General features: G+C 39.0%; 23 protein-coding genes across 23 annotated transcripts; 9 read left to right on the top strand and 14 right to left on the bottom strand.

The window, feature by feature from the left end:
- Positions 1 to 55768: 55768 nt before the first annotated feature.
- Positions 55769 to 57796, bottom strand: K441DRAFT_562861 (amino acid transporter; the record flags this gene model as incomplete). Its single annotated transcript, XM_067643578.1, has 2 exons — positions 55769 to 57370; positions 57506 to 57796. Coding segments are annotated over 2 exons (1893 nt in total), but the record flags the coding sequence as incomplete, so codon positions are not given.
- A 1819-nt stretch (positions 57797 to 59615) lies between these two features.
- Positions 59616 to 61726, top strand: K441DRAFT_696714 (uncharacterized protein; the record flags this gene model as incomplete). The annotated part of the gene is made up of 2 exons (XM_067652921.1): positions 59616 to 61257; positions 61314 to 61726. 2 exons carry the CDS (start codon positions 59616 to 59618, stop codon positions 61724 to 61726), a joined length of 2055 nt encoding a protein of 684 aa, XP_067503352.1.
- Positions 61727 to 62328: 602 nt separating this feature from the next.
- Positions 62329 to 64293, bottom strand: K441DRAFT_563218 (phophatase 2C family protein-like protein; the record flags this gene model as incomplete). Its single annotated transcript, XM_067643599.1, has 3 exons — positions 62329 to 62440; positions 62493 to 63518; positions 63572 to 64293. The coding sequence occupies 3 exons, from the start codon at positions 64291 to 64293 to the stop codon at positions 62329 to 62331; spliced, it is 1860 nt and encodes a 619-aa protein (XP_067503351.1).
- Positions 64294 to 64572: 279 nt separating this feature from the next.
- K441DRAFT_563749 (DUF654-domain-containing protein) lies at positions 64573 to 66769 on the top strand (the record flags this gene model as incomplete). The annotated part of the gene is made up of 2 exons (XM_067643619.1): positions 64573 to 65455; positions 65565 to 66769. The coding sequence occupies 2 exons, from the start codon at positions 64573 to 64575 to the stop codon at positions 66767 to 66769; spliced, it is 2088 nt and encodes a 695-aa protein (XP_067503350.1).
- A 501-nt stretch (positions 66770 to 67270) lies between these two features.
- On the top strand, positions 67271 to 70119 carry K441DRAFT_124381 (uncharacterized protein). The gene is made up of 3 exons (XM_067640029.1): positions 67271 to 67316; positions 67404 to 67996; positions 68081 to 70119. The coding sequence occupies exons 2-3, from the start codon at positions 67504 to 67506 to the stop codon at positions 70006 to 70008; spliced, it is 2421 nt and encodes an 806-aa protein (XP_067503349.1). The 5' UTR covers positions 67271 to 67316; positions 67404 to 67503; the 3' UTR covers positions 70009 to 70119.
- Positions 70120 to 72795: 2676 nt separating this feature from the next.
- Positions 72796 to 74526, top strand: K441DRAFT_687388 (chorismate synthase; the record flags this gene model as incomplete). The annotated part of the gene is made up of 5 exons (XM_067652091.1): positions 72796 to 72877; positions 73364 to 73585; positions 73643 to 73926; positions 73956 to 74357; positions 74407 to 74526. 5 exons carry the CDS (start codon positions 72796 to 72798, stop codon positions 74524 to 74526), a joined length of 1110 nt encoding a protein of 369 aa, XP_067503348.1.
- A 494-nt stretch (positions 74527 to 75020) lies between these two features.
- On the top strand, positions 75021 to 78068 carry K441DRAFT_611804 (uncharacterized protein). The gene is made up of 4 exons (XM_067645592.1): positions 75021 to 75478; positions 75568 to 76520; positions 76572 to 76943; positions 76996 to 78068. The coding sequence occupies exons 1-4, from the start codon at positions 75344 to 75346 to the stop codon at positions 78002 to 78004; spliced, it is 2469 nt and encodes an 822-aa protein (XP_067503347.1). The 5' UTR covers positions 75021 to 75343; the 3' UTR covers positions 78005 to 78068.
- Positions 78069 to 78825: 757 nt separating this feature from the next.
- K441DRAFT_563429 (uncharacterized protein) lies at positions 78826 to 79362 on the bottom strand (the record flags this gene model as incomplete). The annotated part of the gene is made up of 2 exons (XM_067643612.1): positions 78826 to 78941; positions 79107 to 79362. The coding sequence occupies 2 exons, from the start codon at positions 79360 to 79362 to the stop codon at positions 78826 to 78828; spliced, it is 372 nt and encodes a 123-aa protein (XP_067503346.1).
- Positions 79363 to 80294: 932 nt separating this feature from the next.
- K441DRAFT_687385 (uncharacterized protein) lies at positions 80295 to 81137 on the bottom strand (the record flags this gene model as incomplete). Its single annotated transcript, XM_067652090.1, has 1 exon — positions 80295 to 81137. One exon carries the CDS (start codon positions 81135 to 81137, stop codon positions 80295 to 80297), a length of 843 nt encoding a protein of 280 aa, XP_067503345.1.
- A 778-nt stretch (positions 81138 to 81915) lies between these two features.
- Positions 81916 to 83026, top strand: K441DRAFT_563081 (vacuolar membrane PQ loop repeat protein; the record flags this gene model as incomplete). The annotated part of the gene is made up of 4 exons (XM_067643592.1): positions 81916 to 82020; positions 82082 to 82671; positions 82722 to 82830; positions 82883 to 83026. The coding sequence occupies 4 exons, from the start codon at positions 81916 to 81918 to the stop codon at positions 83024 to 83026; spliced, it is 948 nt and encodes a 315-aa protein (XP_067503344.1).
- A 622-nt stretch (positions 83027 to 83648) lies between these two features.
- K441DRAFT_124237 (uncharacterized protein) lies at positions 83649 to 84579 on the bottom strand. The gene has a single exon (XM_067640028.1). The coding sequence runs from the start codon at positions 84363 to 84365 to the stop codon at positions 84135 to 84137; it is 231 nt and encodes a 76-aa protein (XP_067503343.1). The 5' UTR covers positions 84366 to 84579; the 3' UTR covers positions 83649 to 84134.
- Positions 84580 to 84978: 399 nt separating this feature from the next.
- On the bottom strand, positions 84979 to 86482 carry K441DRAFT_696705 (uncharacterized protein; the record flags this gene model as incomplete). The annotated part of the gene is made up of 4 exons (XM_067652920.1): positions 84979 to 85058; positions 85117 to 85681; positions 85736 to 86039; positions 86103 to 86482. The coding sequence occupies 3 exons, from the start codon at positions 86480 to 86482 to the stop codon at positions 85406 to 85408; spliced, it is 960 nt and encodes a 319-aa protein (XP_067503342.1). The 3' UTR covers positions 84979 to 85058; positions 85117 to 85405.
- A 10873-nt stretch (positions 86483 to 97355) lies between these two features.
- Positions 97356 to 99036, bottom strand: K441DRAFT_124186 (kinase-like protein). Its single transcript, XM_067640027.1, has 2 exons — positions 97567 to 99036; positions 97356 to 97516 (listed from the first exon to the last, which is right to left on the bottom strand). The coding sequence occupies exons 1-2, from the start codon at positions 98794 to 98796 to the stop codon at positions 97508 to 97510; spliced, it is 1239 nt and encodes a 412-aa protein (XP_067503341.1). The 5' UTR covers positions 98797 to 99036; the 3' UTR covers positions 97356 to 97507.
- A 785-nt stretch (positions 99037 to 99821) lies between these two features.
- K441DRAFT_422578 (uncharacterized protein) lies at positions 99822 to 100004 on the bottom strand (the record flags this gene model as incomplete). Its single annotated transcript, XM_067641557.1, has 1 exon — positions 99822 to 100004. A coding segment is annotated over one exon (183 nt), but the record flags the coding sequence as incomplete, so codon positions are not given.
- A 998-nt stretch (positions 100005 to 101002) lies between these two features.
- On the bottom strand, positions 101003 to 102362 carry K441DRAFT_721537 (uncharacterized protein). The gene is made up of 2 exons (XM_067654061.1): positions 101939 to 102362; positions 101003 to 101830 (listed from the first exon to the last, which is right to left on the bottom strand). The coding sequence occupies exons 1-2, from the start codon at positions 102224 to 102226 to the stop codon at positions 101480 to 101482; spliced, it is 639 nt and encodes a 212-aa protein (XP_067503339.1). The 5' UTR covers positions 102227 to 102362; the 3' UTR covers positions 101003 to 101479.
- Positions 102363 to 103071: 709 nt separating this feature from the next.
- On the top strand, positions 103072 to 104406 carry K441DRAFT_124173 (uncharacterized protein). Its single transcript, XM_067640026.1, has 3 exons — positions 103072 to 103105; positions 103155 to 104161; positions 104271 to 104406. The coding sequence occupies exons 2-3, from the start codon at positions 103255 to 103257 to the stop codon at positions 104315 to 104317; spliced, it is 954 nt and encodes a 317-aa protein (XP_067503338.1). The 5' UTR covers positions 103072 to 103105; positions 103155 to 103254; the 3' UTR covers positions 104318 to 104406.
- Positions 104161 to 105583, bottom strand: K441DRAFT_660585 (uncharacterized protein). Its single transcript, XM_067648727.1, has 2 exons — positions 105115 to 105583; positions 104161 to 105055 (listed from the first exon to the last, which is right to left on the bottom strand). Exons 1-2 carry the CDS (start codon positions 105392 to 105394, stop codon positions 104496 to 104498), a joined length of 840 nt encoding a protein of 279 aa, XP_067503337.1. The 5' UTR covers positions 105395 to 105583; the 3' UTR covers positions 104161 to 104495.
- A 2220-nt stretch (positions 105584 to 107803) lies between these two features.
- On the top strand, positions 107804 to 109197 carry K441DRAFT_563025 (subtilisin-like protein; the record flags this gene model as incomplete). Its single annotated transcript, XM_067643590.1, is given in 3 exon segments — positions 107804 to 108406; positions 108602 to 108674; positions 108686 to 109197. 3 exon segments carry the CDS (start codon positions 107804 to 107806, stop codon positions 109195 to 109197), a joined length of 1188 nt encoding a protein of 395 aa, XP_067503336.1.
- On the bottom strand, positions 108882 to 110389 carry K441DRAFT_660582 (uncharacterized protein). The gene has a single exon (XM_067648726.1). The coding sequence runs from the start codon at positions 110144 to 110146 to the stop codon at positions 109310 to 109312; it is 837 nt and encodes a 278-aa protein (XP_067503335.1). The 5' UTR covers positions 110147 to 110389; the 3' UTR covers positions 108882 to 109309.
- Positions 110390 to 110760: 371 nt separating this feature from the next.
- On the bottom strand, positions 110761 to 113181 carry K441DRAFT_660581 (glutamine-hydrolyzing asparagine synthase). Its single transcript, XM_067648725.1, has 9 exons — positions 113102 to 113181; positions 112965 to 113015; positions 112886 to 112911; positions 112806 to 112832; positions 112716 to 112751; positions 112517 to 112665; positions 111132 to 112462; positions 110977 to 111081; positions 110761 to 110911 (listed from the first exon to the last, which is right to left on the bottom strand). The coding sequence occupies exons 1-9, from the start codon at positions 113125 to 113127 to the stop codon at positions 110869 to 110871; spliced, it is 1794 nt and encodes a 597-aa protein (XP_067503334.1). The 5' UTR covers positions 113128 to 113181; the 3' UTR covers positions 110761 to 110868.
- A 330-nt stretch (positions 113182 to 113511) lies between these two features.
- On the bottom strand, positions 113512 to 115152 carry K441DRAFT_660576 (VAMP-associated protein). Its single transcript, XM_067648724.1, has 6 exons — positions 115067 to 115152; positions 114940 to 115010; positions 114848 to 114870; positions 114734 to 114792; positions 114561 to 114676; positions 113512 to 114507 (listed from the first exon to the last, which is right to left on the bottom strand). Exons 1-6 carry the CDS (start codon positions 115104 to 115106, stop codon positions 113926 to 113928), a joined length of 891 nt encoding a protein of 296 aa, XP_067503333.1. The 5' UTR covers positions 115107 to 115152; the 3' UTR covers positions 113512 to 113925.
- Positions 115153 to 115313: 161 nt separating this feature from the next.
- On the top strand, positions 115314 to 116833 carry K441DRAFT_123935 (uncharacterized protein). The gene is made up of 3 exons (XM_067640025.1): positions 115314 to 115688; positions 115739 to 115922; positions 115979 to 116833. The coding sequence occupies exons 1-3, from the start codon at positions 115604 to 115606 to the stop codon at positions 116628 to 116630; spliced, it is 921 nt and encodes a 306-aa protein (XP_067503332.1). The 5' UTR covers positions 115314 to 115603; the 3' UTR covers positions 116631 to 116833.
- A 203-nt stretch (positions 116834 to 117036) lies between these two features.
- Positions 117037 to 118669, bottom strand: K441DRAFT_696697 (ATP-dependent DNA helicase; the record flags this gene model as incomplete). The annotated part of the gene is made up of 4 exons (XM_067652919.1): positions 117037 to 118278; positions 118334 to 118359; positions 118423 to 118541; positions 118596 to 118669. 4 exons carry the CDS (start codon positions 118667 to 118669, stop codon positions 117037 to 117039), a joined length of 1461 nt encoding a protein of 486 aa, XP_067503331.1.
- Between the last annotated feature and the right edge of the window lie 22093 nt (positions 118670 to 140762).

Raw genomic sequence — 140762 nt, 5'->3', positions numbered from 1 at the left:
CTGCGAGGAACAAAAGAGTATTTAATTAAAAGTTTTGCGTTTTATTATAATAACGCATACCAAATTTATAAGGACGCTAAGTATGGCGTAAGCTATTAGCTATAAGAGCCAGCACCTATAGGATATAGAGGAACTAATAAACCAGCTCGCAGATCAGACATTAAGGACGATAAATTTAATAAAGGCGAAGCATTCCGTAACAATAAAGTAATAAAGGCAGTTTACTAGGAATACGCAGCCATTAGAGATATTATATAAGAGGTAGAGGATAATTCCACTACAGAATAGGGAACATTAGTAGGGATTAAGACCCCACTAAATACGATATCTATCGCTTCGCGAGATATAAGAAAAGTAGGTTAGCGAACCACTTCGGCACTTAATAAAGGCAAAAGGCTAAAGGCTTAAGATTCTTATAACGAGATACGAGATAACTAAGATTCTTAAGACGAGATAAAGTAAGCTTAAGGACCTATAATAAACGATAGCCAATGGAGCAGAGTAATGGCTTAGTTTAGTAATATATAAATGAGCTTAGGACGAAGTTTCCTAAAGGCATAAGACTCTTAAGACAAGATAAGTAAGATTTAAGACTCTTTAAGATGAGATAAGAATACTAAGTAAGCCTAGTTAGACTAAGGCTAAAGCTAAGCTTAAGCTAGAAGCAAGCTTAGGATTAAGGAATCTAAGGGACTAAGAATTTGGGGTATAAATCAAAACACCTATAAGTAAGAGGTAAGGAGCTTCTTTATAGATTAGAGAATCTGCAGCGTAAATAGCAATTAGACTAGGAGACAGGTATATAGACCTAGAAGACTTACTAGGGGAACGCAGTGTTTGGCCTAAAGATTAAAAAGTTAATACTAAGATTAAAAAGCAAGAAGACTTTAAGGATTTATTAGTAAGACGTAAACCAAAAGAAACTATAGAAGAATTTAGGCAAAGAATTATTACATAGCAAGAATAGAAACTAGATAAGAGATCTAGCATATTAGGATATATAAGGGATAGAGCGCTAGTATAAAGAATTATTAATAGGCCTAGGGCAGGCATACTAAAAGCCAAGTGGCTTACTAAACTGGAAGATAAAGAGGATTTAGGAATTCCTATTAGGTTCGAAGAATAATATATAAAGGGCTATTATAATATAATAATAAGAAGATACTTCCTTACGGATAAGCCATATATACTCCAACAGCTATACTAAAAGTAGTATAAACAGCGATATAATGATAAGTGGGAAGATTTCTATATGTAGTTAAATAAAAAAGTTATTTAGGACCACCTAATTATGGAAAAGGCTATAACTTATATTAAAGGAGCCTTAATTATAACGTTAAAAAATCTAGAGAAACAATTAGAGGACTAGAGAAGTAAGAGACGCATCTTAGTATCTATAAATAAAGTTATAACGTTTAGATTAGCATAACAGAGGTTTAAACTTAAGAGCGAAGATAAGCTAAAAGTTAACCTAAAGCACCTAATACACTATACGCTATTATAGATTATATGCGTGGATAATATATATAAGATGCATAAGAATCTAAAGGAAAAGAATTAGAAATACCCTATAAGGATGTACTAGATAACAGATAAGTAATAGTATAGAAATGCCAAATATATATATAGATGGCATCTAGCAGAGATTTAAGAGGAAGGGGATTTAATACTTTAGCTAGGAAGATTCCTTACGGAAGAATACTTAGACGGATAATAGTGGTGGGAATACCTAAAGAATATATATTTATGGTATATTAAAAATAAAAAGCAAACTAGGTATTGGCTAAAAAGCAAGCTAAGTATAATAGGATTAAGTAGCTAATAGTTAGGAAAAGTAGAGGCCTATAGGACTAGAGGGAGCTAGTAGTAAAGCCTTAGACCCTTAAAGGAATTTAAAAATAACACCTAAATTTATAAGTTAAGTGGTAAGATTAGCAGTTTAAAGCGCTAATAGATAGTAAAGTAATGCAAAACTATATCTTACTAGCAGCAGTTAAGAGAATAGGATTACCTTATAGATAGAAGAAGCAACCTTACCTATTAGTTATGATTTTAGGAGATCTAATAGCCTATAGAGGAGAGATTATTAATCTTAAAAGAGGACCTATTTAAATAACCATTAAAGGAAAATAAATTAAGATATCTTTTAATATCCTACTATTAGGACGGGATAAGGCAGTATTAGGAATGCCTTAGTTACAGAAATATAACCTAAAGATTAATTAAATTATAGGTTAGGTCAATATTAGAGATACTTAATACTATAAGATATAATAATAAGCCAAGTTAGTATAGTATTAAGTAGGAGCAACCTATAAAGAAATAAAAAAAGGACTAAGTTATATACTAAAGAGATACTATAAATATAATAAGAAACTATAGTTACCGGAAAGTAAAAAGCTATTAAAGTATATAGTATAGGACTATAAGATAGAGTTAGAACCAGGAATAAGTTTAAAGTTCTTTTTAATCTATAAGCTTACTAAAGAAGAGGGTAGAGTATTAAAAGAGTTTGTCTAAGAGAACTTATAAAAGGGATATATTAGACCATCGCAGTTATTAGTAGGTTATCTAGTACTGTTTATACTAAAAAAGAATAGTAAATTAAGGCTGTGTATTAACTATAAGCAGTTAAACAGCATTACTAAAAAGGATAGGTATTCTTTACCCTTAATTAGCAAGATTTAAGATAGGATAAGTAACGCGTAAATTTTTATAAAGATAGATCTAAGATGGGCGTACTATTAGATTAGGATTAAGGAAGGTAATAAATAGAAGGCAGCCTTTAGGTTAAAGGAAGGACTATATAAACTATTAGTTATATAATTTAGGCTTATAAACGCACTAGTAATATTTTAGAAGCGTATTAACAATATATTAGGAGAATACTTAGATAAATTTATTATAGTATACCTTAACAATATTATTATCTACTTAATAACTAAGGAAGAATATAGAAAATATATTAAATAGGTTTTAGAGAGACTATAAGAAGAATAGATACTAGTAGTAATTAAGAAATATAAGTTCTTTATAAAGAAGACTAATTTTATTAGATTTATTATTAAACTAGGCTAACTTAGTATAGATCTAAAGAAGATTAAGGCTATAGTAAATTAGTAAGAACTAGAGAACATTATACAGTTAAGATTATTTTTAGGGTTTTATAATTACTATAAAAGGTTTATAGCGTAGTAGTTAAAGGATATTAAACCATTTACGTAATTAATAAAGAAAGAAGAACTATAGGCATAGGAAGAGAAATAAAGAGAACTCTTTAATAAAGTTAAAGAGTTATTTACCTAGGAGCTAATTCTTAAGATTTATTAACTAGGACTAGAAACGGTTGTAAAAACAGATGTATTAGACTATATACTAGGGGCGTACTTTATATAGAGGCATTAAGATAAATAGCACCCAATAGCATATTATAGTTAAAAAATAATACTATTAGAGTTAAACTATAATATCTATAACAAGGAGTTATTAAGTATAGTTATAGTATTAAAGGAATAGAGAGCATTCTTATAAGGTATAGAGAAACTATTTATAGTTAAAACGGATTATAAAAACCTAATAGGATTCCTAATAATAAAGGAACTTAACTAAAGATAGGTTAGATAGGTAGAGATGCTTATAGAATATTATTTTAAGATTTAGTATATTAAGGGTACAGATAATATAAGAGCAGACGCTTTAAGTTAAAAGGCTAAACTATAAAACAATAAGAAGCCATTAGGGGCTTTACTATAAAAAGATATAGATAGGTTAATTAGATATAATTATCTAAAAATTATAGTAACTTAAAAAGAACTAAAAAGGAGTTTATAAGATACTAGAAAGCTTTTAGGTATAAAGAATTCTAGAAGTATAGCTAAAAGATCTATAGGCGGATATATACGAAAACTAAGAAGTAAAGTATATCCTAAGAAGTATAGCAGAGCAGTTTATAGAAGAATTCTATAAGGGACTAACTTAGGAATATAATAGAGCTATAGGCTTAGTATTAAGACTCTAAAAGAAGTATATTATTAATAGAATCTAAAGGATAGCTAGAAGAGTTACTAGAGAATATTTAGATTGCTAAAGGAATAAACTAATAAGGTATAAGCCGTATAGAGGGCTATAACCTATTAAAATACTAAAGAGACTATAGGAAGTTATATTGTGGGACTTTATTATAAAGTTACTAAAGTTAAGAAATCCTATTACTGGATAAGATTATAACGCGATCTTAGTAATAATAGATAAGCTTATAAAGTAGGGATACTTTATAGCATGCACAGAAGAAATCTTAGCGGAAGATATCGCTAAAATCTATATTAAAGAAGTATTTATAAGGCACGGAGTACTAAGTAAAATTATATTAGATAGAGATCTAAGATTTATAGCAGTATTTTAAGAGGTATTTTTAGCGGAGCAAGGAGTTTAAGTAGTAACTTTTACCGCATATTATCCGCAGATAGATAGTTAAATGGAAAGATTAAATTAGACACTAGAGCAGTATCTAAGGTATTATGTTAATTATATATAGAATAATTAGGTATCGCTATTACTAGTTATATAGTTTATATATAATATAACACCTTAAGAAGGAATAGGTATATTACTATTTAAGGCAAATTACGGATATAAGCTAAGAATATTATTATTATTACTACGGTAAGCAAAGAAAATAAGTAGTACGGCTAAAGAAAGAATAAAGACACTAATAAATTTTTATATAGACCTTACGGAATTAGTAAAGAAGGTATAGGAAAGAATAAAAAGGTATTATAATGCTAAGAGATCTAACGGACCAGATTTTAAGGAGGGAGATAAAGTATGGCTACTATATAAAAATTTTAAGAGTTAACGACTAAGTAAGAGGTTGGACTATGTTAGACTAGGACCTTTTAAAATTATATAAAGAATTTTACTAGTTATATTTAAGTTAAACCTACTAGCTAAGATAAAGATCTACCCTATATAGTATATCGTAATGCTAGAGCTAATATATAGGAATATTAAGCCACTAGTTTATAAGGTAGACATATATAAAGAATAGGAAGAAGATAAATAGTAAGTTTTAAAGATTATTAGTTATAAGGACATTAATAATAAAATATAGTATAAGGTTAAGTGGATAGGCTACACTAAGACTACCTAAAAACTACTAGAAAATTTAAAGAATGCTATAAAAAAGGTACAGAAGTATTAGAAGAAATTAGGTTAGGCAGCATTAATAAAAAAGGATTACTAAAGAATAAGTTACCTAAGGGGGACCTAAGAAGAGTAGTTGCTGAACTACTTAGATTTATTTCCTTCTCTATTAAAAGAGAATCTGTTTTTTTATTGCCAAGTTCTTATAAACCTTATTCCACTAGTTTCTACTTCTTAGAATAGACTTTCTTACGAACCTTCTTAAGGCGAAGTAATTAAGTAAACGCCGCGATTTAAGTATTTAGGGCCTTCTGTTCCGTATTATAAGAATATTCTAACTTAGTAAGGGCTTAAGATAGTTTACTATCTAGCTATATAGTAGTAGATTAAACATAAAACCCTAAGACAAATTAATTAGGGAACTAGATGACTATTAAGAGTAATAGGTCGCGTATATTTAGTATTAGAGGTAGAGCAAACGTTATAGGACGAATAAATATTTGCTTTAGTATACTTTAAGTAAAAGAACGGTTATTGTGAAGATGGATTTACTAACGGAATATAAACTAACCCCTCTTTTAAATAATAAGAATATAGAGATAATATAATCTTACTAAGAGATAATATCGCAGTAATAGTGCGGGCACGACGTTGGGCGTATAAAGAAGAAATTACTTTAGGTATAATAAGTAATAATATTAACTAAATTAATTAAATAGATATTATACCTCTAGTAAATAACTTAAAGATATTTTAAATCTTTAAGGACGAAGATAAAGAGGAGGGAGATGGTGTTATGGACGCTTTAAGTACTATATTATAACTATTTAGGGAAGAGTTAAAAGAAGCTAGTTGGTTAATTTAAGTACGGTTTAGGATAAAACCGGTAGAACTATATAATAAGGAATGGTAACTAAGGTTATATAATATACTACGTATTAAATAAGAGAAACGAGAGGAACTTATGTATAAGACGTATATTACGTATAAAAAGGATTTTATAGGAGTATGGTTGTGTATTTAAGGACCCTTAGTCCCTACCTAGATAGTTCCTTCCTTATAGTAATTCTTAGAATATAATTAAAGTTAATCTGTTAGGCAACCACTCTACTAGTTATTATTACTTGTCGACTTCGTACTTGTATTTCCTATACACCTAGCCCAATAACGAGCCCACCGTAGTTCCTGCTATAAGGTTCCGTTACATTAGGCCTATACCTAATTAAAGACGCACCTTTAGCGCTTAATATTAGTATACCTTTTAGAGTAAATTTGCTACTAATATCCTAAAGATACGATTATAGTTATACTTAAGCCATTATATAGAATTGTAGAGGTAGGAATTTATTAGTAAACTACCTATAGCAAGTACTATAAAGAGAAGCTTTTAATAACTACTTTTATATTTAATCCCTACTTTCTTATTATAACTATAGGAACTCTATTTAGAATTATTAGTATATAAACTAACGATATAATTATCTTAAAAGACGACTAATTTTTAGCTCTTAAAGAAGATAAGCTAATAAAGGCAAATCTTATAGCAAAGCTAAAGGAAAAGCTTAATTCAATAACACTATTACTTTTTAATAGATGCATCCTCTCCCTAAATAAGGATTCTATTACTTTACGCCAGAAGGGTTAAGGTAAGAAGATTAATATTATTAACGTTAATTCTCTAAAGTAAGGATATATAGAGTAACGCGCTTGTAAAGCTTATATCGCTACTATCTATTAACCTAAGGCTTTATTTAATCTCTTTATTACCGCTTAATACTAGGAACTAACTAAAGATAATATTTTTACCTTAAATAAGCGTCTTTCTTAGTAAATAAACCATCTTAATTAGGGACTACTCTATATACCTATTAATCTTCCTACCACTAAGCTCTTTATATTTATTAATAGATCGTTTATAAATAATAAAGATTTTAGCTTCTAGTTAGGATATAAGATTATTATTATAAATAAATCTACTAGAGAGAATAACTTTATAATCTACAGTAATTTTATTTATTAGAGCTTAACTAAAAGTAAGCGCGTTACTTAAAGCGTTTTAGCGTTAAAGATATATAGAATAGTTAGCGGAGTTAATATAGCAATTATAATTAGAACTACCCTAAAGATAATTATAGATTAACTTGCACTTCCTATTATCCCTATAATTGTATATACCGACTTATACTCCCTTTATAAGTAATTAGTTAAGCTTAGTACTATAAAGGAGAAGCGCCTTATAATTGATATTATAGCACTTTAGCAATCCTATAAACGGCGAGAACTGTTTAAGATTTAATAAATTAACGGCTAAGATAACCTAGTAGATATAATAATAAAGGTAAACCTAAACAAGGCTCTAGAGGCATTTATTAATATAAATACTCTATATATATAAGTTAAAGGTTAGGTTAAAAGGGAGTAAAAGTAAGACTTATATTATAATAGCAATAGTTAATAGGCACGTACTATGCGCTATTAGGGCTTAGTAGAATTTAGTAGAATTCTATAGCTTAGTAGAAGTTAGTAGAATTCTATAGCTTAACAGAATTTGGTAGAATTCTATAGCTTAATAGAATTTAGTAGATTTCTATAGCTTAGCAGAATTCGGCAGAATTTTATAGCGTAGTAAAATATAGTAGATTACGGCAGATTGTAACGGAACCTTGTAGTAAGAACTACGATGGGCTTGTTATTGGGCTAGGTGTGTAGGAAATGCAAGTACAAAAGTCAACAACATAATAATAACTGGTGGAGTGGTTGCCTAATAGATTAACTCTAATTATATTCTGAGAATTATTACAAGGAAGGAACTATCTAGGTAGGGACTAAGGGTCCTTAAATACACAACTGTACTCCTATAAAATCCTTCTTGTACGTAATATATATATACTTTGTTTACTTTATATAGATTATATAAATTATATAGATTATATAGATCACATTATATAACCTTAATTACCATTCCTTATTACATAGTTCTATCGGCTCTATCTTAGACCGTGCCTATATTAACTAACTAGCTTCTTCTGTCTCTTCTCTAAGTAGTTATAATATCGTACTTAAAGCGTCCGTAACACCATCTCCCTCCTCTTTATCTTCGTCCTTAAAGATTTAAAATATCTCTAAGTCGTTTACTAGAGGTGTAATATCTATCTAATTAATTTGGTTAATATTATTGCTCATTATACCTAAAGCAATTTCTTCTTCCTACTACTTGTCGTGCTCGCACTATTGCTACAATATTGTCTCTTAGTAAGATTATACCGTTTTCGTATTCTTGCTATTCAAAAGAAGGGTTAGTTTGTATTATATTGGCGAACCCTTCTTCGCGATAATCGTCCTCTTGCTTAGAGTATACTAAAGCAAATATTTATTTATTCTGTAATGTTTGCTTTACTTCTAATACTAAATATACGCGATCTATTACCCCTAATAGTTATCTAGTTTCCTAATTAATTTGTTTTAGGGTTTTATATTTAATCTGCTGCTATACGGCTAGATAGTAAACTGTTATAAGCCCTTATTAAGTTAAAACGTTCCCGTGACGTAGAATAGAAGGCTTTAGATACTTAAATTGCGGCATTTACTTATCTGCTTCGTCTTAAGAAGGTTTATAAGAAGGTTTATTTTAAGGAGTAGAAATTTATAGAATAAGGTTTATAGGAACTAGGTAATAAAAGAACGGATTCTCTTTTAATAGAGAAGGAAACAGATCTAAGTAGTTCGGCAACTACTCTTCTTAGGTTCCCCTTAGGTAACTTATTCTTTAGCGATCTTTTTTTATTAATACTGCCTAACCTAATCTTTTCCGATACTCCTGTACTTTTCCTATAGCGTTTTTTAGATTTTCTAGTAGCTCCTAGGTAGTTTTAGTATAGCCTATCTACTTAACCTCGTACTATATTTCGTCGTTAATGTCCTTATAATTAACGATCTTTAAAACTTACTATTTGTCTTCTTCTTATCCTTTATATATGTCTGCTTTATAGACCGGTAGCTTAATATTCCTATATACTAGCTCTAGTATTATAATATACTATATAGGGTAGATCTTTATTTTAGCTAGTAGGTNTAACTTAAANGTAACNNGTAAAATNCTTTANNTAATTTNNAAAGGTCCTANTNTAATATAGTTTAACTTCTTACTTAGTCGTCGACTCTTAAAATTTTTGTGTAGTAGCTATACTTTATCTCCCTCCTTAAGATCTAGTCCCTTAGATCTCTTAGCATTATAGTACTTTTTTATTTTCTTTTATACTTTCTTTATTAATTCCATAAGGTCTATATAAAGATTTATTAAATCCTTTATTCTCTCTTTAGCTGTACTACTCGTTTTTTTTTACTTATTATAGTAATAATAATATTCTTAGCTTATATCCGTAATTTGCCTTAAATAGTAATATACCTATTCCTTTTTAAGGTGTTGCATTATATATAAACTATATAACTAGTAATAGCGATACCTAATTATTCTATGCATAATTGATATAATGCCTTAAATACTACTCTAGCGTTTAATTTAATCTTTTTATTTAACCGTTTGTCTGTAAATAATATGCGGTAAAAGTTGCTGCTTAAACTCCTTACTCCGCTAAAAATACTTCCTAAAATACTACTATAAATCTTAAATCTCTATCTGATATAATCTTGCTTAGTGCTCCATGTCTTATAAATACTTCTTTAATGTAGATTCTAGTGATATCTTCCGCTAAGATTTCTTCTATATATGCTATAAAGTATCCCCACTTTATAAGCTTATCTACTATTACTAAGATTATGTTATAATCTTATCCAGTAATAGGATCTTTTAATTTTAGTAACTTAATAATAAAGTCCTATAATATAACCTCCTATAGTCTCTCTAGTATTTTAATAGGTTATAGCCCTTTATATAGCTTATACCTTATTAGTTTATTTCTTTAGCAATCTAGATATTCCTTTATAACTTTTCTAGCTATCCTCTAGATTCCGTTAATAATATATTCCTCTTAGAGTCTTAACACTAAGCTTATAGCTCTATTGTGTCCTTAAGTTAGTCCCTTATAAAAGTCTTCTATAAACTATTCTGCTATACTTCTTAGGATATACTTTACTTCTTAATTTTTATATATATCNNNCTATAGATCTTCTAGCTATACTTCTAGAATTCTTTATACCTAAAAGCTTTCCGGTATCTTGTAGACTTTCTCTAGTTTATTATCTTTTTAAGTTACTATAATTTTTAGATAATTATATCTAATTAATCTGTCTATATCCTTTTGTAATAAAGCCCCTAATAGCTTTTCCTTATTTTATAGTTTAGCTTTACGGCTTAGAGCATCTGCCCGTATATTGTCTGTACCCTTAGTATACTAAATCTCGAAATAGTATTCTATAAGCATCTCTGCCTATCTAACCTATCTTTAGTTAAGTTCCTTCGTTATTAGGAATCCTATTAGGTTCTTATAATCTATCTTAACTATAAATAATTTCTTTATGCCTTATAAGAATGCTCTCTATTCCTTTAATACTATAACTATACCTAATAACTCCTTATTATAGATATTATAGTTTAACTCTAGTGGTATTATCTTCTAACTATAGTATACCACTAGGTGCTATCTATCTTAATGCCTTTATATAAAGTATACCCCTAGTATATAGTCTAATGTATCTATCTCTATAACCGTCTCTAGTTTTAGTTAATAGATCTTAAGAACTGGCTCCTAGGTAAATAACTCTTTAACTTTTTTAAAGAGTTCTCTTTACTCCTCTCCCTATGCCTATAGTTCTTCTTTCTTTATTAACTGCGTAAATGGCTTAATATCCTTTAACTACTACGCTATAAACCTTCTATAGTAATTGTAAAACCCTAAAAATAATCTTAACTATATAACGTTCTTTAGTTCCTGCTAATTTACTATAGCCTTAATCTTCTTTAGATCTATACTAAGTTAGCTTAGTTTAATAATAAATCTAACGAAATTGGTCTTCCTAGTAAAGAACTCGTATTTCTTAATTACTACTAGCATCTATTCTTCTTATAGTCTTTTTAAGACCTATTTAATATATCCCCCGTGTTCTTTCTTAGTTATTAAGTAGATAATAATATTATTAAGATATACTATAACAAATTCATCTAAGTGTTCTCCTAATATATTATTAATACGCTTCTAGAATATTGCTAGTGCGTTTATAAGCCTAAATTATATAACTAATAGTTTATATAGTTCTTCCTTTAACCTAAAGGCTACCTTTTATTTGTTGCCTTTTTTAATCCTAATTTAATGGTACGCCTATCTTAGATCTATCTTTATAAAGATTTACGTATTACCTATCCTATCTTAGATTTCGCTAATTAAGGGTAAAGGATACCTATCCTTCCTAGTAATGCTATTTAACTATCTATAGTCGATACATAGCCTTAATTTACTATTTTTCTTTAGTACGAATAGTACTGGATAACCCGCTAATAACTACAATAGTCTAATATATCCCTTTTATAGATTTTCCTAAATAAACTCTTTTAACGCTCTACCTTCTTCTTTAGTAAGCTTATAGATTAGAAAAACTTTAGACTTATTTCTAGTTCTAACTCTATTTTATAGTCCTATACTATATATTCTAACAGCTTTTTACTTTCTAGTAACTATAGTTTTTTACTATACTTATAGTATCTCTTTAGTATATAACTTAGTCCTTTTTCTGTTTCTTTATAGGTTGNTCCTACTTAGTACTATACTAACTTAGCTTGTTATTACATCTTGCGGTATTAAGTATCTCTAATATTAACCTAACTTATAATCTAATCGATTCTTAGATTATATTCCTATAACTAAGGTATACTTAATACTGCCTCGTCCCGTCCTAATGGTAGGATATTAAAAGATATCTTGATTTGTTTTCCTTTAATAGTTATCTAAATAGGTCCTGTTTTAAGATTAATAATCCCTCCTCTATAGGTTATTGGATCTCCTAAAATTATAACTAATAGGTAAAGTTGCTCCTTTTATCTATAAGGTAGTCCTATTCTTTTAACTGCTACTAGTAAGATATAGTTTCGCGTTACTCTACTATCTATTAGCGCTTTAAACTGCTAATCTTACCACTTAATTTATAAATTTAGGTATTGTCCTTAAATTCCTTTAAGGGTCTAAGGCTTTACTACTAGCTCCCTCTGGTCCTGTAGGCCTCTACTTTTTCTAACTATTAGCTGCTTAATCCTAGTATACTTGGCTTACTCTTTAGCTAATACCTAGTTTGCTTTTTATCTTTAATATACTATAGACATATGTTTTCTAGGCATTCCTACTATTATTGTCCGTCTAAGTATTCTTCCGTAAGGAATCTTTCTAGTTAAAGTACTAAACTTCCTTCCTTTTGGACCTCTGCTGGATGCTATCTATATATATATTTAGCATTCCTATACTATTACTCGTCCGTTATCTAGTATATCCTTATAGGGTATTTCTAATTCTTTTCCTTTGGATTCTTATGCATTTTATATATATCGTCCACACACGTAATCTATAATAACGTATAATGTACTAGGTACTTTAGGTTAACTTTTAGCTTGTCTTTATCCCTAAGTTTAAACCTTTATTATGCTAATCTAAACGTTATAACTTTATTCGCAGGTACTAAGATACGTCTCTTACTTCTTTAGTCCTCTAAACGTTCCTTTAGATCCTTTAACGTTATAATTAAGGCTCCTTTAATATGCGTTATAGCCTTTTCTATAATTAGGTGGTCTTAGATAACTTTTTTATCCAACTATATATAGAAATCTTCCCACTTATTATTGTGCCTTTGCCTATACCACTTTTAGTATAGCTGCTAGAGTGTATACGGTCTGTCCGTAAGGAAGTATCTTCTTATTACTATATTATAACAGCCCTTTATATATTATTCTTCGAACCTAGTTAAAATCCCTAGATCCTCTTTATTTTCTAATTTAGTAAGCTACTTAGCTCTTAGTATACCTTCCCTTAGCCTATTAGTAATTCTTTGTACTAGTGCTCTATCCTTTATACGTCCTAATATACTAGATCTCTTATCTAGTTTCTATTCTTACTATACAATAATTTTTTGCCTGAACTCTTCTATAGTTTTTTTTAGTTTGCGCCTTGCGCTCTAATCCTTAAAGTTGTCTTACTTCTTAATCCTAGTATTAAACTTTTAATCTTTAGGCTGAATACTGCGTTCCCCTAGTAAGTCTTCTAGGTCTATATATCTATCTCCTAGTCTAACTACTGTTTATATTATAGATTCCCTAATCTATAAAGAAGCTCCTTACCTCTTACCTATAGGTGTCCTTATTTGTACTCCGAAATCTTAGTCCCTTAGATTTTTTAATCCTAAGCTTACTTCTAACTTAAGCTTAGCTCCCGCCTTAGTCTAACTAGGCGTCCGTAGTGTTCTCATCTCGTCTTAAGAGTCTTAAATCTCACTTATCTTATCTTAAGAGTCTTATGCCTATGGGAAACTCTGTCCTATACTTATTTATATATTTCTAAACTAAGCTGCTGCCCTACTCTATCGGTTTTTGTCTATTATAGGTCCTTAGGTATACCTTATCTCGTCTTAAGAATCTTAGTCGTCTTTTATCTCGTCTTAAGAATCTTAAGTCTTTAGCCTTTTACCTTTATTAAGTGCCGAAGTAGTTCGCTATCCTACTTCTCTTACGTCTTGTAAAGCGATAGACATCGTATCTAGTGGGGTTTTGATCCCTACTAATATTCCCTATTCTATAGTGGAATTATCCTCTACCTCTAGTATAATATCTCTAAGGTCTACCCGCTTCTAGTAAGCGGCCCTTATTACCTTATCGTTATGGAATGTTTCGCCTACGTTAAATTTATCGTCCTTAATATCCGATCTGCGAACTAGTTTGTTAGTTCCTCTATATCCTATAGGTGCTGGCTCCTATAGCTAATAGCTTGCGCTATACTTAGCGTCCTTATAAATTTAGTATACGTTATTATAATAAAACGCAAAACTTCTAATTAAATATTCTTTTGTTCCTCGTAGCATATTATTATCCCTCTATATATGTATATCGTCTGCTAGTCTTATGCCTTTTACTATATAATAACTCTGCCTACTTCTATAGTCTCTAATATAATAACCCTGTTTTCTGTAATTTATATAAGCTCCTTCTTTAAACTATTTCTCTTACTATAGAGTCCGCCTAAATATCTTCTGCTATTAAGATCCCTAATTTGGCCTTTACTCCTTAGACCTTTAATTACTTAATCCTTGTCCTCTAGGTTTCTATAATTTACTCTATCTCTTATAGGCTTTTTTAGTACCACTTAGGTCTATTAGCTCTGCGCCATACTATATTTTCTAACTTAGCTTTTATTGTTGCGTACTCTGCGCCTTATACAACTATAGAACTCTATCCTAGCCTCTCTTAGCCTATTCCCTTTAGNANATCNNATTATTAATNTTAATNGCNTNATNTATTANNTCCNNTAGGGTNTCCNNATCTTCTATTAGNATAATNNNGTCNTNNACTTTAGCCTTAAGTCCCTATTTATACTATGCTATAAGCGCCCTATTATTCTACTCTACTTATATTACTAGTGTTTAGAATTATATCGTATACTTAATTACTAAAGTTCGTTGTATAAGGTTCTAGAGTTTTCTTTTTACTATAGTTGTTTTTTCTAGGTCTCTAAACATTTATATAAGTTGTTCTATAAATCCTTCTTAACTTAAGAATATAAATTACACGTCTTAGTTAGTGGTTGTTATTCCATTCGCCTATATCTCCGTAAGGTAAGGTTTAAACTACTTAAGTGCTTTTCCTAATAAGAATAGTCCTGTATAGGCTATCCGATCCACGGGTATAGGTAACTTTACTCCCTCCTATAAGACCTTAAAGTGCATCTACGTAAGGAATCCTTTAAGCTTTAACCTCTCTCCTATAAATCTCTTAATTAATAGTAGCTTAATCTTTACTGCTCCTATCCTATTAAGTCTTTCTTTAAACACTATATTATTAGCTATTAGCTGGTTAACTATTTCCTATAGTTGTCTAACCGTTATAGGTTGCTATAAGTTAGTATCTGCTATACTGGTATCACCTCCTGTCCTTAAAGTAGTTGCTGCCGTTAATGGTGTCGTGGTAGCTGCTTTTGGTGGCATATTGTTTAACTTCTTATATTAATACTGTAACTAGGTAGTGATTATATAACGGAACCTTGTAGTAAGAACTATAATAGGCTTGTTATTAGGCTAGGTATATAGGAAATGTAAGTATAAAAGTTAACAACGTAATAATAACTAGTGGAGTGGTTGCCTAATAGATTAACTCCAATTNTATTCTAAGAATNACTATAAGGAAGGAACTATCTAGGTAGGGACTAAGGGTCCTTAAATATACAACCGTACTCCTATAAAATCCTTCTTGTACGTAATATACGTGTACTCTGTCTACTTTATATAGATTATATAGATTATATAGATTATATAGATTACATTATATGACCTTAGTTACTATTCCTCGTTATATAGTTCTATCGGCTCCATCCTAGACTATGCCTATATTAACTAACTAGCTTCTTCCGTCTCTTCTCTAAGTAGTTATAATATTGTACTTAAAGCGTCTGTAATATAGATTGTGGTAAATTACAGTCTTATAACTAGGCTTAATTAGTAGGCGTATATAAGGTATTACGGGGTAGTCCTATAACACTACGCTAGTTAAGCAGTATTTATATATAGATGGTAACTATAAAGAAGAGTTACTAGTATCGGGAATAAGGCAAGCGGTTATTATATATCGCCGCGGCACTAGCGTAGCGAGGAGTCTTAAGCTCCTTGCCCTTTTTTATTCTAATAAGAAGCATATTAACCAACATCACTATAACCTACTTAAGTAGTCGTTATTAGTAAGTTACTTTGTGTAACTAATAGGTATAAAGGCTTAGATATAAAGTTATATAAAAAATTTTAAGTTAGCCTAGGTAGTTACTAATAGACTTTTAATAGGCTTTTAGTAGGTTTCTAGTAATTATTATATCTTTTCTCTAGTTATATTTTATCCTTATTAAGATTTTTTAGGAGTTTAAAGTAGGGGTTAGATAGATAGATAATATATAGTAGTATACTAATACTTCTTTAATGTCTCTCTAAACCCCTTCTAGGACGAGCCCTTATAATCTCCCTCTACCGTAAAGTAATGGCAATTGGGGGCCAACCGTAAGAAGGGGGGGGGGCAATTTAAGGGATATTATTGCGGCTACCTTAAGTTGCCCTTAGGATAACCCCCGGATACCCCTTAGACGTCCATCGGTCACGTATTAAAGGCACGTACCTATAGTATATAGTCTCTACAATCCTAGAGGCCTTATATTACGGACGCTTTAAGTACAATGTTATAACTACTTAGAGAGGAGTTAGAAGAAGCTAGTTAGTTAATATAAGTACGGTTTAGGATAGAACCAGTTAAGCTATATGACGAGAAATAATAACTAAGTTACGTAATTAGATCTATATAATCTGTATAATCTATATAATCTATAATAAAGCAGATAAAGTATACGTATATTATATATAAGAAGGATTTCTTGGGAGTACGGTCGTGTATTTAAAGGACTATAGTCCCTACCTAGATAGTTCCTTCCTTATAGTAATTCTTAGAATATAATTAGAGTTAATTTATTAGGCAACCACTCCACCAGTTATTATTACGTTATTAACTTTAATTTATATTACCTATACACCTAGCCTATTAATAAGCCTATTATAGTACCTGCTACAAGGTTCCGTTATATAATTACTACCTAGTTATAGTGTTAAATATAGAAAGTCGAATAACATACCACTAAAAGCAGCCACTATAACGCCATTAACGGCGGCAACTACTTTAAGGTTAGGCGATATTAGTATAGTAGATACTAACTCACAGTAACCTATGACGGTTAGACAACTATAAGAGATAGTTAACTAATTAACGACCAATAATGCGGCGCTAAAAGAAAGGGTTAATAGAATAGGAGCAGCGAAGATTAAGTTACTATTAATTAAGAGATATTTAGGAGAGAGGTTAAAGCTTAAGGGATTTCTTATATAAATGCACTTTAAAGTTATATAGAAAGGGGTAAAGCTACTAATACCTATAGATTGTATAGCCTATATAGGACTATTCCTATTAGGGAGGGCACTTAAGTAGTTTAAGCCTTACCTTATAGAAATATAGGCGAATAGAATAACAACTACTAACTAAGAAGTACGGTTTATATTCTTAAGCTAGGAAGAGTTTATAAAGCGACTTATATAAATGTTTAGAGACCTAAAAGCAGTAACTATAGCGAAAAGAAAACTCTAAGATATTACGTAACGGACCTTAGTAATTAAGTATATAACGCAGTTCTAGACGCTAGCTATATAAGTTAAGTAGAATAATAAGGCGCTTATAGCATAGTATAAATAGGGACTTAAGGCTAAAGTCTAGGATATAATTATTCTAATAAAAGATGTGGATACCCTAAGTGTAAGAGTACATATATTAGATCCCGCCGCGCTTACGATTAATATCGCAAGCACTCCGTGTCTTTTTGGCCGAATGGCGACGTTAGGGCGGGAAACGTTACAATTGTGCTTGCGAACTTACTGGGGCCAGGTGTCGTGGGTTCAATCCCCATCGGTTACTTCGCTCTGGTACAGTCTAACGCGCATCCGTGCGATAAGGCGTCGGTGGAGATTCCGATCGCTTACGTTACTGGGGACTAACTAATATGGTGATACTCTTGGCGTTTTCCCTGTGGCGCGAACGGGCGCATAGAGGAATCCCTGCGAGCGCTCGAGGACGAGCGCGCAGAGGAGAGGGCAATTGTAAGAGTATATATATTAGGTCCCGCCGCGCTTGCGACAAGTTCGCAAGCACTCTCAGTCTTTTTGGCCGTATGGCGACGTGGAGGCGGGCCACGTTACACTAAGGGAACTAATAAATTAAGTAATTAAGATTAATAATTAGATTTACTAAAGGGAATAGGCTAAAAGAGGCTAGGATAGAGTTTTATAGTTGTATAAGGCGTAGAGTACGTAATAACTAAAGCTAAATTAGAAACTATGGTATAGTGTAGAGCTAATAGACCTAAGTAGTACTAAAGAAGCCTATAAGAGATAGAGTAAGAAACTATAAAAACCTAAAGGTTAAGGATCTAGTAATTATAGAACTAAGGAGTAGAGGCTAAATTAGGGATCTTATTAGCAGAAGATGTTTAGGCGGACTTTATAGTAAAGTTAATAGTTTAAAGACGGAGCTTATATAAATTATAGGAAATAAGGTTACTTTATAAGGGATTATAAAGATGGTTAGAGTTACTATATAATAAAGGGAACTAGACTAGTAGAAGACATATATATATAGAGGGATAATAGTATACTATAAGGAACAAAAGAATGTTCGATTAGAAGTTTTATATTTTATTATAATAACGTATACCAAATTTATAAAGATGCTAAGTATAGTATAAGCTATTAGCTATAGGAGCTAAAATTTATAAAGTATAGAGGAACCAATAAACTAGTTCGTAGATTAAATATTAAAGACGATAAATTTAATATAGGCGAAATATTCCGTAATAATAAGGTAATAAAGGCGGTTTACTAGGAACATATAGCCATTAGAGATATTATACTAGAGGTAAAAGATAATTCTACTATAAAATAGGGAATATTAGTAGGGATTAAAACCCTACTAGATACGATATCTATTACTTTATAAGATGTAAGAGAAGTAGGTCAGTAAACTACTTTGGCACTTAATAAAGGTAAAAGGCTAAAGGCTTAAGATTCTTAAGACGAGATAAGAGATAATTAAGATTCTTAAGATAAAATAAGGTATACCTAAGGACCTATAATAGACAAAAACCGATAAAATAGGGTAGTAGCTTAGTTTAGGAATATACAAATAAGCTTAGGATAGAGTTTCCTATAGGTATAAGACTCTTAAGACAAGATAAGTAAGATTTAAGACTCTTAAGACGAGATAAAAACACTAAAGACGTCTAGTTAGACTAAGGCGGGAGCTAAGCTTAAGCTAGAAGTAAGCTTAGGATTAAAGAAGCTAAGGGGTTAAGAATTTAGAGTACGAATTAGGACACCTATAAGTAAGAGGTAAAAGGCTTTTTTATAGATTAGAGAATCTATAGTATAAATAGCAATTAGACTAGGAGACAGATATATAGACTTAGAAGACTTACTAAATAAATAAAGCGTTTAGCCTAAAGATTAAAAACTTAATATAAAGATTAGGAAGTAGGAAGACTTTAAGGATCTACTTATAAGACGTAAACTAAAAGAAACTATAGAAGAATTTAGATAAAGAATTATTATATAGCAAGAGTAGAAACTAGATAAGAGATCTAGTATATTAGGACGTATAAGGGATAGAGTACCTATATAAAAAATTACTAATAGGCTAAGAGTAGGTATACTAAGAGCTAAATGGCTTACTAAACTAGAATAAGAAGAGGATTTAGGGATTTTAACTAGGTTTAAAGAATAACACATAAAGGGCTGTTACGATATAGTAATAAGAAGATACTTCTTAATAGATACACCGTATATACTTAAAGGGCTATACTAAAAGTGGTATAGGCAGCAACATAATAATAAGTAGGAAGATTTCTATATATAGTTAGACAAAAAAGTTATTTAAAACCACCCAATTATAGAGAAGGCGATAACTTATATTAAGGGAGCCTTAATTATAATATTAAAGGATCTAAAGGAGTAATTAGAGAACTAAAAAAAATGAGAGATAAATCTTAGTACCTATAAATAAAGTTATAACGCTTAAATTAATATAAGAAAGGTTTAAACTTAAGGATAAAGACGAGCTAAGAGTTAACCTAAGATACTAAGTATATTATATATTGGTATAGATTATATATATAGATAATGCGTATAATATATATAGAGTACCTAAAAATAAAAACCGGAAATGCCTAGTAAGAATATATTGGTTAATAAATAAGGCGAAATATTAAAATGCTAAGTATATGCATAGTTGGCACCTAGTAGAAGTTTAAGAATAAGGGGACTTAATACTTTAACTAGGAAGATTCCTTACGGAAAAATACCTAGATAGATAATAATGGTAAAAATATCTAGAGAACACCTATTTATAGTATATTAAAGATAAAAAGCAAACTAAGTATTTGCTAAAGTTAGATTAAGTATAAATAGGATCTAGCAGCTAATAGTTAGGAAAAGTAGAGGCCTATAAAACTAGAGGGAACTAGTAGTAGAGCCTTAAACCCTTAAAGGAATTTAAGGTTAATACCTAAATTTATAAGTTAAGTAATAAGATTAATAGTTTAAGGCACTAATAGATAGTAGAGTAATAAGGAACTATATTTTACTAGTAGTAGTTAAAAGAATAGGGTTACTATATAGAAAGAAAGAATATTCTTACCTATTAGTGATGATTTTAGGGGATCTAATAGCCTATAGAGGAGGTATTATTAACCATTAAAGGAAGATAAGTTAAGATATCTTTTAATATATTACTATTAGGGAATAATAAGGTAGTATTAGGAATGCCTTAGTTATAGAAATATAATTTAAAGATTAATTAGGTTATAGGCTAAGTTAATATTAAAGATACTTAACGCTATAAGATGTAATAATAGGCTAAGTTAGTATAGTACTAAGTAGAAGCGACCTACGAAGAGACTAAGAAAGGGTTAGGCTATATATTAAAGAGATACTATAAGTATAGTAAGAAACTATAGTTACTAGAAAGTAAAAAGCTATTAGAGTATATAGTATAGAACTATAAGATAGAATTAGAACTAGAAATAAGTCTAAGGTTTTTTCTAATCTATAAGCTTACTAAAGAAGAAGGTAGAGCATTAAAAGAGTTTATCTAAGAAAACTTATAAAAGGGATATATTAGACTATCGTAGTTATTAGCGGGTTATCCAGTACTATTTATACTAAAGAAGAATGGTAAACTAAGGCTATATATTAACTATAGATAGTTAAACAGTATTACTAGAAAGGATAGGTATCTTTTATCCTTAATTAGCGAAATCTAAAATAGGATTAGTAATATATAAATTTTTATAAAGATAGATCTAAAATAGGCGTACTATTAGATTAAAATTAAGGAAGGCGATAAATAGAAGGCAGCCTTTAGGTTAAAGGAAGGACTATATAAACTATTAGTTATATAATTTAGGCTTATAAACGCACTAGCTGTTAGTGACTCAGTTAATTAAGGCATAGGCACGGCAAAGGGGACGCGTAAGCCTATATAATTGGATTGTCTATAAACGAGAATCTAAAGCTAGGGAAAGGAAAGGAGAAGAAGAGCAGCGCCGTTCGATATTTTATAAGATCTTTACGTCACGTGACCGCAATATACAGCAATCTATGGCAACTTGCCGGTGCGAAGATCTGCTAAGTGCTGTAACATTACCCCCCCCCCCCCTCTAAAAAAGCCTGCCCTTAGGCTTTATTGCTAAAAGTCTTAGTAAGAGAATCTAACTAATTAGATAACTTTAACCGCCGGTTAAAGTTTTTAGATATCTTAAGACCTTATATAACTAAGAAATTTCTAGGGTGTTTTTGTCCTTATATTCTTCTAGTAGCTTATTGTCTTTATTATACTAGCATTCTATCTACTTATCTAGGTACTTTAGTGGTCTGGGTTTATTAGGGTAACAGCTATAGAACTCTTAAAGCTTATAGGGACTACCTATAAAGTTCTATATAGGGTACCAAGTGGGGTTTAGGTTATATCCTTTCTAACTAACATGATACTTTAACATTCCCTTTATAAGTTTATAGGCTAGTATTTCTTTAATTTCCTATTTATTATCGCTATTAACTTAAATTAGTAGGGGAGGTTTATTCTTTTGTCCGGGTAGTAAGTTATTTATAGCTTTCTATAGCTTATCTAGTAAGAAGATAGAGTGAACTTTAATTAAGTCTAGGAGCTTAACCTTGTATAAGTTGCCTACTTTATTAAGAATCTTATACGGTCCTGCTATTTTATAGTCCAGCTTATAGCTAGGCCGTTCTATCTTTTAATTTTTTATTATAATCTAAACCATATTACCTATAGTAAAGTTAGGCTCGCGCCTATACTTATTCGCCTACTATTTTATTAATTTCTAGGCCTTTTTTAGGTTTATATAGGCTACTTTCTAGGCTTCTTTTAAGCGCTTAGTGTACTGCTAGGCTTTCTTATAAGATAGTTTTTCGCGTATAGTCTAGGGCCCTTTTAGTCTTTCCTAGTTAAAGCTTATATGGGGGAGGTAACCTATTTCTAGTTAAATAGGGGCAAATCTGGTAAAGTCGTGGGGTAGGGTCGCTTGGGTGTAGTCTATTAAGGGTAATAGTTTGGCCTAGTTATTCTAGAAGTAGTTAATAAAAGGCCAAAGTCTCTAGTCTAAGTATTAATTTATAATCTCCGTTTAACCATCTATCTAGGGGTAATATGCCGTAGAAAGCTTTAGCTTAATGCCTAGGATCTAGATAAACTTATTCTAAAAGACTAATATAAACTATGGCCCGCGGTTAGATATAATAGTGTCTAGTAGTCCGTAAATTTAGTAAACGTAGTAAATATACAGTTAGGCCGCCTCTTTAGCATTAATATTCTTATAATAGGGAATTAAGAACGGGCGCTTACTAAAGCGGTTAACTAGGATTATAACTATATCATATCCGTTATGGTCTAAAGGTAGCTTATAAAAGTCTATAGAGATATATTACTAGGGGCGGTTAGGTATTAGGAGGGGTTTTAATAGTCCTAGGGTTTTATTTTATAAAATTGTAAACCTATAGCAGTTATTGCAGTTCTATATATAGCGGTTAATATCTATAATTATTCCGGGCTAGTAGTAGCGGTTGCTAATAATCCTATAGGTCTTATTTTTTCTAGGGTAGGCTGTAGAGACCTAAGTATATGCTTTAGTAATAAGCTAAGTCCGCAAGTTCTATTCCTCTACTACTACTAGCCGTTTACGGTGCTTAAGCAGTCCACTTTTAAGGAACTATAGGCTAGAAATGCTCTTTGCCTTTTTGCGGTACTCCTATAGAGAAGGGGCCGTATAGTTTACCTATAGTAGTTTATTAATAAGGTCTAGTTCTATAAAGTTAACTAGGCATATCTTAGCATCTAAAGAGTCTGTATTTAGTTCTGCCCGTATCTAAAGGTTAAGGTACTCTAGTTATAGTAGCGCTTAGGTCCGTAATAAGATCTTTATAGCTATCTAGTTATTTATATCCTATTTACGCCTTATAAGAGCGTCCGTATAGTTAGTAGCGCCTAGCCTATATATAATTAGGAAGTTAAACTAAGATAAGGTATCTACTTAGCGCGCCTATTAGGCTGTAAGGGCCTTTATTATTATAAAATATTCTAAGGCCTTATAATCGGAAACTACCTAGATAGACTTGGGGGTGCCTTCTAGTTGGGCTTGCTAGTACTAAAAGCTAGAGATAATAGCCAGCATTTCTTTATCGTAAATTGGGTAGTTTAGCTTAGCATTTACTATAGTCTTTAAATAGTAAGTAATAGGGTGCTATTCTCCGTCTATCTACTTTTGGGAGTAAACGCTAGCTATAACACTATCTAAGGCATTGGTTTCTAGCATTAAGGGCCGTTTTAGGTTAAAGTAGGTAAGTAAGGGAGTAGAGACCAGTCGTTTCTTAAGCTTATTAAAGGCCTGCCTATATACAGTATTAAAGTAAAAGGGCCGGTCCTTATAGGTAAGTAGGCTTAGTAGCTAGGTAATTCTACTATAGTTCCTAATAAAGCGTTAGTAGAAGTTATAGAACCCTAAGAATAACTACACCCTCTTTATAGTCCTTAGGGGTACCTATTAGTTAATTACAGCCGTCTTTTCTAGGTTTGCCTTAATCCCGTTTATACTAATAATAAACCCTAGGTACTTTATACGCTTAACACTAAATTCTAACTTCTTAATATTAGCTTAGAGGCTAGCTTCCTAAAGCCGTTATAGGACTTTATAGACATACTCTTTATATTCCAGTTTATTTTTAGAGTAAATTATAATATTATCCAGGTATACGGTACAGAAGTTATTAAGGTAGTTAAATAGTACATTATTTATATATAAAAATGTCTATTTAAAGCAAAGTCACGCCTTCCCTCCGAACAGCAACATCAATATCTATCACAATCAGCCTTTTGGCTTTTCGCTTTAAAATAAGGCTTATTTAATAGAGATTTTGTTGTTTATTCGTCTTATAGCCTTAATAATACTATGCCGTACGGCGTTGTGTTGTCGTCGCGATAAAACGTCTTACCCCTGGAGGATCGCGAAGTTTCGCGTCGCGTCTTTCCATAGCAGCTGTTAATAAGTAGTCTTTCCTGACAATTTTTCCCATAGGGTTTTCCAACAGGTTTTGAATTAACGCTTTCCAGCTTCCTCCTTACTACGTCGTCGTCGTCGTTAATAGCCTTCGATATTACCTACCCGAACGGTTTTTAATGATACTCTATAGGCGCAAAGAGACGACATATATTCCTACTCCTATATTGGTTATTAGGCGCAGGCCTTGTACCTCTAGGTTCGTCGTTAATAGCCTTCAATATTACCTAGGTTCTGGGTTACCTAAATGGTCTTTTAATGATACCCTACGGGCGCAAAAAAATGAGATATATTCCTACTTCTATATTGGTTGTAGCGCAGGCCTCGTACCGCTAGCTTCTAACGGTACGCGTTGTTTGGGGCAATAAGTGTGTAATTATCTACCACTGCTTGAGACAGTAGGGAACCTACTATGCAATGCAGCAGGCTAAGATGATTACCCTCTCCTCGGGCCTACACCCCCAATTAATACATTATTCAGAATATATCTCTATCTCTGCGAGTAAGTGAATAGATAAAAATGTCTATTTAAAGCGAAGTCACGCCTTCCCTCCGAACAGCAACATCAATATCTATCACAATCAGCCTTTCGGCTTTTCGCTTTCCCACCCTCCACCCTATAGATAGATTTTGCAGCCTCTTAAGGCTTGCGGTAGGCCCGAGGGGGGCAATGAGTATATAATCATCTACCACTGCTTAAGACAGTAGGGAACCTACTATGCAATGCAGCAGGCTGAGATGATTACCCTCTCCTCGGGCCTACACCCCCAATTAATACATTATTCAGAATATATCTCTATCTCTGCGAGCAAGTGAATAGATCGTTAGTATATAGCCGGTCCGTTAGTTAGTCTAAAAGGCAGTACTTTATATTTATACGTTCCGTAACGGGTCCAAAACGTAGTAAGGTCTTCTAATTTAGGGTCCATTTTAATTTGGTAAAAAGCTTAGCGGATATTAAGCTTTATAAAGATCTTAGCTCTACTTATTTGGGCTAAAGTCTTATTAAGTAAAGGTAGTGGGTAGCAGTCTTTAAGGGTTAAATTATTAAGCTTATGGTAGTTAATATAGAAACAAAGTCTTCTATTTAGCTTTTTAGCAAAAAAAATAGGTAAGTTAAAAGGGGCTTAACTAGGCTTAATAAAGCCCTTATCCAGGTTATTAATAAGATACTACTTTATAGCCTATAATTCGGCAGTAGATTGCTATTAGAGGGGGCTATAGCTAAGAGTAACTACCTTGTCCGGCTTAATTTTAATCTTATAGTTATACGGTTAGTAAGGCGGGAGTATATTAAACGCTACTTTAGAGAAGGTGTTTTTAAATTTCTAGTATTAATGGGGCAGTTTCTATTCTACTAGCTCCTTATCTATAAGCTCGCCTTTCTCTTAGGCTAGGGCTTCTTTCTCTTTAATTATTTAATTAATTTTATATAAGCTAGTTATAAAGGTAACGGTATTAGGCTAAACTAGGTTTTAGTAGAATCCTATAGCGCTAATATAGTAAATATTAACTAGTGGGAGGTCCGCGGGTTTCTTTACGGATATTTATTAGGCCGTATTTTGCGGTATAGGGTTTATAGTCTTCCTTAGCTTATATTCCATTTTCTATAAGTTATTCTTCCGGTCTATTAGTTTAGTATATCGTCTAATATCCCTAGTCTTCCTTTATAGCTGTATAGGGCCTAAGTTCTCTATTAAGGACTTAGTTAGGCTATTACTAACTTCCTAAGTCTCTAGTGCGGGTAGTGTGATATAGATAGTCTAGGAGCGGCGTAGTATACGGATCCGTTATAGATTAAGCTATATATCCTTCTTAAAAGCCTAGTCCCTACGCGTTGTATTGGCCTAGTAAATAGTGTTTATCTACGGCCGTATAAGGTTTTCTATTATAATACTAATCTCTTTTATAAAGGAAGGCGTTGGGGGTATAGTTTTGGGCTAGATAAGCTGCCTATTCCGTACGTTAAGCTATAAGCCTAAATAGGCTAGCTATTTTCTCCCTAATATTATATTATAGCTTCTAAGGTCTGTAATAAGAAAGGGGATATTATACTACCTTTATCCGTTAACGCGGAGGTAGATCTGCAGAATAGTTATAATAGGTAGCCCTATCCGTCTGTTATAACCACGAATAGGGATTAATTTAGGCAGTTCTTTAAGGGGTGCGTTTAAAAAGTCAGCTAGTTTTATAGCGTAGTTTATATTAATTAAGGTAAAGGCATTTACTCCTAAGTTAGCTAAAGTAAAGGTTAAAACTTAATATCTACTATAAAATAAAGTATAAGAGATAGTACAGCTTCTTCTACTAACTAGCCGACCTAGATTAATATATAACATATTAATCCCTTTTAACCCTAGAGAGGAGTCTTTCTTTAAGGTTCCTCTTTTTCTAGCTCTATACTATCCTCCTAAATTAATAAGACCTTATTTATTTTTACCTTTATTAGGCAGTTCCTTATAGGGTGGCCTATTTAACCGTATAAAAAGCAAGCTCCTTAATTGCTAAGGGCCTATATATAGGGGTCGCTATATATAGGCCGTGTATACACCAGGCCCGCAGTAGGGGTAGCTACGCGGCTAGCTACTAGGTTAACTGTAGGAGTTACTAATTATACCAGGGCACTACAGGCCGTACTTATAGTACTTATGGCCTAAGTTGTAAGGTTTCTAGTTTTTAGCCAATTGGCACATGCCTTAATTTAATAAAGGCCTTAATTAATAGCTAGGTAATAGTTCATAAGTTCCTTTAACGTTTATGCCGTAGTATAAGCTAGTAATACGGCCCGCTATAGGTCTAGGGTAAGCTTATTAAAGAGGTCTAGTAGTAGGTCTTCCTAGGGGATTTAGGCCTATCCGGCTAGGTATAGAAAGCGGGTTTAGAAGGCCGAAAAGGTCTTTATTGTTTTTATATTTAGGCTTTTATAGCTAAGGCGGGCGTTTTATACTTTAAAAGGGTCTTTATAAATAAAAGACAAGTATTTAATTATTTCTTCTTTAGAGATAAAGGGGTTTATTAAGTCTTTAGTATATTACGGGTGTAAATACGTTTAGGTATCTTCGCTAGTATGGCTAAAGATATAGGCTATTCTGGCTTGGGCGTTAGGGAAGTAGTCTATATTAACTTTAAGCTTATTCCATAATTAAAGCTTCCAATTATTAAATATAGGGTCGGTTCTGTCCGTAAGTAGTAGGAGGTCCGCGACCTTTACTAATATATAGGCCTCGGTAGATCTACTAAGGTACTAGGATAGGGCCTAAAGGACTATAGTAAGTCTTTAGTTATCTAATAATGACTTATTATTAGATATAGGGGTATCTCTGGCTTTAAGCAGCTCTCGCAGTCGTTTAATTTCGGTATTAGTAGCCGCAAGCTCCGCCTAGAGGGTTAAAACGTTAATTATTTCCTCGTCTAAAGTATTTAAGGGTCCTACAGCTGCTTTACCTACTGCTGTGTTTTGTGGCATAGTGGTAGGGGTATTAGGTAATTCCGGGTAATTTCTTTAGGGGTTCTAGTCTATACGTGTTTTATAGGTCCTTTCCTTAGGGTTCTGTTTTTTTCTTCTAGGTCCTATCTTTATGGTCCTAGTAATGTCCTTAAGGTCCTATTCTATGTTCTTGTCCTATTTATAGTCTTATAGATATATTTAAGTTCCTTCTTAGGAAGAAAGAGTAGAGTAAGCTTTAGATAATATTAGTGACTTAGTTAATTAAGGTATAAGTACGGTAAAGGGGACGCGCAAGCCCGTATAATTGGATTATCTATAGACAAGAATCTAAAGCTAGGAAAAGGAAAGGAGAAGAAAAGCAGCGCCGTTCGATGTTTTATAAGATCTTCGCGTCACGTGACCGCAATATGCGGCAATCTGTGGCAACTTGCCGGTGCGAAGATCTGCTAAGTGCCGTAACACTAGCAATATTCCAAAAGCGTATTAATAATATATTAGGAGAATACTTAGATAAATTTATTATAGTATATCTTAATAATAATATTATCTATTTAATAACTAAGGAAGAATATAGAGAATACGTTAAATAGGTTTTAAAGAGACTATAAAAAGAACAGATACTAGTAGTAATTAAGAAATACAAGTTCTTTACAAGAAAGACCAATTTTATTAAATTTACTATTGTTAGTTACACAGGGTGACTTACCAATAACGACTACTCGAGTAGGTTATAGTGATGTTAGTTAATAAAGCTTATTCATTTAGAATGAGGAAGGGCGAGGAGCCTAAAACTCCTCGCCATACTAGTGCCGCGGCGTTATGTAACAACCGCTTACCTCATTCCTAACACTAGCAACTCTTCTTTTATAGTTGCTATCTATATATAAATACTGCTTAACTAGCGTAATAAATATTAATCCTTTTTATTTACTATTGCTATTATAATATAAGTCTCGCTATCCTAAAATTTGCCTCTTAGTACGTGGTACTTTTCTTACTTAAAGTCGTGGGTAGATATCGTATTAGGGCCGCTAAGGCGCTAGTTATAAGTAAGCTAATAGCGATTTTTTATCCCGGGGATAGAAAATCCTAATTAGCTAGTTAGAGTTAAGGTCTATAGAATATTATACTCCCCCCTTTAAAAAAGTCTTAGTAAGAGAATCTAACTAATTAGATAACTTTAACTGCCGGTTAAAGTTCCTGGATATCTTAAGACCTTATATAACTAAGAAATTTTTAGGGACTCCCTTTTAGCCTAATCTTTAACTTATATATATAGAGTATTTATATTAATAAACGTCTCTAATGCCTTGTTTAGGTTTGCCTTCGTTATTATATCTATTAAGTTATCTTAGCTATTAATTTATTAAATCTTAAAGAGTTTTTAATACTTATAGGATTGCTAAAGTACTATAATATTAATTATAAGGCGCTTCTCCTTTATAGTACTAAGCTTAACTAAATATTTATAGAGGGAATATAAGTCGGTATATATAATTATAGGGATAATAGAAAATTCGAGTTAATCTATAATTATCTTTAGGGTAGTTCCAATTATAATTGCTATATTAACTCCGCTAACTATTTTATATATCTCTAACGCTAAAACGCTTTAAGTAACGCGTTTACTCTTAGTTAAGTTCTAATAAATAAGATTACCGTAGATTATAAAGTTATTCTCTCTAGTAGATTTATTTGTAATAATAATTTTATATTTTAGCTAGGAGCTAAAATCTTTATTATTTATAAACGATTTATTAATAAATATAAAGAGCTTAGCGGTGGGAAGATTAATAGGTACATAAAGTAGTCCCTAATTAAGATGGTTTATTTACTAAAAAAGACGCTTATTTAGGGTAAGAATATTATTTTTAGTTGGTTCCTAGTATTAAGCGGTAATAAAGAAATTAAATAAAGCCTTAGGTTAATAGATAGAAGTAATATAAGCTCTATAAGCGCGTTACTCTATATATCCTTACTTTAGAGAATTAACGTTAATAATATTAATCTTCTTGCCTTAACCCTTCTAGCGTAAAGCAATAGAATTCTTATTTAGGAAGAGGATGCATCCATTAAAGAGTAATAGTGTTATTAAATTAAGCTTTTTCTTTAGCTTTACTATAAGATTTGCCTTTATTAGCTTATCTTCTTTAAGAGCTAAAAACTAGTTATCTTCTAAGATAATTATATTGTTAGTTTATATGCTAATAATTCTAAATAAAGTTCCTGTAGTTATAATAAGGAAGTAGGGGTTAAATATAGAAGTAGTTATTAAAAGCTTCTCTTTATAGTGCTTGCTGTAGGTAGCCTACTAATAAGTTTCTACCTCTATAATTTTATATAATGGCTTAAGCATAACTATAATTGTATTTTTAGGATACTAGTAGCAAATTTACTCTAGAAGGTATACTAATATTAAGCGCTAAAGGTAGGTCTCTAATTAGGTGTAGGCTTAAGTAATATCTTATAAATAAACCGCCATTTTATTCTTTATTAAGGAGAAAGCTAGCGCAATAATAACTTACTAACTAGCTCGTTAAATTATAAAAGATTACGTAAGAATTACCTCCTTACTATTATTATTGTAACCTTAAATAATAAGCCTTAATTTCTTAAATAGGGCGTTAGTAGCTTTACCCTTAATCTCGTTAACTATTTTTAACTTAAAGATGCGAACTCTATTAAACTTAGTAGGGTTATACTTCTTAAATTTAAAGACTCCTCTTATAATAAGACTATCGATTTTCTGCTTATTAGATGCTTAGAAAGGAGCTCCTAAAGTTATAATATAATCTTCCTTTTAGAGCTATTTTGCGAGTTCGAAGTTAGCCTTCTTCTTAGCTATTATAAAGGCCATTAATAGCTTAACTCCATTCTTAATGGCGGTAATAAATTACTCTTTAAAATTAATAAGATATTAGTAATTTTGTGATCCCTTTAGGTAACCTCTACCGCGTTATAGTTGCGGTATATCTATTATAATTATATTAGGATTATAGTCGCCTTCTAAAGTATATTAATTATAGTTCTCCTCTAGGGCATTTTTTATAGTATCCTATAAAGGCTTAGAACTATTATCTTTATAGTAAGGCTTAATAATAGTTAAACGGAATTAAGTGGGTTTGTAAGGCATTTAAATAGTATAAGTTTAACTATTAATTATAATAAGTTAATATAGGCCTAACTATTCTCCCTTTTTACGCTATACGCGTACCTTAGACTAAAGTAGCAGATTAAGCGTAGTTAAGGTATTTAGGCCATTTCTTATTCCTAGTATATTATTAACCTGGCGTATAACATAAAGATATTATACCTCCTTTATTGCCTTATAAATAGCCTTAGCTTATTATATAATAGAGGGAGATAGTAGAGAATTATTAGTTATTTAAGGGTAGGCGCTAAAGACTAGTAATATAGATATAAGTTTATCTAGGCCAGCGGAATTATTAATAGCTTTAATAGCTATTTATAAGGTAAGTTCTTCGCTAGTATCCCCTAGTTTTAAAAAGATAATCTTATATACGCGGCGTAATGGCGTGTAATATTACTCTACTTTTTTAATACTATTATATACCTTAATAGGGACTTCCTTAACCTTAATTGCTATTACCTTTATCTATTATTAAAACTCTATAGATAAGAAGTTCTTTCCTATATTATAGACGATTTAGTTAGGGGGTTCTAGGTAGATATTAATCTAGTATAATTAAAGGGTATTCTATGCGTTTTTAGCTAATATATCCTTTAAGAATCGTTCGGCTTAAAAGGAGGTTAAGAAGTTAATAACTTAGAGTACTAGCTTGCCGCTAAGATATATAACATTAACAATAATATAGAAGTTAAAGTTATAGTTATCTTTAAGGGTAAACTTAAATCGGCTAGGGGACTTCTGGTTTATTTAGTAGTAATAGCAGTATTTTATAAGATGCTTAATTGCCTTAACCTTAACTTTATGGCCTACTTATTAAAAAAACCCTAAGTAATTAATAAACGGATAGGTGGCTATAATAATGGTATAGTTAGCGTAACTCTAACTTAGTTAAATAGCTCTAAGTAATACTCTTTTCTGGTTATTAAAGGAGCAGCTAAGGGTAACCTACTTATATATAATAGGCACCCACAATTATCTCCCTGTATAATATATTCTTAACCTTTTACCACACATGCAACCTTACCAAAAGGTAGCGCTACACTTCAAAACTTACGCATACCTATCTTACCATCAAAAACAATCGATTTTCCAAGTTTCAAGACCTAATTCCTACTGCCTAGCGAGCTAGAGGTGGATTTATTTGTCATTTTACCCTTATCCTAACAGAAAATTTTCTCTAGGGTGGTCCTAGCTTGTAAGCGAGGCACGGACAGGAACACTAAAACTACTACCACTACCACTAATACCAATACTAACACTAATAGGGGCTAGTCTTTCTACTGCCTTTTAGCCTAATCTCCCCAGAAATCTTCTAGTAGGATTAGTAAGGAGAAAGGGTATAAGGATAGTAAAAACTAGGAAACCCCCTATAAGATGCCAAAGTCTAATAGGCATAAAAAAACCTCCTATAGAAATAAGTGATAATGAGTCTACGACTACATTCACTTTTTCTGCCCCTTCTCCTTCTCCTGGGCCTATTTGGGACAGGAGAAAAAAGAGGACATTCTTAGTCTTCTACTGAAAAGAAACCAAAAACCTGCAAAAAAGATAACAAAATTAATGACTTTTAGGCCTATAAAGGGCTAGAAGAAGAAGAAAAAGAAGAAGAAAAAGAATAAGTTAAATAGCTAGAGGACTATACACGGAGTATTCTAGTAGGAGAAAATCCCTTTATGGAAGGAAAAGAAAAGGCAAAAGATATCCTACAAGGATTAGTTGAAGAAGTAAGAGCTCTCCGTAAGGAGGTAGCTCCTACTAAGGAAACCTACGCAGAGAGACTAAAGAAGAACCTCCCTTCTTCGTCCCCTCTACCCTCCTTACTAATACCATCTCCTACCCTTTCTACTTCTACTAGAAGTAAGAAAAAGCAGCTATAAGAAAGGAAGCTAGTCCTTATTACAGACCAAAAGGACTAACCTCTAGATACTTTCTCTATATGAAACAAAGTCAATTAACTATTTGCATTAAAACTGTAAGTAGAAAAGCCAGTTCTAGGGTCTATAGGAAGAACTAAAGGAAAATAAAATATCCTTCTTACAACTATAGAAGAGTATAATGCAGATTTCCTAGTCAAATATAAGGAAATATGGCATAACTGCTTTACCTTTTAAAGAGAATAAAAACTAGAACCATGGGTTCAAATTATAGCCTATGGGGTTCCTACCCTACCTTTCCTAGGAGAAGGAGGCTCTAAGCTTCTAAAAGAAGAAATTGAGACCTTTAATCCTATAAGGATACAAGGACTACCTAGATNGATCTTATCTAGNNNAAAAAGACANNATCNANAGACCAGATTTNGCTNTATAGTTTTTACTATAGAGAACGAAGAAAAAAGACAAGAAATCCTTAAGTAAAAAGAGATATCAATTGCAGGTACAGCTACTAAGGTAGTAAAATACCTCGAAGTCTCTCCTACTACGCAGTATACGAGCTGCCAAAAATTTAGCCATATAGGAGACAGGTGCTCTACTAGAGCCTATAGATACTGTGCAGCTGCACATTTATCTAAAGACCATTCCTATTCTACCTGTATAATAACAGGCAAACCTTGCCAGCATACCACCCCTCTTTGCATTAATTGTAAAGAAAAACACTTTGCTAATAGTAAAGACTGCGAGACTCTTAAAGCAGCTAGACTAGTATNTAATGGAGATTCTATNGAAGAATAAAACAGATAGGATTCTAGAAGGAGGCAACTCCTACTAGGCTCTTAAAAAGATATTAGAGAGCAAAAGGACAGAAATAAATCGCAAAAGGACAGGGACAGGTGTTAGGATTTCCTATAGTTTTTCCTACCATTTTCTTATTCCCTAGTAGTTGCAGCACCTTAGTATTTTATTAAGGAGCTATAAACCCTTAGGGGTTTATAAACTACTAGGACATAGCTACTAGTACATATTAAGCTGCCTAGAAAGGATTTATATATATAGAACTATAGCGCCATAGCCTAGAGGCTGCATGCGCAGTATTATACGTAGTATAATACAATCGGATATAAAATAAAAAAATAAAAATTTTTTTTTTTAAGGTTGTTAAGCTTAACGCCTAATTTATTTATATCCTTAATATAGAATAGAAACGAAGTATTTATGGGAATAATATAGAAAGTAATGTATCCTAAGGGGGTTTGGACCCTAATTATGCTAAGAAAAATCGTAGTACCCTTGCTAAAACAAATCGTATATTAGCCTACCGTTAAATAGTTAATCTAAACAGAGTTATTAAGCCACTAAAGGGCTTAAACTTAAGGTTCTCCTATTATAGATACTCCTACGGCTCTAGTATCTGGCATAATACTATAGAAGATATTTGCCGAGTATTTATCGTTAAAGGAGAACGCGGAGCTCTCCTTTGGCTTATTAAAGATATCTAACTTTATAATAGAATAGAGCGTAAATTAGTTATTAAGAATAGTAATAATTTATATGCTATCTACCTTACTATATTTAGTGAAGTATTAGTTAGATAAGTAGTTCTTAATTTCCATATCTATAAGGAGCTATTTAGCCTTATTAACCTTACCCTTAAGATCTTCTATACCTTTATATTAAACCAGGAAGCTTTAAAAGTAGGCTATAATGGCCTTATAATTTTTAATATTTCTTATACTCTGGCGAAACTTATTATATACCTCCTTTTATTTATTAAGAGAATGCCTAGTTAACTAGTAATTTAGTTTCTTATAAATATAGTACTTCTTCTAATAATTACTTTAAAATGAACCTCTATAAGGACCTTCACCTTTACCTTATAGTTGTTAATTATACCCTTTACCGTATTACCTACTACGGCCACTATATATTTAATTAGTTTAGTTATAATTATATTAGTCGGCTAGGTCATTTAGGTTAATTAAAGTAGACTAGAGTTGGGCGTTAAATTGCTATACTTCTTAAGAGCGTAGAGTGGTACTAATAGAAGATCTTAATTAAGTATACACTCCTTTATAAGTATTTGCAGGATTAAAGAGAGTAAGGTTGAATTTTTTAACGCCTTAATATACGCTAATAACTTAATTATATAGGCTGAAATCCTCTTAATATAATTCGGATAAACCACGCTAAATTATCTAAAGTTAATTAAAGAGCTTTTAAAGATAATTAAGCCGAGGGACACCTAGGTTTATAGCAATAATTTTTAAAAAGGTAGTCTCTCTCTATTCTAATATATACTACTGCTTATTCTCTTCTGTTTTAAAGTAGCATCTTAACTTATATATTATGCGGTTAAAATTATATCCTTTTTCTACTAAATAATTATAATAGAAGGTACTAGCTTAGCCTTTAAGTATAATGGAATAGGCGTTATAGTATTAATTAGACTCTATTCCTACCTTCTAATAATAGTTATAAAAGATATATAGTTTCGAATTAAGAATATTATATAATTCCCTACTAAACTTCTTCTCTTAATCTAAGTAGAGCTTTATAAGCTCTATAAGCAATTTTAAACTACCTTTAATTTAAGATTAAAATAGAGGAGGTGGGAGTTGTATTATAGGCTGCAGTGGGGACGTAGGTCTAGTCGGTGGAGTCTAAGGGTTGTTAAATCGCGAAGCAATAGGATCCTGTGCCTGCTCTCGTTAGGGTATAGTATCTAACATTAAAGTTACAGGTTAAATTAGATACAGAGGAGTTAAAGGTAGAGGTAGATTTATCTTTAAAGGTATATTGCTTAGATTTTATCGTAAATTAAGCTTCTTTATAGTGCGTGGTTGGTGCTTAATCTCTTATTAAGTCTATTTGTGCTCTTTTTTTACGTTAATAACCTGCTCCTAAATATTATCTCTAATAGTACCCCCGTCTATTAGTATAAACACTCTATACTTCTATAAGAAGTTATAGAAGTCTTATATAATATCCTTCTTTATAAGAGTCTATGTTCCCTTTATCTATCTAATAAAGTCCTCCCTTACACAGTACTATAGTATAGTGTCATTGTATTCGCTGTCTTTATAATATACTATACAGTATAATAGGAATCCGTTTAAGTCTTACTGATTAACATCTTTAAGGTTAGTTATATCGGTGTTTTATATCTCTAGGTTAATATCTTTCTCGTACTTCTTTGGGTAGGTTAACGCTATAATGGAATCTGCGAAGGTACACGGAGGGTATTAAGGTAGTTGTTTAACGCGTTTCGGACGTTAACTTAGGACCTTAGGTTTAGTAACACTTCTGACCTAAAGTACTTAACCAAATCTTCGTAAACGCGGTTGTTCTGCGTAATAGACGTAACTTAGTATCTCCTAGTACTTAGTGACACTTCTATTACTAGTTTTCCGCAAGTTTAAGGTAGCATAGTATCGCCGGGATCCATTCCATATAAGCGCATATGGCACCCCTATATAAGACTATCTCTTCTATTTAAAAAACCTAGCTACTCTATAGTTAACTGTGTATTTAACTACTAATTAGTGTTGGTTATATAGGGTGACTCACTAATAATAACTACTCGAGTAGGTTATAGTGATGTTGGTTAATAAAGCTTATTTATTTGGAATGAGGAAGGGCGAGGAGCCTAAGACTCCTCGCCACGCTAGTGCCGCGGCGTCACGTGACGACCGCTTGCCTTATTCCCGACAATTATTAAACTAAGCTAACTTAGTATAGATCTAAAAAAGATTAAGGCTATAGTAAATTGGTAAGAACTAGAGAACGTTATACAGTTAAGATTATTTTTAGGGTTTTGTAATTGCTATAAAAGGTTTATAGTATAATAGTTAAGGGATATTAAGCTATTTACGCGATTAATAAAGAAAGAAAAACTATAGGTATAGGGAAAGGAATAATAAGAACTATTTAAAAAAAGTTAAGAGATTATTTACCTAAGAGCTAGTTCTTAAAATCTATTAACTAGGACTAGAAATGATTATAAAAATAGATATATTAGACTTTATACTAGGAGTATATTTTATATAAAAGTATCTATTGGGAATAAGGCAAGTTGCCGTCGCATAAAGCATATTGCCGTCACGTGTTAACGTGGCCCTAGCGTAGTGAGGAACCTTAAGATCCTTACCCCTTTCCTCATTCCTATTAATAAGAATTAACTAATATCACTGTAACCCTACTTAAGTAGTTGTTATTAGTAAGTCACCCTATATTTCTAATATTAATTAGTAGTTAAATATACAGTTAACTATAGAGTAGCTAGGTTTTTAAATAGAAGAGATAGTCTTATATAGGGGTGCTATATACGCTTATATGGAATGGATCCCGGTAATACTGTGCTACCTTAAACTTATAGAAAACTAGTAACAGAAGTGTTACTAAGTACTAAGAGATACTAAGTTGCGTCTATTACGTAGAACAACTATGTTTACGAAGATTTGGTTAAGTACTTTAGGTTAGAAGTGTTACTAAACCTATAGTCCTAAAATTAACGTCCGAAACGCGTTAAACAACTATATATANAAAGATTTGGTTAAGTACTTTAGGTTAGAAGTATTACTAAACCTATAGTCCTAAAGTTAATATCTAAAACGCGTTAATAATATCTTAATTGCCTACCTTTTAATAGCAAACCTACAAGATTCTATAAAGCTAAAAACCCTACCTACCTTTAATGTACGACACCCCGTCGATTCTATACCTACTATAGCGCTAACTTACCTAAAGAAGTATAAGAAAAGTATTAACCCGGAGACGTAGGACACAGATATTGACTTTATAAACGCTAAGGAACAGGACCTAAACGGATTCTTAGTATATTGTATAGTATACTATACAGACAGCGAATATAACAATATTAAGCTATAGTGTTATATAAAGGAGGACTTTATTAGATAGATAAAGGAAATATAGGCTCTTGCAAAGAAGGATGTTGTATAAAACTTCCGTAACTTCCTTTAGGAGAATAGAGTATTTATCCCTATAGATAGGGGTGCTATTAGAGATAATATTTAGGAGCAAGTTATTAATGTAAAAGAAGAGCACAAATAGACTCTATAAGAGGTTAAGTACTAACTACGCACTAAGAGGAAGCTTAACTCACGATAGAATCTAAATAATACGCCAATAGAGACGCGCTCTAATTCTATTGCTCTAGGCATAAGTTCTTACGTTTCGCATTTATTGCTTTTACCTCTATCTCTAGCTCCTTAGGATCTACCAATTTAATTAGCAATATTAACTACTACCCCTTAAAAGCAAGCGCAAGATCCCCTTACTTTACGATTTAATAACCTTTAAACTCTACTATAGGAAGATTAGGTACTACGCCGTGTTCTACTAAGCCCTATATCTCCACTGCAGCCTATAAAGTAATCCCTACCTTAATCTTTAATATAATTTTAACGTGGTCTAATACTACTTAGAGGTACTTTAAAAATGCTTATAAAGCTTACAAAGCTCTATACGGACTAGGAGAAGAAGTTTAGCGGGGAACTGTATAATATCCTTAATTTAAAGCTGCGTATCTTCTATAACTATTACTAGAAGGTTAGACTAGAACCTAACTAATATTATAACGCCTATTCCGTTATGCTTAAGGGCCGCGCCAGTACCTTCTATTATAATTATTTAGTAGGAAAAGGATATAATTTTAACTAAATAATATATAAGATAAGATGCTACTTTAAAATAGAAGAGAATAAGTAGTAATATATATCGGAGTGGAGAGAGACTACCTTTTTAAGAATTATTGCTACGAACCTAGGTGTTTCTCAGCTTAATTATCTTTAAAAGCTCTTTAATTAACTTTAGATAATTTAACATAGTTTATCTAAATCATATTAAGAGGACCTTAGCCTACGTAATTAAGTCATTAGCGTATACCGAGGTATTAAAAAATATAATCTCGCTCTCTTTAACCCTATAAGTACTTATAAAGGAGTATATACTTAATTAAGATCCTCTATTAGTACCGCTCTACGCTCTTAAGAAGTATAGTAATTTAACGCCCAACTCTAACCTACCTTAATTAACCCGGCTAACTAATATAATTATAACTAGACTAATTAAATATATAGTAGACGTGGTAGGGGATATAATAAAGGGTATAATTAATGTTAACTATAAGGCAATTATAGAGGTCCTTATAAAGGTTTACTTTAAAGCAATTGTTAGAAGAAGTACTATATTTATAAGAAGCCAAATTACTAGTTAACTAGATACCCTCTTAATAGACAAAAGGAGGTATATAATAGGTTTTGCTAGAGCGCATAAAATGTTGGAAACTAAGAGGTTACTATAGCTTACTTCTAAAACTTCCTAGTTTAATATAAAGGCGAAGAAGATCTTAAGGGTAAGGTTAATAAGGCTGAACAGCTCCTTATAGATATAGAAATTAAGGACTACTCTTCTAACTAATACTTTACCGAGTATAGTAAGGTAAATAGTACATAAACTATCACTATCCTTAATAACTAATCTACGCTCTATTCTATTATAAAGTTAGATATCTTTAATAAGCCAAAGGAAAGTTTCGCGTTCTCCTTTAATAATAAATACTCGGCGAACGTCTTTTATGGTATTATACTAGATACTAGAGCCGCAGGAGTATCTATAGTAGGAGAGCCTTAAGTTTAAGCTCTTTAGTAGCTTAATAGCTCTGTTTAAATTAACTAATTAACAGCAGGCTAATATACAATTCGCTTTAGCAAGGGTACTGCAATCTCTTTTAGCACAATTAAGGTCCAAACCCCATTAGGATATATTACTTTCTACATTATCCCCGCGAACACTCTGTTCCTATTCTACATCTAAGATATAAATAAATTAGGTATTAAGCTTAATAACCTTAAGAATATACTTATCTAGGGAGATAATTAGGTGCCCGTTATACGCAAATAGGGTCACCCTTAGTTACTCCTTTAATAGCCAGAAAGGAGCGTTACTTAGAGCCACCTAACTAAGTTAAAGTTACGTTAACTACACCGTCGTTTTAGCTACCTATCTATTTACTAATTGCTTAGGGTCCTTTAGCGAGTAGGTTATAAAGTTAAGGTTAAGGTAATTAAATATCTTATAAAGTACTGCTATTACTACTAAATAAACTAGAAGTCCCCTAGCCGATTTAAGTTTACTCTTAAAGATAACTACAACTTTAACTTCTGTATTATTATAGATGTTATATATCTTAGCAGCAAGCTAGTACTCTAAGTTATTAACTTCTTAACCTCCTTTTAAGCCGCACGCTTTTTAAAAGATATATTAGCTAGGAACGCATAGAATACTCTTTAATTATACTAGATTAATGTTTACCTAGAACCCCCTAATTAAATTATTTACGATATAGAAAAGAACTTCTTATTTATAGAGTTTTAATAACAGGCAAAGGCAATAATAATTCAAGTTAAGGAAGTCCCCGTTAAGGCATATAATAGTATTAAAAAAGTAAAATAATATTATATGCCATTACGCCGCGTATATAAGATTATTTTTTTAGAACTAGAAAGTGCTAGTAAAAAGCTTATTCTATAGATGGCTGTTAAGGCTATTAACGATACCGCTAGCTTAAATAGGCTCGTACCTACATTGCTAGTCTTTAGCGCCTACCCTTAAATAACTAACAATTCTCCACTATTTCCCTCTATTGCGTAATAAGCTGAGGCTATTTGCAAAGTAACGAAGGAGGTGTAACGTCTCTATGCTACGCGCTAGGTTAACGACGTACTAGGAATGAGAAATAGCCTAAATACCTTAACTATGCTTAATCTACCACTCTAATTAGAGGTACGCGTATGGCGTAAAAAGGGAGGATAGTTAGGCCTATATAAACTTATTATAATTAATAGTTAAACTTATACTCTTTAGATGCCCTATAGACCTACTTAATTCCACTTAACTATTGTTAAGCCCTACTATAGGGATAATAGCTCCAAGCCTTTATAGGATGCCCTAAAGAATACCCTAAAGAAGAACTACGATTAATATGCTTTAGAAGGCGAAGGCGATTCTAATATAATTATAGTAGACGTACTATAACTATAACGCGGTAGAGGTCGCCTAAAGGGATTATAAAATCGCTAACATCTTATTAATTTTAAAGAGCAATTTGTTACCGCTATTAAGAATAGAGATAAACTATTAATAGCCTTTATAACAGCTAAAGAGAAGGCTGACTTTAAACTCGCAAAATAGCTCTAAAAGGAAGGCCGCATTATAACTTTAGGAGCTCCTTTTTAAGTATCTAATAAGTAGGAGATCGACGGTCTTATTACAAGAGGAGTTTTTAAATTTAAGAAATATGACCCTACTAAGTTTAATAGAGTCCGTATATTTAAGTTAAGAATAGTTAATAAGATTAAAGGCAAAGCTACTAATACCCCATTTAAGAAGTTAAGGCTAGTTATTTAAGGTTATAATAATAATAGTAAGGAAGTAATCCTTATATAATCCCCTATAATTTAACGAGCTAGTTAATAAGTCATTATTACGCTAGCTCCCTCTTTAATAAAGAATGGGATAGCGGTTTACCTATAAGATATTATTTAGGCCTATACCTAATTAGAGACGCGCCTTTAGTGCTTAATACTAGTATACCTTCTAGAGCAAATTCGCTACTAATATCCTAAGGATACGATTATAGTCGTACTTAAGCTATTATATAGAATTATAGAGGCAGGAACTTATTAGTGGGCTACCTACAGTAAGCACTATAAGGAGAAGCTTTTGATGACTACTTCCATATTTAATCCCTGCTTCCTTATTATAACTATAGGAACTCTATTTAGAATTATCGGCATATAAATAGATGATATAATTATTTTAGGAGACGACTAATTCTTAGCTCTTAAAGAAGATAAGCTAGTAAAGGCAAACCTTATAGCAAAGCCAAAGGAAAGACTTAACTTAGCAATACTATTACTCTTTAATAGATGTATCCTCTTCCTAAATAAGGGCTCTATTACTCTACACTAAAAGGGTTAAGGTAAGAAGATCGATATTGTTAACATTAATTCTCTAAAGCAAGGATATATAGAGTAACGCGTTTATGGAGCTTATATGGCTTCTATCTATTAACCTAAGGCTTCCTTTAATCTTTCTGTTGCCGCTTAATACTAGGAACTAACTAAGGATAACATTCTTACCCTAAATAAGCGTCTTTTTTAGTAAATGAACTATCTTAATAGGGGATTACTTTACGTACCTATTAACCTTCCTACCGCCAAGCTCTTTATATTTATTAATAGATCGTTTATAAATAATAAAGATTTTAGCTCCTAGCTAGGATATAAGATTATTATCGCAAACGAATCTACTAGAGAAAATAACTTTATAATCCACAGTAACCTTATCTATTAAAGCTTAACTAAAAGTAAGCTCGTTACTTAAAGCGTTTTAGCGTTAGAGATATATAGAATAGTCAGTGGAGTTAATATAGTAATTGTAATTGGAACTACCCTTAAGATAATTATAGACCGGCTTAAACTTCCCGCTATCCCTATAATCGTATATACCGACTTATATTCCCTTTATAAGTGTTTAGTTAAGCTTAGTACTATAAAGGAGAAGCGTCTTATAATTAATATTATAGCACTTTAGCAGTTCTATAAGCGTTAAGAACTCTTTAAGATTTAATGGATTAATGGCTAAGATAACCCAGTAGATATAATAACAAAGGTAAACCTAAATAAGGCACTAGAGACGTTTGTTAATATAAATACTCTACGTATATAAGTTAAAGGTTGGGTTAAGAGGGAAATTTAGAGAAGTTAAGATCTTATAGAACTTTAACCACTAGTTAAAGTTGTCTAATTAGTTAGATCCTTGCTAAGAGCGCCGCGCCTAATTAATTTAGGTGGTGGTATAGACTTTTGCCAACCAATTAGGATTTTCCATGCCTAGTATAGAAAATCGCCATTGGCTCGCTTACTACTAGCGTCTTAGCGGCCTACCCGTCTTTACGTTATCTACTAAATTCTGCTAACTACCGCTTTATTACTGTATAATTACAGCACCTGTTGTACCAACCGCGTGCCTACGCGTTCGGTACACCAAGTACGTGTTTACGCGTTAGTGCACCAACCACTGTTTACGCGTTAGTGCACCAACCACTTGTTTACGAAGCACTGACTAATTAGGGGGAGGCGCATCAGTATATAGACCTCATAGTCTGCTTTAATACAGAAGACAGTCACCACCATCCAAAAGAGTATACGATACTATACGTATTTCGTGCCCCTGGATATAACTTACCTGTATTATTAAGTTAATACAAACACTAATTAGTAAGCGCGCACAGATCAGCAATCACTTAACAACTCCCCCCAAGCGATACTTGACAGCGACCACCCGTTTAGACTCCTAGTACGACCTACTAGAAGGTTAGAAGTCGGGGATTACGGACTTATCTCCAACTCTATATACTTATTTAAGTCTTAGTACGGTCTACTAGAAGTTATAGACGCGAATATAAACCTATATAGAACCCCTACCCTCCTCTAAACCTTAAACCCCTATTCCTACTACACCCTCCTCTAATACCCTAACCTCTCCTAGACCCCTTACGGAGACCTTTTACCCCTCTATAAACCACTACGGACCTATTAATTGCATCTACGGACCGTTACAAGACCTTATAGAAACTCCTTACCCTTTATAAACTGTTACGGACATCAACCGCCTTTACGGACCACTATAAGACCTCTTCCACCCGTTACGCATTACTACACAGTATAGCAGACCTAAGTAAGCAAATTAGTAAAGGTCAAAAGAAGTAGAGATAAGGAGTTAACGTTACGTCTATAGATAACGTTAACGATTATATTAGTTTTAAAATCCTTAAATACGGACATTTTGAGCTTATGGACGACGACCTATAGGAGCAATACTAGGAAGACTTTGTAGACTTTATAGAAGCCATCTTTAAGACCTATAACCCTATTACTATCCGTAACCTACAAACCCTCCTACGTAACCAAGGTGTATAGGTTAAAAGGGATAAACGAGTTACTGTTATATAATTATTATATAATATAATACATAAGGAGGACCAAATGGAATGGACTAAGGAGGAAATCCTAGACTAGGCCAATGCTAAAAACAAACTCTTTACTTCTCCTAAACTTAATAAGATTGCTAGCCTTATACCTAACATACTTAACTAAATTCGTCCTATAGACCTAAGCGGCTTTAGAACTAATCCTACTGGCTAAACCACACCCTACTCTTAAGCTACAGACTATAACACCCCTATAAACCAAAATACGGACCAAACTACCCCTATTGTTCAAGCTATAGATCTACAACCTATATATCCGCAAACTATATATCCGTAAGCCATATATCCGTAAGCTATAAACCCGTATACTATATATCCGCAAGCTATAGATCCGCAAGCTATAGACCCGCAACCTACCTAAGTAAAGACCTACGGTAAGGAGCTAGCTAACCTAGCTAAGCTCTATACCGACGAATCTAAGTACAGCGGTAAAAACGATAATTTTAACTTTAAACTAACTATCTTTACAGACCTCTGTTAAAAGGCTAATATCCCTAAATAGGAGTTTAGCCAAGCCTACTCTACTATGCTACGCGGCCTAGCCCTTAACCACTATTACACTAACCTCAAGAGTAACCCCCTTAGTGTTCCTTTTAATAAGCTATATAAAGCTATACGTAACTACTTTAAAGGACCGGAATATAAGCGTAATATCCTTACCTAATGGAATGCGACCAAGCTACGGACCGTAATTAATAAGAATACCGAAAAATCGACTATAGAGTGTCTGTAAATCCTCATTAAGGACCTTTGGCATCTATAGCATGGCCTTAACATTAAGCTCCGAATAGACGACTTTCTATATAACAAACTTATTACAGCTTGCCAGGAAGTAGAGCCTTATAAATACGCCTACTATAAGCCTATAGATACCTTAGCCGGCCTTATTAACGACCTACGGTCTTCTATTGTAATATATAAAGTCTTAAACCCACTAGGCAGCACTCAAGCCTTTACTACAGATATTTAATATCTATAATATCCGCAAACAGACTCAGACGCCTACTTTACGGACCACCGCTATCGCTAGTAGTATACATATCGACCAAGTCCCCGTAACCCCCACGGCAACCCCTATACAAAAACATACCCCCACAGATAAACTAGCTAGAAGTGCTTCGTGTACAGCAAGGAAGGATATTGGTCTATAAGGCATACCTAGGAAGAACGCAACAGGTCTAAGAAGAGATTTAATAAACGGATTAACTAGTTTATCTTAGAGTATAAAGAAGAGGAAGTAGAGGAGTCTCTTAACGAGTTAATGGAAGCCCTTATAATTAACTTTAACTTAGACGCTTAGGAACAGGAGACCTTAAAGATATTCCTAACTACTTTTAGACCTTTTATGGACAGCTAAGCCTTTAATATTACGACTGTATTAGCCGACCGTTCCTTTATACACTTAGTTACGCCTAAAAACTATTCCATAAGCACCCCCGTTATAGACCACAAATAGGACCTATTTGCATATATTACTATAGAACGCTATACCCCTAAGGAATTCTATGGTGTTATAATTGACATAGGTGCCTTTAAGAAGTCTACCGTAGGCTATAGATAATACCTTATATATAAGGCCACCACAAATAATAATACGGATATTGATACTACGCAGACTAGGGCCGTAAACGTCCAGTTTGGCATTAGCTTAACCATATTAATTAGATCAGTTAAAGTCAAGACTCCAATTAGCCTAGTTAACTTCTATATAGTAAAAGCAGACACCCCCTTCCTACTCTGTCTTATAGACATGGATAGGTTATAAGTGTACTATAACAATGTTACGGACACCCTGATTAGCCCTATAACTACCCTAGAAGGCAAGCATATTACCCTGCCAATTACACGACGATTTGGACACCTGTTCCTTATATAGGGAGAGACCTTACGGACGTACATTTAAGAGTCTTTTAACTATAACCCGTGCTACCTTACCAGTACGGAAATGCACCACCTATACCGCCGCTTTGGCCACCTATTAGCTGAGAAACTATATAGAGTCCTTAAACGTTCTAGACATAACAACGTTAATAGGAAGGTAATTAACCACCTAACTAAATACTGCTCCTACTGCTAGAAATACAGACGTTCCCTAGGCCGATTTAAGTTTACCCTTTATAAGGATCTTAACTTTAACCACTTAGTGTACGTAGACATTATGTATATTAACGGCAGCCTAGTACTATATATAATCGATAAGGCAACCCACTACTAAGCCGCCCGTTGGTTGCAAAGTATATCCGTAAAACATACCTAGGACACCTTACGGGCCTACTGGATTAATATATATATTAGACCCCCTGAGTATATTACCCACAACGCCGGTAGGAACTTTATTAGTAAGGAATTCTAGCAGTATGCTATGGCCATGGCTATATTAACAAAAGCTGTTCCAGTTAAGGCGTATTAGTCCGTTGGGCTTATTAAGCGAGCTTACCTAGCCTTACGGAGAGCTTACCAGATTATTATAGATAAATATAAGGGCATTTAAAAGGAACTAACTCTATAAATAGCCGTAAAAGCTGTCAATAACACCGCTAGCCTGGACGGACTAGTATCTACCCTTTTAGTCTACGGAGCCTACCTAAGGATAAGTAACCTAGATCCTCCTGCCCCATCTATTACGGAACGAGCAGCTGCAATACGGAAGGCGATGGCTGAGATAGTTAAGCTATAGGCTAAATAAACTATTAATAACGCCCTGCACTACTGCAACGGACCTAATACAACCCTAGTATACGACCTCCCGCTTAACTCTAAAGTCCTTATATAGCGTAAAAGCGGCAATTAGAATAGACCTTATTGTCTACTAGCCGTAGAAAACAAGACGTGCTGCGTATAACTCCCTAGCGGGCTAATTAGCTTTAGAAGCACGTCCATAAAACCCTACTTTCGGCCTGAAGACAACTATAACGTCAAGCTAGATAAACTGGAAACACCTATCAAACCAGACGAACTGGAAGCACCCGCCGAACTAGATAAACTAGAAGCACCCCTACCTACCTTAAAAGTCCCCTAGAAACTTACTAAACCCGTTAAACCTATAAAGCGTGATCAAGGACGCCCCTAAAAGCACCCTATAACTAAGAACCCTGTAATAGAGAACTATATAACCTCCGTAGATATATCCGTAAGCCCCGTAGGTATATCCACAAGCTCCGCAGGAATATCCGTAAGGCAATCTCTATATACGGATATATTAGTTCTAGTATAGAAAGCCCCATTTACAGACTTATAACGCAAAGAGATTAATAGACTACTTAAAAAGGGTGTCTTTGCGGTTATAACGGAGAGAGATGTTCCGCAAGGCGTCCGTATATTTAACTCACGCTTTATTAATAAAATTAAGTACCCTAGTACTAATAAAGCCTTTAAAAAATTAAGGCTCGTTATATAAGCTTATAATAACTAAGGGAAGGACTTGGTCCTTACGCAATCGCCTATAATTTAATAAGTTAGCTAACGGATTATACTTGCACTTACGCCTGGCCTACAGCAAACTAAACCTATAGCCCTTTACCTACGGGATATCTTATAAGCCTATGTGCAGTCTAATACCTACCTAAGTAGGGACATCTTTATATGACCACCCTGTAAGCTTAACCTATAACTAGGAACAATTCTACGGGTTGTAAAACCCCTATATGGAGTACCAGAAGCTAGAAACCATTGGTTTAAGACGTACCACTAGTACTATATTAGTAGACTTAAAATGGAACAGTCGACCTATAACCCCTGCCTCCTATACACCTAATTAAATGGCCTTGGCATTATTGGGCTCTAAATAGACAATACCCTCTTCCTAGCAGACTAAACCTTTGTGGACGCTAAAGAAACGGAACTAAAGGAGGCCAAGTTCTTAGCAAAGCCGTAAGAATAGTTAACTAAGTAGAATCCGATTAAGTTTAATAGAGGCCTAATTACCCAAAAGGGTAACCTAATTAAGCTGACTTAGGAACGCCAAGCCTAAAACCTAAAGCCTGTTACAATAAAGCCTACGGACCTCACTAGCTCCCGTGGAGAGACCCGTAAAACTATAAATATAAAGGACTAATACGTCGCCTAGCGCGCAAGAGGCGCCTATATTGCTATAGTCTGTTAACCTAAATCTGCCTATGATTTGTCCTTTGCGGCCCAAGTAGTAGACCCATAAGAAGAAAATATTAAGCAGCTTAATAAGCGCATTTAGTGGCAAATTGACAATGCAGTAAGGGGACTTACTTTTGTACCACTAGACCTAAATTCCCTTAGCTTACTAGTATTTACGAACGCATCCTTTACCAATAACAAGGACCTATTATCGCAAATCGGCTTTGTACTTGTACTTACGGACCGTAATTAGGACGTAAATATACTGCACTGGTCTTTAATTAAGTGCAAATGAGTAACCTAAAGTGTACTAGCTTCTGAACTATATGCACTAGCCTATGGCTTTAATATAGCAGCCGCAATTAAATTAACAGTCCAGAAGATCCTATAACTGGAGTAGTTACCCCTGGTCTTATGCACTGATTTAAAGTCCCTTTACGACTGCTTAGTCAAGCTAGGTACGACATAGGAGAAGAGGCTTATGGTCGACCTTATATACTTACATTAGGCCTATAAACAACGCGAGATTATAGAGGTTAAATGGATTAGCGGCGGAAATAACCTAGTAGACGCCATAACTAAGGCAAAGCCGTGTTAAGCTCTTAGAACCCTAATTAATATAAATAAGCTTAATCTGGAGGTTATAGAATGGGTAGAATGAGACTAACGGAGCACTTATAGTTTATTTATGGCCCGTTAGAAGGCTATATGGTTTATCTACGGCCCGTTAGAAGACCGTACGGTTTATTTTACGGACTGTAAGCAGGACTTACAACTAGCTTGAAGCACCGTTTGAAAAGTAGCCTAGACGGCACCTTGGAGGAGATTTCTTATATATTTTCTTTTGTGTCCTATAGTCGTATTAAAGCAATTACGGAGGCTGTATATAGGTGGTTTCATTTTTCAAGTACCGCTAGTATATAATTACAGCACCTGTTGTACCAACCGCGTGCCTACGCGTTCGGTATACCAAGTACGTGTTTACGCGTTAGTGCACTAACTACTGTTTACGCGTTAGTGCACCAACCACTTGTTTACGAAGCACTGACTAATTAGGGGGAGGCGCATCAGTATATAGACCTCGTAGTCTGCTTCAATATAGAAGACAGTCACCACTATCTAAAAGAGCATACGATACTATACGTATTTCGTGCCCCTGGATATGACTTACCTGTATCATTAAGTTAATATAAACAATTACATATTATCTGGTTTTATTGTATATTATCTGGTATTATTATATACTATCTGTTTGTATATATATATATAGCAACCATAAAAAGAAGAGTTGCTAGTGTTAGGAATAAGGCAAGTTGCCGTTATATAAAGCATATTGCCGTCACGTGTTGACGTGGCCCTAGCGTGGTAAGGAACCTTAAAATCCTCACCCCTTTCCTTATTCCTATCAATAAGAATTAACTAATATTACTGTAACCCTACTTAAGTAGTTGTTATTGGTAAGTCACCCTATATTTCTAACAGTATCTAAATAGATAGCATCTAGTAGCATACTATAGTTAGAAGATAATACTACTAAAGTTAAACTATAACATCTATAATAAGGAGTTATTAGGTATAGTTATAGCACTAAAGGAATAAAAAGTATTCTTATAAGGTATAAAGAAACTATTTATAGTTAAAATAGACTATAAGAACCTAATAGAATTTTTAATAATAAAGAAACTTAACTAAAGATAAGTTAGATAGGTAAAGATACTTATAGAATACTATTTTAAGATTTAGTATCCCTTACATAGATGGTGTGGATGCAATTGTGGCCCGTGCATAACGTCAAAGAACATCACCTTTTGATTGTTGGGCGAGGCTCGCTTAATTAGATTTTCGCAACAGTAATTGGCCAAGCACGGGCCACCATCTTGAGCACGAATCTATCTATGCAAGGGATACTAAGGGTATAGATAATATATAAGCTAATACGTTAAGTTAAAAAGCTAAACTATAAAATAATAAAAAGTTATTAAGGGCTTTACTGCGAAAAGATATAGACGGATTAATTAGGTATAATTATCTAAAAATTATAATAACTTAGAAAGATAAGTTAGGGAAAATCTATAAAATACTAAAAAGCTTTTAGATATAAAGAATTTTAGAAATATAGCTAAAAGATCTATAAGCGGATATATACGAAAACTAAGAAGTAAAGTATATCCTAAGAAGTATAGCAAAGTAGTTTATAGAAGACTTCTATAAGGGACTAACTTAAGGACACAACGGAGCTATAGGCTTAGTATTAAGACTTTAAAAGGAGTATATTATTAATGGAATTTAGAGAATAGCTAAAAGGGTTACTAAAAAGTATCTAAATTACTAAAGAAATAAACTAACAAGGTATAAGCTATATAGAGGGCTATTGTAAGGGTTATTTTAGCCCTTACTCGGCTGCATCGCCTAGGGGCTCTCAAGGGTCGCCAAGGCTAGCCTTCAGCTAGCCCTTAGCACCTCCTTATAAGCACCTCGGGCTTACAGCCTCCTTCCTCCCCCATCGGTTCGTCTTAGTACGAGGCTATTGCCTACCTCATTACCATATCGTCCTCTTCCATCGACTCCCTATGTGACTCATGCTCGGCTTACCTACTCCCTACCGTATACCCTGGCAATACTGCCTTACATTTGAACCGATCCTACACCCTTCCAGGTAGTAGCCCACAGCAAGCTAAGGGCTTCGCCCTCAAGCAATTTTACAATCCTCCATTTTTACCTAGGACAATTACGTTCACTACAACACAGCAGGTACACTAGCAGACGCCTGGCAGATCGCATCCGTATAACGGTGTTGGAATATAAATTAGGTCCTCTACCTTCCTAGGATAATCACGTATGCTGTAGAGCAGCTACACCAGCAAGACGTCTGGCAGATCGCATCCGCATATTACAGTTGGATAAATACGGATTAGGAGATAAGGAAGACGGTAGCTACCTAGCTAAAGGTTAGGGCTATCCAGATCGTACACAATCATCTCCAAAGGCGATTAGTATACTTGCATATAATTAGTCGTACAGCGGTGCAGCTCTGCCCTGACGGCGACCTAAAGGTAATTCAATTGCTATCCAAAGGCTTTTTGGTAGGAGTTAAGGGGGTGTTATATGCGATGGGGATCGTACACAATTTGCGCTAGCTTATAATACTCTAGGCTTAGTTACCCTAAATACAGCTACCCTAGAGGCTATCCAATTACTATTTAATAGCTATCCAAAGAACTAACGGCTAGTTTTTAAAGCTACAGCTACTACCCTCTCTTCCAGATTAAATACAACCAAGGGCTACGGCCCAATTAGCTAAAGGGCTGCCAAGACTAAACCGCAGGCGGTTATCTCCTAGAGCTACGGCTTAAAGATCATACGCGATCTCTCTGCAAGGCTTTAGTCGCTCCAAGAGCTCCAGCTTGCATTAAGAGCTACAGCTTGCCCAAGAGAATGGCGGCAGCTCTTAGATCCTACGCGATCATCTCTACAAAAGCTTTAGTTGCTCTAAGAGCTCCAGCTTGCATCAAGAGCTATAGCTTACCCAAAAGATATAGCAGCAGCTCAAAGATCCTACGCGATCATCTCTGCAAAGCTTTAGTTGCTCCAAGAGCTCCAGCTTACTTCAAAAGCTTATAAGACCGGACATCTCTCCAAACCCCTTCCGGGACGAGCCCTCTATAATCTCCCGCTACCGCAAGGTAATAGAGGGGGTTGACCGCAAGAAGGGGGGGGGAATGTAAGGGATATTCTTGCGATCAAGCCGGCTCCAAGTGGAGACTATTTGGCTGTCAGCCATAGAGCTGTCAAGACTTAATCGTAGGGGATTGTCTCCAAGACTGATCGTATACGATCAAGTCTTACCCACTAGTAGACGCTCTTTTCCTACCTAAAATAGGCCCTTTTTCCCACTGGGTTTTGGCTATAGGTTAAGGTTTTTATCGAGGCTGCTTGGCTGGTCCTTTTCCCCTATTTCTTTATTTCCCTGTATAAGCAAGGCTTCTGCACTGCTTACCTTTCTGTATATAGAATCAATCTATTGGGATATGGGCTGGGGGCCAGCCCTAACCAAGGGGGGGGGCAATGTAAGGGTTATTTTGGCCCTTACTCGGCTGCATCGCCTAGGGGCTCTCAGGGGTCGCCAAGGCTAGCCTTCGGCTAGCCCTTGGCACCTCCTTATAAGCACCTCGGGCTTGCAGCCTCCTTCCTCCCCCATCGGTTCGTCTCAGTACGAGGCTATTGCCTACCTCATTACCATATCGTCCTCTTCCATCGACTCCCTATGTAACTCATGCTCGGCTTGCCTGCTCCCTACCGTACACCCTGGCAATACTGCCTTACAGCTATAACCTATTAAAATACTAGAAAGACTATGGGAGGTTATATTATAGGACTTTATTATTAAGTTACTAAAGTTAAAAGACCCTATTACCGGATAAGATTATAATATAATTTTAGTAATAGTAGATAAGCTTATAAAGTGGGGATACTTTATAGTATATATAGAAGAGATCTTAGCGGAAGATGTTACTAAAATCTATATTAAGGAAGTATTTATAAGATATAGAGCACTAAGTAAGATTATATTAGATAGAGATTTAAGATTTATAGTAGTATTTTAGGAGGTATTTTTAGCGGAATAAGGAGTTTAAGTAGCAACTTTTACTATATATTATTTATAGACAGATAGTTAAACGGAAAGATTAAACTAGACACTAGAGTAGTATCTAAGGCATTATATTAATTACGTACAGAATAATTAAGTATTATTATTACTAGTTATATAATTTGTTGGTAGGGGGGGAGGTACGTAAACATCCACAGGAGCTTCCTGAGATTACGTGATTGCTTTCGCCTGTTGTATATATTCTCATCCTTTGAGACTGCTCCACCTTATGGAGTCCTTACACCACCATATACCTGCATTCCCGTGTGACATAATTTATATATAATGCGACACCATAAAAAGGAATAGGTATATTACTATTTAAGGCGAATTATAGATATAAGCTAAGGATATTATTATCGCCACGTTAAGTAAAGAAGATAAGTAGTATAGCTAAGTAAAGAATAAAGATATTAATGGATCTTTATAAGAACCTTATAGAAACAGTTAAGGTAGTATAATAAAGAATAAAAAAATACTATAACGCTAAGAGATTTAAGGGACTAGATCTTAAGGAGGGAGATAAAGTATAGCTACTATACAAAAATTTCAAGAGTTAACGACTAAGTAAGTAGTTGGACTATATTAAACTAGGACCTTTTAAAATTATTTAAAGAATTTCACTAGTTATATTTAAGTTAAACCTACTAGCTAAGATAAAAATCTACCCTATATAGTATATTATAATACTAGAGCTAGTATATAGAAATATTAAGCTACTAGTTTATAAAGTAAACATATATAGAGGATAGGAAGAAGATAAATAGTAAGTTTTAAAGATTATTAGTTATAAGGACGTTAACGATAAAATATAGTACAAGGTAAAGTAAATAGGCTATAATAAGACTACCTAGGAGCTACTAGAGAATCTAAAAAACGCTATAGGAAAGGTATAGGAGTATTAAAAGAGATTAGGTTAGGTAATAGTAATAAAGAAGAATTATAAAAGAATAAGTTACTTAAGGGGGACTTAAGAGGAGCAGCTACTAAGCTACTTAAAACTATTCCCTATTTAGTTAAGGGAGGACTAGTTCTTTTATTACTAAGTTTCTATAAGCCTTATTCTATAAGCTTCTACTCCTTAAAATAAACCTTTTTACGTACCTTCTTAAGATAGATTAACTAAGTGGATGCAGCCAAACGAGAATTAAGAGCCCGTTGTTAAGTATTAGTAGCCTCTTTTTTAGCATCCTAAGAGTAATAAAGCTCCGCCAGCGCAATTAAGAGCTTATTATTAAGCTTTATAGCAGTAAATTAAATATAAGACCCTATAATAAATTACTTAGGGAATTTAATAACTATTAAGAGTTATAGGATACGTATACTTAATATTAGGAATAAAGCGAATATCGCAAGACAATTAAACGTTTGCTTTAGTGCACTTTAAGTAAAAAAAAGGTTATTAAGAGGAAGAACTCACTAATATAACGTAAACTAACCCCTTTTTTATACAATAAGAATATAGAGACGGTATTATCTTACCTAGCGATAGTATAGAGGAAACTGTACGCATATAGCAAAGAGTAAAAGAAGAAGAAGAAGCTTTAGGTATAATAAGTAATAATATTAACTAAATTAATTAAATAGATATTATACCTCTGGTAAACAACTTAAAGATATTTAAAATCTTTAAGGACGAAGATAAAGAGGAGGGAGATGGTGTTATAGACGCTTTAAGTACAATATTACGACTACTTAGAGAGGAGTTAAAAGAAGCTAGTTAGTTAATATAAGCATGGTTTAGGATAAAACTAGTTAAGCTATATAATAAGAAATAGTAACTAAGTTACATAATTAGATCTATGTAATTTGTATAATCTATATAATCTATAATAGAGCAAATAGAGTATACGTACATTACGTATAAGAAGGATTTCTTAGGAGTACGGTCGTGTATTTAAAGGACTATAGTCCCTACCTAGATAGTTCCTTCCTTATAGTGATTCTTAGAATATAATTAGAGTTAATCTATTGGGTAACCACTCCACTAGTTATTATTACGTTGTTAACTTTAATTTGCATCACCTACACACCTAGCCTATTAACGAGCCTATCGTAGTACTTGCTACAAGGTTCCGTTACACCTTACCTTCTTAAGGATTTGTCTCTCTTACCAATCTATCCTATTCCACAATCGTGTCCTTATAGCCCCCTGTCTATAAAGTCCCCTTACATTTATAACGGTATTACTATTATAGTACTGCTTTTATTTATAGAAGACCTAAAGCTAGATAACACGTTAGCTGTAGGGTATAACGCTTTTAGAAGAAGAGAAGGGAGAAGGAGAAGAGGGGATATTATGTCCTTCTTACCTTAATGTCACGGGAGTTACCCGCGCACGTTCGTCCCGTAACACCTACGCACGTCCCACGACCACCCCTATTTCTTTGACCACGTTGACCAGACCCGTTCCGTTTCCTCATCCAAATGTCTTTGTATCAACCACGTATAGTTACGCGTACGTAGCCTTCTCAATTACTACCCCGTTTAGTACATTGTATTCTAGTTCGTGCCTACTTCCGTGACACTTAAACTCCTTCTACTTTAGATTATACGCTAAAGACATATTCTTAGGCCTTGTGGTATATATAAGGGTGAGGATATACTACGCGTTAGCGCATAATTTAGCATTATTAGCGATATTAATTTTTATGCGGTTAGTCAGCGCTATTTTATATAGTAGGTAAAATAGCAGACGTGCTACCGCGATTAAAGATTAGGTAGGGAGGACTTTTTTATATATAATTGGGGCCCTAATGGCCATAATTACTCTATGGTCGGCGTCAATCAGCGACTCGATCAGCGGGCGGCCCTTGATACGCGTATATCCACAGCTCAGCGCTAGTGGCGCTGTGGATATACGCGAATATGTGCCAGGTGGCTGGCTGAACACGTGATTTTTCGCTGACCGACGATCAGCCGAGCCTCGAATACACTTTATCTGTGCAAGGGATATCTATTAGAGCACTCCGATGCGGACCTTTACCGCCCCGAATTTATATTATTGGCACTTCCGTGATACCGTTACCTGTCTGTCCTGTCATCTCATATGCATCCTCACCCCTCTCGCTCTTTGTATCCGACTTCACATGAATCAGCCACTGACGCTCCACCAACTCTGCCTTCTGCACATAATTTCCGTCCTGATCCCTTTCAATATAAGGTATTCTCTGGACCGTGAGTGTGACCCTCTTTAACCACTGATACGCACACAACCCCAACCACCAAAAAACACCCCATAACAGGCTCGTCAAGCACACCATCGGCAAGATCCACCACGGATACCCTTTGATGGCATTGGCGTACGGTGACCCGGCCGCTGGCGGCGCAAAAGCCGAAAACGTTAAAAACAACGTGGCGCTGAAATACACGACGACATGGATGGGACTGAGCAGCGGCACGTAGTTAGCATGGGTATTCCAGTTCCTGGCCGAGTTGTCGCGAATCGAGTCGAATTTTAGATATAGCAGGCCGCCACTGATGAGCGCGCCGATCATGACGTTGTTTGAGTATGCATACAGTGAGGTTAGGAAGCTGTAAGCTGTTACGGGTTTCAGCATTCCGGTCACGGCGATCAAAGTCACAGAGGATAGCCAGTGCAACGCCAACGCGGCCATCGGGCTCTTTTCCCGGTGGTCTTCTAGTTGCAGATGGTCATTGTTGTTGCGGGATGGTTCGTCTCGGTCCCAGAACTTGGCTTTGATCCACGATCCCGGCGTGGTGTGACCTGTCCCAAAGACTAACGAGAATGGCAGAATACCTTCTTTTGCGATCTCTTGCTTTACGCGTGCGGCTGTAAACGTCATCACAACCACGTTACCAAATATCGAAACACAAATTAGGCCTGCCATGACGCGCTGGGCCGTATGTGGCCCCATTGTAGAGTCGAAGAGGTAGCGTAGGAACGTACTGGCCATGTCGATTGTGTTGGTGGGTATGGATGTATAGGCTTCTTTAGGTACGACGCAGACGTACGCGATGTTGACGAGGATGTAGAGGACCAAGGCTAGGATCATGCCGCCTGGCACGTATTTGGGGAATACTCTACGTGGCCGTCTCACTTCACTAAGGATGTAGAAGGGCTGCTGGAAGCCTGTGAAGGCGAAGAGAGCGAAAAGGAAAGATTCCACATAGCTGCCAAGGTCGTGCCTCGGAGTGGAAAATGATGTGTGGATGCCCAAGTTGGTGCTTGTGGCGTTGTTGATCATCGATGAGGTGATGTTGAATGGCGCATTCGGAACCACCATCTCGTTGATACCCTTACTCTGGAGAAACTTCCCACCCGCATGAACAAAGCCTAGAATCGCCAGCGTCAGCACCATGGCTATCTTGATAGTGGCGAAGATGTTGCTGAGGATTATGCCGCCTCGGCGCGTGAAGATGTGTAGTCCGGCGCAGAACGTTAGCAGGCCAATGGAGATGGCGTAGATTGCTCCGCGTTGACTTTTCTCGTTGATTTGGCCGAGTTCCTTTCCTGAGGCGATCATGGCGTAGATGGCGAACGCGATAGCATTTCCGGAAATATTGCCCAAGACGAGGAACATGATGCCATAAACGCATGTGATGAAGTAACGCGGTTTTTTTAAGATGTATTCGAGCTGACAGGTGTTAGTGGATAGGCATATTTGAGGAGACGACATCTGCCCAGGTGTGTTTGGCAAGAACCAAAGCCAAGGATGAGGAGCGGTTGTCTCATGACAGCCACCATGAAGGAATACGAGAAGTCAACGTACGAAGTTTTTTTCACCGCCGCTTCGCGGTGTAGAGACCTGCTTGGCGATGCCATTCTCCAAAATCGTTCGCAAAGGCAGACTCAAGCCTAGCTCCAACCAGCAGTAACAACCGCAGAGTGAAATAATTCCACAGGCTGTCCAGACGAAGAGCGATCCACCAACACTTCCTGTGCCCGCAAGGACTTTTGGAGGGACAGTGAAGATTCCTGAGCCGATTGTTCGGTTGATGACGAGACAGAGGACAGTATATCGTCCGAGTAATTGACTGTTGGTGGGTGAAACGTCGAATCTCTATGATAGGTGGTTTAGTCAACGGTTCAGCGCCGGGTATACTCCCCAGGGCATTGAAATATGATGTCGACCTACTCGAGTGTTCTCATCATAGTCTGCTGCTGCAGCTTGCAGTTCTGGCCGCGTCAATGTGTCGAGAAGAGCAGCCGGACCGGCAGCATCACGTTCATCAGCCATGTTTGTCTTGATTGAGCTATATGGCCTGAAACAACAATCGCAGCTGACTTGGATGCCAGCTAGCTCAAGCACAATTGTACACGGCGAGACAGTCCATAATATGATAATTTGCGGTGCTCCATTTCAGACTGGTGGCAGTTCAGCCGAACGCAAGGCTGAACTGCTGGCACAGTGTCGGGCGACGCTGTAGTCTTGGCAGCGCGAGCGGTAGTGCTGCGCCTTGCTGGTCGTCTGATATGCGGCTGGCCGATTTGGAGTTTGAGTCCACAATCTTGACCATGGAAAGTTGAGAAACGGTGAAGCGTCCACATTTCATCAGGCTGAAAATGTGAAGTCATGCAAGGGCGTGCATACTACGGTACCGGGCATACAAGGGGGCTACCTGAGCGGGCTGCCGCTTCCTCCCTGCAAGTTTTGTGGCATTTTAGTCGTATCCATACTGTTGTCGTAGGACATTACTATATTGCCACCAAACTTGCAGGGAGGGAGCGGCAGCCCGCTTAGGTAGCCCCCTTGTAAGTTCCGTTAGTACGCCGTCCGACACGTATTCTCGACAAGGATAAGACAGGTCACCCGACTAACGATGCGCGATAATCTTTTAAAGTAACCAATGAGAAAAAAGGAATTCTTTTGCCAAGCTCCACGCATACTAACGAAACTTATGCCTGATACCGTAGTACGCTACAGCCATTCAATAATATCGAACGTCACGCATCTCCGATACACCCCCTATAACTTTACCAGCATAACTCCAATTTATATAAATAGTAGCTGATTTTATAGCTTTATTCTAGAACTATAAAACAAGACTTTATTTTTAAATATAAAGCTATATTGGTGGAGTTATAAGGGGTGTCTTATTAGAGCTGTGGAAACCTAAATTAAGACTCTGCGCTAACTAATTTAAGCTACCCCACCCCAAAAACTAGTACCCTATAATACCCCTTATAGTCCTACTAATTTAGCTTTAAATTATATAAATAGGGGCTAGTTTTATAGTTCTAGTAAAGGGTTATAAAATAAGGTTTTATTTATAAAATATAAAGTTATATTGGTAGAGTTATAGGGGGTGTATCGTTTTGATGGGGTGGGCGACGTTCGGCTCCACGAGAGTTACCGATATTATTGAAATGGCTGTAGCGACGGGGCGCTGGATAGGAACAAACCATTGAAACTGCGCCCATCGCTGCAGCCATTCAAGAGTCCATTCAATAGCACTCATCGTCTTCGCAGCCTCACTTTTCAAACCCCCTGACTGTTGCACAAGGACATGTGACAGCAATAATTATGCGTGCATGGAAGGCTGCGCGCCGCTTTCGGTGATGAGTACATATTTCAGGACATGGTGGGCTGCTGCGCCAGCCAGCACCCTGCAACGGGCTCTGAGGGGTCAGAACTGACACAAAGATTATGCTTGAGCCCTGTACATGGCGTATTCTAATGATTGGCTCTGCACATCACGGCCAGCCGACGAGGCGCGGCGAAGCAGCTGAAAGACACCGCATAAGTACCCGCCGGTGCCTCACACCCGGCTACTCAAAGCTGGCCAGTGTCGCCTTTATAATAGACTTGGCCTGCGAGCCGAGACATCTGTTTGACGCTTTTGGCCCACTACAACTTTACGCCAACTCACACGTCAAGCATGTCCGCCCCGCAATTCGGTGACATAGTTCTTGCGCTTCGGATATGTGACTGGCTCCTCGAATACTGTTTCGACCCAATAAACAACGCAAAGGCTAAATATTTAGAGTTTAAACAGGATGTCATCGACTTGCAGCAACGTCTGGTCCACCTGCTGTCCGAGCTCAAGAAGGCCTTGCTTACTATCCCGGACCGCTCCAGATATGAGGACCTCAAACGGGAGATCGACGCCCTTGTTGGAAACTTTAAATCTACTTTGGAAGAATGCCAGAGCCTGTTGCGCGAATATGTCAAATTCGATCGTCGAACTGGCAAAGCCTCCGCCCTCGACAACCTTTTCTGGCACAGGTCCACACAAAAAAGGGTGGAAAGGCTTCGATCCTGCCTGAAAGCGCACACATATAAAATTTATCTCATCGTCGAACCGATACAGTTTGGTCTAATTACCTCTATCCATGAGATTGTTAATCGAAACCAGCAAACGTTGGAACAGATTCTCAGGCGTCTAGGTCCCAGCGTCGATGTGCAGATACCACAGATTCCCCAGACAATCAGCGAAAACTTTGTCCTTGCGGTCGGGCGTGACAGTCCTAGACCGTTCGACAGCCTTCAAGACATTCCCTTAATTGAGGGTGTCGATATCTTATGCACTCACTTCCGGGAATGCACCTTCAAGTCCACCAGTAATGGTATTAGGTCTTCAATAGAAGAGAAACTCAGCCTGCTGAAAGCACATTGGTTGCATGAAATCCTTTCCGCGTCATTGTCTCGACAGCCACCGCAGTCCTATGCGCTTTTACGACAAATCGTCGCGCAGATTGGACAGGGCGTTGAGAGGCAGTACGAATATCGACGGTTCGCAGCTTGGAATGAGAATGAGTTTATCTCCTTGGAGAAAGACGCGTTTGCTATTTGGCCAATGAAGCCGATAATCAAGCCTCCCGATTTGACACAGCCTGCCGAACTAGAAAAGGAACTTGCAGATGTCGAGTTGGCGTCGACATATACCGAGCAGAATGAGCGCCTCTTAATATTCCAGGCGAAGGACAAGGTTCTCCGCATGGTAATCGTCCGCACGTCTCAAGAAGGATCAGCAGTTACAGACCGCATCCAGTCTTTTATCGACCTTAGGCGAGACAGTTTCGTTCCCGTATATACTGTAACAGGCAGCCGTGAGGCTCCGCGGCAGTGGAATGTGAACATTGCAGATAGCAAAGGAGGCCCGGTTGCGCATCGATTCGCATCTCGAAGCGACACACACAAAGTTCAAAAGGCCTTCACTGGTTATGACGTTGCTGCATACTCGGAAAGCGTTTTCTGCGCCGTGACTTACAAAAGCCGGCTCAGACACAACCAATTTATCGGGGATGGGGAAGTACAGATGTGGTGCCAACCCGGCTCTTCTTTCCGGATAGTCCCAACTTTGTCACCCGTTCCGTCTCAAGTAGCAAGTGAAATCACAGCTGTCACGACTTCTTCTACATACACCGTCGCGTCAATTCTTAGCCAGAGACACCCGGATGTCGTGTCTGTAATCACCACCGAAATGGGGGAAGAGTCCGTATTGGTTGAGCTACCGCCTCCTCCTGTGCTAGTTGGCTTTTTGAAATGCAGCAAGGGCTACTACGTATGGCAAACTGAACGTAAGTAATAGTGCAAACCGCTAAAAGTGACTAAGTGCTAACATCGGCGATAATAGTGGAGCCTCACATCTTGATTAGCGAAGAGAGAACTCTCGGCCGGAATTCTACCGAGCGATATCGATTCGCCATTAGGCATCGTGACTCGAAAAAGAAAATTACCATGCGAAAGTTATTCGCCGGAAACGAAGATCTGGAGAGCTGGAATTTATGCGCCCTATGGAATAAACCACCGTCTGGTCGAAAGGGCCGCCCTGCGGTAGAAACCTTGCAGTGTGCATCCATCGCATTAGACTTCAAGTCGAAAGATGAAGCTGAGGAATTTGTGATGAAATTTAAAACTATAGTAGGCGGTCGTCTCAACCAAATCAAGGCTGTCAAAGAGATTCGCAAATACACCGAATCCGAAGCTCATTCTAAGAAACCATTGAGCGCTGCACAAGCCTCAATACGAAGAGTATCTACATGCTAGAAGACGAGGCTTGTGTGACTACTTCGAATATTGTATTGGCTCGACTTTGAAATTTGTGAGGCTACTTGAGTGGGCATCAACATTCGTCTTTACGGAAGGTGCAATTCTTGACAGGAGCAATATTGCTTCTGCATTCCCTTGCGGCTGGATATATACTCTAAAATTAAGCTCCGCTCTTTCCCCAGAAAATTGGATTAGGCTTCGGTTAGCGGCTTTTGCAAAGTCTACACACCTTTCAGACGATAAGCCCTGCTTGCAATCAGTTCAGACAGGAACTGAAAACGCTCGAGGTTGTACGACCAATAAAACTATAGTGAAAGTATATGCTGTGTATTTATGGAACGTAGTTCTATTTTAGTACCTCAAGCTCCTGCATATCTCAAGATAGAGATGGCGGCTAACAACGAAACAATCCCAGTCTGCTAGTTACGCAGATAGCCCGCAAATGATGAACTTGGCACTCGTGCCGGCCAACGCCGACGCTACCATGAGTATGCATATGATCAAGATCAACGCCCTACGCCACACAAGTAACCCAAGGGTAGGACTAACTGAAAGTACCGGGTATCAATAGTTAAGTCGAGGGAATGAAGCTAAGGAGATTATAACTTCGCCTTCATATCGGGACTAGAAGCGCTCGCTTCTTGGTTGAGAGTGACGTTGCCGGTTGTGTTACCTTCGCCAAAGAAGATAACTTCTACAGTGAGGTCGTCCCTATCGTTTTTGTTAGGTTTTCAGTGCTGACATATAATGGGTATGATCTCACCTGTATCGTCTGGAATAAGGACTAGGCAGGGTCAAAAGTGCTGAAAGCTGATCCTGATCTTTACCCCCCAGAGCATTTCTCACTAGATGCGTTGCTGCGTTTTTATCTTCGACTACGAAGCGGTCATTCTGGGTGGCCTTGATGCCCCACTGCTGTTGTCGAATTGGAGCGCGTTGACCACTCTTATCACCATCAGGTCCGGCCTGTTCAACTGGTAGACCTTTCTGAGCACTAAACCAGCTCTTTAACCAAGAGTCGGACCGACCGCCTTGGCCTCGCTTGCCATCTGCTTGAGCTTCTAACCATTGACCAACAAGCCCGACGACCTCTTCATTAGTGAGCATCTCCCAGAGCCCATCAGTAGCCATAACGACAAAGTCGCCCTTTTCCGGTTCAACTTTTGTGGTTGTGACCACAGGTTCTGCTGTAACGTATGGAGGTGTCCGCAGCTGCGCTGAACCTGTGCGGCCGAAATACGATCTTTTGAGTTCCTCGTTGGTCTTGATGCTCCACTTGTATACCGCGTCACCAAATGCCCGTGCGGGTTCTAGGCCACCCAGCACGCGGCCGTTTTTGACAACATTGGGCTCGCCTGGATGCTCATTTCGCAACCGTTCCGCTTCCGCAGCATTTGCTCCTGTTTGGTCAACAGATAACGGTGTGGCAGTCCACTTGCCGCTTGGACCTCGCCGCCCTAGAACTGCTCGGGAATCGCCAGTGCAGGCAACTCGAAGAAGTTTTGATCTGCTATCGTAGAAAGACAGAAGCGCACAGGAGCCGGAAAGTGCTGGTGCAAGTAGCTCTGCTGCGACAAGCTTAGACTGTGCCTTTTGTACCTTTGTGACTGACTCGTGAACTATTTCGTGGTCGAGACGGAGAAATCCGGTTTTAATTGCCATGTCGATGGCTTCAGCGGTAGGGAATATGAGCGAAGGATCTGCAAGCGCATTTTTGTATGTTGAATCGAGCTCGCGAGCCACGAAAGATATTAATGTCTGACGGAGCTTCGCAGATGTTACCCATCCACTGAGCGATAAATTAGTATATGAAATAGAGCTCAGTAAGTAAGGCTTCCTCACCTATGACCATCGAAGACTCCCCAAAACATCCAATCACTAGCCAATGAGCCATCATTCGTAGCTGCTACGCCTTGTGGTACTTCAATTATTTTTTCCGCATGGTCATCCTCAATCGGATCGTTGCTGGGTATCTGAACGACATCATAACGGACGACGCCTTTACCCCTTCCTACAAGCCATGACTCCTCGTTCTTCCGTAATTTCTGGGTTGCTTGCTCAGGTGTCAGCATTTCAAGCACCTTCCGGCCGTAGTCGTCCGTTTCCTTTGACAGAGGGCCGTCGCCAGTTATTGTTCCGGTGTATAGTGAACCTTGCCCTACCACTAGAGCTCGCCGCGTAGATTCGGAGGCTTGCTCTGCTGTTGCGCTGCTGGGGCTTGCTTGTGGCGAATTTGAATAGACATTAGATGCGCTTAAACTCCTGCTTTGTTCTGTTGAGAGGGACGTAGAGGTACTTGTGCTAGTGCTAGAATTGGGATTAGTGCCTCGGTACGCATAAAAGGCTCCGGAAGCGACGGCGGCAGATACGAGCGCAACCGAGAAGCCACGTATATGCATAGAAGATGTTAAAAGAGTAGTTGCTACGCGTTCCCTCCGTGAAGAGATGGACCGCAAGCCTAAGGCATGGCCTGAAGGAGCGAGCGTTATGTTACGGTTCCTGACAAACTTGCGTAGGGAAGGCCGGCGAGCAGAGCGGAAGGCTTGGACAGCTACTCGACGCATTGGCAAGGGGTTGAAGGGAGAAGAATGAGGAAGGTAGAGAAAGGGGAAGAGAAGGGCCTCGATGATGGCGAAGGAGGCCTGGTGAAGTGATCATGATGCACAGATCTTGAGGTCCATGCTTACGGGTGAAAGATGCCGCCTTCCGATATCGCGGTCCGTGCACTAAAGTGCCAAGCATCACCGTCATCCACGAATCTTTTCTGTTCTGGTAACGTTACTTCGTAGAGCGTTTGCACTCCCAGACTTAGCCCCATAAGATATAAAGAAAATTTCCTCAAGATGTCTTCGCGCGCTTTGCGTCGAGCTCAGCGAGAGTTAGAGGAAAAGCAACAGTTAGAGAAGTTCTCCCATCAAGAAGCCGACGAGTCAGATGATGAACCGATTGCGCCATCCAGCAACAAGGCCAGTTTCTTCGCCATGCTAAGTACAGAGGATGAAGGAGGAGATGGCAATGAACGGGACGCAATAGAAAGTAGCAAAGCGAATTCTGACGAAGAACAAATAGCAGAACCTGCTCGCCCACAGCCTCAAACCTCTAAGGCTTCGAAGCGGAAAAAGAAGAAAAAGGGTAAAGGCGGGAAGGGCCCAGAGCCGAAGCCAAAAGCACAGCCATCCTCAACTTCTATGCCACAGCTTGATGAGATTGATCGTGCTCTACACTCATTATCCTTGAGTACCTCTCAATCGAAAGTGAGCGGAGCTTCAAGTCAACTGACAGAGCCTATTGGCGGAGAAATGCAAGAATTATCTTCAGCACTGTCTATTGATACGCAGCATCTCCACGCATCTAATGAGATGCGTAGACTCTTTGGGCGTGCGGCCTTGGCAGGGAACAACGAAGCAGAAGTAGCGGGTGGAAGACGGCGGGGTAGAGGTCCACAGCAAGCCGGCATCGCAGGAGCTGTTACAGGAAGGAATGCGCCTGGTGGTCGTAACCTCGCCTCTCTAGGTCTACGTCGGAACATATTTATCCAAGGAAAGGAAGAATGGCCTCGAGCTACATCGGGCGGCCTGGGAATGGAAATAGTCGAGAAGAAGAAAGATGGTACTGTGGAGTTTCGATTTGTCCACAATGTATCATACCAGGATACCCAAAGACAATTCGAATCCTGCGTGGCATCTATGGATCCCAACCGCATGATTCAGCTGCTACAGTTCAACCGTAAGTGGATCCATCTGTGAAAGTTTCTTCGTGTGTGCTTCCTGAGCAAAAAAGGGCTCCTTTAGGACCTTAGTTTTGAATTTCGCCATAACTGATTGCTTACTTTCAGCATATCACATTTCCACATTGCTCCAGGTTTCAGAGATTGCGAAACAGGAGCGTGATCACGCTACCTCCGGTGATCTTCTTGAGCGTGCACTATTCTCGTTTGGTCGGTCGGTACATTCAAGCTTCTCGCAAAACCTCTCCCAGGGCAAAGCGCGGCTTGATTTTCGGCGTCCTGAAAACCGGGAGTTTTGGCTGGCAGCATGGAGATACATATGCAATCTTGGCATGCGTGCTACTTGGCGGACGGCTTTTGAATGGGCAAAACTCGTGCTTAGTCTTGATCCCGATGAGGATCCATATTGCGTGCGTCTTGTTATTGACCAACTTGCTATACGAGGCCGCCAACCCCAGCAGTTCATCAACCTGGCAGAGTCTAAGTACCTTATAAAGAGGTGGAGAACCCCACCCAATATCGCTATGACACTTGGTCTTGCACTCAGCCAACTGAATGAACCTGGGAGGGCGAGGAGCAAGCTAAGTTTAGCCATTCAAGAGTATCCATGGGCCGCAGCTAGTTTATGTCAGGAACTGGATATTAACCCCATCCCACGACCAATATGGGGGCGCCAGCCATTGGGCAATTACCAAACACTTCTCTGTGGGCTATACGTGACCAAGGCGAAAGACATCTGGAACACTCCTGAGGCGACGTCTCTTCTGGTCGAAGTCGCTTCGTCTTGCTCAAATGCCATATCAGAAGGTATTAAAACCTCTTGGCTCTTGGAGTTTGATGAAATGAAAATCGCTCGCCATACCATCTTGACAGATGACCGGGCGCTTATAAGCCTCCTGGACCGCCGGATTACGTCAAAGTTTACATCAACATCGGATCCGCTTCCTCCAGAAGACAATCTTCCTTCGTACACCACTGGACAGTCTGGTAGCCAGGCACGCCGAAACCTCAATAATCCCGACGATATCCTCCGTGAATATGCAACTCTTCAATCTTTCTTCCGCGGCTTGATCCCGTGGCTATTCGAAGGCGAAGGAGCTATCAATCCAGAAACCGGCGCTCCACCTACCGAAGAAGACTTCGAACAACGAATAACCGAGTCAGGAGTCTCCCCTGAAACTATAGCTGAACGTACGGCACGGCTTCAGGAGCTGCGGCGAGCAATGCAAGAGTTTGAGGTTGATTTCGAGGATGACGAGGAGCAGCTGGGGGATGTTCACGGGAATGGAACCGATTCATATGATGAAACGTGAGTGACAGAGAATTAGATCCGCGAAAAAGTGGTGCAAGATGCCATGGCGTGTACTGAAATATGGGAATGTATTAATTGTCTTTGTCTACTGGTAGTGCATGCTGCGATCATTGACAAGCACGGTTGGACGTAGGAAATTCCAGGGATTCTATCCACTTGGAGTGTAGGTGTACCATGATGGATATGTGGGTCTGACGTTTGGCCGTCAATGCGTTGGAGTCGTTCCATTCTGTTTGTTTGCTTGGCAACGGTGATCGAAAGGTTCACCTGGGCCTGGGCAACCCCATGTTCCATGCCAGCTCAGCCACCCGCGCACTCCAATCCTTGACCCTTGGACCTGCTGACGTCGATTGCTGTTGCTAAAAGATGCACCAATCTTGACATATTGAACCTATATGTACGTACCTAACCGTTGCTCTGGGCGGCATAACCTGCTTCTGACCTGACTTTCCGCGTAAGCCCGCCAAAGCACCTACTATTCCTTAACACCGAACTCTTATATTTAGCCACCAAGGGACGGGCCGCTCTTCAGGCCTTGACGAGCTGAAGTAAGTCTGCCCTGTTCAACATTTACCATGATTTGGGGGCCTCTATTGACCCTCCCTTGTCACGACTACTGAAGCCTCCAAAACTAGTGCCAACGCATCGCGCGTCTTCTCCCAAGTACCATTCCCCTAGCTTGCTCAAGTTGGGTTGATTTGCTGGATATACTGGAATTCTCAGAAATACGAAGCCATGCGTTCCCATTTCACCAACCGCCTTCGAAGCTCGTCACTCAGCGCCGTCCTCCCTCCACTAAGTTCCTCCGACTACTCCACCCCTCTAGCCCGGGTTGCCGCTAGCATACTATACCGATCACCCATACCGTCAAAAGATGGCAGGCCAATCTATGTACTTAATGCGGCTGCCTTGCCAGATGCACGGGAAGTAGACTTTGATGCTCTGCTTCCTTACGTCCTTGCAAGATTGCCCGGTGAAGAAGAGCTCTTAAAGGGATCTGAGTATGAGGTGATATTTTTTGCCGGTGGCGGAGCTGATGGTGCAACGGCGATGAGGAAGAATAGACCAGGGTGGGGATGGTTCATACAGGCATATCATGTGCTCTCGAGGGCCATGCGTAAACGGTTACAGAAGCTCTACATCGTTCATGAAAGAAGCTGGGTCAGGATTCTTGTGGAAATGTTTTCTACAATTGTTAGCCCGAAATTCAGGAGGAAGATTGTTCACGGTACGTATTTCGATGGCCTTCCCGTCTGGAACAACAGGAGCCCGATGGTTCGAATTATGACCATTACTAACTCGCAGAATGCAGTTTCAACTTTGAGCAGTCTTGCGCTCCATCTTGCCATTGAAGATCTGCTTGTACCACCATCAGCCTACCTCCATGATCGACGCCTATCGAATGACATTTATGCTCCATACGCTAGCGGACGACGAGCTTTTGCAGTCAGGCATCCTCTACCGAAAAGCAGTGATGGCTCCACAAGGCTTCCTCGGATTCTTCGAGAAACCACCAATTTCATCTTGATGGAAAAAAATATAGTTACTGAAGGACTTTTTAGAGTCCCCCCGCATTCTAAGCTGAAAGAAATTCTGAAGGAAGCCTACGATAGAGGACAGAAATTCATAGTTTGGAAAGATAATCAAGCCACACTCCCCGTTCCAAGGTACGCTCATGNCGAGGGCATTGAAACAGCTCTTGCGGAGGTCGATCAGAGAGATGCGTATGGAGCGACTCTAGCTGCAGGTTTGATCAAATCATGGTATGCGGATCTTCGACAGCCTCTATTTCCGCAGTCGGCCTACCGAGACTTGAAGGCATTTTTCGGTAACCCGCAAGATCTTCCTAACCTTGAGCGGCTCACGGAGTTAATATCGCTGAAGTCAGAATGGTCTCCTCTCCCAAGTATTTCACGAGAGATTATGGCTAGGCATCTTTTACCACTTTTGGACGCCATAGCAGCGCGGCAGGAGCAAAATAAGATGTCTTCGGAAAATTTGGCCGTTTGCTTTGCACCCGCCCTGCTCTGTGGCCCCGACCAACTTGAAGACGCCAAAATATCTTCAATTGTTCGCCGCATTCTAACAGTCGCTATTGATCTTTGGTCAGGCCAACTCCGTAATGCATGCGAGGTAGATCCAAGTGCATTCGGAAGAGATCTCCGTCTACCAAAGGACCCGAATGACTGGGACGACCCTCTGGAGGATAGGACCTACGGCCAAATTGCAGATGAGGTAGACGAAAAGCACTTCACCGGTATCATACTTCAGGATAATGAGACTGCTCCGGGACTGCCTCCTCCTCTACCGCCACGGTCCATCAAAGCACAACCTCAATTGCCTTCTAGCAATTCCTCAGATGACTTAGCAACGAAACGCAAACCAGCACCTCCTTTATCAATTCCTCCCAGATACTCTACAATCGTCATGGATAGTCCCAATGATGCAGAAGAGTCACCTGTTAGTTATGCAGCCGTGACGGATGGGTTCGCTCCCGCGCGCCCATCCGAATGGGAGACTTCTGACGAGAAGACATCTGGTACGAGCAGTGCTGGCGATCCTCCTACTCCTAAAATCATTCTTCCCAAGCGGAAAGCCCTGACAGCAGAGCAGATCGGTAACGCCGAAAGCGCCGCGGCGCAAAGCCAACCACGGACATTCTCAGAAAGTAGAATGGCATTGCCTGGAATGGCAAACATAAGCATTGCGGACTCGGTCAAGCGCAAACCCGTATATACTCCAAAGGATGTCCCGGAAGAAGTAGATGAAAACGCTGGTAAATCAGATGTCGCCATTTCTTCCTCACAGTCAGTCACTTCGGCAGACGCCGTTTCTCCGAGTTGGGTTAGGCGCGATTCTGTGGAGCCTCAATCTGCTGTGAATGAATTCCGCAGGCCTAGTTGGCCTACATCCTCAAACCGATCCCCGACTATAAATTCACTTGCGCGACCTGTTTATCCTACTACTACTTCCCCCAAAAATGCTCAGCCGCCTACCAAATCGCCAAGTCTCTCGTTTCCTGCTGCACCAAGAGCAAGGGCACCATCACCTAGATTGCTCCAACGGATGCCTTCTTTCGAACCCCCCTCTTTTCAACAGACTTCGTCGAATGGACTTGCACCTCGGGTACCGCCACAAAAATTGAATCTGAAAAAGGCTTCGGTTGATGATCTCCGCAGATTGTATGAGGAGAGGGCCGGGACAGCAAAGAGCCTGGTGGAGGCTGGACTGCACAAATGAAGGCTCTCAGGCCCAAAGTAGCAAAGGTCGCAGGAGTTTTGATTCTAAGGATTTTCGGCATGAGTATCCTCAATACGGCATCATCGCTTTGTCATGCATTCTTAACTCTGGCTGTGTTTTTAGGTTTGGCATAGCACATCGGGGCGAGACAGCACAGCGATAATCTTCTGGATACCCCATGGTTTTGCATTATTAGGGCATACAGTATTTCAATAGCTTCTGATGGATTTGTTTAATCCAATGTTTCAATTCCTTGCCTACTGCTTCGTGCTATGCCATTTCTCGTCCTTGTCCAGGCTTAAAAGATTATATTACTATCAAAGTGGTCGCTGCATTGCAGGAGTTCAGATAAAAACTGCCAGTCACTGTTCCATAAACCGGAAATGATTCAGCAGTGGTAGGAGTTAACAGTATCAAACCCCTTCTGAGGCCGTTTACATGGCTATCCCATCACCCGTCAATTATCGTCCTACGTTATCGATAAGAATTTGGCTAATCAGAAAGCATAGACTGCGTACGGTTCCTTGGTATTATATACACGGGCCATATTATTATCGATAACGTAGGACGATAATTGACGGTGATGGGATAGCACAAATAAGCTCTTCAAATATTTTAGGTCGACGCTTCCGCCTGTGCCCAGATCCCGTCCGTCACTTCCATCTTCCCTGAGATATCCTATGGTAAATAGAACGATTAGTCTTCTGCTAGTTCTCAACAGCACGCCAAGTCCCCCCCTTTCTAGGATAGTCTCTTAGTTCGTCAAGGCGGGGGCTCTGTAATTTATTAGTATTGAGGATGGCATTACGCGTTTACTAGTGGAATACCGGCGGAGAAAAGAGAAGACGACGATATACGTACTGAAATTCGATGCGTCCCTATATACGGAAGAACAGCAATACGGCTTCATCATTCTCACATAGTAATTCTGAGGTGGAGAAGGGAACGGAAGCGGTCCTGCGCTGGAGACGGCGCATAAAGTGCTTAAAGAAAAAGGGAGAAGGACGAAGACTGTATGGATCATGGCTGAGAGTGTAATCGAATGCCTGCTGTGAAGCAGTAAAATACGAGATTAAGGAGTAGATAGAGAGGCGAGACCAAAAGGCGAGGTGTTTGGTCTAATATACAATAGACATAGATGGATTCATTCCAATGAATCCAAGAAGTAACACTGTTGTTTGTATTAGGATCTGGATTATGCTTATTTGGCATGGGTGTTTTTTTGTCTCGATTAATGTGCGGAGCCAATGGAAAGCGCACATGGGTTTCACGGGCAGGCGGGTTGCACGAAGGCTGCATCTTTTAGTTTGTGGCTAGTGACCTCAGCCTTTCAAGGCTATTCTTCCGAAAATCGGGGACTCACCGCTCTGTAGTAGAATTTTAACCAAACACGCTCGTATCTGCTCCCTATATTTTTGAATTCTACAACGGAGGGTCTGACGTCGCTTTGGTGGAAACTGAAAGTTTTAAAACACGATTTTTTTCATTTTTATAATTTATGGCCTAACCACAATAGATATATCTAACGTATGTGATGGGGTTATGAAGGTGACCCTAGTTATGACCGATTTACATTACCGCCTTCTCATTTAGGGTAGCTAAATATACTGCCGCTTTGAACATCAACACATCGACTTTTCTCCTTACTTCCTTGCACAGAACTTAAAGCTATGCCTCGCTGGCCGGGTGCTCTAGATACAAAAGATCGCCTATAAGCAGCTTTAACGGCCTAGCGAAAAAAAATCTTTATAAAGGCGCTAAAGCTTATGCAAAAGCCTAGGAAGTTTTAAACCAGCGTACGCGCAAGCATAGGTGCGTATTTTGCGGCCTATGTAACGTATCCTAGAGTCTACCTAGCATATATTAAGGTATGGAAACAATCAACCGCTCCAAAAGCGGGCGGAAGAGTCCTCCGCAGCCACCGCTACAGCTACAGCTATAGCTTTTATTATGCAACTTTAGGAGACCGATAAGAAGGCAGTAGAAGAAGCTGCTTACTAAAGGATTTGTAGGAAGGATGATGCGATAATATATAATAGCTTTTACTAATTATTTGCCACCAAATCAGTATTTTGGTGAATTTTGATTTTCAAATCGGTCATAACTAGGGTCACCTTCATAACCCCATCACATACGTTATATTTTTTTAATGCATTAGATTCTCTAACTAATTGTTATCCTCCGTATATAGGTTGTGGCCTTATAGAAGTATTATTAAGGGATGAGATATAGCGTCGCAGAAGAAGAGTTAGATTTTGAAACGCATCTTCGCGATCTTACGACCGATCGCCGTGTCAAACTTTTTATATAATAAAGCTACGATATTGCCACAACATGGAGGTGATAGATAAAACAAAGGGCTCTTACGGAGGTCGGTAACATAGCCAATTGCACCTTCCCAATTAGGCAGTTAGGATATGTTTCCTTAGAAAACTCTTAACAGAGCCCTAAAAATGCTAGAATTTTGTATATAATATATCTAGATGTCAATTAGGCACAAAGAACGCGAGAATTGAGGTTGTAGAAGCTTCTGCCTAAGTAGAAAAGGATGCAATCTGCGGTCGCACAATTCTGGGGCGCCTCGGCCGCCCGACCGCTGGGACGCCTAAATACCGTTAACTACCAAAGCAGAGGCTTCTACAACCCTAATTTACTGATTTCTTTTGCCTAATTAACGATTAGATGGATTCTAAATAAAATATTAGCGTCTTTAATGCTCTTAGGTAGTACTGCGGGTGGGAAGCTTGGGGGTATCCTAACTGCCTAATTGGGAAGGTGCAATTGGCTATGTTACCGACCTCCGTACCTCGTAGTATTTTTAAGATAATTAGATGTTGGAAAGGTGGTAAGGTTTGGCAGTGTTTTGGCAGTACGTATGGAGTAGCTTTTGCGACTGAAGCTCGTAGAAAATGGGGGGGTTATAGGGAGCAGCAGGCACGTGCTTCCTCCAATTCTTTCTACGAAGCGTCTGATTTGTGAAACAACTTTGGTGAGGCCCTACACGCACAAAAATTAGTGGCTCCTACCGCACATCTCACACGTCAGAACCCCCTTCCAACACCTAATTGAAACCTTCTCTCTACGCATACTATAGAGTTTCAATAGAATTTCGAACGGGTCAAGATGGGGTCCACGTTTGGCCAGCATTTTCGCGTCACCACGTAATATGCAATTATCTCGGAATCCGATAGCGATTAAGCTAACATATTTCCTAGCTATGGCGAGTCGCATTGCATCTCTATCGGATGTATAGTGGAGGGATGCCCTACAGGTATGGAGCTCACAGAGGCGGATATTTAACCTTAAATGACGCGGAGGCGGCCCGGCCAGAGTGCCATTACGATACCTAGGTAAGAAAAAGACCGTGTGGAGATAAATTCGGGGACTGAGTTTGGCATAACGTTGGGCACGCCCATTGGCATGAGGGTTATGAACGAGAACCAGAGGCCGAGGGATTATGGGAATAACACAATGGACCTCTACCCACGCCCAAGCCATGCGGATTGGACTTATTTAGAGAAATACGGGGTCAAGGCGAGCAGTGGTGGTGGCAGGAGTAGTGCTAGGGAGACAATAGGCATGCTTACCAGGGCTGCGGGGCTGCAGAAAGTCAAGATGCTAACTACGACTGCAGGACGTGTGGCTGCCGGAGCAATTGCAGAGAAATACCTACGACTCGCCCATGGGATTGAGATCGTAGCCTTCGTATCGTCAGTCGGCAACGAGTTCCTCTTCCCACCAACACCGACACACCCAACTCTAGCGACCAACCTAGAATTTCTGAAGATGATCGAGGCGATAGATCGCGAGACAGTTGACTCCTTCGCACCTGTCCGATCTCTCAACGAGGAAGCGAGCAAACAGATGGAGAAGCTGGTGGCAGACTTTCGGGACCGTCATGATAGCATAGGGAGCACGGTGACCTGCGTGATACGGAACTGTCCGAGCGGGCTGGGAGAGCGTGCTTCGACAAGCTGGAAGCGATGCTCGCACACGCAATGCTGAGCATACTGGCAACGAAGGCCTTCGAGATTGGATCAGGGTTTGGGGGCTGCCAAATGCCGGGATCGATACACAACGATCCCTTCATCAAAGCGCCGGTCGTCCCGCCGCCGCAGTCAGGCGCGTACATGTCGACGCCACGCCCGCGTCTTACGACCAAGACAAACAACTCTGGCGGGATCCAGGGTGGGATCTCGAACGGGGCGCCAATCTACTTCACCGTCGGGTTCAAGCCACTGGCGACGATTGGCCAAGCGCAGCAGACGGCGACGTACGGCGAGGAGGACGGGGTGCTGGAAGCAAAAGGCCGGCACGACCCTTGCGTGCTTCCTCTCGCAGTGCCCATCGTGGAGGCTGGCAGCGCTGACGATCATCGACTCACTCTTAGCGCAGCAGGCGCGGCAGACGGCGAGGAGCTTATTGCCGCCGCTCAAGAGAACCGTCCCCGCAAAGCAAACGGTGGTGGGGAAGGCGGAGAGGAACTCCAACGAGGTTGAGGGGACTAACGGAGCTTGATTTGTGTGAGCGGCATGGGAATAAGGCACGGTTTTTGCATCGGGGGGACACAGGGACAGAGAAGCAACGTTCTTCGGCACTTGAAATTTCGAGGGATGTTCGGATGGTTCGGAGTTTTTGTAGATAGTTGTCAGGGTTGCATGCAGGAGAGAAACTCGTTAGGATTGGATAAAACTAAAAATTTCTGAACGGAGAGATGATGATTTGGGATGCCGGGCTGTGCAGATTTTCATAATGAAGATTTTAGGTGTGGCACTGGATACGGGGATATGTATGGTGGATATGTGTGGTGGATATGTATGGTGGATATGTATGGTAGATATGTATGGTAGATATGTATGGGTGGGTATGTATGAATATGTACGAGTGGTGGATGTTGTGGTCGCGGCCGGTCACAGCTGATGTCAAATTGATTCGTCAGAGCTTTGACCGCTGCTAGATTTTAGGTTATAAGGAAGAACCCGGAAGATGTCAGCGTCCCATGGCATTGTCAACCGAAGCCCATCAGATGCCCGTCGTCTATCTACTATGCAGAGCTTAAGTAGTCCGATACGCTTCCTAGCCCTGCCCTGCTTCTCCACAGCGTACCGTTGGATGCATCTCACTTGGTGCTAACGTCGTTATTCTTGTATTCTTCTTGCACTCTCCCATACGCCTTCTGCTGCTGCTGCTGCGACTGCTGTTGTTGTGCTGCACCACAAAGAGGGCGGAATTGATGCCCGCCCAGAATGTACTAGACCTGTAAACAGCCTCACATCGCCCACCCCTGATCGCACGCCTATCTTGCATCTTTATCTGATCTTTAGTGGCCCGGAATATGGCGCGCACCCTCGTGGCAAAGGAGGAAGATTCTCAGTCCCCATCTGGGAGCAGTGGGAATTCCGAGCAAAAGACCACCAAGAGACGATGCGTCCAGAGCGCCTGCGTGCCTTGCAGAAAGCGAAAATCAAAGGTAGGCGTTTTCTGGCTCCCTTGGCTTTATCTCTCCGCATATATTCAAACCCAAAGAACTCATTAGCTGACTTGTTCGTGGCGCTGCAGTGTGATGGAGGCACCCCTGTCTGCGCGACCTGTACTGCCGTGTACAAGACCGAGTGCTACTACGATGCCGAGAGCGAAAATCGCCGGAGTAAGGCTGCTCAGAAAAGAGACAGTGCTTCTATAGCGGAACCTAGCGCCGCGGCGGATATCATCATTGCTTCAATCCGCACTTTACCAGAGTCCGAGGTTCAGGAGATCGTGCAGCAGATTCGGAAAGATGATAGCTTAGATGCATTGGCTGAGTCGCTGCGGAAGATCGTGACACTGCCACCCAAGTCCGATGGTCAGGGGTCTCTGGAAGGAGATCTTTCGGTTCTCATTGGGAAGCCGCAAGTCAGCCAGTCTGGTGTCGCGAGACATTACGGCCATACGTCGAGTCTGGGACTAGTCCATGAAGACGAGAATTATTCAAAGCCCCGGAATACCTCTGTTATCAGCTCCAACCAGGACGCATGGACAACTGTGACCAATGATGTGCAGTTTCTTTACCATCTATTCGACCTGTACTTTGGGTGGTCACATCCCTTCTACGTCCTTTTCTCGCGGGAGTGTTTCTACAAAGACTTCAAGTCGGGGAGGCAAAAGTACTGCAGCCCCTTGCTGGTAAACGCTATATGCGCATACGCCTGCCATTTCTCGGACACACCAGCAGCCCGGACAGATCCAAGCAACCCAAGAACTGCCGGTGACCATTTCTTTGCGGAAGCTAGAAGACTCCTGTACGAGGATGAATCTCCCTGCCTCACAACCGTCCAAGCTCTGGCTGTTATGGGTTTACGCGAGCCGTCCGCTGGGCGCGATAGCACTGGTTTCATGTATGCTGGGCGATGCTTGAGAATGGCTGTGGAGCTAGGCTTGCATCTGAACTACTCTTCGACCGCAAATCTTGACCTAAGCCGTTCAGAGATTGAAGTCCGGAAGGTGACGTTTTGGGGTTGCTTCACTTATGACACGTAGGTCTTGCATAACTCTCTCTCAGTTTACGGAAGCTAAAATCACTCCAGGGCTTGGTCGCTAGCTATTGGCAGAATTTCCCAGTTGCCAAGGACTGCTATCAATCTGGACAAGCCCATTCTTGACGAACCAGTTAGCTTGGACAAGTTCCAGCCGTTTTTGGATTCTTCCCAGCGTGCCGAGAAAGACTCTCAACCGGGTGTTCTTACAAATCGCCAGTTCCTTCAGCAACTAAGTACGCTGTCGGAGCTTGTTAATGATGCTGTATTCATGTTCTACGCTCCGAGAGAGAGGTTTACCAGTCGAAGGCTGCTTGACTGCTACAATAAGTACACCAACTGGTATAGATCGTTACCAAAGACCCTGCAGATGCCTGACAAGCCCGACGAAAATCCTCCTCCGCCACACGTTATAACTCTTCAGTAAGTTCTCATAGCAATTCATGCTCAACCCGATTGCTAACAACAATAACAGCATGTATTTCCATACGTGCAACCTCCACTTGTTCAGGCCTCTACTAAAAGTAGACCTTCTTCACTCCGATATTCGACCTCGAGATATGTGCATCCAGAGCGCTAACAAAATTGCCGATCTCATGACAATTTACCGACAACACTACCCTCTACGTACATCGAACATCCTTCTTACGCACATATTACTCTCAACTTCCTTAGTCCACCTCATCAATCAAACCTCCGACCTCGCCGCATCAAACCTAGCCCAGGGCCTCCGCGACCTAGAAGATCTCTCTACATGCCACCACTTCGGCGCGCGTGGCTTCAAGATCATCTACGCCCTCGCGCGCAAATGGGGCCTCCCGTTCCCGGACGACATCCTAAAGACCAGCAAACTCATCCCACTAGACGACTCCATGACGTTGCCGCCCTCCAACAACTTCTTCACGCCCCTCATCCCGCCCTCCTCTACCACCCACACCCCCGCCACAGACTACACCCCCACCGCCGCTGCCACCGCCGCTGCTGCTGCCGCTTCCTCCTCCGCCGAAGACCCCGCCCGCCGCGAATCCCTAACCATGTTCGCCGCCGCCTCACCTACACAACCACACCACCACCCGCACGGCCTCGCGGCCCGCTCCGCCACGCCCGCCCCGGGCTCCCTGCCCCCGAGCCTCCTCTCCACCGCCGCGCTCTCGTTCCCGCCCTCCGTCGCGCCGGCTCCTGCCGCCCCCGCCGAGAAGCTGTTCTGGACGCCGTTTGCCGGCCAGGGCATCCCGCTGCTAGGGAATAACATGCAGGTCAGCCCGATGGATCTGAGAAATATGCTCGGCGCGGTGGACGAGTGGGATAGCTTTTCGAGGGACGGGTTCAAGATGAGTGACAGCTGGGGACAGGAGCCCGTCGTGTTTGGCGGGAACGGCGTCAGTGTGAGCGGTGGGATGGGGGGGATGGGAGGGATGAGTGGTACTGCGGGGCCGGTATTTGGGGAGTGGTGGAGTGGGGCTGGAGGAAACGGGGTCGGGTGAGAGGGCACCGGGGTGTGCTGTGTTGCCCTACTCTTTGACGGTTTGCTGGGGATGAGGGAGGTGGATGAGGTTTGTGGCTGAGGTAATATGAAAAGGATGAGTAATGGGATTGGGACCGAGTAGGGCGTTTTTTGGGATGGAAATTCGTGAGCAGAGCTGGCCGCGATTGCGAGCTCGACGGTGGGCGGGAAAGAGGGGATCTTGACACCATCACCGTGGACGCATTGTGAGATGCGGTCGAGCTCGCCGCGGACTCTGCTTGCTTGGGATTATTAGGGAGGGAATCATGGGACTAGCGCTTGGGAACTGAATATATAGATTGAAGAATCACGGTGTGGTGTTATTTTGGAAATTACTGGATACTCGGGGTGTTTAGGACGTTTGGACTTTTTATGTCGGAAATAACGAGACGGGGAAACGGGATTTAATGCACAAACGGCTGGCTTGCACGGGGGAGATTGTGGCCAGCGGTTTGTACGGCTTTTGGTAGTCAGCCTGCTCGCTGAGCGGGGGCTGGATTTGCGAATTACAGACTGTTAACATCATGCTGTGCTGTGCTGTGCTTGCTAGAATATGCTGGATACTGCCTTTCTGGCATCTTGCTGGTTTCCCTGACATTTTTGTGGACCTCTCGAATCAGCATTTTAAACAATCCAGGTATCCTCTTTCCTCTGGAGCCTCGAACAAAAAAACTCGTCCCCTCCGTTCCCTTTTCATTGTTCCCGTCCTAACACTTACAACCATCGGCAAAATACCCTGCTTAACACCCCTAACTCCAAAGAACAAATCCCAAACGCCGTGTTTCTGGTAAGCCTTCAGTTTCAAGCGTCACATATGAGATCGAAATCCGGGAAATCTGGGTCTGGGCCAATGTTTACACTGGGGACTTCCACAAACGACTGCGTGCCCGCCGACGCCTGCGCGGCCTCGCACTGCGCTGTTCACCCAGTACCGTCAGCTCTCTTTCCAGCAGAAGATCCGAAAGAACATGACCAAAAGAAAGGGGAGGGGGGTTTAGCTCCGCTTCTCCTTCTCTCATCATTCAAGTAGGAAATGAGAAATGGGAAATGGGCAATGGCAAGGATAGAGGGGGAAGCGGTACTCTTCTGATCACTGCAATCGGCGACCGTGAACCCGCCCTTGTTCTGCTCCGCGTTCGCCTGGCTCGCGCACGCGGTGAACTGGTTGTCGCACGTGCGCTGCGCTGCGCTCTTGAAGTCCGTGAACGTGCTCCCGCCCACCTCGAACGGGCGCGAGGAGTCGCCGGACTGCGTGATTGGCGGTGCCGCGCCGCCGAGCGATCCCGTGAAGGTTTGGAGGTTGGACACTTGCCGCGTGAAGATTGTGTGGTAGGGCATTGAGAATAGGGATGGGATTGTGGAGCTTGAGGCGGGTGAGAGGAGGACGGTGAGGAGAGTGAGGGCGAGGGGGAGGGAGCGCGGGGAGGGCATTATTGCGAGTAGAGAATAAATAGATGTAAATGTGGGTGATTCTCTTGCAGGATTCTCCTGTAGAATGGAAATTATGGTAAATATATTATACAATAAAAGTGTGGGGAGGGTCGTGACTGAGTAATTGCGCAGTACCAGAAAACACTATAAGGTAGATCCAGCTGGCGGTCGGCTGCTTTGCCTATATCTCACCCACCTCCATCTAATTAAACTCGCGTCAGGTACAGCGCCTTAGCTCATGCTGTAATTGTTTTCGAAGAAGCGAACTCCTGTGTCTCCTGTGTCAGGTCACTCGGAGCGGCCGTCAGAGGTGTTGCTGAGACAAAACCTGAAACCAATGGATGCTCCTATACGCGACGTCAACCCCATAACCTGAGACTCAAGCGGAAAAGCACAGCAAAACGAAAGCAGTGGACATTGGATATCGATTAAAAGATATATATTCTTTCTGTTCAAAATGGTATCGCGAAGGAGAGACAAAAAAGTGATGGCTTTTTTTTTACTTTCGAGACGGCGTCGCAGCATTTAAACGGCGTACGACGGGGGTCCCATTAATATATATATGCCAGGCAAAAGCTCTAGGCAAGAGCCCTTCCTTCTCATTAACAAAAGAGGTTTTCGATGGTCCGAGTGGAGTACACGACCAATTGAGTACAACAGGTTATGCGCCCACACTTGTAATGCACATCAATTCCTGAACACCAGACTGTCCTATCTAGCAGCCAGCCACAAAATATCAGTCCCAAAAACCCACAGTTAAATCCACCACATAACTAAAGGAAAAATCAATTCGGTACGCAAGTCGTTGTTCTTCGTGAAAGGGCCCCGCTGGCGCAAGCTTAGAAGTTTGCCGCTGCGTTCGGCCGCCCACCCGGGTTGTGATATTGCTCCAAATTGGTTTGGAATGGAGTGTTCTGGTTTGCGCTTGGTGGCTTCTCGCCGATTGCGGAGCCAGTCCCGCCCATGAGGTCGTCGTCGTCTTCGAGGCCGCGTTGCTTGCGGCCCCAGATTCGCCAGCACACGATTGCAATGCCGCCGAGGAGGATAGCTCCGCCGACTCCGCCTACAACTCCGCCAATAATCTTCTTCGAGGATGAGGTCAATCCGGAACTGTCTGATCCATTCACTCCTCCATTGTTTAGGCTGGCGGGATTGGTGACTGTGGCGAAGCCAGTTGTCTGTGCGATGGTTCGGCTTGATACAACTGTAGCGGCAATGGTCTGGCTGCCGCTAACTTGAGTTATCACGGTTGTGTATTGCTGGATTGAGGTAGCGACCAGGGCCGATGTAATCACGATTACTTTAGATGTGGCGGCCTTGGACGGAGTGGACGAAGGCTCAGGCTCAGGCGTGGTTGAGGCCGGATTAGAAGATGGCGCGGAAGACGATGGCTCGGGCGTGGAGGTAGACGGTGCTGGCGTCGACGAAGGCGCAGCTGATGAAGGCGTGGGAGTCGGAGTTGCGGATGGAGTCGTATTATCTGATGGGGTTGATGACGGAGAGCTAGGTGTGCTGGAAGGAGCTGAATCGCTTGAGGCCTGACTTGCTGATGCTCCTGTTCCCACAACAGACTGTCTTTTGTCCAAGACACCATGAATGCCGTCAAGCTCGAGCGCGGACGACACGGCTAGCATAGATAGCATCGCGAGCAGAAGCCATGACTTCCTCTTTCCGAATAGCATGTTTGGTATGTGAAAATGAAAGTGACGGGTTAGTGAACAGGTGTTGGGGAGAAAGTCGGTCGCAGTATTGCGTCAGTTGTTTCAGAGAAGTGTCTTCGATGGAAAGGGGGGGAAAGGTCGGCGTATGTGTATGCAAAGACAGTAAGAAGGGTGGAAGAAGGGACAATATGGACGAGGGGGAAGAAATATATGTCAGCGAAAGACTTTCAGAGGAAAAACGAGCGCAGTTGGTTATGTACGAAGCGGGTGGTGTGGATGAGGAGGTTGCAGTCGGTAGGGGCTTTGGCGAAGAAATCACGAGTGCCACTCAAAATAGCTCCTACCGAGCCACTAGCCCAACAAAACTCATCGACGGTGCAACGTTGCCAAGGGTCCTGCAGGAGACGGAAAAGCCTGAAAATTCGACGACGACTTACACCACCTGATACTGCGCATTCGCCGTGCCTTTCCAGTGCCTTCACATTCTGGCTTTCTCTAGCTTTGGCCATTCAGCCCAGAGAAGGCCCCTCGCTGCACCCCGACCTCCCACAGTTCATGTTTCACGGCGTCGTCCAGTTGCAGGCCGTCGTTTCTTCGCGACTCGAAGCTCAGGCCTCGTTGACAGGCCTCAGTACTCTTTTGGACGACGTGCAGCGGACGCGGCTTGTCGCTTTTCTCCGTTCTACCTTCCTTGCTAGTGGAGGCGAAACCTGCGTCATCGGCCCTGCAGGAACTTTCGTCTCCTGGGCGTGTGAAAACCCTCACACCTTGCCAGTCGCAATTGGAACATTCGAACATAATGGCCACGCTGGTTGGGCTCGTGGAGAGCCTGCATTTAACCACACACGAGGCCTTGTCTGGCATTTTTGGTTCCATCTCATTGGCTTCATGGATCTTTCTCCTGGTAATTCCCCGACTATCCTGTCCACCCTGTCTATCAGTCAACAGCTAACGTTGGCGGATAGGTTCCACAGCTCATAGAAAACTATAAGCAAGGCTCGGCGGATGGCATTTCTCTCGCCTTCCTCGCTGTCTGGTTTATCGGCGATATCACTAATCTCGCCGGAGCAGTCTGGGCAGGTCTTGTGCCCACAGCCGTTGCCCTTGCAGTCTACTTCTGCTTCTCTGACCTCATCCTCATCACTCAATGTCTATACTACAATTTCGTCAATGCACGAAAATCGAGGAAGCAGTCCACGAGGTCTAATCAGACCCTGGATAGTGCCGAACAACCACTTCTCAGCAGGCGAGACAGCAGCATCGGCCTGCCCGGCTCTCACCGGAGGAGCTCATCCGCTGCTTCCCGCCATCACCGCACAAGTCTTGCAAGAACAGACTCGTTGACCTCTATTATCGAGGAGGACAGCCCGAGCAATGAGTGGGTGAAGAATATTATCAGCATTCTAGCAGTAGGCGCTGTTGGAACTGCGGGATGGGCGATTGCTTGGAAAACTGGAGTCTGGACGCCAACTCCTGTAGACGATGGTACAGGTGGTGTAGATACGGCATTAGGAGCTCAGATACTTGGATATGCGAGTGCCATTTGCTATCTTGGGTATATATAATCCTCTTCCGTATCTTGCCTTACCACTAACACTCCATCAGTGCGAGAATACCACAAATCATCAAGAATTATAATGACAAGTCTTGTGAGGGCTTGTCATTGCTATTCTTCATTCTCTCACTTCTAGGAAACGCAACATTCGGAGCAGGGGTGAGTTCTTATTGATCGCGCTACCTGCAAGTCATCATGCTGACATCTCCAGATCCTATTCCACTCCATCGAGAAAGAGTACTTCCTGACCAACCTACCATGGCTACTTGGTTCCCTAGGAACCATGGTCGAGGATGCCACTATCTTTGTCCAGTTCCAAATCTACGGCGGCCAGTCTCCGTCTGCGATTGTGTAAAATATAAGATATGGATTTTCTGGTAACTAGAGGGTGGCCATGTAAAAGTACTTTCTGTTCTGATACCCAAGATGCGTATACAAATTTCTGTCTGCAATGTTTCATTCAGCTCGGGGACTGTTCGGGACCATGCTTAAGTTCCTGTAGTATCCCTAATCTATTCATCGCATCTTTCACTTGTTAACATAATGGCATCATCGGGCTTCAAGCCTGCAGGGCCTTAAACTCTATCCACCCCTTCGTGATCACATTGCCAATCAGCTGCTTGTGCCTACTCGCATATATAATCCCCTCATCTCCTGTTTCCTTTACCTTTCCATTTCACCCAAAATGACAACCATCAGCTTACCAGTACTACTCACAGCATCCAGGCCCAGTCTTCAGAAATATGTATGACCAAACTTTAAATTATCGTTAGAGATTGCTTCTCCTTATGAAAGTAAATTTCCTGTTCTCGGACTCTTCTCGACCGGTAGTCCCAATATTTAAACAATTTGGTTCTCGAGGATGTCTATTCATGTCCCTAGATTATTGAACTCTTGATCTGCAATTTACTAAAGTATTTTGACGCCAGAGAGATATTTCTCGGTCTCCTATTGTCTCTATATGAGAAATCCAAGTTTCTTTTCTGCGACGAGACCGTCAGATTAAACAGTATTACCAGGATATATAACAAATGGCGGACAATCCCATGAATTTAATTTAAGATGAAGGGCAGAGGTGAAATTGGTGAAGAGCTGGTTGCCTTCGTTTTGGTAGAAACTGACAGTGAGTTGCTTGTCGTTGTTGGTCTTCGTTATCTCTCTAAACTACTCCCAAAGCATTTTATCCTTCGGGTCCTCGGTATAGTATAATGGGTGGACCTTCATGCAAGTGTCGTTGTCCCTTGAGGATGACACCAATGTCGCACCATCTCTTGTAGTTATGGAACCCCCGTAGCAATGTAAAACGTCTCTCCAGCTGAAAATTTGATACGAAGCATCCCAGAGGTACCACTACCTACCATGGAATGGAAATGGCCACTTTCACGGTCAGCCCAAGTAGCCTCGTTAGCAAAATGCCAGCATGTCTTCTTGTCGGCCTGGTGTCGATCATTACCATATCAAGCTTAGACCAGGGGTAGCCTTTGACCCACCCAATTCGTGTATTTAGTGAGGCTCTGGAGCCTCTCGCAATAAGCCAGAGTTCTCATTATTGATCGTCCTGTTCGACACTTCTCAACGATAGTAAGCTCGTCACTGGTGTCGTTGATTACTCTCAAGTCGATGGTGTATGACATTCTAGATATTAGATAAGGGCCTGTTTGGTTCGTCGGTTGGAGGCGAGATGGAGGCGTCATCTCAACGGGCTAATATCGAATTAACGCTCCCGTTTGGTTCCTCTAGCTTCATTTCTTGCTCTAATCGCTCCAGCTAAGCTTCATCTCGGCAGGCGCGCCTACACCCCTACAATTGCCTAAATAGGCTGTTGGTGCGGCTAAAAATCGTCAGTTTAAAAAATATAGGGGGAGACCACAATTTAAATGAACTGGAGCTTCCATTTCGTAACGCTAGTAAGCGCCCATCTAGAGCCTCTACTGTCACTTTCTGCCAAGACGTTAACGTGGTGGTTTTAAGGCCTTTAATTAAGCTCGCCATGCCGCCTACCCCCTAGTAAATCGTTATTATCACCCTTATATTAATCCTTGTAGCTATTACCGCCATTATAGAGCATATATCGGCCGACTACTATAAGCCTACTAGCGTTTAAAGCCGTCCTCGCGATATAAATAGAGGCTAATTATGGGTAGAGGATTGTTTGGAGTTACCGCGTTAACTATTTAATAAGACGCGCATACGGCCCGAAGTGCTCAACAACCTCCTTAATTGGCTTATATTAAATACGGATCTTAAAAATTTAAGAGTCTTAGCCATTAAAAAGGTAATAACGTTCTTCTATATATGCGGCCATGGATCTAGCTAGCGAAACGTTAAGTGGAAGGTGGGTTATTCAATGGAGACAATAAGTCAGTATATAGCTGCCTGTAATTAATCTGAATTATAGTAACAATTAGCAGCCATTTTTATGAGGTTCTAGACGCTCTACTATACCTTTACCGTTAAATCGTTAAACCTTCTTTAATCCCTTATTACTATACCTTACCGGCGATTTAATTAAGTTTTAATAGCTATTAGTTTATTAATTTCTTGGCTATTTATAGTTCTAAGCGACGAACTTTATCTTTAATTTAATAAAAGCGGTCTTTAATATTTTCCAAGGCCTCCCTTATCTAAAGTTATATTCGCTAAGCAAAAAAATTCTCTATCCTGCAGCTTACTTAACCAAATCCGGCGCCCCCCCCCCCGGTAATATTGTCACCTCTCACCCACTCCTATCCCTCTACTTCTTTTTCCGCTTGCATGCGCCATAATCTGTAATAATCGACGACTCTCGTGGACGTTTCTTGCTAACTTCTGAGGTTTCCACCATCGCAGCAATTTCACCTTTAAGGTAGGAAATAGGCCGCAACGGGATGCGGGTGTGGTATATAACGAGGGTGCTGTCTGAGAATACGGATGGCTGATTAAATTTACGGAGGAAGGCAGCAGTAATAGTGGCAGTATAGAGTCGGAGAGAATAAACATTTTTAGTGTGGTTATTAACAAGGAGATATACCTAATTCTTAATTAGTACTACTTGCAAGCTAGAGACCCTGAAGTAGGTGCGTACTGTATATGAGGATGGAAGAGCCGTTATGTTGTCGGAGCGGGCGTACCATTGCGCTTGGGCTAGTGCAATTAGAACGCCAGCGAGATAGGGATCTAGGTCAATGTTTGTGGGCTGTAGACGGCCGAGAATGATTTTTCGGATGCGCCAGCTTAGGAGGCTGATGGAGTTTTCGCGTGAGCGGGCAACTTCGGTAGAGTCCACATAGGCGAGGAAAGGTGTCGGGATATCGTCGATTACACGACCGAAGGTGGGACAGGGAAGTCGGGTTACTGGTTTGCCCGCATAGTAGAAGTTAAGACCATCTCTGCGATGAATGGTGAGCCAGTTCTCGAGGTGTAATAATAAAGGGGTTTGGGGTAAGACGTACGATAGAGAAGTGACGGTATAATCATTTGAGAACGCTTTAAGCAGGACTTCCAGACCCCATTGCTTGATCGTCATGTTATCGCCGTAAGCCAGTCGATAGACAGCATTTTGTATACCGATGTCTTGACCATGTTTCGGCGGATATTTGTCGACCTTAGAGTCTTCTCTAGGCTGCTTACTCTCACTTGGAGGGATAAGGCCGCCTTGAGTGGAGTTGGTAGGCTGTGGTGTACGCTGGCGACGGACGAATCGACATTTGAGGAGCTGGAGATGCTGGGCGGTCCAGTGCAGTGGCTTGACGTAAAGACGATCATGGCAATGCTGCCGGAGAAGGTCGTTCAACGAAAATGGTTGTGGCGGCTGGGATACTTGTAGAACCATTCTTGCCTAGTAATAGAAAAAGTTGCAGACCTAGGTATAACAAAACTTCAAAAGCCGATCTTTCGATCTGGAGGTTGACTCTCGCTAATACCAAGCGCTAACTTATAACGCAGCTGACCAGGAAGCGAGCCACCCCACGTAGCGAGTCACATACAGGTAATATTTGATCAATTTATAATAAAATCAACAACGAGCTTATATATATTTCAAATAGGCCAAATTGAAGCTTTTATACTACTCTTTCGATCTTAATATCGCTTGAATTAATTTAACTACGTTATATTAGTGATATAGACCCACGCGCGCCAACTAATTGCACAGACGACTACTATATTCCTGCGACCCCCACCTATAAAGATGCCAAAGGAGATTCTTGAATCCACTAAGCGCTGGCCATACTTTGCTAATTGTATCGGCGCCCTTGACGGCTCACATGTCTTTGCCTACGTACCCGCGGATAAGCAGATTCCGTACCGAAATTAATACGGCGATATTACACAAAACGTTCTGGCGGTGGTTAATTTTAGAATAAGCTTTACCTACATTCTACCTGGATGGGAAGGCTCTACTTATAACGGCAGAGTCCTTAAAGACGCTATAAGTAAGGGATTTAAAGCTCCTCTAGGTCAATATTATCTTGCCGACGCTGGGTATACCAATTTAAATATAACATTATTGCTATCCCTTGCAACGTCAATTCGGGTCCTTAGGTTATCGATAAGAACCAACCAATTAGATTGGCTGATTTTGGTGCCCGTACTCAGAAATATTATCGTGTTCCTGCACGGACCACTTACTCTAAGGACCCTAACGTTGCAAGGGATATCGAAGCGTAAGGTATTATCTAAAGGAGATTAAGAAGGTAGAGAAAGCGCCTAATAATAAGTTTGAACTATTTAACTATCGTTATTTAAGTCTTAGGAATATAGTAGAGCGTACCTTTAGTATTTTTAAGCGTTATTAGAGGATATTTAATAGGCCTTATTAATTTAACCTACGCACTTAATTAAAGCTAATTTATGCGCTTACTGCTGTATATAACTTTATTACTCTATATTATAATATAATGGATAATTAGGAGAATCTTAAGCCGTTTAGTAATAAGGAATTAAAGCAATAAAGAAAGGGTTCTATAGTTGACCGTTTATTAAAAGTAGATAATAAGGATTTAATTAATATAAGGCCTATATAGGAGCGGCAAGAGGAAATCGCAAATAAGATATGGAAAGACTACTATTAGGCAACTGGATGTATAATATAGGCGTATATCTACACGTCCTAGTAGTAATATATAGAGTTTCTATTTAAAAATCTTAGAATATATTACTACTGCTATATGTCTTTAATTCTGTAAGCGAGTGGCCTAATAAAACTCCCTATCCCCGTTTTTATAGGCAAATATTTATAGAGATATTAGGAGAAAGAGAGTAGTAATAAGCTGATTATATATAGCCTTAAAAACTCTATTAAGATTATACTCCTTAACTTCCTTAACTTCTTTAAAATCCTTAATATTAAGATTAAGCTATATACGTTTGTCCCTATTAAAAGACGCCAGGATCTAATCTATCTGCTTAATATCCTTGCTGGCTTCTCTTAATAGCTTATAAACCCATTAAATACGCTCCCATTGGCCTAAGTTTATAAATAGCTTTACACTAAACTTCTTCTTAAATTTAGTAATAACTATAAGCTACTAATTAAACTCTAAGTCCTTAAACTAATTTATAAACAGCTTAATCGCCTAAGCCTATTTATCTATTATTAAGTCCACTATTATAGCAAGCTGCTTTATTATTTAGGTGAGATTCTAACCCAAATAATTAGTTAATATTATCCCGTCCTTCTTCTTCTTCCTAGCTTAAGCATTAGCGGTAAGAGTAGCGTTGGTTGTTACGGACGCTTTAAGTACAATATTACGACTACTTAGAGAAGAGACGGAAGAAGCTAGTTGGTTGATTTAGGCACGGTTTAGGATAGAGCCGATAGAACTATGTGACGAGGAATAGTAACTAAGGTCATATAATGTGCTACGTATTAAATAAGAGGAATAAGAGGAACTTATATACCTTATATATAAGACGTATATTATATATAAGAAGGATTTTATAGGAGTACGGTTGTGTATTTAAGGACCCTTAGTCCCTACCTAAATAGTTCCTTCCTTATAGTGATTCTTAGAATATAATTAGAGTTAATCTATTAGGTAACAACTCCACCAGTTATTATTACGTTATTGACTTTTATACTTACATTTCCTACACACCTAGCCCAATAACGAGCCTATCGTAGTTCTTACTATAAGGTTCCGTTATATAATTACTACCTAGTTACAGTATTAATATAAAAAGTTAAATAACATGCCACTAAAAGCAGCTACTATAATGCTATTAATGGCAGCAACTACTTTAAGGATAGGAGGTAATACTAGTATAGTAGATACTAACTTATAGCAACCTGTAACGGTTAGATAGCTATAGGAGATAGTTAACTAGCTAATAGCTAACAATATAGTATTAGAAGAAAGACTTAACGGGATAAAAGCAGCAAAAATTAAGCTACTATTAATTAAGAGATTTATAGGAGAGAGGTTAAAACTTAAAGGATTTCTTACGCAGATGTACTTTAAGGTCTTATAAGAGGGAGTAAAGTTACCTATACCTATGGATCGGATAGCCTACGTAGGACTATTCTTATTAGGAAGAGCACTTAAGTAGTTTAAACCTTACCTTATGGAGATATAGGTAAATGGAATGACGACCACTAACTAAGACATGCGATTTATATTCTTAAGTTAGGAAGAATTTATAGAACAACTTACGCAGATATTTAGAGACCTAGAAGAAATAACTATAGCGGAAAGAAAACTCCAGAACCTCGTGTAATAAACTTTAGTAATTAAGTATATAATATAATTCTAGACACTAGCAATATAAGTAGAGTGGAATAATAGGGCGCTTAAGGCACAGTATAAATAGGGACTTAAGGCTAAAGTTTAGGACGTAATTATCCTAATAAAAGATGCAGATACCCTAAGGGAACTAATAGATTAGGTAATTAAGATTAATAATTAGATCTACTAAAGGGAATAAGCTAAAAGAGGCTAGGATAGAGTTTTATAGTTATATAAGGCGCAAAGTACGCAATAACAAAAGCTAAGTTAGAAATTATAGTATAGCGCAGAGCTAATAGACCTAAGTAGCACTAAAGAAGCCTATAAGAGATAGAGTAAATTATAGAAACCTAGAGGATAAGGATTAAGTGATTAAAGGTTTAAGGAGTAGAGGCTAAATTAGGGATCTTATTAGCAGAAGATATTTAGGCGGACTTTATAGTAAGAGAAATGGTTTAAAAAAGGAGCTTATATAAATTACAGAAAATAGGGTTATTATATTAGAGACTATAGAAGTAAGCAGAGTTACTACATAGTAAAAGGCACGAGATTAGTAGACGATATATACGTATAAAGGGACGATAATATACTACGAGGAATAAAAGAATATTTAATTAAAAGTTTTGCGTTTTGTTATAATAACGTATACTAAATTTATAAGGATACTAAGTATAGCGCAAGCTATTAGCTATAAAAGCCAGTACCTATAAGATATAGAGGAACTAATAAACTAGTTCGCAGATCGGATATTAAGGATAATAAATTTAATATAGGCGAAATATTCCATAACGATAAGGTAATAAGGGCCGCTTACTAGGAGTGAGTAGACCTTAAAGATATTATACTAGAGGTAGAGGATGATTCTATTATAAAATAAGGAACATTAGTAGGGATCGAAACCCTACTAGATATAATGTCTATTGCTTTATAAAACGTAAGAGAAGTAGGATAGTAAACTACTTCGGCACTTAATAAAGGCAAAAGGCCAAAGGCTTAAGATTCTTAAGATAAGATAAGAGATAACTAAGATTCTTAAAACAAGATAAGGTATACTTAAGGACCCACAACAGACGAAAACCAATAGAGTAGGGCAGTAGCTTAGTTTAGAACTATATAAATAAGCTTAGGATAGAGTTTCCCACAGGTATAAGACTCTTAAGACAAGATAAGTAAGATTTAAGACTCTTAAAATAAGATAAGAATACTATAAACGCCTAGTTAGACTAAGGCGGGAGCTAAGCTTAAGTTAGAAGCAAGTTTAGAATTAAAGAATCTAAGGGACTAAGATTTTGGAGTATGAATAAGGGCACCTATAGGTAAGAGGTAAGGAGCTTCTTTATAGATTAGAGAATCTACGGCGTAAATAGCGACTAGACTAAAAGACAGATATATAGACCTAGAAGACTTACTAGGGGAATATAGTATTTAGCCTAAAGATCGAAAAGTTAATACTAAGATTAAGAAGCATAAAGACTTTAAGGATCTACTTATAAGACGTAACGTAAAAGAAACTATAGAGGAGTTTAGGGCAAGAATTACCTTATGGCAAGAGCAGAAACTAGATAAGAGATTTAGTATATTAGGACGTATAAAGGACAGAGTACTAGTACAAAGAATTACTAATAGGCTAAGAGTAGGCACATTAAGAGCTAAGTGGCTTACTAAATTGGAAAATGAAGAGGATTTAGGGATTCTAATTAGGTTTAAAGAATAATATATAAAGGGCTGTTATAATATAGTAATAAGAAGATACTTCCTTACGGATAAACCGTATATACTCTAGTAGCTATACTAAAAGTGGTATAGGCAAAGGCATAATGATAAGTGGGAAGATTTCTATATATAGTTGGATAAAAAAGTTATCTAAAACCACCTAATTATAGAAAAGGCTATAACGCATATTAAAGGAGCCTTAATTATAATGTTAAAGGATCTAGAGGAACGTTTAGAGGACTAGAGAAGTAAGAGACGTATCTTAGTACCTACGAATAAAGTTATAACGTTTAGATTAGTATAATAAAAGTTTAAACTTAAGAATAAAGATAAACTAAAAGTTAACCTAAAGTACCTAGTATACTACACGTTATTATAGATTGCGTACATAGACGATATATACAAAATATATAAGAATCTAAAGGAAAAGAATTAAAAATACCCTATAAGGATATACTAGATAATAGACAAGTAATAGTATAGAAATACTAAATATATATATAGATGGCATCCAGCAGAGGTCCAAGAGGAAGGAAGTTTAGTACTTTAACTAGGAAGATTTCTTACAAAAGAATACTTAAACGGATAATAGTGGTAGGAATGCTTAGAAAACACATGTTTATAGTATATTAAAGATAAAAAGCGAACTAGGTATTGGCTAAAGAGTAAGCTAAGCGCATTAGGATTAAGTAGCTAATAGTTAGGAAAAGTAGAGGCCTACGGGACTAGAGGGAGCCAGTAGTAGAGCCTTAGACCCTTAAAGGAATTTAAGGATGATACCTAAATTTATAAGTTAATTGGCAAGATTAGCAGTTTAAAGCGCTAATAGATAGTGGAGTAACGCGAAACTATATCTTACTAGTAATAGTTAAGAGAATGGGACTACCTTATAGATAAAAGGAGTAATCTTACCTATTAGTTATAATTTTAGGAGATCTAATAACCTATAGAGGAGGGATTATTAATCTTAAAATAGGACCTATTTNGATAACTATTAAAGGGAGATAAATTAAGATGTCTTTTAATATCCTACTATTAAGATAGGATAAGGTAGTATTAGGTATACCTTAGTTACAGGAATATAATCTAAGGATTAATTAGATTATAGGTTAGGTCGATATTAGAAATACTTAATGCTATAAGATATAATAATAAGCTAAGTTGGTATAGTATTAAGTAGGAGCAACCTATAAAGAAATAGAAAAAGGACTAAGTTATATACTAAAGAGATACTATAAGTATAGTAAGAAACTATAGTTACTAGGAAGTGAGAAGCTATTAGAATATATAGCATAGGACTATAAAATAGAGTTAGAACTAGAAATAAGTCTAAAGTTCTTTTTAATCTATAAGCTTACTAAAAAAGAAGATAGAGTATTAAAAGAGTTTATCTAGGAAAATCTATAAAAGGGATATATTAGACTATTACAGTTATTAGCGGGTTATCTAGTACTATTCGTACTAAAGAAAAATGGTAAACTAAGGCTGTGTATTGACTATAGATAGTTAAACAGCATTACTAGGAAGGATAGGTATCCTTTACCCTTAATTAGCGAAATTTAAGATAGGATAGGTAATGCGCAAATCTTTATAAAGATAGATCTAAGATAGGCGTACTATTAGATTAGGATTAAGGAAGGTAATAAATAGAAGGCAGCCTTTAGGTCAAAGGAAGGACTATATAAGCCATTAGTTATATAATTTAGGCTTATAAACGCACTAGTAACGTTCTAAAAGCGTATTAATAATATATTAGGAGAATACTTAGATAAATTTATTATGGTATATCTTAATAATATTATTATCTACTTAATAACTAAGGAAGAATATAGGGAACACGTTAAATGGGTTTTAAAGAGACTATAAGAAGAATAGATATTAGTAGTAATTAAGAAATACAAGTTCTTCACCAGAAAGACCGATTTTGTTAAATTTATTATTAAACTAGGCCAACTTAGTATAGATCTAAAGAAGATTAAGGCTATAGTAAATTAGTAGAAACTAGAGAACGTTATATAATTAAGATTGTTTTTAGGGTTTTGCAATTACTATAGGAGGTTTATAGCGTAGTGGTTAAAGAATATTAAGCTACTTATAAGGTTAATAAAGAAAGAAGAACTATAGGTATAGGGAGAGGAGTAAAGAAAACTCTTTAAGAAAGTTAAAGAGTTGTTTACCTAGGAGCTAGTTCTTAAGATCTATTAACTAGGACTAGAAACGGTTATAAAGATAGATATATTAGACTATATACTAGGGGCGTACTTTATATAAAGATATTAAAATAGATGGCACCTAGTGGTATACTATAGTTGGAAGATAATACTACTAGAGTTAAACTATGACATCTATAATAAGGAGTTATTAGGTATAGTTATAGCATTAAAGGAATAAAGAGTATTCTTGCAAGGTATAGAAAAACTATTTATAGTTAAGACGGATTATAAGAACTTAATAGGATTCCTAATAATAAAGGAACTTAACTAAAGATAGGTTAGATAGGCAGAGATACTTACGGAATACTATTTTAAAATTTAGTATATTAAAGGTATAGATAATATAAGGGCAGATGCTCTAAGCCGTAAAGCTAAACTATAAAATAAGGAGAAGCTATTGGGGGCTTTATTACGAAAGGATATAGACGGATTAATTAGGTATAATTATCTAAGAATTATAGTAATTTAAAAGGATAATAAACTAAAGAAAGTCTACGAGATACCGGAAAGCTTTTAGGTATAAAGAATTCTAAAAGCACAGCTAAAAGATCTACAGATAGATATATACGAAAATTAAAAAGCGAAGTATATCCTAAGAAGTATAGCAGAGTAGTTTATGGAAGACTTCTATAAGGGACTAACTTAAGGATATAATGGAGCTATGGGCTTAGTATTAAGACTTTAGGAGAAGTATATTATTAACGGAATCTAGAGGATAGCTAAAAAAGTTATAAAGGAATATCTAGATTATTAAAGGAATAAACTAACGAGGCATAAGCTATATGGAGGGCTATAACCTGTTAAAATACTAGAAAGACTATAGGAGGTTATATTATAGGACTTTATTATTAAGTTGCTAAAATTAAAAGATCCTATTACTAGATAAGATTATAACGTAATCTTAGTAATAATAGATAAGCTTATAAAGTAGGGATACTTTATAGTATATACAGAAGAAATCTTAGCGGAAGATGTCGCTAGAATTTATATTAAAGAAGTATTTATAAGACATAGAGTATTAAGTAAGATTATATTGAATAGAGATCTAAGATTTATAGTAGTATTCTAGGAAGTGTTCTTAGCGGAGTAAAAAGTTTAAGTAGTAACTTCTACCGTATATTATCCGCAGATAGACGGTTAAATAGAAAGATTAAACTAGATATTAGAATAGTATTTAAGGCATTATATTAATTATATATAGAATAATTAGGTATCGCTATTACCAGTTATACAGTATATATATAATGCAACACCTTAAGAAGGAATAGGTATATTACTATTTAAGGTAAATTATGGATATAAGCTAAGAACATCGTTATTATTACGGTAAGTAAAGAAAACGAGTAGTATAGCTAAAGAAAGAATAAAGGATTTAATAAATCTTTATATAGACCTTATAGAGATAGCTAAGATAGTATAATAGAGAATGAAAAAGTACTATAATGCTAAGAGATCTAAGGGACTAGATCTTAAAGAGGGAGATAAAGTGTAGCTACTATATAAAAATTTCAAGAGTTAATAACTAAGTAAGAAGTTGGACTATATTAAACTAAGACCTTTTAAAATTACGTAGAGGATTTCACCGGTTATATTTAAGTTAAACCTACTAGCTAAAATAAAGATCTACCCTATATAGTATATTATAATACTAGAGCTAGTATATAGGAATATTAAGCCACCGGTTTATAAAGTAGANATATATAGAGGATAANAAGAAGANAAATANNAAGTNTNNAAGATNGTTAATTATAAGGACATTAANAANGAAATATAGTATAAGGTTAAGTAGATAGGCTATACTAAGACTACCTAGGAGCTACTAGAGAATTTAAAAAACGCTATAGGAAAGGTATAGGAGTATTAGAAGAGATTAGGTTAGGTAGTATTAATAAAGAAGGATTGCTAAAGAATAAGTTACCTAAGGGGGACCTAAGAAGAGCAGTTGCCGAACTACTTAGATTTATTTCCTTCTCTATTAGAAGAGAATCCGTTCTTTTATTACCTAGTTCCTATAAACCTTATTCTATAAGTTTCTACTTCTTAGAATAAACCTTTTTATAACCCTTTTTAAGACAAAGCAGACAAGCAGACGCCGCGATTTAAGTATTTAGAGCCTTCTATTCCATATTATGGGAACGTTCTAACTTAATAAGGGCTTGTAATAGTTTACTATCTAGCTATATAGTAGTAGATTAAATATAAAACCCTAAGATAAATTAATTAGGGAACTAGACGACTATTAAGAGTAATAAGTTGCGTATATTTAGTATTAAAAGTAAAGTAAATATTACAGGACGAACGAATATTTACTTTAGTACACTTTAAATAAAAGGATAGTTATTACGAAGATAGGTTCGCTAATATAATATAAACTAATTTCTCTTTTAAATAACAAGAATATGGAGACGGTATAATCTTACTAAAAGATAATATTGCAGCAATAGTGCGAGCATAACGTTAGGCGTGTAAAGAAGAAATTGCTTTAGGTATAATGAGCAATAATATTAACTAAATTAATTAGACGGATATTATACCTCTAGTAAACGACTTAGAGATATTTTAAATCTTTAAGGACAAAGATAAAGAGGAGGGAGATGGTGTTACGGACGCTTTAAGTATAATATTATAACTACTTAAAGAAGAGACGGAAGAAGCTAGTTAGTTAATTTAGGTATAGTTTAGGATAGAGCCGATAGAACTATGTGATAAGGAATAGTAACTAAGGTTATATAATGTGCTATGTATTAAATAAGAGGAATAAGAGGAACTTACGTACCTTATATATAAGACGTATATTATATATAAGAAGAATTTTATAGGAGTACGGTTGTGTATTTAAGGACCCTTAATCCCTACCTAGATAGTTCCTTCCTTATAGTAATTCTTAGAATATAATTAGAGTTAATCTATTAGGCAACCACTCCACCAGTTATTATTACGTTGTTGACTTTTATACTTGCATTTCCTATACACCTAGCCCAATAACGAGCCCATCGTAGTTCTTGCTACAAGGTTCCGTTACATTGGTGGCTGTTTATTTCCTAAGGAAGTTACTAACAGTGCTATTATCCTTATTTAAATTAGAAGTAGAGCTTTGCTAACTAGGTATAGTTAAGCGCTTAATTAAACCAATAACAGCACTATCCTCTATGCAATTATCGTTGGTAGCCTTATTACCTTCTATAAGCTTACTAAGGGTTATAGCTTACTTACTAGTGGCGATTATATTGGTAAATAACTAGTAGTATAGATCCTTAAGCTCTAGAGGCTTATATCAGAACTTCCTTATATCTAGATTGGCCTTAAAGTAATCGTTAAGGACCTTTTTTAATATAATAGGATAGCCTCTCTTATCCCACCTAAACCCTAACTAACCCTTAAGCTTAACCTAAGCCTTATAGTCCTTCTTACACGAGTCATGCTTTAATTTTATCTACTTAAGCTCTATATTAGGCCTTTCAGCCTTTTTACGAATAGCCTCCGCGGTGTACTCCCACGCCTACTTCTTATAGCTAGAATCGGCCCGCATTCCCTTATTAATTGCCTTAAATATTAGGCCCGAAAGTAGAGCCTCCTTTATATTAAAAGTCCATGCCAACGGCCCCCTCTGTCCTTCTCTAGGTATAATTAAACGCTCGCGATTAGAGGGTAAGGGTGAGCATAAGGTGGATTCGTCTCGTATTTAGGATACACGGCCTCTTAGCGCAGGCGTGCGCATTAACATCATATAGGTGGCAGGTAGGGAAGGTGGAGGTAAGGGAGGTAGTCCTTCCGTTAACTTCTAGATGGCAGTTAAACCAAACAGGTCTTCAATTTTATACCGCTAACATGGCGTCTAAGACGCGGCAGAAGAGTTACACTAAAATGCGCCAAAAGCTACGACCACCTCAATTTAGAAACTGATACCTCCAGTGGAACCAAACAGGCCCTAAGCATAAATGGAACAACCGTTGGTAACGAGAGACCTGATGCACCAAAAGCTTATATTAACCGCTTAGATGAAGTGAGAAGACTGCTTATAGTTAAGACTAAGGAATTTAGATATTTTTTCAGGGTGTAAGACCCCAGACGTATATTGAGTATCTGCCTGAGTAACTTGCAACGTAGGATGAGGAATATGCCTAACAGCGTGGCTAATTAAGCGACCAATCCGTAATCAATCAATCGACGTAGGGCCGGTCTTCGCGGTCTCTAATTGGAAATGTCTTAATAGATCTACCAATTTTAGCTGCATTTAAACAACCGCTTTCAAGCAGTAAACTTACCGATGGATGACACCGTGGGCAAGGGGAAGTAGTCATATCCAATAGTTCCCATACTGTCTGAAGGGACGGTCTCTCTTTTGGATTCTTCGACATCATTTTTAGGATTATGTTAAATATCTCCCGATCAAAACTTTGCACGGGAGTGACGCTCGATGTGCCAAGCTGGTCATATGAGGGAGGGCAAGGGACCATGGTCCGGTTCACCTCTCCCTTCCCCTTCTTCAATAAGTGCGAGATCCACCTACGCACTAACTCCTCGCATTCATGATATGGCACTACAAGCCCGCCATCTGGTACAGGTTTCCCGACCGTTTGGTACATATGATCGAAAGACTCTCCATAGATAACATTTGCCATCTCTAATAAAACACAGCCGAGAGAAAAGATGTCGATATTGTAATCCTGCCCTACCTCCACCCATTCTTGGCCGTGGATGACCTCTGGAGCCCCGTACTTCACGGTATATCCAGTGAGGTTATATCCGATAGGACCTGCGAAGCCAGTATATCTTATAGAGATTCCAAAATCTGTAATAATAACAGAATCGTGCCTATCAATAAGGATATTTTCTGGTTTAATATTTTTGTGTTTAATCCCTAGGACCTCGTGTAGATACTTAAGGGCCTGGCAGAGGCACGCAGGATATATTCGAAGCAAGCGTACGTGTTCGTGTTCTGCAGCAAGAGAATCGTTGTAATTATTCTTGTTGTAGGTTGAGACCATATCCATAAATTCCTGAAGATTATAAGATGCGACTGGAAACATTAGTATACCAATCCGCTCCTCTTGGATATAACTACCGAGGAACGCTATAATATGGTTATGGTCCAAAATTTTAAGGTTTAAGATCTCTTGGTAAACTTTGCGCTTCTCATCATCCTCAGTACAACGAATCTCCTTGGCAGCGAGCCTATCCTCGAAGCCGTATTCTTTAGTAACTTCAAATACGGCGATAAAGGGCCTCTGACTCCATCCAATTGTCCCCAAGTATTTACCCAGTTTCGGACTTTGTCCCGGCTCGAGAACTAGGCGGTTTGACCCGTCTATATCACCTCCACTTGGCCAACGAAAGCAGCACTTCCGGCGAAACTCTGGAAGGGACATTCGAGAAGCCATCTCTTGGGTTCGCAGATAAAGACTGTTGCGGCCTCCCATTTGCGCTGATTCGGTGGCTGATGCTACAGAGTCTGATAGCGAAGGCTTAGTGCCACCTTCTACCATCTTCTCCATCTTCTCCTGCTTCGCCTCCACTGCCTCCGCCTCCTCTGCCTCCGCCTCCCCTGCCTCCACCTCCTTAGCCTTTAACCTACTGGCCTCATCCCTTGCCTTAGCGCACTCCTTCTCCGCCTCCGCGATGTGATCCTCCGAGTGGATCTTCGGCCTCTCATCCAACCGGCCGGGATCGATCTCTATCTGTCTTGTCTATTCCGCTTTTCCAATGCAACAGGACCCTATAAGGTTGTATTTTGACTCTCGTTGGGCTAATTTTACTCGATCGAGCACTCCTGCTGCACTCGGTCGCTCACTCGGATTGATTCTTAGCATGTCTTTGATACACTGAAGGGGGGTGTGCAAGCCCTCTTTGAGCTCGACTTGAGACCACCACTTTTCAATATGCGGCAGTTTTGTGGACCAGGAGACAGGTTCTCCGTTGTTTTCGAGTACGTTCGCTTCGAAGGCGGATAGACTCTCTCCATTGAGGGTAATACAAATGGCAAGGAATACACAACCTAAAGCCCATACATCAGCTGCAGACAGTGGTCTACTTGGACTGGACTGGACTGGATCTAGGCTCAAATCCAGTCCACACCAGTTCTATTGCGATTTGGCTCCAGGAGCGCCATACAATCCATATACTATTTATAGTAAGTCTTGGCATCCTTTGGTGTTGCAGTAGGAAGTTGTGCGGAGTACCAAATTCGGCCCAAATTGTTTATATTGCTCCTTATATATTACTCCTCAAAGGCCTCAATCGTCTCAAATGCGTCCTCATCGTTACCTTCATCCTCATCGTCGCCCCCACCCTTACCGCCAGCACGCTCTATCATCGCCAGAACCTCATCATCCTCCTCCGTATCCTCTTCCTCCACCTGGGCAGCGGCGGCGGCGGCCACATCCGCAGCTTGGCGCTCCTTGATGTACTCCCTAAGCTGCTCCGGTGTAGGGTCATATAGAGGTGACGGCTGAGGCTCTCCTTCCACTGATCCAACGCCCTTATCATCAAATGTATTGCTTCTTGGGGGCCCGTAGCTATGGCGAAGCCACTCATTTGCTTCGATTATATCCATCTTTAGGCGCGAGCGTCGGTCCTCAAGGAGTATCTTGCAACTGCTGAACAGGCGTTTGCATTTGTCGCTCATAGGTGGAGGAGTAAGTACGTCAAGGGCGAAGCGGGCGAGGTCGGGTTGACTGTAATAGAGCCTTTGCCAATAGTTAATTACATTAAAGTCTTCATTATCGGCGACTTTAAGAGGGCCCTCTTTTAGATACTTATCTAAAGCACTATCCTTCTTTACTGCGGAGGTTTGGTGGGTGCGTTTAATGCGCTTATGATTGCGAGCAGAGGTGTAGTCCTTTTCCTTTTGTAGCTTCTTAATAGGGTAAATTAATGGATCTTAAGGCTGTAATCCAAAGCTCTTACCTTTGTAGTCTTTAAATATGTCCTGAACCTTCTTTTCAACCTCATCAATCCAGGCCTTCTTATTCTCATCCGACCCCCATTTCTGGTAAAACCATTCTATTTTAAGCGTCGGATTCATTATAATGGCGGCGTAGTAGGCAGGTGTCTCATCAGCCTTCTTAAAGTACTTCTCGCACTTCTCCCATGCAGCGCTCGCGCAGCCAGATAGCAGCTTATAGTTTTAATTATTGGGTCAACGTGGAGCCGCAAGCTTAAGGAACCGATCTTTAGTGGCACAGAGTTCATCAATAAGCCAATCTAGCGTCTGGAAATGATCAGCAAGGCCTGTGCGATTACCCTCTACCATAATAGTCGCCTCGTAAAAAGATTCTAGGTGCGTATGAAGGTGTTCAAGCTCTTTCCATTGGTGGGGCTTAAGGTGGTCCTCCTTGGTAAGAGGCTTTAAGTTAGTAGATGGAACGTAGTTATTGCAGAACCGAGTTATGCGTTCGCGGCAATTTAAAAACCGAGTAATTGCTATAAAGAGCGAGTTCCAGCGAGTTTAATTATTTTGAATAAGCTGGTAAATTATTAGTGTCGCTTTTAGTAGAGCATAAGAAAATAGAAGATTGCGACCGTAGGTAAATCTTGCGACCGTAAAGGCGGCTAGATACGGCAGAACTAAATCCTAACGATCTAATTGGTCCGGCAACGGGCTAGGTGGCGAATATCACCACTTTTGAAAATATTACTTACCTCTAAGCAGTCATATTTTGCCAGATCTCCTCTAATTTTGATACTCTTAAAGAACCCACGCCTTTGGGGAGTCATTCGAATATACTGGATAAGATTATAAAGTAATCTAATGGACCCCCACTTCTTCCAGAGCTCCTGAACCCTTTTAAAGTCCATCTCATAGTATACAGAGGCCATTTCCTTGCAAATCTTCTCAGCGTCCTTTCCAATTATAAAGGCTTGCGCGCAGAGGTTAATAATATGGCCAAAGCAGCGTAGCCAACAAGCTTTTCGTTTCTTTGCTGACATCTTTGGGTATAGAACTCGAAGTACCGCATTAACGCACGTATCATTTGACTCTGCATTATCGCCCATAAAATAGCCAATATTGCCTTTAAATCCATATTCCTTGATCAGCTTCAGTAGAATAGCCGCCATATTCTCACCGGAGTGTTCACCAATAACCTCACAAAGCCCCAGAACTACATGCCGTCGCCTTCCATATTGGTTAATAAAATGACCAACAACACCAAGAATTGCGTGGGAGTTTGGCGATGTCTATAAATCAAAGGATACGGATATAGAGCTATGAGCAGAGGCCAGCTCCTTCTTTAGGTTATCCTTCTTCCGCTTAAACTCTGCCATAACCCAGCCCCGGATTGTCTTTCCAGCTTTTAGTAGGAATTTTGGAAGGGCCGGATAGAGGTAATAGAGAAGGCTTCGGAAGTACTTATTTTTAAACTGGAAGAAGGCAATATAACAGCAGACGATCCACCTAATCAACAGCTGCTTGAACGCCTCAAAATTTGACCTCTGCTTAAGCACCCGCTGCTCAGGATAGTCCTCAATTGTTGGCTGGTTGGAGTCGCTTGGTTTGGGAGGCTTAAGGAAGCCAGTATATCGGTTCATCTGGTGATCGTCAACAAGGTGATCCAAAGCAGTAGTACGTCCCGATGAGATTATCATGAGCTCCTGCTAACGCCTCGCTCTCTCACAGATGTAGCAGTAGTAGTATACCTTCTTCCTATCGCCAACCTCGCCCTTAAGCTGAACGTCCTCCCCCCATTTCCATATTGGTGATGTGCGAGGCTTAGTGTTTTTAACGCCGAGCGTAAGGGACTTGCACCGGATATACTGCCTACCGCTATATTTAAACTCCTCCACCTCTGGGCGGCCTTTGGCTGTAGAGTTAATATATTCTGGGGCAAGAATAACGTCGTCAGATAGGGGTGTAGCTGAGTGATTGGGCAAGAAGCGCGCAATACTAGATTGAGTCGCTAGTGGGCGAGTTTGTTCAGCGGCCATGGTGGAAACAAAACACCAAATTGATAAGTAGTATGCGCAGTAGGAGCGATAGGAGGGTAACTTCTTATTTCTACGGGCAATTAACCGTCTTTTAAGACGGTGTAATACTACAAAAGTCACTAATTAGCCGCCACCACCTGCACTGACTCCTCAGCGTCCTGTCCTTATCAGCCTCACGTCTAAATGAGGAATAGAACTGGAGCGCCAGGAGCCTCCACAAGCTTAGATCCAGTCCAGTCCACCAATAAAATCAAGCGATCCAGCTCCAGAAGTTTAGGCGATCCATATGGCGCTCCAAGATAGCTCCAGTCCAAGTAGATCACTGGCTGCAGAGTTGCGCTGCCTCTTGGACAAGATTTCTGGAGCTAAGAGTCTCAATGATCCCGAACTAGGGCTAGCAGTTGCGCCAACTATTGTCTGGGTGCCGTAAATTGGAAGGTCCAAGAAAATTTGCGATCCTTTAATTATTGTACTTTCTAGAGAAATGTAGCGCACCCGGAACTCACTGTCGTGATAATGACATAGTGCAGAGGCAAGACAGCCGAAACACTTACCGAGTACTTCGAGGAGCAAGGTAATCATACCTTCTTCTGCAGTTTCTACATCTACGCCGAAGGCCATACCCTTAGCTCCGTCGAAGGCTACCGAAAGTACTCCTGGTACAGATAACACACTATTGGCTTTTGATTCCAAGAGACTCCAACTACCCATTGCATCAACTCCATCCCAGGCTTCATCTGCCCCTTCACTATCTCCCCTTCTTCAAAGTACACCCGAAATACCACGAGCACCTCGATTACATCAAGGCCTCACTGAAGAGGAATGTCCATACTGCCCTTTCGTGCTCCCGGCTCGGCAGTTCTTGGGCACTCGATGGAAGTCAGTAGACGAGAGAAAAACACGCATTTCACCGCTAACATAGTCTTAGGGCGCACTTCGAAAATGACCTTGAACCATATATTTGCTTATTTGAGGACTGCCCTAATCCGAATGAACTATATTCATCGGTTCGGCAGTGGGTCTCACATATGGAAACTCCCCACGAGGTGGAATGGGTTTGCCCAGTCCGCGTACATACATCCCAAGACATTACTTCCAGTAGGGGAAAGACCCAATCTGTCCAACCAGGGAACATTCCCGAGCCAGAAATTCCCGATTCATTTAAGGCGCCGGTTATCCTCAACAATGCGAATGATTTCCAGAAGCACATGAGAACTCGGCACGGCGACAGATTCACAGAAGCACAAATTGCCGTACTTGTAAAACGAAGTGCGCGTCCCTCACAGTTTTTCTCCGCCTGTCCGTTTTGCATTTTCACCCCTTCCGATCTTCCCTCTGTAAAATCCGAGAATAGAGAATTCAGCAGTATGCAGAGCCACATTGCAGGCCATCTTTTGGATTTAGCACTCATGTCTTTGCCACTTTCGAAGCGAAAAGTGGATGATCCAGACGAGGAGTTCGCAAGATCATCAAACAGTGGCAAGCATGTCCTGCGAAGCAACATATCAGATGATTTGCGCCCTCCTGAAATGGAAGATGGGCCACCTAAGTTTCCCCTGGATCCTGACATCAGTCAACCCGAGATTCTAGGTAATCAGGCCATGGAAAAACTGCACAACCTACTCTTCCCGCTTGGTCTGCGGGTGGAGCTGGGGTCAATAAATGCCCAGGAGATTGAAGCGCTTGCTGATGAGTGGTTCCTAGCAAAGTTATTAGCTATATTTTCTTCCCGGTCGTCCGCTGTGCAGCGAATCACAGAAAGGGAACTTCAGGCCATATCCGCTTTTCTTCTTTACACAAACCATAAGGCTTGGAGCAGATTTCCTCGCCTCTATTGTACCTTGCGCATGGTCGAGGGGCTAGATCAAATGGACACGCTCAGGAATTTTGTGAAGTCCGAATTCTGGCTTCCACTCACCGATGAAGATTTGCAAGGTATGTGGGCGGTATCAGTCACAAAACCCCGGTTCTCTGACAGTGCTTTCCTCGAAAAACAAAATTACGCTCTCACTCCCGAGTCAGACGACAAGATTGATGATGGTAGGCATCGCCATTTTCTGGATAATGGAGACGTTCCTGTTATTCCAATAAAAACATTTCAGAGAGAAGTCTGGGGGGATCTCGAGCAAATCCAGAGCACTGGCAGTCTTAAGCAATATACTAGGAAAACAATACGCCGGTCGGGTTTGCCAAACAGAGTAAAAGTGAAGGGGGAAATCGAATTGCTCAAGACATTTTCTCACGTCCATGTTCCTCAGATAATGGGTACCTATATTACCCCCGAATTAATCGGCATTATCAGCACTCCTATGGCAGATTTTACACTACAGGAGTACCTAGAATTGGAACCACCGGCCTTAGAGCGGGATTCCCTAGCTCCAACTGTGGTGGGCTCTTGAACTCGTTGCCCAAGCTTTTGCCGATGAGATATATTGTAGAGGAACCGTCTTCTCCGGAAACAGATTGATGTAGCTAGTCGTTTCCGCAAACCTGGACTGAGGTTGGATATTCTGGATTGGAGAACACGGTCCACGAAAGTTTCGAAAAGGTCGTTGATGTCCTCGCCATCTTCATTTACAATGGTGAAATTAGCTATCCGAGACTGTGGGGTTCGTGCCCCTGACTGCCGAATGGCCATAGAGAGTCTATGTAGTCGACCAATGGATTCCTCTATATTTTGCAGCACCGCCTCACGTGGCGAGTTCATTTCTGCGCTTGACTTTGCTACATTTGGTTGGAGGGCGTTGGCTGTCGCTGACGATTGCACGTATGAACTAACATCAGACGCATCACTCTCCTGTCCGGATTCATGATATACAGTTTTGAGGACTATGTATATTAGCATCTGCTGTTGTAATTACGGATGGACTTAGCGTATAAGCACATACCTCTTTTCGCATATACTTTGAGTATGTCTACCAGTCCAACAATAACGTTGGTGACTTCTGGGGCATCTCTGAGACGACAATCTAAGGAAGTCCGATATGGAGCGAAAGTTCCTATATTAGATGCCCAAAGGTTGAATCGTGCAAGCTGGACTTCAAAGAAACCCTGGCTTTCGCTAGAGAAGCTTTCGACGCATTTTTGGAGAGCTTCAAGAGCGGCTGCCGCATGATCAAATATTTTCCTTTCAAGTAACCTCGATCCTTCCGGTATTGATGAGTTCATGGTCGGCCGTGAGAAGCGGTGACTTGAGGCTGCCGGCCAGCTATTTTACGCAGACCTCTTGGATGGCTTCGACCACTTTGGTACTTTATGATAGTATCAAACCGACACTGCAAAAACCTTGAAAGGGGGCATTTGTTTTAGAAAAAGTGTAAAAATTGCTCCTGAGCTCCTGCCCTGAAGGATTTCGTTGCGCTCCTAGAAGTGCTATCGTCAAGGACTGACTAGACGATGTAGCTTCCGCGTGGGGGCCGCCTTGGCCCGGCTAGCGCCGCACGACGCTAAAGAAACTGGGGATGGATGGCGGAGCGGAGGGCTGAACAACACCTTGAAGTGAACCGCGAGCCTTGTACGCTCGCCGTCCTTGAGTTTTCTAAATCCGAGAGAGGCAACGTCCCTTCACTCCAGTCGCCATGCTTCAAAAATGGCATCCGCATCTCCTAAGTTTAGGAACTCTGCGATTGAACTCTTCGAGTTGTTGAGCGCGATTCTCCCAAAGTTTGCAGTCGCTGCGCAATATCGCGCTGAAGAAAGCAGTGGCGACGACGACGTCTGGATGCCGTACCACATCTTCTATTCAGAGGTGATGATATTGAATCAGCTTCAGCAAAAGCTCGGTTACATTCTTAGGAGCCAGGCGTGGGCGCAATTGCAAGAGGATTGTGTAAGCCAGATCGAGGGCTTGCTCGGGTTATTTGAGAGTTTACTGGTAGATTTATCGGAGCTTTTCCACCAAACTGTATGACTATCCTTTCTAGAGCGTTGGTAAATTAGCTGATAGCTGTGTCAATTCAACAGAGCTATGCCACCGTTCCGGCATACCCCAGACTCTCAGCCCTAGGATATGGAAACCTATTATGTACCGATTTCTTGTTTGGGCCACCACATAATTGCCGCAGCGAAATATCAAAACAAATAACTCAGTATGAAAAAGAGTTGAGCCGTATTTGTTCCAAACTGGTCCCAGTTGATCTGTCGAAGCCGCCAGACAAAGCGCCCGCACAGGATGTTCGGAGATTTGCGAAGGTTCTGTACGAAATAGTGTCGAATCACTGGNCATGTAATTGTCATTCTACGCACGAGGGTATACTGTACTTGGCAACGCATCGAAGCGCGGAAAACCACCGGTCAAAACTTACGTTTGACTTACTCATAAATAGGCCGAATACTACTCCACAAATATGGCAGGAGAGCAATGTCTGTGTAACAGCCGCAGAGTAAGCAGGCAATACCGCAGTTTCATCTTTTTTTCCTTTCAGCTGACCAGACGATAGTGATATCGCCCCTTCATCAATACCCATAGTAGTCCACTCGACAGATGGCACAATGGAAAATCTGGCTCCCCGTTCTGATCCTCCGATAAAGTCCATCTGTCTAGCTGCTCCACGCAACAACAATCTGTCTCTCAATCTTGTGATCGAGAACGATAAGATTTGGAGAAACCCACCCCCTCCCCGCCAATCTTTCGCCAAGAAGGTTCGTCACCAAATACCTTTAAGCGAAGTCATCCAGAAATCTTTGCGGCTTAAGTCTAGTTTGCAACAGTCTGGATTGAACCACGTATTGGCTGTCGTCATAGCAAACTCTGCTCTACAACTTTGTGGCACTCCATGGCTTCCAAAGGGATGGAGCAAAGACAGTATCCGGTTCATGCAAACTATCCAGGACGAAATTCTTCCACGACCAGTCATATCCACTCAATTTGACTCGAACCTCGGAAACCATCCATTCCCAGAAGAAGAACAGTCTGTCCACCCGAATCCGGACGTCCTTGCCTTGGGAATTGTCCTCTTGGAGCTTTTCTTTGGGAAACCCATAGAGGAGTATAGATTGGAGGAAGATCTAACCCCCGAGGGGAAAGTTGATGTGAATACAGATTATTGGGCTGCAGTCAGGCTTTGCGATGATGCTGATTGGGATGTACACGATGATTACCGCCAGGCTGTTAAATTTTGTCTAAATTGGAATCTCCAAGGCTATGCCAATGATTTTGACGGCTCAACCCTATACCAATCCTTCTACAGGAACGTTGCATGGCCGTTAGAGAAGGAGCTAAGAGGCTACCAACTATCTGTCACTGAATTGGATAAGCTTTTACTTGAGTCTAATCAGACCAAGCATCACTCAGCTCTCCCAAAGTTCAGAACGGGTGCAGCGGTTAGCGATAAGATACAGGATACACATAGCAGAGATACTCCACTTCACCCACTTGATCTATCAGAGAGGTATCCCACCGTCCATGAGGCTCACGACGGGGAGCATATTGTATCTGATGATAGAACATTATCTCCGATGAGCTCGGCCAGCATATCAGACTCCTCCATATCGCGGCAAACGAACTGTAAGTTAAGCAAAGGGGCCACCACGGGGGCAAGTGCTGGGGTTTTGATTCAGCCTGAGTTCTCGGTCGCCATGGCTTCTAGAACTGAAGCCGTAGAGCAAAAAGTCTCGAAGGCTCGAAATCGTAAGAGAAGAGGAGGTAATTGTGTAAGTAGTCTGGATGAGTCAAATCAGGAGCCGCACCAAGAATCGTCTCAGGGCTTACCCGAAATCGACCACCAAGTAGCAGAGTCCGCTACTAACGCCGGGAGTCGGTCACCGTCCACTAGGCGTCGGAGACGGAAAAAAGCAGCCCAGCCAAGATCTAACAGGAATGAGTTTGCTCTTTTTGACGATAAGGATCCACGCGTGGGTGCGGCAGGCCATGCAGACCAGTGGTTCAAATCCCTTCGCGAGGACGTTTTTCCACTTCTGCCGAAGACCCCCAAACAGGAGAATCGCGTTAAAATTGCTATCCTCGATACGGGCATTGACATGACCGAGAGCTTCATTTCTATGAACCGAGCAAGAATTACTACCCAAAGCTTTTTGCTGAAAGATAGCAAAGTTGAAGATACACATGGGCATGGCACGCACGCAGCAGCACTGCTCCTGCGAGTGGCACGAAATGCAGACATCTTTGTTGCTCGTATTACCGAAGATGACGAATTATCAGACCCTAAGACTATAGAAGATGTAAGGCTATCCAAACTCCCTAGATTAGACGAAGGAGTCCACAATTCTTGATTGGGGGTATTAGACATTTTGCAAAGACCCGCTAGAGCACTTCGCAATTCCTAACCAGCGGCCTGTCGTCTGCCCTGGAATCATCCCCTCTCTCCTTTATTATATCATTCGCTAGTATTGGTAATACGAGCTGACATTAGAAAGGCAATCCTCCACGCCACAAGAGACTGGAAAGTCGATATCATAAGCATGTCCTTCGGCTTCCCTCGTTTAAAAAGTGCCTTAAAGGTATACAAGACGCCATTGATGAAGCCTTCAAAGCCAAAATCCTCATTTTCTGCGCCGCTAGTAACGGTGGCGGCAATGACGACATTGCATATCCGGCTAATCAAGACGAAGTTATTTGTATCAACTCCGCTAATGATCAGGGGACTCCGTCAACTTTCAACCCAGATGAGCCAGCAGTGGGGCGAAATCTCTGCGCTCTAGGCGAAGACGTGAGATCATCTTGGCCGACTAAGTTCAAGCTAGGCCAGCAACGAAAGTCCGGGACGTCCTTTGCAACGCCGATCGCTGCGGCACTGGCGGCCGTCGTGCTGGACTATGCGCGGCATCACGCCCAGTCGGAAGATGAGAAGTTCTACGTTTCACAATTGAAGAAGCGAAAGGGAATGTTAGAGGTTTTCAGGTTCATGACTAGGAATAGAGGCAATTATCTCTACATAGATCCAGGGAAGTTATTTGATAAAGATATGACGAATGTATATGGATCTATACTAGATAAATTAAAGAAAGTGTAGATGTTTCATCACAAAGGCGCTTAAATATTCGTGTGAAAGCTGATACTTGACCACAAGTCCATAAACTGCCCTAAAGTTACTATGATGGCTAGAAGAACCCTAGACTTTCCGATCAAGGATCGTCTATTGCAGCCATATCAGGCAAGACACAATTACAAACCTCCTCGCCATCCTCGTCAACCACCGGCACAATCTCTCTCCCCTCCAACTTTACGCTTGCCGCAACCTCCGTCTCTAAATCCACTTTCTTCTTCTCCCTAACCCCATACAGCGCGCCCTTCGTATGCTCCTTGACCGACACATTCTGGCCGCCCTCCTTAGACGCCACCTTGCTCAGCTGAAACGCAAATACAATCGCTGACGAGTTCTCAAACCCATCAGTCTCCGACTCGTTATTCTGATGCTCCGCCTCCGGACTCACCGTAATCGGCACCGCCGGCGGCGTGCCATCAAACCCCAACTTCGCCTTGAGTCCACGGCCCTTACTCTTAGCCGTCGTGACGCTCGCACCCTCGACCGTCTTTAGGCCCGTAATGACATACACAGGCTTCTTGTACTCCGTCTGCTCGAGGAAGTCCGCCACATTCGGCACCTTGACGCATGCCTTCGCGAACGCGGCGCTCGGCAGGAACCACTCGGTGTGCATGTGCTTGAAGGAGTACTTGTCGATGGCGCCCTTGTCGAACGCGACGCTGAGCTCGCCGCCCAGCCCGAAGATCTGCAGGAACTGCGCCCACAGCCCGAACTTGTTGCTCCGCGACTTGTCGATCGTCGAGCTGAAGTCGTACTTGTCCGACGGGTGGATCTTGGTGTCGATGGGTACCAGGTCGTCCTCGTTGAGCGCTCGGTGTGGGAATGCTGGGTCGGTGATCACGGCGCCCAGCTGGATCGAGCCGACGGGGAAGTCCCAGCCTGGGACTAGGAAGTAGGTTTTCACTTTGTTGGCCATAGCGAGGCACTTCAGCCGCGAGGATTATAGGAATGATTGCGTACTGCAAGGCTTTCAAGGGTTCTTTTAAGAAAGACGGGAGAAAAATGAGATTTGACCTAGTACATAACAGATTGGGAACGCAAGCACAACTTCTAATATGGAAATTCGATAAATATAATTTCCTAGCAAAATATTAGCTTTCCTAAATAACTAGATTCCATCAAAGCTGCCTGGAGGCGTTCAAGATTATCGATTGGACCCCGCAGCAACTCTGCCGGAGTCTCCTGCATGCTGCAAGGGCCGACAACGTCATCGCTTGATACAGAAAATATTTTCAGCCTAGTTCGGCAGTTTTCATGGTACCAAAGTATCTATCAAACGATTGGTTGATAAAAGAACAGGGTACGGTTCTGCGTTCAAATAGAGTTGTCCAATGGAGATTGGATGCCAAGTTCGGAGATAGCTCGTGGGTGCTGATTACTCAATAAATGTCACATATCCCACGTGTCACAAGGATCCCACCCAAATGATGTCTCATGATGCGTTTTATTTACAAGGAGACCCTAGAAACAAAAGAAATCATGCAGTGCAGCCACCCCATGAACAATCTACCAAAGCGATCCTCCAGATACGAGCCATGAGAAATGGTTCCGTAACCTAAGCACCGTAAGAATTGAAAACTCCAAGGAAATTCTCATGCTCTCATAAAGGAACGTGACAGTCTAGGTAGTCGAAAATTCTCATTTTGTTTCATCGTATTTGTTTTCGTGGATTGCAATTGCACTATAGTAAGCCAGTTAGTCGATCTATTTCCATAATTGAAGATTAGCCAATGGGAGCAAGCGTACCGTCCGCTGGGGTCGGTCTGTTTTGACCACGTTGGGGTCCAGCGCATGACAGTTGAAGCACAATAGGAGGGGAAGTGTTCATCGAACATTGTCCGATACCAGTATCTAGAGATTGTTAGCAAATAATGCCATATCACTGCAGACGATGCACTTACGCTTCCTTGGAGTCTGGGATATCATTGCCCCACTCTGGCTTGGGGTTCTTCATGTCTTCATCGCTGACATGAATCTCGGCATTGTCTTTGAGTGCATCGATCCAGCCATACCCGACACCATCACTGAATTGTTCCTTTTGTCTCCAGAGAATCTTGTCTGGAAGATATGGTTTCTCATCTGGTTCATCTGAAGTGTCGAAAGCCTTTCGGAGAATGTACTTCTCAATTCTCTCTTTCGTGATCATTTTCTCCGTTGGGTCGATGTTCATTGCAACCTCAAGGAACTGCTTGTCCAAGAATGGCACACGAGCCTCAACACCCCATGCTGAGGTCGACTTATTGGCTCTCAAACAATCCGCCAAGTGCAGGTTATTGACTCTTCGAATGGTCTCTTGATGGAACGCAGCCTTATCCGGTGCAGCATGGAAGTAGAGGTAGCCTCCAAAAATCTCGTCACTTCCTTCTCCACTAAGCACCATCTTCACCCCGAGGGCCTTGATCTTCCGGCTCAGGAGGAACATGGGAGTGGAAGCACGGATAGTGGTAACATCGAAGGTCTCCAAATGATAGATGACGTCTGACAGCGCGTTGAGGCCATCCTCAATGGTGAAGGTGAAGGTGTGATGTTTAGTGCCGAGGAATTTGGCTACCTCCTGGGCAGCCACGCCGTCTGGAGCGCCTGGAAGCCCGATAGAGAATGAATGTAGCTGAGGTAAGATCTGAACAGTGGACAGCTCATCTCCGTCATCAATACCAACCAAATGAGACGTACTATCACCGTTCTGAACACCGTTATGGTGGACTCCGTTGGTTCCATTGACTCCATTGGTTCCGTTAACTCCATTCACACCATTGGTGTTCTTCTTGGCAAGCTCGTTCAGTCTGAGAGTCTCCCGCTGGGCAATCGAGGCCACCAAGCTGGAATCAAGACCACCAGAAAGCAACACTCCATAAGGCACTTCAGCCATCAACCGTTTTCGAACAGATTTCTCAAAGGTTGTCCTCAGTAGTTTGTAATCAACCGGAGCGGTTGGAATGTTGGTCGGCTCCATGAGCCATTTTGGAACGAAATACCGTGTCAACGCGTCCGTTTTTGAGTCGTATACATGACCCGGGGGGAAAGAGATGATGTTATCGCAGACCGGATGTAAGCATTTCAGCTCTGATGCAAAGTAAACGGCTCCCGGAGTTGCACTCGATCTGCCCATATAAAACGTAGTGATTCCGATAGGGTCTCGGGCTGCGATGACTCGGTCCTGAGCCTTATCATGAAGTACCCAGGAGAACATGCCATCTAAGTGCTTCGGTGCATCAATTCCATGTTCGAGATACTAGCCAAAAGGTCAGAATCAATATCCAAAGTGTAGTCTGCCTTGCCCACATACCAGCGGTATTATAACCTCGCAATCTGATTTTGTCTTGAAATTGTAGGGTGTCTTGAAAGACTTGCGAAGAACACGGTGGTTGTAGATCTCGCCATTGACAGCCAGTGATACATTGCCATCATCACTGACCAGGGGCTGCGCGCCAGAATCTGCCTCATCGTAAGTGGGAGGTTGGGTTTCAGGGCTCGTATGACTGTACCAAGACCAACGATACTTAGGCGCTCGTGGACGAGAACTACGCATTCGGTCAGTTTTCACTGCTAGGCTCTCCAAATTTCTGTGCTCTTACTGGTATTGTTCGCGATCCAATTTCCACCTGTATTGGCTTAGTATTATGCTCCAGGAGTCATTTCTGAGGGTTATGCTCACTCCAATCCGGTCCCCGATGTCGGACGCTATCGCAGACAGTCAGTAGAAATTCGGTGAGGTCGCGAAAGAGAGAACTTACGCTTTGCCCATACGCAACGCTGTGGGCTTGAATTTTTGGACATTGGGGTGGCTGCAAGAGCATTAGTTACTTGTCAAGCCGAGCACGAGGGGAATTTCGCAGCGGCTGCGCGGGCGGTGGAAGGACTGTAGACGTACCAATGGCAAGCGAAGATGCCGCACATGCTGGTGACTGGAGAAAGGACTCAAAGAGGTGAGGAGTGAAGGGAGAGAGTCTGGAATTGGGGGATATTTAAGTAGTGAGCATGCGACGAAGGGACACCCACCAGAAATTCTTGACTCACCTGCACGTGGATCAGCCAAGTATTGCCCCGCGCTAAGAAAGCCAGTCCTTGCAAGTACCCGTGGATAGCCATCATCTCTCTTTGTGATGGCTTCGTCTACACGACGCAAATAGGAATGTCGAGTGGGGAGGGTGCGGGAGGAATGGGGAGAATGGCGAGGAATGGGGACGGAACGGGGCTTGCACGGGCTAATAGGTGCTTCGTGAGAAACTAACTTTGGCATGCGCTGTTCCCCCACACGGAGTAATAACACCTTAGGTCTCCCGTGACCTTTCAGAGATGTGTAGCGCGTGCAGGTGGCAGCGAAACAAGTCGTATTTGTGGACTGTTGGTACAGAGTGGCGCTTTGCAGCGAACATGCTAACTCATTAAACTCTCCAGCTCTCCAATGTGCTAGTAAAACCAAAACCTCATAGACCCAATGGATACAGCCCACCACCAGCTCCGGAAGCACAGCAGACAATGATCACGCAGAGACACCGGTTAACGGCAAAAAGAAACCCCTCTTCATCTCAAATACCCTCTCCGACCCATTTGACCCATTTCCTCGTAATATGATCGAGAGATCACTACCCGACACCCCACCCATCGTGCAACGTCTGAAAATCCGGGGCCGCGCTTGGCGCACGGTAGGGGGCCTTGGCAGGCGGAAAGATGAATTTCGAATTGCGGGGGCGATCAAAAGAAAAAGTACGCGAGGAGAAAGCTCAGCAGACATAGGCCCGCTACGATCTGGACCGGCACACCAACTGCAGGAGCTTGCTGTACCCCCATGTCCGTAGTTCCCATGGTGATCCTCTCTTTGGAATCCTGGTTCACTGCGTCACTCTTCCTCTGCCTTAGCCCCTGCTCGGCTTGCTGCCTTAGCTTTGATATAGTGGCCTTTGCTTCAGCAAGTTGCGCCTTAAGCTCGGCAGATGACGTGGGTATGGCATTAGCTACTCCTGATGCAGCTGCAGCAACTGTAGATTGCTGACCGGAAGTGGCAGGGTTATGCGCGGACTCCACTGTGTCTCCAAGATGCTTGCTCTCTGCAGGACGGGATTCCGGCCGTGAGACAGATCCAACCGGCGTTGCGGTAGAGACGCGTTGAGGGGTGACAGCTTCCGGAGATGGTGATGGTAGCATAGTCGAATCATTAAGATGGGTAGCACCGTTCATCCTAGAAGGGGTTGCAGTAGCATCATCGGGAGGTAAGAATACCACTCGAATCTTTCTCTCTTTGATTGACGACTTGGCGGTCTGTTCAATGTGCGCCCACTGCAGAAAGAGTAAGTAAATTGTATCCCACTTATGCTACAAGCGTGGCATACAATTGATGCAACGTTACTGAACTCCTTATCTGCAGTTACTGCAACTGATTGTACGAGGAATTTATCACGACATTTTGCATCTAGTGGTGGATCTTCCTTCATGGCCTGCAGTAAAACTGTATGCACATGTCAGCAGTTCGTGACCCCCACAGAGCACTGAGGAAATTCCATNCCCTGAACTTCGACTTCTTTTCCCGCCTCTATGCGCCCAGAGTTAGGTCTCACGCAGTATCTGCATCACATTGTCAACTTCGTGTGGGATGCCGCGCGGTTGTGGAAATACGTACTGCTTCGGAGCTGTGGTTTTAACCTTTCGCATAGCATCAGTCAGTCAATCTGTGGGATTATGACAGCGCATCAGGTGGTGTTATTCACTTACTTTGAAAGCCACGGGATCACTGTGCGGATTCTTGAGCCTCAGAACCTGCGATACTTCATGCTGAAAGGGACCTGGACACCTTAGCACCTTCATGTCCAACTTCCAGCCAAATAATAGAGGGCCGTACGCTTAAAGCCGAGCTCTGCTGGTTCTAATTCGACCGACATGATGACGACGTTGGCGTTGGGGACGAGAGTACAGCGTCAAGCGGAGGTTCCTGTGCCGTTCTAGAGGAGTGTTCTAAGATGGAAGCAAGACTCTAGCTCTGAGGGCGGGACAGGGTTTATACAATATAAGTAGGTAGACAAATGGTGTTTCGTGTGAGATCAATATGTCGTTGTCTCGGTGGATGGACCTTGGAGGACTGGAGGCTGGAGCGAGCCTCGCGGGTCTTGGTTCGGTTGTTTGCCCTGTGTGTGGTGAAGAACGTCACTTGCAGGTGCCTTGCGCAACATCTGCTACCTCCTAAATCACACCTGGGATACACCTCAATAACCATCTTACTTCACACAGAAATAGCCTAATATTCATCTAACGAATCACTAACCTGAATATACTGCTAAAAGTTCCTTCTATCCTCGTCACTCCATCGTTCTCCCACATCGGAACACCCCACCTCAACTACATCACCAAACCCTAAAATTGTCGCATTTGTCACCCTGATATGTCGACTTCAGATTTAGATCAGCTCATCGACATGGGCTTCGAGCGGGAGCGAGCAGAGATGGCCGTCAAGAAAACTGGCGGATGTAAGCTCTCTGTTCTATTTTTTGCCTGATTGCAACTAACCCCAGCTCAGTACAAGACGCCATCGACTGGTTAGACAAGAACCAGGAAAAGCCGCTGGACCAGATCAAGGAGGAAGATGCCACCGCGGAACCCGCTGCTCTCAACCCTGGCGAGGAAGCTCGTAGCCTTGTATGTGACGACTGTGGGAAACGATTTCGCAGCACAGCACAAGCTGAGTTTCACGCCTCTAAAACGTAAGATGGCCTTGCCAAGCTCTATACAGCCAGTTTCTAATACATGGTTACCGCAGTCAACATGAGAATTTCTCCGAATCGACAGAAGAGATCAAGCCGCTCACGGAAGAGGAGAAAAAAGCTAAGCTTGAGGAGCTGAGAGTAAAGATGGTGGAGAAGAAAGCGAGGCAAGCTGAACAGGACAAGATTGATCGGAAGAAGAATGAACAAATTCGGATGAAAAATACAAAGGAATCCCAGGACATCAAAGAGGAGTTGCAGAAAAAGGAACGTCTAAAGGAAGCGGCTGCCAAGAAGCGTGAGAAACAGGATGAGATTGATGCTCGCAAACGCGCTTTAGCCAAGATTGAAGCCGACAAGGCGGAAAGGCGGAGGAAGGCTGAGCAGGAGAAGGCTGCCAGGGCCGGACAAGCCCCTCCTACCATTGCTGAATCCTCCCATGTGACTTCTTCTGGCCCCACAACATCAAAGCCTGCATCTGCGTATACCGAAGCTAGACTTGCGCTCCAGACCCCGAGCGGACGCATTATGAAGAACTTTCCCGCGGAAACCACCCTCTTTGAAGTTGCACATGCCCTCTCGGAACAAGGCATCGAAGTCTCAACTTTCACGCAAACCTTCCCGAAAAAGGTATTCGATCGTACTGATTTTGGCCAGACCTTGAAGGAAGCTGGTATGGTTCCAAGCGCTGCTCTCATTGTGAAATAGACGGCTCTTTCCCGGTCGACATATTTATTGCATATCTGGAGTTCTCGGTAGTCTTGGTGCGGACGACGGCACTATGGGTAGGTATGAAGTAACACGAATACAATGGATGATAACGATTGAGCTAAGCCTAAGATTTATACAAGACTCTGACTCTTAACCAAAGACATACAGATGCTCTTGTCAAATAAATACCCATCATAAAGTGAGCGTTGATGGTAAATAAAAACTAGACATATCGGAATTGTCTTGCCAATGTCCACGTTTGATTTTTTGCTACGAAAATTCAATATCTGGAAATCAACACCGTAACGGCCATGCCCGTATAGATGTAACACATTAATAAACAAGCTAACGCGGATTGCTATCTGTTGCGCCAAAGAGATCTACTTGCAAAACAGCATGACCCTTAGTCATACTCGTTGACAGTATACGTCCCCATCTCCCTTTGCGTCGAACACCACTCCTCACTCGCCAACCCCTTTTCCTTCCTCCTGACCAGCCCCACCGCATCCTTACACCAGTCACATGCCCATTCACAAGGCGGCTTAGCCTGCTCCCCAAAATACTTCGCAATGGCCTCATGCCTGCACCCAGCTGTGTTCTCACAGTAAGCCACCAGCGCTTGCAGACTCTTCGCACGACCCATCACCTGTGCCTGCTGCACCACGGCACCCGCACCCACTGACTCGCGAAACGCCGGCTCGCGCCGCGCATTATCTCGCGCCATCATGTTAGCCGCGCGATCGCGGTCCTCGCGGCCGTAGTACAGGATGCAGACGCCGGCCTTGCCGTCGCGGCCCGCGCGGCCGGCCTCCTGGTAGAAGCCCTCCAACGACTTGGGGATCTGCCAGTGTACGACGAAGCGGACGTTCTCCTTGTCGATGCCCATACCGAACGCCGTCGTGGCCACGATCACGTCGTAGCCTGCCCGGTTCTCCACCCAGCCCGCGAGCGCGTCCGCGCGTTCCGTGTGCGGGAGCCCTGCGTGGTACGGCTTTGCGCCGATGCCGTCCGCACGTAGGCGTGCGGCGAGGCTTTCGCAGTCGCGCCGGAAGAGCGTGTAGATGATGCCTGGAACGTTGTCGGCGCGCTGGTTGAGGGCTGCGAGTTGGTCCGCGCGGGCTGGGTTGGTGGTGCGGCGGGCGTGTGCTGCGCGGAGCCAGGCGAGGAAATCGGAGTAGTGGTCCTCTTCGTCTGATTTAAATCGGACTTCATAGTGCAGGTTCGGGCGGCTTGTTGTCATCGTGAAAAGCTTGAGCTTGGCTGGGTCGAGAGCTAGTGTGGTGATGATGTCCTCACGGACGCGTGCTGTGGCTGTTGCTGTGAGACACATCATGGGCACATCGGGGAATTCACGTTTGAAGAAGGAAAGGGATTTGAATGAGGGACGAAAGTCGTGGCCCCATTCGCTGATGCAGTGAGCTTCATCGATGGCGATACGGGAGAGTTCGCGTTGAGAGTGGATAACACGGAGGATTTTGCGGAAATGGTCGAGTGTACAGAATTCTGGGGTTACGTATAGAAGACGGGTTAAGGGGTGTCCACACTGGAGATCCTCCAGGATAGCGTTTTTGGCAGACGGAGGTGTAGTGCTATTGATTGTGGCGACTTTGACGTTGGCGGCTCGCATTGATGCCACTTGATTATTCTGTGACAGAAGATGAGACGAGCCACACTTTAAAGTAGGAATATAATCATCTTACCATCAATGCTAGAAGAGGGGATATGACTATAGTGACTACAGACAAAGCCTTCAGTTTCCAGGTTTACCTTTTCAGCGAGGAAAACGTACTGCCATAATCGACAATAGCTGGCAGTTGAAAGCACAAGCTTTTGCCAAACGATGTTGCAGCTTGCAAGAATACATCTTCTCTATCAAGTGCGGCCGTGATAACCTCTCGTTGAAGTGGACTGGATGGAAGTATAAGCGCATTGCATGAGGAGAATCTCTTAACACGCACTAACCGAAAACTTTGCTTTCCGAATACTCGACGCAACGTGAAATCAAGATCCTGTTGGGCTTTCTTCTTTCCGGGCATATTGAAGGATAAGATGGAAATATAGATTAGTGGAAGGCAGACGTTTCTGAAAGACGTCAACGAAAAAGTTTGGTTCTCAGTGTATTGAAAGAAATTCCACGCTCTCGAATTTCTTAACAGCGAAAGAGATGCATTCCCAGGGAATGGCAAAAAGGACTTAGCCGTATTACATCACTTCGTTGTCTTCATTCACAAGCCTATCCAAGCATGAAGCTTATACCCTCGAAGGTTGATGCACCACACGTTGTTGGCAGTTACCAAGTTGGGAAGTAAAGGTATCATTACAGTTTCATTAGTCATCACAATAGGCGGACTTTGCCAAGTTACCTCAAAAGCTCAGACCAAGAAATCGATTGCGGATATAGGAATATCCGCACCGTCCGCTAAGCTGATTTAGGACTTTGGCGAAGATTTATGGGAAAACCTAAACACGATTTACATGAGAAGACCTTATTAACTTTAACGAAATTAATCTACCCTCCCACAGTACCTATCAACATAAAAACTACACTAAATTATAGAGAAAAGCCTACTCTATAAGTTATAAGATCTTCAGCTCCTTATACGCGCGCGACGTTGAGCTGTAGAGGCCCTAATTCTACCTCTGCACCGCTGAGCTGCTCAGTAAACACCAACGCTGAACGCTTACGCCCACGCCGCCAGCCCTCTTCGTAGAGCTGTGGAGCTTTGCGAGAGCTCTGCGGAACGAAGCTCAGGGGGAGACCTGCACGGAGCTCTGCACGGAGCTCTACCAAAGCTCTGCAAAAGCTCTACACGAAGCTCTGCTCGAAGCTCTGCACGAAGAGACTCGCAGTGCGATTGAGGACGTTGCGGGTATCCATTCGGAGCCGTCGCTCCCGCTCCATCTTATAACTTCTTCAATTTTAAGTATCCGGCATCTAATACGGTAGCAGCTGTTCTAGTATCTTATTTAACCTTCTACCTCTCTATGTAACGCATTTTTATAGCGGCATACTATAGGTTAGCTTAAATATCTATTACTTAGTAGTCGGTATATAATAAGGTTTAGAGGGAGATTATCTAGCATAACGTGGATATTATATATCCGCCTGGCTATAGTAGGTGCCTTAAGGTACCTATTGTAGATCTATATAGGTTTTATATATTATCCCTTAACCCGCTAAGATGGGCTTAACGTTATCGATAAGCCCATCTTAGCAGGTTAAGGGATAGCTAGCGTTTAATAAAATTATATAGAGTTCTACAATCCTTAATAACGCGTTTTTTTTTTGGCGAAAATAAGTATAAGACCTAAGAATACCTGAGTGATAAAAATAATATAGCCTAAAAGCCTAGGTTCTGTTGTATAATCAATAAACTTTAGGAAAGGATATAAAATACTAGTGTTGAGTTATTTCAATATCCGTAACTTCCGCAATGCGGATATTGTCGGAGCGTGTAATAAACGTTGTAAATGTGGTGATTCTGGTAGTTTCGTACAAACGTAGTTAGTCAGCTTGCGGACTAATTGAAAATCCGCACCAATAGAATTACGTCCGAGCTTGCCAAGGTAGGCTCTTAGACGTAATTTTGCAATTTAGAAGACGGCGTAGGTTATTCTAACGCTAGCTAAAAAATCACGTCTAAGCTCGCTGAGGTAATTTGCTAAGTATAGCCAGGAGGTTTTCTTTTTATTAATAAATCTTCCTTTTAGTGTTTAGATATAGAAAATAACAGAAGTACTGTTATTTAAACTACTAGAATATATTAAGCTAAGCTATACTCTAGCTACCCCTATAAGCGTACTCTAGTATTTATTAACCTGAGGTATAAGTGGTCTATTACTTTCCTATCTTAATTTTTAAACTTTGCTAAGCCGGCTTTTAATTAGTTAAAAAAAGTACTAAGCCGGCTTCTAATTGGTTAGAAAAAAAGCGCGTATAGTAAGTTATGGTAGAATATATATAACAAATTGTAAGGGCGCGAAGAGACTTTAGGGAAGATTTAAAGGAATAGTATATGTTCGGGTCACGGTGGGGGGGGGTTTTGGTTTCAATCGATTTTCTTCTTTTCTCTTTCTACTTCTACAGGTGGAATTTGATGGATCTCCTGAGCTCGCTTAGCTCACGTGGTTAACCTAATTGGTTACAAGCAACCGTGTCTACTATATTACAGAACCTTATTCAGACAGTATAAATTCTATCTAAATCTAAGGGTATATAGCTCTTGCTAAAAACGAGATGTTGCGTAAAGAAGAGAAAGGAATAATAAGAGAAACTTATAATTAAATAGTTAGAGGTCTTAGTGGTTAATACATATATATATACGCACGCGGTCTTTAACAGACTTTAGTAAAATTTAATAGAACTAGTAGAACTTAGCAAAAGTCGATTAAGCTAGTAGAATTCGGCAGAATTTAGTTAAGCGTCGATTTTTACTAAAACGTTCGTTTTGGTAGAATTTAGTAAAACTTGGCAGAATTTATCTATTAAGTATTTTACTAAGACATTCTTACTATAACTGGGCTAGTCCCATTATACTACCCCCCCCCTTTAGCTAAAGGCTTAAATAATTTAATATTCTAAAGCTTTAGTTTTACTAACTTAACACGCAATTGGACCAACTTGACATGCAATTAACTAACTTAACACGCAATTAGACCAACTCGACATGCAATTAACCAACTTAATATATTTAAAAGTTAAATAACACGCAGTTAACCTACTTAACAACTTTAAAAGCTAACTGTATATTCCTTGTGTTGGTTACACAAGGTAATATCACGTAGCTACGGTTCGTAGATAGTATGATGATTGTAATTCGATTGATTGTTGGAATGAGGGAGGGCGAGGAGCCTTAAGCTCCTCGCCACGCTAGTGCCGCGGCGACACGTGACGACCGCTTGCCTCATTCCCGACACTGGCAACTCTTCTTTTGTGGTTGCCATCTATATACAAATACTGCTTAACTAGCGTAGTGCCATAGGTCTACCTCGTAATACCTTACACACGCCCACCGATTAAGGCTAGCTATAAGACCGCAATCTGCCGCAATCTGCTATATTCTGCCATACTATGGAATTCTGCCGAATTCTGCTAAGCCATAGACTTCTGCCAAATTCTGCCAGGCCATAGACTTCTGCCAAATTCTACCAGGCCATAGAATTCTGCCAAATTCTGCCAGAACCGTAACAGCGCATAGCACATGCCTGTTAACTATTGCTATTATAATATAAGTCTTGCTTCTACTCCCTTTTAACCTAACCGTTAACTCGTATATGTAGAGTGTTTGTGTTAATAAATATCTAGAGCCTTATTTGGGTTTACCTTTGTTATTATATCTACTGGGTTATCTTAGCCGTTAATTTATTAAATCTTAAAGAGTTCTTACCGTTTATAGGATTGCTAAAGTGCTATAATATTAATTATAAGGCGCTTCTCCTTTATAGTACTAAGCTTAACCAAATACTTATAGAGGGAGTATAAGTCGGTATATACGATTATAGGGATAATAGGAATTTTAAGTTAATCTATAATTATCTTTAGGGTAGTTCTAATTATAATTGCCATATTAACTCCGCTAACTATTCTATATATCTCTAACGCTAGAACGCTTTAAGTAACGTATTTACTCTTAGTTAAGCTCTAATAGATAAGGTTATTGGTTACACAAGGGGGATATCACGTAGCTACGGTTCGTAGATAGTATGATGATTGTTCTGTATTCATCTTAAAGAAAGGGGTAAGGAACTTAAGGTTCCTCACCACGCTAGTGCCGCGGCGGCACGTGATGGCAACTTGCCGCACGTAACGGCAACTTGCCATACGTGACGGCAATATGCCTCATATTGTGACCACTTGCCTTTATTCCCAACACTAGCAACTCTTCTTTTACGGTTGCTATCTATATATACAGATACCGCTTAACTAGCGGAACAAATATTAATCCTCCTTACTTACTATTGCTATTGCAATATAAGTCTCGCTGTCCTAAAATTTGCCTCTTAGCACGCGGTACTTTCTTACTTAGGAGTCGCAGGTAGATATCTTATTCGGAGGGCCGCCAAGGCGCTAGTAGTAAGCGGGCCAATAGCGATTTTTCATCCCGGGGATGGAAAATCCTAATTGGCTGGGTTAAGTCAGGGTCCGTAGAATCTGACCAATTAGATAACTTCGACCGCCGGTTGAAGTTCCTGGACATCTTAAGACCTTATATGACTAAGAAATTTCTAGGGACTCCCTTTTAACCTAACCTTTAACTTATATACGTAGAGTATTTATGTTAACAAACGTCTCTAGTGCCTTATTTAGGTTTGCCTTTGTTATTATATCTACCGGGTTATCTTAGCCATTAATCTATTAAATCTTAAAGAGTTCTTAACGCTTGTAGGATTATTAAAGTGCCATAATATTAATTATAAGGCGCTTCTCCTTTATGGTACTAAGCTTAATTAAATACTTATAGAGGGAATATAAGTCGGTGCATATAATTATAGGGATAACGGAAAGTGCGAGTTAATCTATAATTATCTTTAGGGTAGTTCTAATTGCAATTACTATATTAACTCCGCTAACTATTCTATATATCTTTAACGCTAAAACACTTCGGGTAACGTGCTTGCTTTTAGTTAAGCTCTAATAAATAAGATTGCTATAGATTATAAAGTCATTTTCTCTAGTAAATTTATTTGCGATAATAATCTTATATCCTAACTAGGAGCTAAAATCTTTATTATTTATAAACGATCTATTAATAAATATAAAGAGCTTAGTAGTAGGAAGATTAATAGGTATATAGAGTAGTCCCCGATTAAGATAGTTTATTTACTAAAAAAGACGTTTATTTAGGGCAAGAACGTTATCCTTAGTTAGTTCCTAGTATTAGGCGGCAATAAAGAGATTAAATAAAGCCTTAGGTTAATAGATAGAAGTAATATAAGCTCCGCAAGCGCGTTGCTCCATATATCCTTACTTTAGAGAATTAACGTTAATAACGTTAATCTTTTTACCTTAACCCTTCTGGCGTAAAGCAATAGAATCCTTATTTAGGAAGAGGATATATCTATTAAAGAGTAATAGTGTTATTAAATTAAGCTTTTCCTTTAGCTTTGCTATAAGATTTACCTTTACTAGCTTATCCTCTTTAAGAGCTAAGAATTAGTCGTCTCCTAAGATAATTATATTATTAGTTTATATACTAATAATTCTAAATAGGGTTCCTGTAGTTATAATAAGGAAGCAGGGATTAAATATAGAAGTAGTCATTAAAAGCTTCTCTTTATAGTGCTTACTGTAGGTAGCCCACTAGTAAGTTTCTACCTCTGCGATTCTATATAATGGCTTAAGCATAACTATAATTATATCTTTAGGATACTAGTGGCGAATTTGCTCTAAAAGGTGTGCCAATATTAAGCGCTAAAGGTGCGTCTCTAATTAGGTGTAGGCCTAGGTAATATCTTATAAATAGACCGCCATTCTATTCTTTATTAAGGAGGGAGCTAATATAACAATAACTTGTTAACTAGCTCGTTAAATTATAGGAAATTACGTAAAAATTATTTCCTTACTATTGTTGTTATAACCTTAGATAATAAGCCTTAATTTCTTAAATAGGGCGTTAATAGCTTTACCCTTAATCTTATTAACCATTCTTAACTTAAAGATGCGAACTCTATTGAATTTAGTAGGGTCATACTTCTTAAATTTAAAGACTCCTCTTACAATAAGACCGTCAATCTCCTGCTTATTAGATGCTTAGAAAGGAGCTCCTAGGGTTATAATATAACCTTCCTTTTAGAGCTATTTTATAAGCTTAAAATTAGCCTTCTCTTTAGCTATTATAAAGGCCATTAATAACTTAACTCTATTCTTAATAGCGGTAATAAATTATTCTTTAAAATTAATAAGATGTTAGCGATTTTGTAATCCCTTCGGGTGACCTCTACCGTGTTATAGTTATAGCGTATCTACTATAATTATATTGGGATTGTAGTCGCCTTCTAAAGTATATTAATTGTAGTTCTCTTCTAGGGTATCTTCTAGGGCATCCTATAAAGGCTTAAAATTATTATCTTTATAATAAGGCTTAATGACAGTTAAATAGAATTAAGTAGGTCCGTAAGGCATCTAAATAGTATAAGTTTAACTATTAATTATAATAAGTTAGTATAGGCCTAACTATCCTCCCTTTTTACGCTATATATATACTTTAGACTAAAGTAGCAGATCGAGCGTAATTAAGGTATTTAGGCTATTTCTTATTCTTAGTATATTATTAACCTAGCGTATAGTATAGAGACGTCGCACCTCCTTTATTGCCTTATAAATAGCCTGGGCTTATTATACAACAAAGGGAAATAGTGGAGAATTATTAGTTATTTAAAGGTAGGCGCTAAAGACTAGTAACGTAGGTACGAGTTTATCCGGGCTAGCGAAATTATTAATAGCTTTAATAGCCATTTATAAGGTAAGTTCTTTACTAACGTTCTTTAGTTCTAAAGAGATAATTTTATATACGCGGCGTAATAGCACGTAATATTACTCCACTTTTTTAATACTATTATATGCCTTAACGGGGACTTCCTTAACCTTAATTGCTATTGCCTTTATCTATTATCGGAACTCTATAAATAAGAAATTCTTTTTTATATTATGGATAATTTAATTAGGGGGTCCTAGGTAGATATTAATCTAGTATAACTAAAGGGTATCCTATACGTTCCTAGCTAATATATCCTTTAAAAATTATACAGCTTAGAAGGAGGTTAAGAAGTTAATAACTTAGAGTACTAGCTTGCCGCTAAGATATATAACGTTAACAATAATATAAAAGTTAAAGTCATAGTTATTTTTAAGGGTAAACTTAAATTGGCTAGGGGACCTCTGGTTTATTTAGCAGTAGTAGCAGTATTTTATAAGATGCTTAATTGCCTTAACCTTAACTTTATAGCCTACTCGCTAAAGAACCCTAAGTAATTAGTAAACTAATAGGTAACCAAAACAACGGTATAGTTGGCGTAACTCTAACTTAGTTAAATAGCTCTAAGCAACACTCTTTTCTAGTTATTAAAGAAGTAGCTAAGGGTAACCCTACTTACGTATAATAGGCACCCAATTATCTCCCTATATAAGTATATTCTTAAGGTTATTAAGCTTAACGCCTAGTTTATTTATATCTCTAATGCAAAATAGAAATAGGGTATTTGTGGGAATAACGTAAAAAGTAATATACCCTAAGGGGGTTTAAACCCTAATTGTGCTAAAAGAGATTGCAGTACCTTTACTAAAACAAATTATATATTAGCCTACCGTTAAATAGTTAATCTAAATAGAGCTATTAAGCTGCTAAAGGGCTCGAACTTAAGGTTCTTTTACTATAAATACTCCTACGGCTCTAGTATCCGGTATAATACTATAAAAGACGTTTACTAAGTATCTATTATTAAAGGAAAACGCGGAGCTCTCCTTTAGCTTATTAAAGATATCTAACTTTATAATAAAATGGAGCGTAGATTAGTTATTAAGAACAGCAATAGTTTATATGCTATTTACCTCACCATACTTAGTAAAGTATTGGTTAGGTAAATAGTCCTTAATTTCCATATCCATAAGGAGCTATTCGGTCTTATTAACCTTACCCTTAAGGTCTTTTACGCCTTTATATTAAACTAGAAAGCTTTAGAAGTAGGCCGTAGTAACCTTATAATTTCTAATATTTCTTATACTTTAACGGAACTTATTATATACCTCTTTTCGCTTATTAAGGGAGTGTCTAGTTAACTAGTAATTTAGCTTCTTATAAACGTAGCACTTCTTTTAGCAATTACTTTAAAATAAACCTCCATAATTACCTTATAGTCGACGTTAATCGTACCCTTTGCCGTATTCCCTACTATGGCCGCTATATATTTAATCAGTCTAGTTATAATTATATTAGTTAGGAACGCTTAGTTAGGTAGGGTTTTTGGTATAGAGCTATTAAGATTCTTATATTCGCATTGTAGTACCTATGGCAAAGCGTAGCTTAGTATATACTCCTTTAAATATATTTATAGGTTTATATAGCGCCAAGTTACACTTAGGAATATTATAGCATACTAAGATAACCTGGTCCCTTAGGCTGTTTTTATTTTAGTAAGTTTTAATAAGGCCACATTAGATTTTCTAGAGTTTATTAAAGAGTAGTTAAAGGCACTCTAAATAAGTCTTTATTAGGTTAGAAGTAATAACTCTCTAAAACATAGTCTCCCGCCATTTAGATATATAAAGTTAGCGATTCTTATTAGTTTTAAAGTAGGCTCTAGTAAGCTAAAGCATTATATTAAAGTTATAGTTTTTACCTATAATATAGTCGTAATAGAATATTGCCGCCCGTCCTTTTAATATAATGGAGAAAGCGTAGTAGTACTAGTGGCGTTAAATTTTAACCTTATTGCAACAGTTATAGAAGACCTATAGTTTTACTCCGAGCATATTATACAGTTCTCCTTTAAACTTCTTCTCTTCGTCTAAATATACCTTTATTAGATTCGTAACTTCTTATAATAAAGGGTTACCAGTTAGCTAGAGTAAAGAAGCTAGAGGCGGCGGAGGTAAAGAAAAAGTACCTCTTGGTAGAAGAGCACCTCCAGGTAGGAGAGCACCTCTAGGTGGGAGAGTAGCGTTCTAGGGGTTTTATTCCAAATTAAAGTTGCCTTTTAAAGAATATAGGTTAGTTTTAGGTTTCCATAGTTAACGTATAATCTTAGCTTCCGTCTATATTGGTTCTTCTATACTAGTAATAACAGCCTAAATATTACTAGCAATTAGGTTACTATTCTTAGTAACATATACCCCATTCCTATAAAGGAAGTCTTAAAAATCCTAAATAATATCAACATTACCAAGTACCTAGGTATTAGCGGTCCATCCTATAAAATCCTCTCTAAAATATTCCTATAGCTATACATCAGCGTAGTATCTACTTTAGTAGAATATAATACAGTATAGGAGAAAGCTATTAACTTGTTTTGCGGTATAAGTTATTATATTAAAGGTAAATCCATCCTAATTTTCATTAATAAGTTTCGCGTATAAAGCTACCCCTAGTAGTAAGGAGTCTTCCTAGTTGTTTAAAGTAGGCGTAGCCATGTTTTTAAAGGGAGGGAAGTGTTATTAGTATAAGGATTGTTATTTAGTACGCGTTCGTGATATATATTTGTTATTTAGTACGCGTTTGTCATTTAGTACGCGTTTAGACGTATATTTGTGATTATAGGGCTTAGGACTAGTTCTGGCCTTAAATCGTAAAGACTTATAAAGCGTGTTATTCTGCGTAATAGACGCAAGAATCTGTAATCTTAGAAAGGCTTAGGACCAGTTCTAGCCTTTAAATCCTTAAATTTATAAAAGAGTTCTATTTAAGATTTAGGACTAGTTCTAACCTTAAAAAACAGCTCCCTTTAGCACGAGTAGCACTGGTATAGTGGCTTGTCTCTTCTTAGTGGAATACCTAGCTGCTCTATAGTATAACAGTGAAGTTAACCACTAATTAGTATTAGTTACATAAGGGGGATATTACGTAGCTACGGTTCGTAGATAGTATAATAATTGTTCTATATTTATCTTAAAGAAAGGGATAAGAAACTTAAGGTTCCTTACCACGCTAGTGCCGCGGCGGCACGTGATGGCAACTTGCCGCACGTAACGGCAACTTGCCATACGTGACGGCAATATGCCTTATATTATAACCACTTGCCTTTATTCCCAATAAAGGTTACTATAGATTATAAAGTTATTCTCTCTAGTAGATTTATTTATAATAATAATCTTATATCCTAACTAGGAGCAAAATTTTTTATTATTTATAAATAATCTATTAATAAATATAAAGAGCTTAGCGGTAGGAAGATTAATAGGTATATAGAGTAGTCCCTAATTAAGATGGTTTATTTACTAAAAAAGACGCTTATTTAGGGTAAGGATATTATCCTTAGTTAGTTCCTAGTGTTAAGTGGTAATAAAGAAATTAAATAAAGCCTTAGGTTAATAGATAGAAGTAATATAAGCTTTATAAGCACGTTACTCTATATATCCTTTAGAGAATTAATATTAATAACGTTAATTTTCTTACCTTAACCCTTTTGGCGTAAGGTAATAGAATCTTTATTTAGGGAGAGGATGCATCTATTAAAGAGTAATAGTGTTGTTAAATTAAGCTTTTCTTTTAGCTTTACTATAAGATTTACCTTTACTAGCTTATCTTCTTTAAGAGCTAAGAATTAATTGTCTCCTAAGATAATTATATTATTAGTTTATATACTAACAATTCTAAATAGAGTTCCTATAGTTATAATAAGGAAGTAGGGGTTAAATATAGAAGTAGTTATTAAAAGCTTCTCTTTATGGTGCTTACTATAGGTAGCCTATTAATAGGTCCCTACCTCTACGATTCTATATAATAGCTTAAGTATAACTATAATTGTATCTTTAGGATATTAGTGGCGAATTTACTCTAAAAGGTATGCTAATATTAAGCGCTAAAGGTACGTCTCTAATTGGGTATAAGCCTAAGTAATATCTTATAAATAGACCGCTATTTTATTCTTTATTAGGGAGGGAGCTAGTGCAATAATAACTTACTAACTAGCTCGTTAAATTATAGGAGATTGCATAAGAATTATCTCCTTACTATTATTATTGTAGGCTTAAATAATAAGCCTTAATTTCTTAAATAGGGTGTTAATAGCTTTGCCTATAATCTCGTTAACTATTCTTAATTTAAAGATACGAACTTTATTAAACTTAATAGGGTTATACTTCTTAAATTTAAAGACTTCTCTTATAATAAGACTATCAATCTCTTACTTATTAGATGCTTAGAAAGGAGCTCTAGGAGTTATAATATAACCTTCCTTTTAAAGCTGTTTTATAAGCTTAAAGTTAGCCTTCTCCTTAGCTATTATAAAGGCTATTAATAGCTTAACTCTATTCTTAATAGCGGTAATAAATTACTCTTTAAAATTAATAAGATGTTAGCGATTTTATAATCCCTTTAGGCAACCTCTACCGCGTTATAGTTACGGCGTATCTACTATAATTATATTAGAATTATAGTCGCCTTTTAGAGCATATTAATTATAGCTCTCCTTTAGGGTATTTTCTATAGTATTCTATAAAGGCTTAGAACTATTATCTTTATAGTAAGGCTTAATAATAGTTAAATGGAATTAAGTGGGTTTATAAGGTATCTAAATAGTATAAGGCTAACTATTTATTATAATAAGTTAATATAGGCCTAACTATCCTCCCTTTTTACGCTATACGCGTACCTTAGACTAGAGTAGTAGATTAAGTATAGTTAAGGTATTTAGGCTATTTTTTATTCCTAATACGTTATTAACCTAGTATATAGCGTAGAGCTATTATACCTCCTTTATTACCTTATAAATAGCCTTAACTTATTATATAATAGAGGAAGATAGTAGAAAATTATTAGTTATTTAAAGGTAGGTGCTAAAGACTAGTAATATAAGTATAAGCCTATCCGGGCTAGTGGAATTATTAACAGCTTTAATAGCTATTTATAGGGTAAGTTTTTTACTAGCGTCCTTTAGTTTTAAAGAGATAATCTTATATACGCGGCGTAATGGTATATAATATTACTTTACTTTTTTAATACTATTATATGCCTTAATAGGGACTTCCTTAACCTTAATTACTATTACCTTTATCTATTATTAAAACTCTATAGATAAAAAGTTCTTTTTTATATTATAGACAATTTAATTAGGGGGTCCTAGGTAGATATTAATCTAGCATAATTAAAGGGTATCCTATATATTCCTAGCTAATATATCCTTTAAGAATTATACGGCTTAGAAGAAGGTTAAGAAGTTAATAACTTAGAGTACTGGCTTACCGCTAAGATATATAATATTAACAATAATATAGAAGTTAAAGTTATAGTTATTTTTAAGGGTAAACTTAAATCGGCTAGGGGATTTCTGGTTTATTTAGTAGTAATAGTAGTACTTTATAAGATGTTTAATCGCCTTAATTTTAACCTTATAGCCTACTTATTAGAGAACCCTAAGTAATTAGTAAACTAATAGGTAACTAAAACAACGGTATAGTTAGCGTAACTCTAACTTAGTTAAATAGCTTTAAGTAACGCTCTTTTCTAGTTATTAAAGGAGTAATTAAGGGTAACCCTACTTACGTATAACAGGCACCTAATTATCTCCCTATATAAGTATATTCTTAAGGTTATTAAGCTTAACGCCTAATTTATTTATATCTTTAATATAGAATAGAAACGGAGTATTTACGGGAATAATATGGAAGGTAATATATCCTAAGGGGGTTTAGACCCTAATTGTGCTAAGAGAAATTATAGTACCTTTGCTAAAATAAATTATATATTAGCTTACCGTTAATTAGTTAATCTAAATAAAGCTATTAAGCTGCTAAAGAGCTCAAACTTAAGGTTCTCCTACTATAAATACTCCTACGGCTCCTGTATCTGGTATAATATTATAAAAGATATTCGCTAAGTATCTGTTATTAAAGGAAAACGCGGAACTCTTCTTTAGCTTATTAAAGATATCTAACTTCGTAATAGAATGGAGCGTATATTAGTTATTAAGAATAGTAACAGTTTATATACTATCTACCTTACTATACTTAGTAAAGTATTAGTTAGGAGAGTAGTCCTTAATTTTTATATCTATAAGGAGCTGTTTAGTCTTATTAACCTTACCTTTAAGGTCTTTTACGCCTTTATATTAAACTAGGAAGCTTTAAAAGTAGGCTATAATAATCTTATAATTTTTAACGTTTTTTATACTTTAACGGAACTTATTATATACCTCCTTTCGCTTATTAAGGGAGTGTCTAGTTAACTAGCAATTTGGCTTTTTATAAATATAGTACTTTTTTTAGTAATTACTTTAAAATAAACCTCTATAAGGACCTCTATAATTACCTTATAGTTAATATTAATTATACCCTTTATCGTATTCCCTACTACGGCTACTATATATTTGGTTAGTCTAGTTATAATTATATTAGTTAGAAATACTTAGTTAGGTAGGGTTTTTGGTATAAAACTGTCGGGAATAAGGCAAGCGGTCATTACGTAACGCCGCGGCACTAGCGTAGCGAGGAGTCTTAAGCTCCTCGCCCTCCCTCATTCTAATAAACAAGCTTTATTAACCAACATCACTATAACCTACTCGAGTAGTCGTTATTAGTAAGTCACCCTATATAACCAACACTAATTAGTAGTTAAATACACAGTTAACTATAGAGCAGCTAGGTTTTTAAATAGAAGAGATAGTCTTATATAGGGGTGCTATATGCGCTTATATAGAATAGATCCCGGCAATACTATACTACCTTAGACTTACGGAAAACTAGTAATAAAAGTATTACTAAGTACTAGGAGATACTAAGTTACGTCTATTATATAGAACAACTACGTTTACAAAGATTTGGTCGAGTACTTTAGGTCAGAAGTATTACTAAACCTACGGTCCTAAGTTAATGTCCGAAACGCGTTAAATGACGTCTAAAACGCGTTAAATAACATCTTAAATTGCCTACCTCTTAATAGTAAACCTACGAGATCCTATAAAACCGAAAATCCTACCTACCTTTAACGTACGACACCCCGTCGATTCTGCACCTACTATAGCGTTAACCTATCTAAAGAAGTACGAGAAGGACATTAACCTAGAAACATAGAATACTAATATAATTAACTTTGTAAACGCTAAGCAACAGGACCTAAATGGATTCTTATTATACCGTATAGTATACTATAAAGACAGCAAATATAACGACACTATGCTATAGTACTATATAAGGGAGAACTTTATTAAATAGATAAAGGAAACATAGACTCCTATAAAGAAGGATATTATATAAGACTTCTGTAACTTCTTATAGGAGTATAGAGTATTTATACCTATGGACGGGGGTACTATTAAAGATAATATTTAAGAGCAGGTTATTAACGCAAAAGAAGAGCATAAATAGACTCTATAAGAGATTAAGCACTAACTACGCACTATAAGGAAGCTTAACTTATAATAGAATCTAAGCAATATACCTCTAGAGACGAATCTATCTCTACCCTTAACTCCTTTATATCTAATTCAACCTATAGCTTTAACGTTAGATACTACCCCCTAATAAGAGCAGGTATAGGATCCTATTACTCCGCGATTTAATAACCTTTAGACTCTACTGATTAGACTTACGTCCCCACTATAGCCTATAATACAACTCCTACCTCCTCTATCTTAATCTTAAATTAGAGGCGGTTTAAAATTACTTATAGAGCTCGCGAAGCTCTATTTAGATTAGGAGAAGAAGTTTAGTAGGGAACTATATAATATCCTTAATTCGAAACTACGTATCTTCTATAACTATTGCTAAAAAGTAGGAATAGAGTCTAATTAATACCATAACGCCTATTCCGTTATGCTTAAGGGCCGAGCTAGTACCTTCTATTATAANNATTTAGNAGNAAAAGGATATAATTTTAACCGNATAATATATAAGTTAAGATACTACTTTAAAANAGAAGAGAATAAGTAGCAGTATATATTAGAATGGAGAGAGACTACCTTTTTAAAGATTATTACTATAAACCTAGGTATCCCTCGGCTTAATTATCTTTAAAAGCTCTTTAATTAACTTTAGATAATTCAGCGTAGTTTATCCGAATTATATTAAGAGGATTTTAGCCTATGTAATTAAGTTATTAATGTATACTAAGGCGTTAAAGAATATAACCTTATACTCTTTAATTCTGTAAATACTTACAAAGGAGTATATACTTAATTAAGATCTTCTATTAGCACCGCTCTACGCTCTTAAAAAGTATAGCAATTTAACGTCTAACTCTAACCTACTTTAATTAACCCGCCTAACTAATATAATTATAACTAGACTAATTAAATATATAGTAGCCGGGGTAGATAATACGGTAAAGGGTATAATTAACGACTATAAGGTAAAGGTAGAGGCCCTTATAGAGGTTCATTTTAAAGTAATTACTAGAAAAAGTGCTATATTTATAAGAAACTAAATTACTAGTTAATTAGGCATTCTCTTAATAAGCGAAAGGAGGTATATAATAAGTTTCGCTAAAGTATAAGAAATATTAGAAATTATAAGGCTACTATAGCCTACTTCTAAAGCTTCCTAGTTTAATATAAAGGCGTAAAAGATCTTAAGGGTAAGGTTAATAAGGTCGAATAGCTCCTTATAGATATAGAAACTAAAAACTACTTACCTAACTAATACTTCACTAAGTATGGTAAGGTAGATGGTATATAAACTATTACTATTTTTAATAACTAATCTACGCTCCACTCTATTATAAAGTTAGATATCTTTAATAAGCTATAGGAGAGTTCTACGTTCTCCTTTAATAATAGATACTTAGTAAACGTCTTCTATAGTATTATACCAAACACTAAAGCCGTAGAAGTATTTATAGTAGGAGAACCTTAAGTTTAAGCCCTTTAGTAGCTTAATAGCTCTATTTAGATTAACTATTTAATAGTAGGCTAACATACGATTTGTTTTAGCAAGGGTACTATAATCTCTCTTAGCATAATTAGGGTCTAAACCCCCTTAGGGTATATTACTTTCTATATTATTCCCCATTTCTATTTTATATTAGAGATATAAATAAATTAGGTGTTAAGCTTAATAACCTTAAGAATATACTTATTTAGGGAAATAATTAGGTGCCTATTATGCGCAAATAGGGTTACCCCTAGTTACTCCTTTATTAACTAGAAAAGAGTATTACTTAAAGCCACTTAACTAAGTTAGAGTTACGTTAACTACACCGTTGCTTTAGCCACCTATTTATTTACTAACTACTTAGGGTTCTTTAGCGAGTAGGCTATAAAGTTAAAGTTAAGGCAATTAAGTATTTTATAAAGTACTATTACCACTACTAAATAAACTAGAAGTCCCCTGGCCGATTTAAGTTTATTCTTAAAAATAACTATAACTTTAACTTCTATATTATTGTTAACATTATATATCTTAGCGGAAAACTAGTACTCTAAGTTATTAACTTCTTAACCTCCTTCTAAGCCGCACGATTTTTAAAGGATATATTAGCTAAAAACGCATAGGATACCCTTTAATTATACTAGATTAATATCTACCTAGGACCCCCTAATTAAATCGTCTATAATATAGGAAAGAACTTCTTATCTATAGAGTTTTAATAACAAATAAAAGTAATAGTAATTAAGGTTAAGGAAGTCCCTATTAAGGTATATAACAGTATTAAAAAAGTAGAGTAATATTACGCGCCATTACGCCGCGTATATAAGATTATTTCTTTAGAACTAAAGGACGCTAGTAAAAAACTTACTTTATAAATAGCTGTTAAAGCCATTAATAATTCCGCTAGCCTAAATAAACTTATACCTATATTACTAGTCTTTAGCGCCTACCCTTAAATAACTAATAATTCTCTATTATCCCCCTTTATTATATAATAAGCTAAGGCTATTTATAAGGCAATAAAGGAGGTATAATATCTCTATACTATACGCTAGGTTAATAATATACTAGAAATAAGAAATGGTTTAAATACCTTAACTACGCTTAATCTACTACTCTAGTTTAAGGTACGCGTATAGCGTAAAAAGGGAGGATAGTTAGGCCTATATTAACTTATTATAATTAATAGTTAAACTTATACTATTTAAATGCCTTACAGACCTACTTAATTCTATTTAACTATTATTAAGCCTTATTATAAAGATAATAGTTCTAAGCCTTTATAGGATACTATAAAAAATACCCTAAAGGAGAACTATAATTAATATACTTTAGAAGGCAACCACAATTCTAATATAATTATAGTAGATATACCGCAACTATAACGCGGTAAAGGCCGCCTAAAGGGATTATAAAATCGCTAATATCTTATTAATTTTAAAGAGCAATTTATTACCGCTATTAAGAATAGAGTTAAGCTATTAATAGCCTTTATAACAGCTAAGGAGAAGGCTAACTTTAAACTCGTAAAATAGCTCTAAAAGGAAGATTATATTATAACTCTAGAAGCTCCTTTTTAAGCATCTAATAAGTAAAAAATTGATAGTCTTATTATAAGAGGAGTCTTTAAATTTAAGAAGTATAACCCTACTAAGTTTGATGGAGTTTGCATCTTTAAGTTAAGAATAGTTAATAAGATTAAGGGCAAGGCTACTAACGCCCTATTTAAGAAATTAAGGCTTATTATTTAAGGTTATAACAATAATAATAAGGAGGTAATTCTTACGTAATCTCCTATAATTTAACAAGCTAGTTAGTAAGTTATTATTGCGCTAGCTCCCTCCTTAATAAAGAATAGAATGGTGGTTTATTTATAAGATATTACTTAAGCCTATACCTAATTAAAGATATACCTTTAGCGCTTAATATTAGTATACCTTTTAGAGCAAATTCGCTACTAGTATCCTAAAGATATGATTATAGTTATACTTAAGCCATTATATAGAATTGCAGAGGCAGGAACTTACTAATGGGCTACCTACAGTAAGCACTATAAAGAGAAGCTTTTAATAACTACTTCTATATTCGACTCCTACTTCCTTATTATAACTATAGGAACTCTATTTAGAATTATTAGCATATAAACTAATAATATAATTATCTTAGGAGATAACTAGTTCTTAGCTCTTAAAGAAGATAAGCTAATAAAGGTAAATCTTATAGCAAAGCCAAAGGAAAAGCTTAATTTAATAATACTATTACTCTTTAATAGATACATCCTCTCCCTAAATGAGAATTCTATTGCTTTGCGCTAGAAGGGTTAAGGTAAGAGGATTAATATTATTAACGTTAATTCTCTAAAGTAAGGATATGTGGAGCAACGCGCTTATAAAGCTTATATTACTTCTATCTATTAACCTAAAGCTTTATTTAATTTCTCTATTACCACTTAATACTAGGAACTAACTAAGGATAACGCTCTTACCCTAAATAAACGTCTTTCCTAGCAAATAAACCATCTTAATTAGGGATTACTCTACATACCTATTAATCTTCCTACCGCTAAGCTCTTTGTATTTATTAATAGATCGTTTATAAATAATAAAGATTTTAGCTCCTAGTTAGGATATAAAATTATTATTGCAAACGAATCTACTAAAGAGAATAACTTTATAATCCACGGCAACTTTATCTATTAGAGCTTAACTAAGAGTAAGCGTATTACTTAAAGCGTTTTAGCATTAGAGATATATAGAATGGTTAGTAGAGTTAATATAGCAATTATAATTGGAACTACTCTAAAGATAATTATAGATCGACTTAAACTTCCTGTTATCCCTATAATTATATACACCGACTTATATTCCCTTTATAAGTATTTAATTAAGCTCGGTACTATAAAGAAGAAGCGCCTTATAATTAATATTATAGCACTTTAGCAATCCTATAAGTGTTAAAAACTCTTTAAGATTTAATAGATTAATAGCTAAGATAACCCGGCAGATATAATAATAAAGGCCTAAATAAGGTATTAGAGATATTTGTTAATATAAATACTCTATATATACGAGTTAAAGGTTAGGTTAAAAAGGAGTCCCTAGAAATTTCTTAGTTACGTAAGGTCTTAAGATATCTAGGAACTTTAACCGCCGGTTAAAGTTGTCTAATTAGCCAGATTTTGCAGACCCTAACTTAACCTAGCCAATTAGGATTTTCTATCCCCGGGATAGAAAATTGCTATTAGCTTGCTTATAACTAGCGCCTTGGCGGCCCTAATATAATATACACTTATAACTCCAAGCAAGAAAGCACCATGTGCTAAGAGGCAAATTTAAAATAGTAAGACTTATATTATAATAGCAATAGTAAGTAAAGAGGAATAGTATTTATTACGCTAGTTAAGTAGTATTTATATATAGATGGCAACTATAAAAGAAGAGTTGCTAGTGTCGGGAATAAGGCAAGCGGTTATTACGTAACGCCGCGGTACTAGCGTAGCGAGGAGTCTTAAGCTCCTCGCCCTCCCTTATTTCAATAAACAAGCTTTATTAACCAATATCACTATAACCTACTTAAGTAGTCGTTATTAGTGAGTCACCCTATATGACCAACAAAAACTATTAAGGTTTTTATATTTGTATTACAGTACCTATAGCGAAGCGTAGCTCGGTATATACTCCTTTAAACGTATTTATAGGTTTATATAGCGCTAAATTATACTTAGGAACGTTATAGCAGGCTAAGATAACCTAGTCCCTTAAACTGTTCTTATTTTAGTAAGTTTTAGTAAGGCCATATTAGATTTTCTAGAGTTTATTAAAGAGTAGTTAAAGGCACTTTAAATAAGTCTTTATTAAGTTAGAAGTAATAACTCTTTAAAACGTAGTTTCTCGCCATTTAGATATATAAAGTTAGTAATTCTTATTGGTCTTAAAGTGGGCTCTAATAAGCTAAAGTATTATATTAAAGCTATAGTTTCTTCCCATAATATAGTTATAATAAAATATTACTATCTATCCCTTTAATATAATGGAGAAAGTATAGTAGTATTAGTGGTATTAAATTCTAATCTTATTATAACAGTTATAGAAGACCTATAGTTTTGCTCTAAGTATATTATATAATTCTCCCCTAAACTTCTTCTCTTTATCTAAATATACCTTTATTAGATTTGTAACTTCTTATAATAAAGGCTTACTAGTTAGCTAAAGTAGAGGAGCTAAAGGCGGTAAAGGTAGAGGAAGAGTACCTTTAAGTAGGAGAGTACCTCTAGATAGGAGAGTACCTCTAGGTAAAAGGGTAGTGTTTTAGGGGTTTTATTCTAAATTAAAGTTACCTTTTAAAGAATATAGGTTGGTTTTAGGTTTCCGTAGTTAACGTATAATCTTAGCTTCTGTCTATACTAGTTCTTTTATACTAGTAATAACGGCCTAAATATTACTAGTAATTAGGTTACTGTTTTTAGTAATATATACCCTATTCCTATAGAGGAAGTTTTAAAAATCCTAAATAATATTAACATTGCTAAGTACCTAGGTGTTAGTGGTCTATCTTATAAAATCCTCCCTAAAATATTCCTATAGCTATAAATTGGTATAGTATTTACTTTAGTAGAATATAATATAGTATAGGAGAAAGCTATTAACTTATTTTGCGGTATAAGTTATTATATTAAAAGTAAATTTATCCTAATTTTTATTAATGAGTTTTGTATATAAAGCTACCCCTAGTAGTAAGGAGTCTTCCTAGTCGTTTAAAGTAGGCGTAGCCATATTTTTAGAGGGAGGGAAGTGTTATTAGCGTAGGGATTATTATTTAGTACGCGTTTGTAATATATATTTATTATTTAGTACGCGTTTATAATATATATTTGCAATTATAGGGCTTAGGACTAGTTCTGGCCTTAAATTATAAAGACTTATAAAGCGTGTTGTTCTGCGTAATAGACGCAAGAATCTATAATCTGGGAAAGGCTTAGGACCAGTTCTGGCCTTTAGATCTTTAGATTCGTGGAAGAGTTCTATTTAAGGTTTAGGACTAGTTCTAACCTTAAAAGATAGCTTCCTCTAGCACGATTAGCACTGGTACAGTGGCTCGTCTCTTCTTGGTGGAATACCTTGCTATTCTGTGGTATAACAGTGAAGTTAACCACTGATTAGTGTTGGTTACATAAGGTGATATCACGTAGCTACGGTTTGTAGATAGTATGATGATTGTAATTTGATTGATTGTTGGAATGAGGGAGGGCGAGGAGCCGCCACGCTAGTGCCGCGGCGACACGTGACGACCGCTTGCCTCATTCCCGACACCTTGACATGCAATTAAGGTAAAGTTATATGCCAATTACGCAATCTTATACAATCTTATATAGTCTTATTACTTAGAGGCTCTATATAAGGCTCTGCACAAGGCTCTACACGAAGCTCTACACGAAGCTCTACACGAAGCTCTACGTACAGAGGCTCTGCACGAGGCTCTGCGCGAAGCTCTGCGTACGGAGGCTCTGCACGAAGCTCTGCACGAAGCTCTGCGTACAGAGGCTCTACACGAAGCTCTGCACGAGGCTCTGCGCGAAGCTCTGCATACGGAGGCTCTACACGAAGCTCTGCATCGGGTCCCCGCTATATTCCCGATAGCCTCTACACATGTCTCTGCCTATGTAGCCGCCTTATTTTTTACCCTTCCTTCCTTCCTTCCTTCCTTCCTTCCTTACATCCTCCCTACCTAGGGAGGCACTAGAACGGCAGCTAGCAGAGGACCGTTGCTAGAACTAGATGACTATCGCTAGAACCAGACGACCGTCGCNAGAGCCAGACGACCGTCGCCAGAGCCAGACGACCGTCGCCAGAACCAGACGACCGTTACCAGAACCAGACGACCGTCGCCAGAGCCAGACGGCCGTCGCTAGAGCCAGACGACCGTTACCAGAACCAGACGACCGTCGCCAGCCAGATGACCGTCGCCAGGGCCAGACGACAACGACTAGCCAGCGAACACTATAAACGATTCGATCGATCGATCGAATCAAGGTAGCATAGACAGGTAGGCACAAACAGGGAGATGCTGACGGGTAGGCAGATGCAGACAGGTAGGCAGATGCAGACAGGTAGGCAGATGCAGACAGGTAGGCAGATGCAGACAGGTAGGCAGATGCAGACAGGTAAGCAGCAGATGTAGACAGGTAGGCAGATGCTAACGGGTAGGCAGATATAGACAGGTAGGCAGATGCAAATAGGTAGGCAATGCAGACAGGTAGGCAATGCAGATAGGTAGGTAGATAGGCAGGTAGGTAAGTCAATAGGTAGATAGGTAGAAGAGAATCATCGCTATATATTAAATTATCTAAAATAATAATATTTATTTTGCTAGCCTTATAAATAGCTTTAAAGTAGCTTTTGTTTATTTAAAATATGCTATTAGTATAAAAAAAGATGTAAATATAATTGTAGTTACCAAATGCGCGAGTCTAAAGGTCGGCCTATGTTGCCGAAAGCTCCGGGAGTACTGGCCAAGGCCCTAAAACCTCGGCTAGTGTAGATATTTTAGCTCCGGCCCAACTTCACTAGGTACACAATCTAACTTTTACTATACTATATTAAGACGCTATAATTTAA

This window comes from Cenococcum geophilum (genome assembly GCF_001692895.1).
Source record: "Cenococcum geophilum 1.58 unplaced genomic scaffold K441scaffold_24, whole genome shotgun sequence".
NCBI classification, from domain to species: Eukaryota; Fungi; Ascomycota; class Dothideomycetes; order Gloniales; family Gloniaceae; genus Cenococcum; species Cenococcum geophilum.
The sequence above is the reverse complement of the archived record's forward strand: the minus strand, read 5'-3'. Positions and strand labels throughout refer to the sequence as shown.

What these genes read in the sequence shown, in the direction of transcription:
- K441DRAFT_611804 (XM_067645592.1), top strand. Translation starts at nt 75,344, where the DNA reads ATGGCGCGCACCCTCGTGGCAAAGGAGGAAGATTCTCAGTCCCCATCT. An exon ending in GCAGAAAGCGAAAATCAAAG is followed by an intron (nt 75,479 to 75,567) that starts GTAGGCGTTTTC and finishes GTGGCGCTGCAG; the next exon opens with TGTGATGGAGGCACCCCTGT. An exon ending in CCACACGTTATAACTCTTCA is followed by an intron (nt 76,944 to 76,995) that starts GTAAGTTCTCAT and finishes CAACAATAACAG; the next exon opens with CATGTATTTCCATACGTGCA.
- K441DRAFT_124237 (XM_067640028.1), bottom strand. Translation starts at nt 84,365, where the DNA reads ATGACGCCTCCATCTCGCCTCCAACCGACGAACCAAACAGGCCCTTAT.
- K441DRAFT_124186 (XM_067640027.1), bottom strand. Translation starts at nt 98,796, where the DNA reads ATGGAGAAGATGGTAGAAGGTGGCACTAAGCCTTCGCTATCAGACTCT.
- K441DRAFT_721537 (XM_067654061.1), bottom strand. Translation starts at nt 102,226, where the DNA reads ATGGCCGCTGAACAAACTCGCCCACTAGCGACTCAATCTAGTATTGCG. An exon ending in AGGTTGGCGATAGGAAGAAG is followed by an intron (nt 101,831 to 101,938) that starts GTATACTACTAC and finishes GACGATCACCAG; the next exon opens with ATGAACCGATATACTGGCTT.
- K441DRAFT_124173 (XM_067640026.1), top strand. Translation starts at nt 103,255, where the DNA reads ATGGAAACTCCCCACGAGGTGGAATGGGTTTGCCCAGTCCGCGTACAT. An exon ending in CACCGATGAAGATTTGCAAG is followed by an intron (nt 104,162 to 104,270) that starts GTATGTGGGCGG and finishes TGATGATGGTAG; the next exon opens with GCATCGCCATTTTCTGGATA.
- K441DRAFT_660585 (XM_067648727.1), bottom strand. Translation starts at nt 105,394, where the DNA reads ATGAACTCATCAATACCGGAAGGATCGAGGTTACTTGAAAGGAAAATA. An exon ending in CAAAGTATATGCGAAAAGAG is followed by an intron (nt 105,056 to 105,114) that starts GTATGTGCTTAT and finishes TAATATACATAG; the next exon opens with TCCTCAAAACTGTATATCAT.
- K441DRAFT_660582 (XM_067648726.1), bottom strand. Translation starts at nt 110,146, where the DNA reads ATGGCCAACAAAGTGAAAACCTACTTCCTAGTCCCAGGCTGGGACTTC.
- K441DRAFT_660581 (XM_067648725.1), bottom strand. Translation starts at nt 113,127, where the DNA reads ATGTGCGGCATCTTCGCTTGCCATTG. An exon ending in CCTAAGTATCGTTGGTCTTG is followed by an intron (nt 112,666 to 112,715) that starts GTACAGTCATAC and finishes ACGATGAGGCAG; the next exon opens with ATTCTGGCGCGCAGCCCCTG. An exon ending in ATCCCAGACTCCAAGGAAGC is followed by an intron (nt 111,082 to 111,131) that starts GTAAGTGCATCG and finishes AACAATCTCTAG; the next exon opens with ATACTGGTATCGGACAATGT.
- K441DRAFT_660576 (XM_067648724.1), bottom strand. Translation starts at nt 115,106, where the DNA reads ATGTCGGTCGAATTAGAACCAGCAGAGCTCGGCTTTAAGC. An exon ending in AGCAGAGCTCGGCTTTAAGC is followed by an intron (nt 115,011 to 115,066) that starts GTACGGCCCTCT and finishes TAAGGTGTCCAG; the next exon opens with GTCCCTTTCAGCATGAAGTA. An exon ending in TCAGTAACGTTGCATCAATT is followed by an intron (nt 114,508 to 114,560) that starts GTATGCCACGCT and finishes CTCTTTCTGCAG; the next exon opens with TGGGCGCACATTGAACAGAC.
- K441DRAFT_123935 (XM_067640025.1), top strand. Translation starts at nt 115,604, where the DNA reads ATGTCGACTTCAGATTTAGATCAGCTCATCGACATGGGCTTCGAGCGG. An exon ending in CGTCAAGAAAACTGGCGGAT is followed by an intron (nt 115,689 to 115,738) that starts GTAAGCTCTCTG and finishes ACCCCAGCTCAG; the next exon opens with TACAAGACGCCATCGACTGG. An exon ending in GAGTTTCACGCCTCTAAAAC is followed by an intron (nt 115,923 to 115,978) that starts GTAAGATGGCCT and finishes TGGTTACCGCAG; the next exon opens with TCAACATGAGAATTTCTCCG.